The following is a 105111-nucleotide window of genomic DNA, read 5'->3' on the forward strand; positions in this document are numbered from 1 at the left end:
GGAGGGGAAGCTTTGCGGGGGAAGGGCAGGCTGGAGGGCAAGGCTTGCCCCTGGTTGGGGGCAGGGACACTGTGACCTGACCTCTGCCTGAGCCTGAGGTGGGGAGGGGTCACGTGGGTCCTGGGATGCTGTTCAGGAAAGCTCCCAAAGCGGGGCATGGCAAGCGAGATGACAGTCCCGTCATCAAGGGGTTGATGGGGACCAAAGCCCCGTGACAGGGCCAATGCTGGGTGCTTGGGACACTGACCTGGGCTCTCTTTACTGGCCCCCCAACCCCCGCTGAACTCCTCTGATACCTGCGTCTCATTGTTCCTCCTCCTGGGTGTTGGGTCTTACATTTTCCCCTAGACAGCCTGCCCTGTTATCTCCCACACCTTTTGGGGTGCCGGTTCCTCTGATGGGAACTCTGTTCACCCGTCATTCACCCAACTCACTCCTACACATCCTTCAAAGCCCTACTCGGGCATCAGCACTGAAGAACTTCCGACCTTCCTCTGACTTAGGGGCTCCCTCCTCTGCTTCCCCAAAGCCCCTGGGCTCACCTGCCCACACTCGGAGCCCTGTCCTTTGTCACCCTGGTACTTGCACCTGCCACCCAACCCAGGAGCTCCTGGAGGGAGGGACTGCGTCTTGCTAGACTTGGGACCAATTGCGGCATCGCCCCCTTGCTGAGGGCTTGGGCCAATTCCTTAACCTCTCTGGGCCTCAGTGTCCTCTGCTGTAAGATGGGTGTGATAAGGCTACACCTTGCAGGGTTGCTTGAAGATTCAGCAAGATAATGACTGTAAAACATCAGGCCTGGTGTCCTAATTAGCTCCCTTGGTTGGAAGGCAACCCCTGCTAATGATAATGAGGGGACAGAGCCTGTGCTACCCAAAGGAATGAATCACTAATGGTGGAATTTCTGACTGTGGACAGGCTGGTGAGGACACTGGAGAGTATTCTGGGTATTCTGTGCGGCCTTGACCACACTCCCCCACCCCCATTCCAATTCAGGACCTGCTTCCCATGAACTGTCTCTCTTCCCCAGCATCATTCTGAGAGTGAATTTCCCAGGATTCCATTTAATCCAAGCCTAGACCCTGGACCTCCTCCAGATATATCACGAACATTGCAGGAAAGGAAAAGACGTTCCTTAGGCCCGTCTCTTCTTAGGTAAGGCCCTGTCCCAGGAGCATTCTAGGCTGTGCCCTGGGCATGTGGAGTGGAGAGGTCACGACACTGGAAATTCAGATGCCCGCCAGCTCCCTCTTCCTTGAAGCTGTCATGTGCCAGGACGACCCAGCATGGCGGCTGTTTTGCCCCAAGGAGCCAGGGGAGCAGTTGGCAGCGGACTGGCCTGTTTGACATTCCGGGCACTTTGGCAAGTGCTCCTGAGCTGGGCACTGCCGGGGCGCAATGAGGGGTGGGAGCTGATGCGGAGGCTGGAGGTGAAGTGGGTGGGGAGAGGCTCCCATTTCAACAGCACACGTCCATGGCACCCCGTGCTGGCGGCCAGGCCTGCAGTTGACCACCTGCTTAGTTAATCTGTTGGCCATGGTCGGGACAAACCAGAGCAGGCGCGCTTGCTGGTGGAGGCCTGGTCCCCAGCCGGCAGGGTTTCCCTGAAAGGCCCAGAGCAGGACTTGCTCCGGGCTGTCCCTAGGGCCACCAGCCCCTCAGGCCAGGGAGGGATTGAAATCAATATCATAGACCAGAGCTGCCTTTCTGTCTTGATTGGAAATTGAACGTATGCTGGGAACAGGGCTGAGCATCCTCCTTTCCATCAGCCTCGGGCTCAGGCTGGGAAAGAACCCTAGGAAAGCCCTGGCGGGGAGGGGGACAGAGATGGGACTTGCAGGTGGGCCTGGATCTGGAGCTCTGCGGTACCCCGCACAGTGGGGTGACTTAGGAGGTGGCAGTCCTGGGCTTCAGCTTAGCCAGCTCTTTTCCAGACCTGTCTGCCAAAGCCAGAGTGTTCTGAATGTTTTGCTGCAGCTCTGCCTGAGCGCCGGCACTGGGGCCCGGGCCTCCATGGGGAACACGCGGAGGGGCTGCTCAGGCAGCCCACAGACCCACGCTGACTTCAGGCACCACGGGTGCTCAGAGGGGCAGGTGGAGCTCAGAGGCTGGGAGATGGGTCTAGAGACCTGGTCAGAAAGGCACCTGTCAAATTTGCTGCCACGTACTGTGTAACCAGATGCTGAGATGTAGGCTCTGGGAATAGCATCGCGGGGTCTGTGGGGTCTGGAAGGTGCCCGTGGAAACCCCAGCAGCCACTTCCACATGTGCACACCTGCTCAGGTGTACTCACGGGAGGAGCAGGAAGCTGAGGGAGGCGGGGGCTTACCTGCAGGGCGCTCCTCCCGGGGGCCGGTCTCTGTGCCAGTGGCTTTAGAGATGCTCTCTCCACTGACGGACATGCACCCTCACTCCCACCCAGTGAGGCGAGGATTACTGGCTGGTCTTACAAAGCAGGAAACCAAAGCACAGGGAGGTTTGGCGACTTTCCCAAGGGCACCCAGCTTCGAACCGGCAGAGCGAAGCTTTGAAGCCAGGACTCTCTAACCCCCAACCATCACGTCCCTTGAGCAGATCTCCTGCTTCCAAGGAAACCCACTACCCCCAAGTCTTTCCTCCAGGGAGGAAAGCCACGCTCAAAATTTTTAACAATAATTAAAAACAAACCAAAAAAACCCCACACCCTGGCCTGCAGCCAATTTCCATGGTGTAAATACCAACCCCCCTTCCCCCACAATGGCCCGTTTCACCCTACCGGAGTGACGTTCCTGAAGATGCGTACAAGCCAGGCCCAGCACACCACTACCCCCTGCTTCCCGGTGGTGTTCCTCTCGGAGGCTGGCCAGGGATGCAGCTCGGAAGGAACCTGGGGTCAGGCCTGTCACCGAGACACACAGAAGTTTTGTCTCAGGAATCTGGAGCCAGTCCAGCCCTACACTGGCCTGCGTGCAAGGCCCCCGGCCGGTCCTCATTCTCTGTGCCTCAGTTTCCTCATCTGTAAAATGGAGCTTGCGATTGGTGTATGGAACCGCCCTGTCCTGTTAACTGCGGGGCCAAGGCCACGGCTTCGCTGGAAGAAGTCAGAGCAGCTGTTCTCAGCCCTAGGGTTTGGCCAGAAAACCACCCAGGGAGATGCTGAACTGCAGAAAACCACCCAGGGAGATGCTAAACTGCAGACCCCAGATCCCCACCCACTCCCCGGAATGCTGAGCCAGCGGGTCATGGTGGAAGGGCAGTTGGAACTCTGGAGCCTGAACTTCCAGCAAACTCCCGGGTGGTTTGGACACTGGTTCCAGAAGCCCTGCTCTGGAGCTCATCTTCTCTGAGGCCCGGCCCTGCTTGTTAGTGGTGAGGTTCTCCAGGGGACAGAACTCGTGTCCAGGGGCTGGGGACCTAACCAGTGCTCTTGCTTTTCGCTGTCTCTTTTTCATGTGGTTTCACGTTAACCCTCCCAGCAGCCTGCGTTTATACACAAGGCCATGCCTTAAACTGGGCCCTGTCACTGATTTTTCCTAGCTCAGTCCCAAGTCCTGTGTGATTTCCATGGTCTTTACCGTCACTCTGGGAGGTAGGTATGAGCCCATTTCACTGATTTGGAGACTGTGGCTCAGAGAGGTTAAGTAACTTGTGAAGGGAAAGTAGAAATAAAGAATCCCGAATGGACAGAGAAATAAGAGACATCGTCAACAGCAATGCTGTCCGGGATGGTAGCTGTTAAATGCAGGTGGCTCTTTAAGTCAATTAACTACCCGCATCAGAAGTACTCAGTAGCCCCACGGGGCCAGTGGCTGCCTTTCTGGACAGCCTAGCCATAGATCATTTCCATCGTGGCCGAAAGTTCTATTGGATAATGCTGGTAGATCAGTGGTTCTCAAACTGGTCTTGGAACCCCTTTGAACTCTTAAAAACCACTGAGGACACCAAAGAACTTTGGTTTATGGGCTCTATCTATGAACATTCATCATACAGGATGAGAAATTAAACCCGACAGTATTCTAAAATGCCTGTTAATTCATAAACTCATTACACGTTAACATAAGTAACATTTTTCTATTAAAGATAACGGTATTGTTTCCAAACACAAGAAGATTTAGGGGGAAGAGTGGCATCATTTGTGTTTTTGCAAATCTCTTGAACGTCTGGCTTAACGGAGGGCCCCCGAGTCTCCCGTCTGCTTTTGCGTTTGGCTCTGTGGCTTCTGACATCACCCATCCCGTAGCCTCTGGAGAGCTTTGCGTGAAAGCATGGGTGGGAAAGAGGCAAATAATGTCGTAGGATCGTGATGAAAACAGGTTGACTTTGGGAACCCCCTGGAAGGGTCTTGGGGGGCCCGTGGGCCCAGACTAAACGTGGTTAGGAGCCAGGGGTAAGGGCTTCCATGGTGGCGCAGTGGTTGAGAGTCCGCCTGCCGAGGCAGGGGACACGGGTTCGTGCCCCGGTCCGGGAAGATCCCACATGCCGCGGAGCGGCTGGGCCTGTGAGCCATGGCTGCTGAGCCTGCGCGTCCAGAGCCTGTGCTCCGCAACGGGAGAAGCCACGGCAGTGAGAGGCCCGCCTACCGCCAAAAAAAAGAACCAGGGCTGGATCTGGAGTTGTCCCCTTTGCTTTACATCTGGAGACGCTCTGTCAGCGGTCCTTATCGTAGACCAATGCTATCTAATTTTAGCCCATTTTAGCTGAACCTGGAGACGTGGGCAGGACAGAGAGGCAGGAGGGGTGTGAGCAGTGGTCTGGGGTGCCCTCTCGATGTTGAGGGCAGGCCCCGTGGCCGTCGACTGTTGGCAATGCCCAGTGCCCAGCAGAGCGCCCAGCGCTTAGTAGGTGCTCAGACACGTGCTTGGGAGGAACGGGCGACTTTGAGCTTGGTCTGGCTTGGGGCCCACCTCCTCCTCCCTGAGGCTGGGAAGCCTTGGCGAGGGAGCCTCCTGTAGTCTAGGTCACTTTACATCTGGGGCCGGAAGCGGCAAGTTCACTACCAGGGGCCGCGGGGACACTGACCGCCCTGGCCTTTACTCTTGGTGTCTCTGCACGTCGGAAGATACCTCGGAGCACTCCCGGGAGGCTCTCGGGCTCGTTTTTCCAACTCAAGTTTGTAGCGAGCTTTGCCTCTGCCCTGAGTGGGTCTGCAGCCCCCAGGGTGAAGGAAACAGGACCCCGGTGAAACAGACAAGGTCTTCACGTGTCAGGGTGGCCTTGAGGAGGGACCCTGAGACTCATTTGCGGGAGTACATACCCAAGTGACTTGGAAGGGGGTTGTTTCCTTAAAGATGTTTTCATTATAAAAATATATGCTTACTGAACTTCCCTGGTGGTGCAGTGGTTAAGAATCCGCCTGCCAGTGCAGGGGACACAGGTTTGAGCCCTGGTCCGGGAAGATCCCACATGCCGTGGAGCAGCTAAGCCCATGCGCCACAACTACTGAGCCTGCACTCTAGAGCCCGTGAACCACAACTACTGAGCCCACGCACCACAACTACTGAAGCCCATGCACCTAGAGCCCATGCTCCGCAACAAAGAGAAGCCACTGAAATGAGAAGCCTGCGTGCTGCGATGGAGTAGCCCCTGCTCGCCGCGATGGAGTAGCCCCTGCTTGCCGCAACTAGAGAAAGCCCGCACGCAGCAACAAAGACCCAACGCGGCCAAAAATAAATACATTTAAAATAAAGTATCAATAAAAGCTTTGGAAAAAATATACACTTACTATAAAAATTTCAGAAAACGCTAGACAGGTAGAAAATAGTTGACAGTGTCTGCCTCAGGTAACCAACCACTCACCTTTTTCTTTCTGTTCTCTCCACTCAATGTGTACTTTTAAACTTCGGTGTTTTCTTCTCTTGCTATAGACACCTTTACACCCTACCTTTTTTCTTAACTTTCTGAGTATTTTTTCTTATTATTTCAAGCCCTTTATAAACATTATTTTAAAAGTCTACATTGAGTGGGTGTACCACAATTTCTTTTCTTTTTTTTTTTTTTTTGCGGTACGCGGGCCTCTCACCGTTGTGGCCTCTCCCGTTGTGGAGCACAGGCTCCGGACGCGCAGGCTCAGCGGCCATGGCTCATGGGCCCAGCCGCTCGCAGCGTGTGGGATCCTCCCGGACGGGGGCACGAACCTGTGTCCCCTGCATCGGCAGGCGGACTCTCAACCACTGCGCCACCAGGGAAGCCCACCACAATTTCTCTAATCGTGCTTTTAATTCAGGTGATAAACATAGCTCTGTGATGAGGATCTTTCGACATAAAGTTTTCCCTCATATTGAGCGTGTTTTCTTTAGGCCACACGAAGACGATAGGTGAAATTTGTTTCCTGCTCTCGGGCTGCCCAGTCCTGGCCGCCACCTTCCTGCTGTCATTGGGCTGATGATTTCCTACAATTGGCCACTGTCCCTGTCCCCGAGGGAGTCTGGGCATCCAGTAACCTCCTGCCTGGGTGCCGCCAGAGAGCTGGATTATCTGGGAGGTTAGGAAAAGTCAACCCTGGCGTAAGGTGTGAGCTGTGGAGGAGGGAGGGGCGTGTGTCTGTCCTGCAGGTGGTCTGGTTGGTGGCACAGGAGGGAGATGCGTGCGGGTTGTGGAGGGGGTGCTGCAGACGCCACCCTGTTTGACACTGTCAACCGCCGGTGGGAGGTGAGAAGTCACAGAGGGCACCGGTGTGCTTTACATGCGTGTGGCGCCCTGGAGACCGAATGCTAGGTATTCAGGAACTTGGAAAGTCCTTAAACCGTGGCTCGTGTGAGACTGGTCAGGGTGGGAATATTTACACCGTGGAAATCGGCAAAGGCTGCACCCCAGAGCTTAACGTTTTTGGAAGCTGGTTTACCAGTGAGCTGCAGCCTTCACCCTATGGACACTTTTCTGTGTTCCGTCCCCTCTTCATAATTAACGGGTCAGATACACACAATCACAAACGTGCTCATTCTCATCCGTGTTCTCATATATTTCTCCCTGCAAAACCTGGCAAGATGAAATTACTGTTTGCAGATTACACGGGGAGACTGAGACTGCTCAGAGAGGCTAAGTGATTTGCCCAGGGTGGTCCAGCGGGGCAGGGCCTGGGATCCAGGTCGTGGTCCTTGGGTGTTGCATCTTCCTCCTCCCATGGTGCTGGGCTGTCTTGCTCCCGAGGGCTGAGCTCTGGGGCAGCAGGTGAAGGCATCTTCTTAATGTCCTTCTGGGGCCTCGTTGCCACCAGGTTTCAAGAGGAATCTGCCTACTTCTGTGCAGGTGTAGGTCCTGCTGCTTGTTAAGGCCTTTCTTGAGGGGGGAACAGGAGCTCTGATTGTCTTACCTACTGACTTTTATACACCTATCGTGTCTACAGTGTTGAGATGGGCATTTGTGGCATGACTTTTAAAAACTGTCCTGCTGGTATTGGACCCTTTCTGTGGTTGTGAGATTTTGCCATTTTTGTATTAACAAGATATTTGATAAACATTTGTATTAAGAAGAATAACCCTGCTGGTGAATGTGATTGTCTCCAGTGGAGTAGAAAGAACTTAAATAAATAAAAATTCAAGATGCCTCATGCTTGCCCAGTTGTCTTCTTAAAAATAACATGGGTCGAATCTTTTTATAAAAGCAGCCACTGTTCGTTGTAGAAAACTTGGAATATTTAGAAAAGTATAAAGTAAAAACCCTGTATTAGCTGTCTATTGCTGTCTAATAAATTATCCTAAAATACGGTCTTAAAACAACAAATAATCATCAATGCCTCTCATGGCTTCTGTCAGTCAGGAATTCAGAATCTGGGCTTGAGCTGGAGAGGAGACTCCTCCGAAGGTGTATCCGCTCACATGGTGGTTGATGCTGGGAGCCAACTATAGCCCTCACTGGGGAGCTTGGCCAAACACCCTGCTTTAAAACGTAGATTTTATTGTTATTCAGGTATAGTGAGGCCAAAAGATCAGGAGATGGCTGCCACTGAAAAGACAGTTTGTTACTCACAGATTCCCAAGAGAAGGGGGCCTGTGATACCAGGCAGGGCCACACAGGGAAGCAGCAGGGTGGGTCAGGAGGCAGAGGGAGCGGGGGGGATGTGGGCCAGAGCCTTTATTGTGGTTTTCCTGGGAAGCAATGGGAGAGGCAGTATAAGCAGTCTTGGTATTGGCTAGTTTGAATCATTTCAGTGGGCTCTGGGGCGTAGGCGCTGTCCCTATTCATGTGGTAATTTTACTGGGGTAACGAGGACTGGGAATACTAGCCTAGAGTATAAAAGTCCAATAGAGAAGGTGGGGAGGTGTGGTCTCCAGGTGGGTTGATTTGCATATGCAAGGTGTGCTCACAGGTGAACTGTTTACTAGCTCTAGGGATGGTTTACTATCTCCACTCTGCAAGGGGCAGTCTCCCCATGGTCCCAAAGGCCCCATATGTCAAAACATCGGAAGAAAAGACATACTTAATACACACCCACAAGCGTCTTCCTCACGTGGCCTGGGCTTCCTTACAACATTGTGGCTGGGTCCCGAGAACGAGGCAGGCAGGAGACATAATGTCTTTTATGACCTAGCTTTGGAAGTTTGCATCGTCCATGCTGCCATGTTCTGTTGTTGGACCCAGCCAAAAAGATCCTGCCAAGACCGAGGGGAGGGAAGGCAGACCTCCTGCCCACACCTGGTTCAGGAGGGTCCTGAGTAAGAAGACTGTGTGGGATGGGGTAGGTACTGCTGTGGGTGTGTTGACGTGGCTATCTTTGGAAATTGCAATCTGCCACAAGCTCCGTGGCCCAGAAGTAATCACTGTGAAAACTCCCTACTCTCCTGCTTGCCCACGTTTTTGAATGTGCTATATTACAAGGGAGGAATAATCTGTTGGTAATGAAACTTTGTGATCTTGGACAAGTCCCTTAGCCTCTCCTGGCTTCTGTTCCACATCAGTGCAGACGGTGGATTACATCAGGGGCGCTCACACATTTCTTTCCTTGGGTACTAGAAAAATATGTCCAGCTGGACCAAGCTCTTTCGTCCCCAATTTGAAAAATGGCCACGTGTTCTCAAGTCTCAGTTAAAAATAGAAGTTAATATGTAGTATTTTCTCCATCTTAATTATTTTTTGCAAACATACATCATAAGCCAAATGGTACCTTCTAAAAAAATGCTTCCAGGTAACATATCAAGTAAACAATAAAAAAATTAATTTTCATGGAAATGTCAGACCCAACCAAGGGTCTGACACTTGGTTCTTCCACAGTATGTTTTCTTGAGGCCATATTTGCCCATATTTGTGAGTTTGTGTTTATCACATGGTCATGTTTTTGGCTAATGAAATTAATCCTGATACCTACATGGCTTGAAATATAACTTTTCAACATACTCCCAGTCCCAAGAGCACTAGAAACTAGAACTGAAAAGTTTCCTAATCACTGGGGTAGATGATTTCTTAAATCCCACCCAGCCTAAAATTTTTAACAGTTAATTAAACGTGATTCAAAGTTCTTTACAACAGACCTGGCATTAAAAGGTAAAGTAACTTGGGCTTCCCTGGTGGCGCAGTGGTTGAGAGTCCGCCTGCCGAGGCAGCGGACACGGGTTCGTGCCCCGGTCCGGGAGGATCCCACGTGCCGCGGAGCGGCTGGGCCCGTGAGCCCTGGCTGCTGAGCCTGCGCGTCCGGAACCTGTGTTCTGCAACGGGAGAGGCCGCAACAGTGAGGGGCCCGCGTATCGCAAAAAAAAAAAAAAAAAAAGGTAAAGTAACTTGACATCGTGATCTATTTTAATGGGGTGGTCCTGGCACCCTATATATTACTCTGTAGCTCTGGCACCCCCTACTGAGCTAGGCTGGGACCCTCTGCTGAAGGGCTGGCACCTGGACAAGGGTCTCCTCAAGCAACAGAATACAAAGAAACTAAAAGGGACTAAAAATAACTGCAGGCATGCGCAAACGGGGCAAATTAGGAACAATGAGATACAAAAAGGCCACAAACCAACTGCCACTTCTGAGCCGCCTGGAGCAAAAGCAGGGCATGTTCCCTGCACCACCAAGGGGGTGGGCAGCCCACCTAAGCCGCCCCTTGCCCCTCCCCCAACCGTTACTTGCTTTCACTCCCTTGTGCGGCAGCCTGGCCTGAACTCCTCGTCTGGCCTCTTGTCAATTTCTGTTGCTTCAAGAGCCCAAGGACCCGGGTGGGTAACGATACAACTCTGAAGTCCTGGCGTCCCACACGTTACCAGTGCCGGGAGGTACTCACTGTCAACTGGAAGTTGTTCAGCAGAGGATGTGGGACGAAAAATAACACTTGCAGAGCTTTTGCCAGATGAGCCTACGGGGAATGACCAGGCCCGAAGCACTGGCATTCTGGGTAGTGGTGCCGACATCACTGAGCATGAAACCTGAGCGTTAAACCACTTGTTTCCAGCCCCTTCTAGGGATGCGGATGTAACAGTCTCTGAAAGAAAGGCTGGGATCTAACGTCCTCCCTGTGCCTGCTGCCTCCTTCCCTTCCTCTCTCCTGGCCTCCGAGAGCCCAGTCTCTCCGCCCCGGGACCGGCCATCCCGTGGGAACCTGCCCTTTGACCTTAACCAGATGCTTTTCCTTTGGGCTCATTTGGTTTTTTCCTAGATTGAGTCCCAGGACTCTGCCGCCCTCTGGTGGCCACAGAGGGCAGCTCAACACTCCATTTTTGTCCCATGGATTTCCAAAGATATTTAACCTCACAGTTCAAAAACTTGTTTTGCTCACATGCCAGTGGGGCAGGTGCAGGAATACGAAGATGAATAAAATTCAGTACTTGCCCTTGAGAAGCTTCCAGTTGAGGGAGGGAGTGAGAGGTTGAGATAGGTGGAAATCTATTCATTCCTTTGTTTATTCTTATAACAAATATTTATGGAGCCCCTATTTGGTGCCAAGCGTAGCAGTAGAGAGATGAGGCGCCTGCCTTTACAGAACTGAAATCCTAGTGTGTGTTAAATACACACAAAAATCACACACAAATATCACACACAAAAATAGTGATAAAGGCCTGTGAATTAAACGAGACAGGTTATGAGACAGAGAATGACCACAGGGGTGGCCACCATGAGAATGGTCAGGAGATGATAGTGGAGATGGGTTTTAATGAGAGGAAAATGGCACCACGCCAACACAACGGGACAAGCATTTGGGGAAGAGGACACAGCAGGGGAAAGGTTTCAGAGGAGGGAACGAGCTTAATGTGTGCGAAAACAGAAGTTCGTCGTGCTGGGGCTCCGTGGTGGAGGGAGAGAGCAGGTGGAGTGGTCCGCAGGGGCCAGCTGGAGGAAGGGTAGCGATTAGAGGACTCCAGGCCAAGCAGGAACAACATCTGATTTGCATTTAAGGAACATGGTTTGATAAAGTTGGACTTGGTTAATAAAAAGGTAAAAAATAAAAGTCTGTGGGAGCACAGAGGAGGGGCATGTAGCCAAGTCTGGGGGTCAGGGAGGCCTTTCTGGATAAGGGATGTTCGTTTGTCTATCGCTGCATAACAAATTGCCCCAAAACTTAGTGGTGCAAATCAGTAATAAACATTTATCATCTCACGTAGTTTCTGACGGTTGGGAATGTGGAAGCAGCTTTGCTGGGTGGTCCTGGATGCAGTCAGGATGTTGGTCAGGGTTGCAGCCCTCTGAAGGTTTTGCTGGGGCTGGGGGACCTGCATCCAGGATGGCTCACGCCGACGGCAAGTTGGTGATATCTGTTTGCGGGAGGCGTTGGTTTTCTCACCATGTGGACTTCTCTAGGGCTGCTTGAGTGTCCTCCCAGCATGGCGGCTAGCTCCCTCCAGAGGGGATGGTCCAAGAAGGGCAGAAGCCAAGTCTTTTTTAAAAAATTAATTATTTTTTATTTTTGGCTGCAGTAGGTCTTCGTTGCTGCGCGCGGGCTTTCTCTAGTCACAGCGAGCGGGGGCTACTCTTTGTTGCGGTGCGCAGGCTTCTCATTGCGGTGGCTTCTCTTGTTGCGGAGCATGGGCTCTAGGTGCACGGGCTTCAGTAGTTTTGGCACGCGGGCTCAGTAGTTGTGGCTCGTGGGCTCTAGAGCGCAGGCTCAGTAGTTGTGGTGCACAGGCTTAGTGGCTCCAGGGCATGTGGGATCTTCCCGGACCACGCCTCGAACCCGTGTCCCCTGCCTTGGCAGGCGGATTCTTAACCATTGCACCATGAGGGAAGCCCAGCCAGGTCTTTTATAATGACACTGTCATTTTGGCAACGTCTTACTGTTTACACAGGTTAGCCCTGTTCAACCTGGGAGGGGACTACACCCAGGTGTGAAAACTAGAGGGTGTGAATCACTGTGGGCCACTTTGGAGGGGAGCAACTACATAAGCAACACCTAATCTGAGTCTTAAAGGATGAGTAGAAATTAGCCAGGTGATGAAGATTGGCGTTAGGGGCTGAATTGTGTTTCCTTAAAATCCGTACATTGAAACTCTAACCCCCAGCACCTCCGAATGTGACTGTATTTGGAGATGGGGCCTTCAAAGAAGTGATTAAGTTAAAATGAGGTCATTAGGGTGGGCCCTAATCCAGTCTGACTGGTGTCCTTATAAGAGGAGATTAGGACACAGACACACACATAGGAAAGGCTGTGTGAGGACGCAGGGAGAAGCTGACCGTCTACAAGCCAAGGAGAGAGGCCTCAGAAGAAATCAACCCTGCCGGCATCTTGATCTCGGACTTCTAGCCTCCAGAACCGTGAGAAAATAAATTTCCACCGTTTAAGCCCCCAGTCTGTGCTATTTTGTTATGGCAGCCTTGGAAAAGGCAGAGGGGGTGGCCTGAGCAAAGATAGAGATGTGTGAAACGGCGTAGTAATAGCAAATAGTTGACATCATTAGATCCTGAAGAGCAGGGGCCCGTGAATTTTTCTGTAAAGGGCCAGATACTAAATATTTTAGGCTTTGGGGGCTGTAAAGTCTCTGTTGCATGAAAGCAGTTTTAGACAATACACAAAGGGGTGTGGCTGTGTTCCAATAAAACTTTATTTACAAAAACAGCAGCTCAGATTTGGCCCACAGGTGGGAGTTTGCCAACCCCTGCTGAAGAGGGTTGCTGGGAGGGGTGGGCTTTGCGACAGGATCATGGTGAGGAATGCCTTAGGAGGAAAACACAGGTTTAAACCCAGGCTCTCCTTCCAGCTCTGATATTTGCCTCTTTGGGTTCAGAGTGGGGTAGGTTGTACATGTTTATGGGGAGTCCTGAAAGGTTTTTTTTTTTTTTCGGTACGCGGGGCTCTCACTGTTGTGGCCTCTCCCGCTGCGGAGCACAGGCTCCGGACGCACAGGCTCAGCGGCCATGGCTCACGGGCCCAGCCGCTCCGCGGCATGTGGGATCTTCCCGGACCGGGGCACGAACCCGTGTCCCCTGCCTCGGCAGGCGGACTCTCAACCACTGTGCCACCAGGGAAGCCCTGAAAGGATGTTTTTTAATCACACAGTCCAAGGCTCAATTCTTGGCTTTACCTCTAGCTGTTTGACCTCTCTGGGTGTAACAACGTCTGCCTCACAAGAGTTGATGGGAGCTTTAGATGAGATGACCAACGTGAAGCCCCTGGCATAGAGTCTGGCATACAGTAGGCGGTCAGTAAATGTCTGTTCCCTCCTCCCCACTTTCCCCTTCGCAAATTTGGGGTCATTACCATATAACTTTATACCCCAACCACTGTCAACAAAAAGATTTACTCTCAGGGTCAGAATTCAAGAATTCATCTTTTTATCCGAGGCCACGTGAATCCCCCAGGTCTAGACCATGAGCAGACAAAGGGAGCTGTCTGTGAGAAGCCTTTCTCCAAGGCGAAACCCCAGCCCGACGACCGGTGCCAAAGTGAGCTCTAAGGACACGAACTTCTTTTAAAACAAGTTACCCGAGGAGGGCCGTTGGGCCAGAGCCCCGGAGCTGACCTGGCCCCGTTTTGCATCGTTTTAAGCAGAAGAGTGCCATGATCTGATTTGTCATTTAAGACTCTGGCTGCTGGGTGGGGGACAGATTGTAAGGGAGATGGAGCCTGCCACCCTTGTCCTCTTTCTGTGTTTTGGATGTTCATATATGTCACAGCTCTGTACCGCCCCCTTCTCATCAGCGCTCGCTCGCCTTAACCTGCTTCCTCTTTTCCTTGGCCTTGTCCGCCTAGGGACTAGAAGGTGGGGACAAAACAATTTGCCAGTCCCCGCCCCCAGCCTGAGGCTGGCACGTGGCCCCGGAGCTTAGCACTGGCCCCGCCCCTGCATAGGCCCCGCCCCTTGAGCTGAAGCTTAGGGGGTGCGCCGCACAGCCCCGCCTCTCCGCAGCCAACCCCGCCCTTCCCTGCCTTCAAGGCCACGCTCACACCCATTAATTGGTCTGCTGGTGGTGCAGGCGCTCAGCCCTACCCCTCATCAGCTCCGCCCCCTCTAGGCCCCGCCCCTCCCAAGCCTTGTGTACGACCGTTGGGTGGCCGCAGGAGGAGCCAGGGCCCAGCCCTTTTCGTATCGCCCCAACCATCCCCGGAGGCTCCGCCCCCTCGAGGTCTCATCCTAGTCCATTGGGCCTGTAGCTAGTCCCTCGGAGGCCCCGCCCCTCCCCAAGGCCCCGCTCCATTTATTGGGTGGCCGCAGCAGGAGCCCGAGCGCTCCTCTTCCAGCCGCCGGCTCCGCCCAGCACGAGGCACCGCCCACATAGGTCCCGCCCCCCCGAGGGCCCGCCTGGTCTGTTGGGCTGCCGGCAGGAGGCGCCGCGCCATGCGCGGGTCCGGAGCAAGGGCTCCAGCTGACGGCGGGTGTGGGAGCCGCGCGGGAACGCGGCGGCGGCGGCGGCGGCGGGCTGTGTTGGAGGTGAGTGCGGGGTGCGAGAGGAGCGGAGGCGGGGGTCGCTCCGTGGCGTACGGGGCTCCGGGGCGCAGAGGCTGGCCGGGCGGGGAGGCCGCGGGCGCGCGCTGGGGCAGCTGGGCCCGCACGGGGCATTTCTCCGGCCACCCAGGCTCCGCTTGTCCGGTTGCCATGGAAACAGGCGGCTCTCCTGGTGGGGGGGACCCGGGCGCGGCCTCGGGGGGCGGGTCCCACAGGCTGGCTACATGGGCGAGGGCGGCCCAGCCTGCGGGTTCCAGGGGGTCAGCTGCGGCCAGCCCCCCTGCAACCCCTGGAGCCTGGCACCTCAACGGCGGGGTCCCCCGGGCCTCAGTCTCTCTGGCCCCCTTGGAGAGAGGTCTGCAGGTGGGCACAAGGCGCCGGCGTCTGTACCTTCCCTCCAGGGTTGGGGGGACATCCCCCGGCCCACAGCCTGCCCCGGTTTTCCTGTTCACACAGCAGCGCGTTCCCCACTCGTGTGCCAGCTGAAAGCATTGTCTCCCAGCTATTTCTGTACCACTTCCAGCCGCTCGACAAGTAGTGCATCTAAGGAAACATGCAGAGCTGGGGCTCCTGGGGAACCCTTCAGAAGAAACTGGATTGTTTCCCATTAGGGAGCCAGTCGCTGGGGCTGGGGAGGGGCTGCAGACCCAGACACTCGGGCTCCCAGCACCTGGTCAAGTGTTTGATTAATCTGAATTGCTGAAAAGAATTTTGAGTCCCCGCCCACCAGTGATTACAGGTGTCTCTGGTTAGTTACAGGTGTCTCCCGTTAGCACAGGCCACCTCTCCTTCATTCCAGAGAGGAGCCAGCCATTAATCCCGCTGGCAGAAAAATTCCGCCCCCTCTCAAGGGGCTAGCATGTCAGATTTAAATCTGGTTAAATTATTTTTGTATTTAAAAGCGTTACTCTGACTTGTCAAGATAGGATTTATGGCCGGTGGGGATAAGGCAGAGCCTGAGAAGCTACCCTCTTCCCTTCCTGCCCTGGTGGAAATTCTAATGGATCCCACATTGCAGTGTTGGAATGGCCGTGTCCCTCCACCCATTTGGTCAGCCCCACAGTGACCTCACTCGCTGCTGTGACATGGGCTTGTTTTCATCAGAAATCGGACTCTTCCTTGAGAACAAGAGAAAAACATTCTCCAGGAGAAGCAACAGCAAGCGACCTACAGCCTTGGGCCCCTGTTTCTCCGAGTATTTGTGTGAAAGAGGAGAGAACTGAGCAGAAAAGGAAAAGGCAGGTCATGCTTCCGAAAAAACAGATCTGGTGACCCCGGGTGTGCTCGGCTCTGTAGGAAACTCCTGCACTCCTCTTGCCCTTTGCACAAACGCATCTGGCCCATTTTGACGGAGAGGCCGTGCTCTGCGTTTTGTGGTTGTGGAGGAAGGGCACACATGAGCAATGGCCACACTCTGTGGTTCCTCTCTGAAGATGGCCACAGAGGGAGTGACCGTGAGGAGAAGAGAGCCTCCTGATAAAACGGATCGAGTAGATCAGGGTCTGCGTTTACTGGGACTTCTTTGGGCTTATGAAGCAGTTACTGGAAGGGAGAGAGTCACCGTCTGTCCTACATTTTCTACCCCATTTTCGTGATGCTAACTTTGCCCTAGAAAAGGAGGGAGTGGGCTCTCTTCCAAGGCCCTGGGAGGGGACCTAGCAGCTGCGTATTTGTAATTTTCTATTTCTTTCTTAATTAAAGCAGAATTGTATAAGCTTCAGACCTTACAGAGCCTGTAAGGTTCACCCCTGGGTACAAAACAGCATTTTACTTCTCCGTTGTATCTGAGGGCCTTTTGAATCCCCGTGTTTACTTTGTGACTTTTCTGGGAGTTGGGCTTCTGCTGAGACCTGGTTTTCTACTGTTTCCGCCGTTTTCCACATTGTATTTAAATTTACCCTCGGCATTACCTCCAAAGGCAGAGGTTTCCCAGCCAGACGCTGCCTGGTGGCAGGGGCTGCCCTGGGGGCCCCTGGGGGTTTGGGTCGGGACCAGCGGGGCCGTGCCTGACGTGAGCCAGGTGTCTGTGGAGGGGTCAGGTCCGCTGAGAACGTGTGGTGGCCAGAGGCACGTGCTGGGAATTTCTGAGGCGGGTTGTGTGACGTTCAGAAGGCGCCGTGGTTTGAAGCCGCTGATGTGATGTGCGAACCAAAGCCGTGTGCCTGTCACATGAGGGCTACTGGAAACGCTTCTGTTGTAAGTTTGGCCGGGGCCTTGGATGGGGCCGAGGGGGGAGCCGCAACTTGCTCTGGGCTCCGCAGCGGCTGACAGGGAGGCGTGGGCACTTTCCTCGGGGGAGGGGAAGCAGCCTCTGGCTAGATACTGCTTCGTAGCTCTACTCCCCAGCCCGGAGGCCCTCGTGTGCTCCTCTGCTTGGGACACTTGGCTGTTCTCAGCAGGCTCAGGCTTCGGAAGGCTGGTCCGCAGTAAAAGGCTCTGCGTGGTAAACGGTGAGAAGCACGCTGTTGGCACAGGAGGAGTGCCGCCCCCCACCCCACCATGGGGCAGACCTTCGTGTTCGGAACCCAGTCTTTGGTGCGTGAAGTCGTCAGAGCATCTTGAAGGGTGCAGGGTTCGCCGAGGATGTCAGGTGGCTGGTTCTAGAGGAACTGAAGGGCGGGTCTGCTGCTCAGCCTTTGTTCACGACAGCCCTGGTGGGAGTGATGACGTCGCAGATGTGACCGAGGCCCAGGGGCCAGCCGGGAAGAGCCCAGTTCAGTGTCAGCGTCGAGGCTGGGCCACTTGCCCTGTTGGGCCCCTCGGGGTCGGGTCGCTCCTTTTCTTTGGGGGGCTCCCTAGGCATTTTTCCCGCCCTGGGCAGTCCCCTCCCCTTCCCGAAAGCCTCTCCCAACGCCTGTGACCACGAGTGAGTCAGAGCTGAAAAGAGGACTGTAGTGGAGTTCAGTGCTGACATTCATCCACGGCAGGTGCCCAGAGCTGCTCTCACCAGGTCCTGGGCCACTGTTTCCAGAGCCTTCTAGAAAATGGCCCTTTCTTCTTCGGTCTGTCTGCCTGGAAGTGGGGCACAGAGTCAGGAGATGGGCGGTGTTCAGCCTCCACCAACTCGTTGTGAAGCAGGACATCTTCCTTGGACTCTGCCCGCCTGCTCCCCCGGAGCTTTGGGTGTGTGTGGGGGTCTGACGAACTCTCTGTCTGGAACCCTACGCCTTTGGGGCATTAAGCACACGAGAGTCATGACTTTATGACGCACCTTGTTGCCCCAGAGCTGTTTTCTCATTTACCCGGCAAGACTGCCTCTCCGGCCTGGCCAGTGCCCGAAAGCCAGGCTGGACGCCGTGGGTGGACACACGCATTCCAGCCGTGCCTCCACTGCTTCTGGAAGGGCCCTTTTGTGTGCATTGTGGTCATGTGTCCGTTCTAGTGCCGCCGTCCCAGGGAAGTGGCTCCTCAGAGCCAGGACCAGTCATCCGGGAGCAGCATCCTGGGGGCGTGTTTTGAATGCCCGGTCGCTTACTGCCCTGCTCGTGTGGCTGCCACCTGGCCTGATTGCCTAGTTCCACTGCTGTTTGTGATGAATTTTCGGTAGCATAGGCTGTGGTGCGGGGGAGGTGGAGTTTAGGAAGACACGGCCTTGTGCGCTCAGAGTTGTTTATGACTTTGGGTGCGATGGGATAGATGGGGGCTGACTCAGATGAGGCCGGGCAACCCCGCCGGGACTCCACCCTGCGAGCACCACCCAGCCCCACCCTGGCCGGCCCTGTTTCTTGGTAGCTTGCTGTGCGGAGCGCGTGGTGCCCAGGCTTCTCGTGTCTTGGCTTTGGGTGACCTCACCGTGCTTCCCAGTAATGGCTTGCCTTGAAGGGCATTTCAGCCCCTTCCAACCTGCTTTGTCCCCTGCGGTCCCGCCGGCTTCGTCTGTATCCTCACTGTTGGACCCGGCCGAGGTGCCATGTCCGCGGCTTCTGCTGGGGCGCCGGGCCCTAGATGGCCGGTCCAGTCTGTTGATGTTCCCCCAAGCCTCGTGGGCTCCTGTCGCTCTGCTGGTTGATGGTAACCTGCCTTTCATTTTCTCCCAGGACGCGGCCTTTTCCCTGCCGTTGGCCAGAGCCCTCAGTGCTCGTCCGTGAAGACGGGCCCACCATGTTCTATGGGACCCACTTCATCATGTCCCCACCTGCCAAGAGCAAGCTGAAGCGGCAGGGCCAGCTGCTGTCCAGCGTGCTGTCCCGGACGCTGAGCTACAAGTACCGTGACCTGGACACCACCTGCTCCAGCCTGGGCAGCAGCGACGACCCGGCCGAGCTCTCCACCCAGCTCTCGGCCCCTGGGGTCCTGAAGGTGTTCGGGGACAGCGTGTGCACGGGCACCCACTACAAGAGCGTCCTGGCCACCGGCACGTCCAGCGCCCGGGAGCTGGTGAGGGAGGCCCTGGAGCGCTACGCCCTGAGCCCCGAGCGTGCCGGCCAGTACGTGCTGTGCGACGTGGTGGGCCAGGCCGGCGACTCCGGGCGGCAGTGGCAGGCCGAGGGCTTCCGGGTGTTCGGCGACAACGAGAAGCCCCTCCTGATCCAGGAGTTATGGAAACCCCGAGAAGGCTTGTCCCGGAGGTTTGAGCTGAGAAAGAGGTCGGAGATGGAGGAGCTGGCAGCCAGGGACGTGGACACCGTGACGGCAGGTGAGGAGGGGCGCGAGGAGGCGCGGGGCGGCCGCCGCTCCGGGAAGCACCGGGCAGGCGTGTTGTTGAGGAGGCCCGTGGGCCTCTGCCGCGGTGGCGCTCAGGACGGACTCTTCTCCCTGCTCTGCGGGGCTGTCTGCAGGGCGCCTGCTGGTGGTCATTCCGCGCTCCTCACGCGTCTTGCAGTGCCGTGGGGCGATTTCTGCTTTCGGTTGACGATGGCCGTCCAGGGCTCTGGCACGCGTGTCATTGGCCGCAGAGAGGACCTTGTCCCGCGCAGGCGGCACACGCGGTTCAGAAAGCCCCTCAGTGCCCGAGGCGCCGGGGCAGTCTCAGGGGCAAGCGCACGCGAAGGCGGTGGAGGAAGCGGGTCTCCGGAGGTGCGGTGCGTTGGGGGGCGCGCCGGGGCAGTGGAGGTCGTGCTGGGAGCAGCACTGAGTCCCTGCCCGGGGCCGGGGCGCTCCAGGCCCTGCGGGACGCTGCTCTGCTCACTCGGCGGAAAGAAGCTCATTGTCTTAATAGGGAAGCGCCATAAAACATGGGTGTTTTTCAGACGCCCACAGACTCTTCAGCGCATCTCAGGTCACGTTTGGCTTTGGTGGCTTCACACGAGCAAGTGCACTGGTCTTACGTGTGGCTCAGAGCAGAGGGCGTTCAGTGGCCTCAGGAGACTCGTCACTCGGTTTCGTGGTGCTGCGGGGTCGAGGGGCTTGAGCTCTGACGTTTTGTGTGTGTCCCCAGGTGTCGCGAATGCTCATGTTCTCCGGTTCTCCTCTGGCGCGAAACCCACCTTGTGCCTTTAGGGTGTGAAGACGAGGGTGTGGCAGGCCTGACGGGGCCACTGCTTGGTGGTGGGCTCTCGGCGGCCCTTCTGGCCCCAGTCTCGTGATCTGGAGGATCCAGTGACCCGCGGGCCGGTGCAGTGGTGTGTGCAGAGCTCTCTGCTCGGCCGTGCGTCCTGACCGCCTCCTGCACGCGGTTTTCCTGTGCGCTCACAGGCAGGGGTGGACCAAGGGCGGATTTGGGGTCCCTCTGATGGGGGAGTGGAGTGTTTTATCACCAACGTTGTGCAGAGTTGCAGGCATGGGGGATAAGGAAAAACTGACCAATGAGTAGCTGATGTTAGTGGGTTGTTTTTTGTTTGGGTTTTTTTTTAACTATTTGAAAAAAATTAACCTTATCGAAGATAGTTGATTTACAATGTTGTGTTATTGTTTTTAACTCTCCTTGGACGAGCGCCTGAATGCCCCGCCCACAGGCCCGGGGTGGCAGGGGTTTGGATTTCGTCCTGACGCCGCCTTGCTGTTCTCCAGAGGCCTGGTCCCTTCCCCTCCGCACTCTCGGAGGCCTGTGAGGGGCTGCGTCACGTGGGTGGAGAGGGCGGGTGTTCAGCTCATGGTCGCTGTCCTGCCCAGTCTTTTCTCTGCTGAATGGAGAGCAGAGAGCACGTGGCCGGGCCAGCCCTGCCTGTCCTGCGGGTCGCTGTGCCTCGGTCCCGGGTGGGCCCTGGAAGGCCTGCTCTGTGTCACGTGGGTGATCGCTCTGGCCGGGGGGTGGGGGGAGCAGGGTGACCACGAGGCTAGACGCTATCTGCGGGGAGCAGGGCTTTGTTCTCCTGTTCACAGACCCCTTTTAGACCTGTTCCTTTTACGTTCGTCCAGGCAGGAGAAGGCCCACGACATATTCAACTTGGTGGTGGCTTTGCAAAACCTTTCAGAGAAAGAGTCTATTGAAGCGGGCGGGTCTCACTGACACACTTCTCTGGGCTGGAAGTGGGTTGTGTTACCTGCCTGGGGCAGGCTTCCCGGGCCCCAGGGAGTTGGCCTTCCTGGCCGGCCTCTGACTTGGGTGTGGCCTGGGTGCTCTGTGCCTCCTGGCCGTGCTGTCCCCTTCGCCAGCTACCGAGACGCAGAGCCGGCACTGGGGACCCTGCAGCCGGGCCCGCCCCCTCCAGCCCTGCTCCACAGGTTGCTGGCGGAGCATCACCAGAGCCCGGGACCTTTGCATTAGGGTCTGTCTGAGGATCCTGATGATACAAGGATGCACACGCATGCTCTCCCACTCACGCACGTGAACACACACTCACGCTCTGCATTGTTCCCCTGTGTAAAGAATCCGATGCGGCCCCTCCCGATCTGCAGATGCCCCTCACCTCCCAGCGCACCCCCAAGGTCCCAGACTCCCTGCCTCCTCATGCCGGTGGGAACCAGAGAGACTTGAAGGAGGAGTGAAGGGTGTTGGTGTCGGGTGGGTGCCAGCTGCCTTACATTGATGATGAGAAGGAATCTCCAGCCCCTCTGGCCGCTTCCCCCCCCCCCCCCGCGGCTCCCGCCCACGTTCCTGACACCTGTGGTCTTGTCTCCAGGGAAGGGGGCCCCCTACCTCCTGGGCGGCCTGCCTGCGATGAGCCCCAGGTGCTGCTGGCGCCCCGAGCGGCCTGAGCGTCGCTGTGAGGTGGCATCGGCTGCGGTGAGCTCGGCGGTGTCCACGGGGTGGGGGCTTTACTGTTGAGGAAGATGGGGACCCAGCGTGGAGCAGGCTCCAGGCACCCTGATTCCCTTCTTCCTTCCCCGAGAACGGGTGACGTTGTCCCCGTTCCCCTGGCAAAGTGTGCAAAAGGAAGGGACCGCCTGTGCGGGCACGCGTGCGTGTGCGTGCACGTGAACGAATGCCGGCCGCCCCAGGCTTCAGGTTACTGAACGGTCACAGTGATCTTCATCGTTCCCGGATCGTTCCCACGGCAGAAGACCCACCCCGTGTCGGTGAGCTGGGGCTCGCTGATTTCACGTTAAAAGCCCACTGCGAGCGTCCGCTAGGCCCTCGGGGCTGGGAGCCCACCGCAGGCGCCCTTGGGTGAACTGGGATAGGCCCCAGCAGGGCAGGTGGCAGAAGCGGCTGTACCAGGCACTTCCCGATGGCACTGAAGGAAGAATCCACCCGGTTCCCCTGGACCGTTTGGACCGTGGTTTTGCGCCCGTGGTAATGCGCTCAGGCACTTTCGGCGTTTGTTTTCCATAAATATCGCCTTTCCCAGCTGCCAGCTTCTCCGTGGTCTCCAGAGGATCAGAATATCCTGAGTGAGCCCCGGGCCGGCGGCGGGCGGGGGCGGGGCTGCGGAGCCCGCCAGCGTGTTCCCAGAGGGCTGGCTTGTGGGGCCCGTGCCCCGCAGGGCGGGCTCTGGTGCCCGAGATAAAGACAGTAATCACTTCTCCCTCTGGGAGGGAGGGCGGGCCATGTGGTTTTTGTCAGCGGCTGGGGAAGGGCGAGAGGGCCGGGTTTATTTGTGTTCCCAGGATGGACAGAGCTTGTAAGCTGGATTCTCAGCCTCAGTCCCGTCACACTTTGGGCCAGCAGTTCCTCGCTGTAGGGGACCGCCCTGTGCCTTGCAGGACATTAGCCGCGTCCCAGGCCTGGCCGCCTCTGGGCCTTGCTGAGTGTCCTGGGGGCAAGCTCGCCCTCAGCTGGGAACCACTGATTTGGACCCGGTGGCCTGGACCCTTTGGAGGAACTCAGTCTGTTGGCCACGCCCTGCGCCTCCCATAGGGGCCGGTGGCCTTGTGCCCCAGGACCTGGACCGTCAGCCCAGGCTGGCTGTCATGGGGGCGCCGTCTGAGGGACTTGGGTGCCTTGAGGAGGGGAAGTGCGAGCTTCTTTCTGTGCCAGTGGACGCCTTCCTGGGTGGCCTACCCCGGCCCGCAGAGGCTGACGATGCTGGAAGGCAGGGCCTCCTTGGCTCTCGGTGCCCTCTTCCGAGGAGACAAGGCTAGAGGGTTTCTAAAAGCCACCGAGGCTTGAGGTTCTCTCTGCAGGGACATCTCTGCATCAGCACTGGGCTCGTCACAAATTGCCCTTCAATGTCTGTGTGGTCTGGCATACAGTAGGTGCTCATTAAACACCTGTTTAAGGGTGGATGCAAATTAGAAGAGCAAGCTCCTCTGTGAGTCTCGGCTTCCGGGTGCGCCAAGACTCCAGGGTTGGAACTGGTTTTCTTTGCGGGGGGGGGGGGGGGTTGGGGGTGGGGTGGGGGGAGGGCAGGTGGGAGTGGCGTGCAGACGGCATGGCTGCCCACTACTGCAGGTGGGGGCTTGAGTGAGGAGTGCGCTGCTCTGGCGCCGACAGTGTGACCTGCCAGCCTCCCTTCTCTTCCAAGGCCGGCTGGAGTGGTGGCAGGCGTGTCGTCTGAGTGCCTGACTTTGGGTGTGTTTGCCGTCATCCACAGACGGGCAGATGGGCCTGAGCCCCGACTAAACGGGGATGTTCAGGCGCCTCACGAAGCCTCTGCTGTCTCCATCTGCTGGTTGTGCGCCGCGGATTCTGTCCCCTTGAGTCCCCCGACCTCTCTGTGCTGTTTTCTTTGGATGTTTTTCTCCTCCCGCCTCGAATCTGATTTTTAATAACACTTATCTCACGATGAACAAGGCGGCCTGGATTCTCTTCTCCTTTTATTGAAGAGCAGCTGCCTGTTGAGTGAGGCTTCCTCTGGGCATATTCTCAGCGATGCAGTCATTGAGGGAAATGTTTATTTTATGTAGTTTGGGGGAAACAAAACAATGCCCAACTTTTTCCATCAGTCTAAAACTAGAAAACTATTTGCACTTAAAAGACATCTTTGAGGACTTTCAATTTAAAGAGAACATAAAGTTGAATGGTTAGCTGCTAATAGCCAGTTTCATAAAAAAAAAAATTCATAGTTTTCAGTTTCATGTAGAAGCGCGGCGTCGGAAGGAGGCCTAGCAGCCCTGCTCTCCCGAGCCTGGTGTTGCCCACCTGGGGCCTGGCTGGCAGCACCCCATCCTCCCTCGGGAGACTTCTGGCCAAGGAACCTCCAGAGGCTCAGTGCTAAACACGGGGAGATCAGAACTGGCGTAAAATGTTTGAAAGACACAAAACATAGTAGGAATTGGCCAAAGTATGGCCAGGGTGGACACTGCAGGGAAGGAAAAGTCAGGTTGGATCCTTATTCCAAATGCATTGAAAACCTGCAAGTCAGAGGTGAAGTTACAGCCAGAAGAAGGATTTCATAAATAAGGCTTCAGAGATGCAAAACACAGGGGAAAGGTAGATGCATTTGACTGTATCAAAGTTGACGCTTTGTTTTTAACTAAGAACATTCTACAGCTAAGGTTTAGCTCTACCCACGGTGCTGCATGTGAATCCAGCTCCTTGCTTTTTCTGGAGACGTAGTTTCCCGTCACTTGCGTATATCCCATGATCCATTCTCCTAATCATGGGCTCTCAGGTTGCATCCAGCTCCGTCGTACTACAGACAATGGCATGATGACCCTCTCGAGGGCCTGTGCAGAGTTCTCTGGGGGGGTCATCTCCAGGGAATGGAGTTTCTGGATTATAGATACGTCTGTTTCATTTCTTAGTAAGCACTGCGGGACGGCAGCTTCTCCAGAAAGGCTGCCACGACACTGGCGTGCTTTCTTGTGTGGCCCTTCCACATCCTTAAGCATTGGGTATGAGCCCCCAACCCTCGAAAATCTCCCCTGAGAATATGTTAAAATCAAAAGGAGCTGCAGGAGAGTGAGGTGCTGGAGTCACGCAGCCGGAGAAACTCCCTGCAGCCGACGGACGCGAGCAGCGTGAACCGAGTCGTGAAGTGATTTCCCCAGAGTCACGGTGTGTGGCTTTGAAACTGTCCCTCTGCCTAAACTAAAACTCAAGAGATGGGTCTTTTGGGTATTGATTAGCCAGTGATTTGAAGGTGAAAGAATTTTCTTCGTTGTGCTTATTCATTTATTTATTTGTCAGCAGACATTTGTTGAGTGCTGCTATGGTAGGTACTTGACCAGGTACTGATCACGTATATAGCAAATAAAGACAAAGAAACAAGCACTCGAAAAACGGAGACTTACAAATTGTGATATGTTCTATGAAAGAAAAGTACAGGTGCTAATTTAGCAGGGAGGTTAGGGAAATTCTCTGTGAGGAGATGAAATTTAAGCCAATCTCAAAGTTGACAGAACTAAGCAGGTGAAGAGCGGTAGACAGTAAGTGGTGCAGGAAGAGCTTTCTGGGCAGAGGGAACAGCATTGTGCAAAGACCCAGAGATGAGAGAGAATGAAATAAATGCAAGGCACCGGAAGACAATGTGGCTGGAGGGTGGGGGAGATTGTGGGAGGTGAAGCTGGAGAGACGGTCGGGGGTTGTTAGGTATTTTGGGCTTTAGACTAATAAGAGGCCACTGAAGGGGTTAAAAGACCACTGTGGCTACTGGGTAAAAAGTACTTTGAAAAGTCAGTAATAGATGAATTTATTGTAGGAGTCTAGGTGAAAATTGATGGTAGCTTGGACGAGTTATGGGGAAGCAGGTAGAGAGAAGTTGATGAATCCCAAACGTATTCTGGAGGTAGAATCATCGATATTTGTAAATGAACTAGATGTTGAAGATGAGAAAGAGTGGGGGGTGTGTCCAGAATGACTCCCAGGTTTCTGACATGAGCAGTTGTGTAGATGGAGACGCCATTTACCAAAGTGGTGACCACCGAGAGAGAAAGAAGTTATGGAGGGAAGAGTAAGAGTTCTCTTTAGACTGTTGAGTTTGAGACATCCAAACGGAGGTGGCACGTGGGATGTCAGATGATATGGATCTGGAGCTCGGAAGAGTAAACTTACATTAAGCTGTTAATAGGTGATATTTAAGCTGTGAAAACTGATAGATGACCCGGTAGTAAATGTATATACAATGAGAAGAGTTGAGGGCTTAATATGGAAACTGGAAGAACTCCAACTGTAGAGGCAAAGTAATGGAGGAACAAATGAGACCAAGGGGAGGCCAGAGATGTACAAGACAACAAAAGAGTGTGGTGCCGTGGAGGCCAACGTGAGGCTACTGTAGGTCAAAAAGGTGCAGATCATTGGATTGAGCAACATGGAGGTCACCAAATACCTTACTGATAGCTGTGCTGCTGGAATGTTAAGCATGCAAAACTATGTTGAAATAGGTTGAGAAATTGGTACTGGCAATATGTGGGATTAATTATTCTAGAAGATCTTTCTATATAAAGTACCTGGAAGTGCTGGCTGAACTATAACAATTCTCCTTTTAGATGCACAGCTGAATATCCCCCCAAAGTAAAGTAATCTCTAAGGGTGAAAAAACAAAACAGAACAAAATGAGGACCTTGAAACGTTAGAATCTTAGCTGATTATGAAGCTACCATTGCCCCACAGGCTCTTGCCAGTCTTTATAACCAAGAAATTTAAGTTTAATAGCTGTCTAAGAAAGAGACACAGAGCCTTGGGACCTCAGGAAGTAGAAAGTTGGGACTGAGACCCTCACATATATTGGGAAACTGTAAAGGGTGACACACTGAATGAAAAGACAGAATAGGAAGAATCTGCTACCTGGTGAAAGGAGATGACAGAGAGTTATTATCTCTCTTGACCTGGGCTCTGGGTGGGAAAAACTACTCATTCCTAGAATTGGAAATCACCTCTCCTCTCAGGTGTCTGGGGTTCAAAATTGCACTACTTAAGTGATCTGGATAATCACTGGATAAGAAATTAAATTACTGTGTACGTAATTTGATAGTGTACAAGGACATCGGACAGAAACAAAGTAAATCCTCTCTGGAAGGACATCTACACAGGCATCCCAAGCCTGGCCAGAGACGAGCTAACAGTCCAAAATGACGAGACACTTGAAGTGATGCTTCCTGAAAAGAGTCAGTAGAAAACAAACTGTAGAATCAGGTTCTCAAGAACTTAGGAATTGGAACCATTAGATATAAAAGATTGAGTAAGTATTTTTAAAATGTTTAATGAAATAAAAGGTAGAAAGAAAACAGGAAAGAACAGAATGTCATCCCAAAAGGCAAGGAAGATTTGGAAAAGAACAAGATAATGCTTTTAGTAATAAAAATGCAAGTTTGTAAATGGTTACTTCAGCGATGGCTTAAACAGCAGACTAACTATAACTGAAGAGAATTAGAGGACGAGGTAGACCTGGCATCACGCAGACAGAAACGTGGGTTGAGAGACACGGGGAACGGGATGAGAAGGTCTGTCACATGTCCACGTGAAGAGGATCAAGAGAATGGGGTGAGGACATACTCCACGGACATACCTGAGAGTCATCCGGGAGCATGGGATGAAAAGCAGCAGTCTTCCGATTCAGGAATCACAGTGCTTCCTCTGTAAGATAAACGAAAAGTTTACCCCTTGCTGCCTAGTGGTGATACTGCAGGACACTTCAGAGATTTTTACAGTCGCCGAGAAGAAAAGACAGGCGAGCAGCAGGCTCCCCACCCGGAACCGCAGAAACCAGAGGTCAGCCGATGGGGCCTTCAAAGCTGGAGAGAACAGGACTGAGAACCCAGAGTTGCGGTCCTGGCTGCCCCACCACCCAGGCGCCGGGCCACGGAGGATGCCACGGAGCTGCTTCCCACCAACGGACCCTGCCATAGAGGGATTCCAAAGGATGGGCCAGAGGGCAAAGGCCACCTGAAGATGCCACTGGAGAGGAAGGAGACCCGGGGTGTAGAGAATGGCGAGCAAGGAGTTGGACGGTAGGTCTGGGCAAACGTCTAAAACAGCTATAACAGGGCCGAACCCCGGGGCGCAGCCGTGCCGGCCCCCACCGGCCAGAAGCCGCGCCGGAGACCTGGAAACTACAGCCCCCGTGAGGCTCTGCGCGCGCGCATGCGCCGTGGCACGCGTGGCGCGCGTGGTGCGCGCTGTGCGTGGCGCGCGGCGTGGCGTGCGTGGGCGTTCTAGAACGCAGCAGATAGGGCCTCGGCGCCATGTTGGGGCCGAGGGGACGGCGGAGAGGCGCTTGAAGCGGCGGGAGCGGAGCGGGAGCGGGTCGGACCTGGGCTGGTAGGAGCCCCGCCCCTCCCGCCTCAGCGGATCATGACTCGGGCGGCCGCGGAGGTCGCGGTGGCGGGGGACGCGGCGTGGCGGGGCCAGCGCTAGAGATGATGCCGTTTCCGGTGACCACCCCGGGATCACAACAGACCCCGCCGCCGCCCAAGCACTATGGCGTCTCCTCCCCCATCAGTTTAGCACCCCCCAGGGAGACTGACTGCATACTTACCCAGAAATTAATTGAAACCCTGAAGCCCTTTGGGGTTTTTGAAGAGGAAGAGGAACTACAGCGCAGGATTTTAATTTTGGAGAAATTAAATAACCTGGTAAAGGAATGGATACGAGAAATCAGTGAAAGCAAGAGTCTTCCACAAGCTGTATTAGAAAACGTTGGAGGGAAAATCTTTACATTCGGTTCTTATAGATTAGGGGTGCATACGAAAGGTGCCGATATCGACGCGTTGTGCGTGGCACCAAGACATGTTGATCGAAGCGACTTTTTCACCTCCTTCTATGGTAAATTGAAACTACACGAAGAAGTAAAGGATTTAAGGGCTGTTGAAGAGGCATTTGTACCAGTTATCAAACTGTGTTTTGATGGGATAGAGATTGATATTTTGTTCGCAAGATTAGCACTGCAGACTATTCCGGAAGATTTGGACCTAAGAGATGACAGTCTGCTTAAAAACTTAGATATTAGGTGCATAAGAAGTCTTAATGGTTGCCGGGTAACTGATGAGATTTTACATCTGGTACCAAACATTGACAACTTCAGATTAACTCTGAGAGCCATCAAGTTGTGGGCCAAATGCCACAATATCTATTCCAATATATTAGGTTTCCTAGGAGGTGTTTCCTGGGCGATGCTAGTAGCAAGAACTTGCCAGCTTTATCCAAATGCGATAGCATCAACTCTTGTACGTAAATTTTTCTTGGTGTTTTCTGAATGGGAATGGCCAAATCCAGTGCTACTGAAAGAGCCTGAAGAACGGAATCTTAATTTGCCTGTCTGGGACCCAAGAGTAAATCCCAGCGATAGGTACCATCTCATGCCTATAATTACACCAGCATACCCACAGCAGAACTCCACGTACAACGTGTCTGTTTCAACAAGGATGGTCATGATTGAGGAGTTTAAGCAAGGGCTTGCTATTACACATGAGATTTTGCTGAGTAAGGCAGAGTGGTCCAAACTTTTTGAAGCTCCCAGCTTCTTTCAAAAGTACAAGCATTATATTGTACTTCTAGCAAGTGCGCCAACAGAAAAACAACATCTAGAATGGGTGGGCTTGGTGGAATCAAAAATCCGAATCCTGGTTGGAAGCTTGGAGAAGAATGAATTTATTACACTGGCACATGTGAATCCTCAGTCGTTTCCAGCACCCAAGGAAAATCCTGACAGGGAAGAATTTCGTACAATGTGGGTGATTGGGTTAGTGTTAAAAAAGCCAGAAAACTCTGACATTCTCAGTATTGATCTCACCTATGATATCCAGTCTTTCACAGATACAGTTTATAGGCAAGCGATAAATAGTAAGATGTTTGAGATGGATATGAAAATTGCTGCAATGCATTTGAGAAGAAAGGAACTTCATCAACTACTACCTGGTCACGTGCTTCAGAAAAAGAAAACACACTCGATGGAAGGTGTCAGATGGACAGCTTTGGATGACGGCAGCCTCGACTTGTCTGTAGACAGTGAAGACAGCACGTCTGTGTCTTCACTTCCTGGCTCTATGAAGACTGGCCCAGTGACTGGCAGCGCTCAGGGCAGAAGCATTCCTGCCCCGGCTGTGATGGCAGCATCTGTGACCAGCGTACAGGTTCCTGAAGTTTCCTTACAACAAGCAAATCCCAGCGACAGCCCGGGGGGCGCGTCCAGCGGAAGCGTCCCTCAGACTGCCCCACAACCAACTATTTCTCCACCGCCGAAGCCCATGGTCACCAGAGTTGTTTCCTCAACACCTCTGGTCAACCATCCACCCAGGCCTTCAGGGAGCACAGCAGCAAACATAGCTAACCCTATCATAGGAGTCTAGAGGACATTGTCACGTCACAAAGAAGAAAGGACCAAGGAAACCAAAACAGAAGAGGAACGGTCTCATAAAGAAACAGGTGCGACTCAATTGGAAACTATTCAGACAGCAGCTTCTCTGTTGGCCTCATGGGGAACATCCAGTGCAGACCTTCTCAGTATCCCTGCTCTCCCTGCAAATCTTATTCCTATTATCAAGAATTCAGTAAAACAGATTGAACTAAGAAGAACGATCTCAAGGGTCTGTAAGCAGCGTCTGCCAACTCAGCCTGCTGTCTTCAAATGCTAAAGGAGGACGAAGGGCACCAAACTAGACATGGTTCAGAATAGCTTTGTTAGGCTTATTTGATGACTTCCTTTATTGGGCTTATCTTAATCAGAAGTCCAGGTTAGTATGTGAAGCCAGAAGTACTGTTAATTAACGTGTCAGATTATTTATGTGTCAGCCACAGTTAAACACTAACTATTTCGAAGGACTCCTGCCCTTGAAGAGGAAAAAGAGAGAAAAAAACCCTCCAGCTATGTTTGTACCCATGACTGACATTGGGACTGGATTGATGTTGGATGCATTGTTGGGGAAAGTTTGCAGTACAAACTAGTATCAGAATTCCATGCTGGTGATGCACTTTATATTTTTATTAGACAGTAGAACAAATTTTAGATTTTTCAGCTTGATGAATTTCAGATTTTTCCTGAATGATGTTCTTCATTATTAATCTTCAGATTGGTTCCCATTGTGCAGTGGTGTACTGTACTTCAGAAAAAGCATAAAGTACATCTAGCTCTGTCCCTGTGAGAGCTGTAACCCTTTAAAATGAAATGTCAACTCTTAGGGTATATATTTGGCATTGAAACAGTAATTAGTAAGTGTTTGGTTTTGATGGGACGGGATCAAGAAATGATTGGTTTTATCTGAAGAACTGTTTCAGAGTGCATACAGTCAGCCGCCAAACAGCAGATACTGTCCTGAGCTAACAGAGCTCCATATTCTCTTGTCCTTAATCATTTGCCCTAAAAGAAAAAGAGCTTTTTGTGTCCCCTGCCCCCACCGCCTTCTCTTTGCTTGTGTGCACAAGGTATGCTTGTATATCGTTTCACAGAAAACTCAGTATGCTAGTATTTTCTTAACCATGATGTGAAACCAACAGTCCTGTGGCCACATGGCTAATATTTTAGTAAAGCTTTACTGAAAGTAATTCCCGTGAAGCATGTTATCCATCTTGGATGGTCATTTGGTCTCCACATAAGAGAAGATTTGTATACTCCACAGAATCCCTGCTTATAGTAAAGTTAATTTCTAATTTAAACGTGTAAGCAAAAAAGCATTTTCTCCAGAATTTTAAACCAATTTTTATTTGTAAATGACTTCCTAAAATTCATCAGTAAAACTTACATGTAGAAACATCAGAAATTTCTAGCAAGCACTTGACATCTAGTCAGCTTTCTACTCTTTTGTTTTATCCTGCAAAAGATTTGAAATAATAACCTTTCTTTAAAAAAAACAAAAAAGACAGCTCATAATTAGCAGCAGAACATTCATGTTTCTCAACAGTTGTAGGTGAATGAAAACAGTCTTTCTTAATCTGGACACAGCAAACCTAACAGGTTTTCCAAATAGCCTGATGCTGATTCTTCCTATCCCCCAACAGTGTTCCTTTCTACCACGTGTGCGTTTTTCATGTTAAACTGCAGCTTCTTAAACCCTTTCCCTATCCTTTTAAATAATTTCCCCCAAAGTTGGAATATAGTCATTTCTGTTGTGGGCTGTGCAGTAATTGAGACTTTCTGTTCACCATGACTTTCTGACGCCTAATACACAGTGTTCCCACTACCTGTGCAGTCCCCTTCCACCACAATAAAATCAGGTGAAGTGTGTACAGTACCTGTGTATTTTGAATAGCTATTGTGTCCTTGAAATTGCCACGCACAGATTTAGTCTTGTCATTTTGTTCACACATTGGCGAAAAATTAGTTTATTAAATGTTTCGTGTAACTGTACTTGTTTTACCGAGCTGGAAAGTTGGAGCTTTTTAATTCTAGTTTTCGTTACCTGAATATCAGACTATTTTTTTCATATGGTGTGCATCGTATCTCATGACTGGAGTTTGCTTTGTTTTATAGTATCTGTACTCCTTGTATTTTTCAAGCACTATTTTGAAAACAGATGATGTATTTCTCCATTAAAAAACACAATAAAAGTAAGCAAGAGAGAAGCGAGCAGAGGGGTTTAAATCTGATGATAACAGTTCAGATGTTCATACTGTTGTTCTGGTGGGTAAAGTCACCAATGAACGTTTCGACTTACTTGAAGTCTAGAATTCATGTTATAATAGGGAAAAAACATGAAAAGGTTAAAACTTCATATCACTAGTGGTACAAAAAAAATGGAGTTAAAAAATCTTAATCCAAAAGAAGGCAGGAAAGAGGTGGGGGGGGGGAGGTGGGAAGCATAGAGAAAATGGTGTAGAAAGAAAATACAATCTAAGGTGGTGGAAATGAAACGAAATATATCTGTCACTATATACATAATAAATGGACTAAGCTTCCTGAGTAAAATTTGGAGATTGTCAAGAGTCCATGGAAAAACTAAGCCCAGCTGTATGCTCTTTATTTATGAGAGACACACCCAAAACGTAAGACATAAAGAATGGAAAAAAGGCCAATGGAAAGCTGTTACAGTAACAATGTTATCCAAACATTTCAAAGCAGAAATAATTACTAGGGACAAAAGGGACCACTGAATTAATGAGAGAAGAAATAGTGCAGCAGGAAAGGGGACCAATTTAATTTTTTTTGCACCTAGTAAAATAACCTCAACATAAAGCAAAGATTAACGGAAATTGCCAAAAGCGTCACTGTCACAGAAGATTTTAAATGACTCTTTTCATTAATTGATACTAAGCAGACGACAAGTAGAAGGGAAACAGTTTTGAACACAACAACAGTGCTTGGCAGACTTTTCCTGTAAAGGGCCAGATAGGAAATATTTTCAGCTTTGTGAGGCTATACAAACTCTGCCTTTGTAGAGTGAAAGCAGCCCTGGACAATATGTGAACAGATGGCCAGGGCTGGATTTGTCACCCATTCCCCCCCGGCTGGCGTTTGTCGTCCCTGATCTATTGGGCATTTGTTATAGAAACTTCCACTCAACAATTAGAAAATGCATGTTATTCTCAAGCACTTGGACATGTAAAAAAAAAAAAAAAATAACCTCATGCTAGATCCAGAAAGTAAGACTCAACATAGCTCAAGTTATCTGATTCATAGAACGTGTTCTCTTACTGCAGAACAGTAAGTTAGGAACCATGACAAACAGCATAGAGAAGAATTTCCTAAAGAAGACACAAGAAAGCTCACACCGTGAAGAGACTGATGAACAGAATCTCTTAATCGTATTGAGTAATGAACAGTGAAAATTGAAAAACAGTCTGTAAGCAGGGAGATTTCATAATACGTAAAACAAATGATTACTAGCCAGGCTATATTAAGGATGAAGAAAAAAGTCTATTTGAAAAGATGAAACAACCCAATAAACTGGCAAAAGACATGCGTAGGTATTTCACAGAAGAGGAACTAAGAATGGACAATAAACATGGAAAGGTGCTCGATCTTGTTAGTGAGGAAAATAGGATTTAAGACCACAGAGCTATTTTTCTTTTACAAAAATGAAGCCTAACAATATTCAGGTTTGGCGAGGAGGCGGGGGGAGTACACGCTGTCTGGTCCCTTCAGGAGAAGGTGGCTGTTGTCTAGCGTGGCCGACGTGCCCACACCCTGTGCTCCATTCCTTCTGCCCTGGGGGCTCCACTCCCACACTGTGGGGCACTGGTGGGTTTAACCTCACCAGTCTCTTTATCCCTTGAGGTGGCCAGAGTTTGTGGGCCACCGCTGCAGCCGTGTCCAGAACCCTACACACCCTCTAGTTTACCTCCAGCGTGCCATGGGGATGTCATCGTTTCCCTCACATGCCATGGTATCAGAAAAGTCAGGAAGCACTTTCCTAGAAAGACCGTCCCACGGGTCACCGGGAGACGAGTAGGGGAGTGTTTGCGGCAGCATTCTGTAATAGCCTGAAGCTCGAAATGACCCACATACCTCTGAACGGGGAGTGGAGAGAGTGTATTCATGCAGAAGACAGCGTAAAGCTGTGAGATTAGATGGACCAAAGCTTCATGCATCGGGGTAGGTGTGTCTCATAGTGTTGAGGGGAGAGAGACAGTCACAGAAAAATACACAGTGTGGCACAATCTACACAAGGTTTACAGAAAAGCAAAATAGGGCAGTATAATTTAGGGTGACAAAAAAGTGAGGTATAACTATAAAGGAAAAACGAGGGAATGTGAAATAAAATTCAGAATAGCAAGGGCGAGAGGTGGGGAGAAGCAGGGGAGGTGCAGCTGCAAGAAAGCAGACTGGAAATGTTCTACTTTTTGCAGGTTGGGTGGTGGAGGAAATGGTGTTCATTTTATTATTAGTCTCAGTTGTAAATGCTTTCGTGTGTGTGTGTGTGTGTGTGTGAGAAGTATTTTGTAATCAAGAAACCAACATCAAAGTGATATCTTAAAGACCTTTTTATGGGTTAGGAATTGCATTTGGCCAGATAACAACTACTGAACTCCATACAGGGTGCTTTTCTCTCACATTACAGAGGGAGTAAATTCAGGGCTGATGGGGGAGCTTTCCTGGTCCCCAGGGACCCAGGCTTCTGCACTTTCAGCCCCACCATTGTAGTCCATGCCTTCCATCCTCAAGGTCACCTCAAGGTGCAGGATGGTGGCGGGACCACTGCTATCATAGCCATCATATCTTCATTTAAGGCAGGAAGAAAGAAGGAAGGGGGCAAGGCCAAAGGTGTCCCTGCAGACTGCGTCCTCCTCCTATAGAGCTTTCCTGGAAGTCCCTAGAAGATGACATTCCCTCGTCTTTCACTGACTGGAACTTAGTCACAAGGCCCTGCCTACCTGTGAGGGAGACCGGAAGTTGTAGTTTGTATCAGCTGGTTACACGACCACCGTTCCCCACCATTATGCGATGGGAGAAGGAGAGGATGGGTGTTGGAAGGCAGTGGTAGAGCGAATTACACAGAACTCATACGTTTGCACATTCAAATACTCCCCAATAAGTCAGGATCAAAAAAGACACTTTAATGTGAATTAGAACTGAACAGTAATGAAAATGCAACTTGTGGGATGCAGCCAATGTGGTATTTAGAAGGGGAGGGTTATGGCTTTAAATGCTTACCCTAGAAAAGAGTAAAGGCTGGCAGTTGATGAGCTGTGTGCCTACAGAACTCGGTTAGAAAGGATATACATTCAGTGAGAGAAGAAAGGAAATGATACAGAGCAGAAAATAAAGACAAAATAAACGTGCAGTGCAGAGGATCAACAAAGTGAAGAGTAGGTTCTTTGAAAAGACTAATAAAATAGTCAAAACCGGGAAGATTGTCGAGGAAAACTAAAGATGGTACACAAGCGATCTTAGGAATTTAAAAGGGGATATAGCTACAAATACGGTAGGTTTTTTTTTTTTTTTCATTTTCATTTAAAGGATCTTATAGATAGCTTTATGGCAGTAAATTTGAAAACTTAGACGAAATGGACAATCTCGTAGAAAAAGGTAACCTACCCAGACTCACTGAAGGACAGAAAACCTGAATGGACTTATAACCTTGAAAGAAATGGCATGAGTAGTTTGAAAATGTCCCCACCAAAACCAAAGTAAATTCACAAAAACATAAAACCTAGAAGGTTGTACAGGCCAATTCTTACTGATATTCAGTGACAAGATTATTCCAATATTTTACATCAGACTATTCCAGAAAACGGAAAAAGAAGAAACATTTTTTATAACAAATCTCACCTTCACATAAACCAGAGAAAGGAAACATGATAAAGAAAAGTTATGAGCCAAATTCACTTATGAATATTGATTTTGAAAACTAAAACCAAACCAGAAATGTATATGAAAACCGTCATGACCAAGTTTGATGAATCTCTGGAATGCCGAGATGATGTAACATGTGAGATGTCGGCTGGCACGTTAATGCTGGTTGTTGGCAGGAGGCCTCAGCTCTCCATAGGGCTGACTGAGTGTCCTCACAGCATGGCGGCCGACTTAACCCCAGCACGTGATCTGAGAGAGCCAGGCACAAGCCGCAGTGTCTTACATGACCTGACCATGGAAGTCACACTGCCACTTCCGCCATGTCTTTGTGATTAAACGGGCCCTATTCACGGTGGCACGAGACTACAAAAGGGCTCGAAAAGCAGGAGGTCACTAGGGGCCGTCTTGGAGACTGACTTGCTCATTGACCAACAGGAAAAATGGGTCCATTTTAATATATTGCAATGGAATACCATACAGCACTGAAAACAAATGAGCTGGAGGTACACATAGCAAGTGGGTGTGTTCATATTGTATGATACCATTTCATCAGTTTTTTAAAAAATGGCAAATTAAATATATTTTTCAGAGATATTTACTATGTATGTATATAATATCTTGGCCATACTTAATACATGGAAAAAAAATAAATCTGCACATGGGAGTTATGACCCCAAATCGGCGTAGCTGTTATTTCTGGGTGGGAGAGAGAAGGCTCAGCCGTATCTAGGATGCGCTTCCTTTCTTCAGGCTGCAGCGGGTGCATTATTTTGTTCTTCATACCCTTCTGGGTGCCTGAAATGTTTCCTGCTTATACAGAAGGGTGAACAGGAGAAAAGAGAGGAAGCCTGTGTGTAGACAACTTTCCCACAAAGTTTGGCTGACAAGGCAGAATTCAGTTCTTTGGGGCTGTGGGACCGGAATCTCCGTGTTTTGTTTCCTTTCTTTTTCTTGCGAGCTGTGGACCAGAGCCCACTCTCAGCTCCTTTTCCTGTAGCCCCGCCCATCGGAGCAGGGGGAGCCCCTTGTTCAGACCCTTTTCTTCTGTGACCAGCTGGAGAACACTCTCTGCTTTGAAGTCACTCACATGATCAGGTTGGGCCCACTGGGTACTCTCTGTATCTTAAGATCAGCTGCTCAGTTACCTTAATTATACCGGCAGAATCTCTCTTGCCCATGTACTTAATCATGGGAGTAACCGTAGGGGCCGAGATCATGGGGTCACCTTAGAATTCTGCTCCCACCGTGACCTTCCATAGCTTTTCTGTGCTCAGATGCTCCTGTACAGATCTGTGTAAACACGTACACATGCAAACTTTTAGTCAGTTTTTCTTAAATTATTTTTTTTTAATTTCATTTTATCTTTGGCTGTGTTGGGTCTTCGTTGCTGCGCGCGGGCTTTCTCTAGTTGCGGTGAGCGGGGGCTACTCTTTGTTGTGGTGTACGTGCTTCTCATTGCGGTGGCTTCTCTTGCTGTGGAACTCGGGCTCTAGGCGCGGGGGCTTCAGTAGTTGTGGTGTATGGGCTCAGTAGTTGCAGTGGGGAGGCTCTAGAGCGCAGGCTCAGTAGTTGTGGCCCACGGGCTTAGTTGCCTCGTGACATGTGGGATCTTCCCGGACCAGGGATCGAACCCGCGTCCCCTGCATCGGCAGGCGGATTCTTAACCACAGCGTGACCAGGGAAGTCCCAGTTATTATCATTTTAAAGTGGGATCACATACTTAGTTTTCTGTATCTTTTCTTAACAAACTCCTTTTGAAAATCTCCGCACGTCATCTGTTATCATTCTGATTCATTCATTCTAGGGCTTATGGAATATTCCATGGTGTGGTCAGAGCACTGTGTATATTTGGGGGTCATTAAGAACAATTTTGCAATACATATTCCTGTATATACCGTATTTCACCACATAAAAGATGTTATTGATTGTAAGACCACCATACCTACTTACCACTAACATGAAAAATCGTACAAGTTAAACGAGGACACAATGTCTTACTATTATTGCTTGGGGTTCCTAGTTTTGTACTTACCTAAAGAGCTCTAATAAACCTGAAGATTTATTTAAACACGGACTTTAATCTGTAGTGTTCTGTGCACACGCACACACAAGAAGATAAATAGGAGTGAAATAAATTCAAAGTCTTCTCTTCGGCTCGAGCTGTCACTGTGCACATTCCCACACGGTGCCCTTCTTTGCGCCCTCAAGAATATTGCTGATGCCGCATTTCTGGAAAGTGCTCCACTGTTATCCCTGGGATTTTCTCTCAAGCTGTTGCCCCAAATTCTGCAAGTTTGCACATGACAACCAGAGCTCATTCATTCTTCAAATGGCCCTTAAATGGCTGAAATATTGAAGAATCTCGCCCCCCAGGAACAATAGCCAAGTTCTCACATGACAGCTGCTGCCTGGGACACTCCACAAGAACGCAGGATGCGTTCAGAGATGTTAAAATGTGCAAAAAAGTGTGTCTAGGAGTCGATGAAATACATACCGTAAGCGCGTGCATTCATTCATTCATTCGTTTAGGAGGTTGAAAAGTATGTACGCTTAAAAACTTACTTTCACCAGTTATATATACGTGCACAGTTACAAGCGATACTTTCTCATTGCTGATTAGAAATAACAAAACAAAGAAAAAATGCTGACGCAGCAGGTCCCTGTACTAGCCTTCCCTCTTCCCGATTTGCCCTGCCCAGAGGGAGCCAGTTTCAGTTGTGAACTGTTCCTTATTTGGCATTTGATTCCACAGCTTAAAGTAACACATTTATCCCACTACTGCTTGGTTTTTACATTTTGAGCCTGATCTAGTGACTCCTTCCATGAAGATGAGAATTCAGCTCTGTTCACCATCCCTCTTTGAAAACATCAGCTTCCCTCGCCCTGTCCTCTCAGGACAGTTGTAAATTTGTTTAGATTAGTAATCAGTGTTTACATTTTTAGGACCAGAGACAGCTTTTTACAGCTGAGGCCTGGTGTACACAAAGATTACCTTTCCTTCTAGTCCAGCTTCCAGTCTCTTTGGAATTAATTATTGGTATTATTTGCCCTTTTTCTTGGTACTTTTCACGAATTCAGCATTCCTCCATCCTCTGCCAGTATCTCTTTTCAAGATGCTCAGGTGTGTGGCTGGTTTTATCCAGTTTGGGCACCTTCCGCCTGCTCAGGTCAGGCTGGTTGCTCTCGAGCCCGCTCTCAGCCGTCCTCACCCTGGTGTCTCTGCAGAGGAGACCCCCGTCTCTGCTCCCTTTCCCCTGGTTCTCGCTTTACACCTGGTTTACGTGGACCAGCTCCTCCCGTGGCCTCCTGGGAAAGTGTCCATGAGAGGTGAAGTTGCTTGAAAAACCTTTGCTCCACCTTAATGCTGGATTAATAGCTTAGCTGGGCATAGAGCTTTAGATGAAAATACTTTTCTCTCCTAGAATTTTGGAGGCCTCAGTCCATTCCTTTCAGCTCCCAGTGCCTCCAGGAGAGGCTGGGGCGTGTTGGGACTCTCACTCCTTTGGACTTAATCTCTCTCTCCTCCCTCTGGAGACGCGGGTAATTTCTTCACGCTGCCTCATTCTGCAGACTTTCAGTGTGTGTTCGGTTGTGTTCGGGGTGTGTTTGCACCCTTTCTGCTAGACTTTTGTTTTTTTATGTAAAAAGTGATGGTTGTGTCTGTTACCGTATTTGTTTATAACGACCATATTCTCTTAACTTATTAAGGTTATTAAAATTTGCTGTTTGCGTATTTTGACCCCTTATGCGTTTTTAAATTTTTGGCCGTGTTCGGTCTTTGTTGCAGTGCGCGGGGCTTCTCATTGCGGTTTGGCTTCTCGTTGCGGAGCGTGGGCTCTAGGCATGCAGGCTTCAGTAGTTGTGGCATGCGGGCTCAGTAGTTGTGGCGCGCGGGCTTAGTTGCTCCGCGGCATGTGGGATCTTCCTGGACCAGGGCTCGAACCTATGTCTCCTGCATTGGCAGGCGGATTCTTAACCACTGTGCCACCAGGGAAGTCCCCCCTTATGCGTTTTTAACCTCTACTGTGTGTCAGACTTTTAAGCTAAAAACACATGTTCTTCAGTTCTGAAAAATCACATCCCTCCTTGGATCGTTCCTTCTGGTTCGTCTGTTATCCAGGTTCTGCGTCTTCTGGACTGACGTGTTTTCCGGGTCTTTTCTCTCCTAGTTTCTCTTGTCTTCTTGCCCAATTTTCAAAGCGGTTTCCATGGCTGTCTCTTCCAGCCTGCACGAGTGTAGGGATTTTGCTGCAGGGCAGTGGGGCGTCGGGCATCCTCGGGATGCAGCCTCCTGGGCAGGGAGGCTCCTCACTCTGGGCGAGAGACAGGGGGTGCTGACCTTCACGACAAAGCTGGTCCTCCAGGTGGACCCGGGAAGGGGCGTCGGCGGCCCCTCCCGTGTGGGTCTGTGAGCAGGGGCGCCGGGTGGGCTGGTGTCGCTCGGTTTACCAGGATCCTCTCCCAGGGAGGGCTCGAGGCTTCTCTGGGGAGTCACACAGGGCCTTTGGTTTCAGCTAAAGAAAGTTCCTGCTTCTGCCACACTGCTCTCTCGTTGGCATGGTTCTGGAAGGCTCTGTTTCCATCTGTGACTGGCTAACAAATGGTCTGAGCGTTTGATCTCCTCAGTTACCCATTATCTTAATTAGCTTATTAGTTCCTTCTAGAGACGGCTGCTCTTCCCTGATTAGGGCCCTAATTGGCAGGAGAAGGTCCAAGTTTTACCACGGAAATAATGCTCCTCGGTACTTGAAAATGTGACTTCCCCCCACTTAAGAAAATAAGACATATTCATTATTGAAAATTTGGAAAATAAGGGTAAGTATTAGGTAGAGAGTAAAAATCACGTGTAAAGTCACCGCCTAGAGAGAATTGCTTTCAACATTTCGGTGCCTTTCATTCTTTTCTTACTGTTGCATTACTTTTCTTACATAATTTAAATCAACCTATGTACATAGTTATATATATATATATATATATATATATTTTTTTTTTTTTTTTTTTTTTTTTTTTTTTTTGGGGGGTACGTGGGCCTCTCACCGCTGTGGCCTCTCCCGTTGCGGAGCACAGGCTCCGGACGCGCAGGCTCAGCGGCCATGGCTCACGGGCCCAGCCGCTCCGCGGCACGTGGGATCCTCCCGGACCGGGGCACGAACCCGCGTCCCCTGCATCGGCAGGTGGACTCTCAACCACTGTGCCACCAGAGAAGCCCCCCGCTGGCTGTTTTTAAATTGGGGTGGCCCAATGCCAGTTCACATTCCCATGGGCAGTTTCTGAGTGTGCCGTCTCTCCTTATCCTCGCGATCGTGTGATTCCATCACCAAAGAATCTTTGCTGATTTGAAGGGAGAGTGTACCTCATTATTTAGCTTGCGTTTCCTTTAGTATTTGTGAGGTGGAGCAGATTTTGGAATGTTCACGAACATCTGTTTGTCATCTGTACCTGCTTCTTATTGCTTTCCTAATCTTTATTTTGAAATACTTCAGGCACACAAGAAATAGATACAGTGTAGTGTAATGAACTGTTTGCACACCCATGACCCAGCTTAAGAAATAAGATGTCACGGGTGGAGTACGGAGGGTGCGGAGGGGACGCGGTCCCCTTGGAGGTGTTCGTGGCTCTCTTCCAGGCCCGTGGAGAGGAGGCTTGGGAAGCCTAGGACATCTGCATTTTGCCCGGGACTTGAACCCCTGGGCCACTGGCGGGAAGGCGGACGTCGGGCAGCTCCGTGGGTGGCGGACAAGGATTTGTGCTGGGGGGACAGGGCCGGGTGGAAATGGAGCTGCAGAGCTGGCAGCGGGCAGCGGCCACTCGGGGCGCCTCCTCCCGGCAGCATCCAACTTTCGGAGCGGCTGGTGTAGGCAGTGTCCTTATCGCTGGTTGGAACTCAGGGGCCACAACAGCCTGTGGCCACTTCCAGGCGGCAGAGCCCTCGGCGGGATGGGCAGGGGGCTCCGGTCCCCACCCGGCGTGTCCTCAGGGCGCCCTCCCCCTGGACAGGTGTGGCGGCGGGTCGTGAGGCTGTGGACGGGTATGTAACTGTAGAAGGGACCGTGTGCAGGAAAGGGCAGAAGACCCGCCTGCTTGGGTCGGTAGGTCATTACCAAGCAAGCCGCCACCAGAGCCTCGCTGTCCCCGCGGGGTCACCCTGAGCTCCACCCTCTCCCTCCCCCTCCCCCTCGGAAGGAACCACCATCCTGACTTCGTAATGACTGTTTTCTCAGTTTCCTTTTAGTGTTATCACCTGTGCATTTTTGCCTACGAGCGTTTCCCTTTGCCTGTTTTGAGTTATGCGGGTGGATTTACGTCTCCTTCCTGTCGTGCTTGTGGGGCTCCCGCCCGTGCTGCTTGGAGCCGTGTCCTGCCACGTGGGTGCAGTGATGCTGAGCAGCTCTGCAAATGGGTCTGGGAATCGTGCAGCTCAGAGCGTCCTGGTCCCTAAGCGTACAAGTCCCTCGGGGGTGCACACCTGGTAGGGATATTGCTGGACACTGAGTGTGCATATTTCTACTTCACCTGATGGGGTCAAAGAGTTTCCTAGTTTACCATTCCACTGGAAGTGTCAAGTGCCTGGTCTGCTCTGTTGCATTTTCTATTGTTTGGTCTTTTTCTTAATGATTTGTGGGCATTCTTTATTCTAGATTCTAGTCTTTTTTTAAAATATATTTTTAAAAATATTTATTTATTTATTTAGGCTGTGCCGGTCTTAGTTGCGGCATTCGGGCTTCTTAGTCGTGGCATTCGGACTTCTTAGTTGCGGCATGCAAACTCTTAGTTGCGGCACGCATGCAGGATCTTGTTCCCCTACCAGGGATCGAACCTGGGCCCCTTGCATTGGGAGCGAGGAGTCTTACCCACTGGACCACCAGGGAAGTCCCTAGATTCTAGTCTTTTATCAGTAATACGTGTTGTAATGATAATGATTTCCTCCCAGTCTGTGAGTTGATTTTCTAAACTCTACTTATCGTGTCTTTTGATGAATAAAATTGTTCGTATAGTTGACGTTGTTGATTCTCTTCTTTATGGTCAATGCTTTTGATTCTGTTTTGGTTTTGTCTCGTATAAGAGATCCGTCCCTGCCTCTGAGGTTGTAGAGATAGTCCCTGCGTTCTCTTATGAAAGCTTGATAGTTTTGCCTTTCACATTAGGGTCTTTAAAGCCTGACTTTTTTTTTTTTTTTGCGGTACACGGGCCTCTCACTGCTGTGGCCTCTCCCATTGCGGAGCACAGGCTCCGGACGCGCAGGCTCAGCGGCCATGGCTCACGGGCCCAGCCGCTCCGCGGCACGTGGGATCCTCCCGGACTGGGGCACGAACCCGCGTCCCCTGCATCGGCAGGTGGACTCCCAACCACTGCGCCACCAGGGAAGCCCTAAAGCCTGACTTTTAAAATGGAAATAAAATTCACATAAAATTAACAATTTTAAAGTGTATAATCCAGTAGCATTTAGTACCTGGCCATGTCATGTTGGTCTTTTATTGTATCAATACAGTATAGTACAGTGATTGACTGTTGTATGTGAGATCACTCTTGCATTCCTGGGATAAATCCCACTTGAACATGGTTTGCTACTATCTTGGAGACTTTTTCATTTCTCTACATACGGGATATTGGTCAGTAGTTTTCTTGTGATGTCTCTCTTCTTTCTTTTATTGGACTTCATGAGACTGCCAATTGGTTTCTTCAGTCAATTCTGAAAAATGCTCATGTATTTTCTTTTCAGATATTGCCTTTGCCCTCTTTCCTCCCAGAGCCGTCTTTTTTTTTTTTTTTTTTTTCCTGGCCGTGCTGCATGGCTTGTGGGATCTTAAGTCCCCAACCAGGGCTTGAACCCGGGCCCTCAGCAGTAAAAGCCCTGAGTCCTGACCACTGGCCTGCCAGGGAGTCCCCCCAGAGCTGTCTTTCAACGTGTGTGAGGCCTCTTGCTCTCTCTTCCCTGTCTCCTAATGTCTTTCGTGTCTCCTTTGTTCTTCCATTTTTGGTCACTTTATACCACATCCTAGACATTTTAGACTTGCCTTGTAGTTCACTGATTCTCTTTTCCGTTGTGTCTGATATGCTGCATACTTTCTGTTACTGTATTGTTTCGTTTCTAGAAGTTCTAATTGGTTATTTTTCAAAGCTGATGTTATTGTTTATGATTTCCTGTTCTCTACACATATTTCAAGGCATGTTTTATCTCTTTAAACAGTGTAAGCATGATCTTATAATTTGTGTATGGTAATCTTAACATCTGATGTCCTCTTCTTTAAAAGGAAAATTTTCATTGAAAAATAGCGTACAGACAGAAGCGTGCCCACATTGTGAGGGTACAGCTCAACGAGTTTTCAGAAGATGAGTGCACCTGTGTGGCAAGAACTAGAACATTATCAGGACACCTGCAGCCTCCCTCACACCCCCTTCTGGTCCTTGGCCATTGAGCCAACCTCTCTGACTTCTAAAACCATAGTTCAGTTTTGGCTCTAAGTAAATTTCCTATAAATGGAATCGTATTATGGGTACCTTTTTGTGTCTGGCTTTCTGTTTTTTGTTTTTTTTGGGCTTATTCTTGCTTTTAGAAGAGTCCATGCATTACTATTGCTGTGCAGGATTCCATTATGTGAATGGGCCACAGTTGATCTGGTCATCCTGTTGTTGGTAGACACGTGGTGTTTCCAGTTTGGGCCCATTAGGAGTGATGCCACCGTGGACGTGTTCCTGTGCACGTCCTGTGGCCCCACGTGTGTTCCTATCGTGTGTACACTGAGGAGTGGACTTGATGGTTCAGTGGTAGGAGACACCAGCGCACGGTGCTTTCCAGGCTGCTCGTGCCAGTTGACACCCCCCTCCCCCAGCAGTGTGCAAGGGCTCTAACCGTCCCACTTCCTCTCTCACACTTGGCCTGTCCGTCTTTTTCACTTAAGCGTCCTTGACTTCTGTCAGTGGTGCTTTGTAGTTTTCAGTGACACGGTCTTGCACATCTTTTGGAAGATTTATTCCTTAGTTTCATGTTTCTTGACATTATTATAAATGGTATCTTTCTTTTTAAACATACCCTTTTCTCTTTGTTTCTAGTATTTTAAAATAGTATTGAATTTGCATACTCACCATATCTAGTTCCCTTGCTAAACTCATTTGTTAATTCTAATAATTTGTCCGTAGATTCTTTTGCATTTTCTGTATACACAATCACATCGTCTTGAAAATCATCATAAATTTCTTTCTTTCTTTTCAATCCTACCTTTCCATTCGTTTTTCTTACCTTATCGTACTGGCTGGGACCTCCAGGACCTCCAGTACGCTGTTGACCAGAAGTGGTCAGCAGGCATCCGTGTTGTGTCCCTAACTGGGGAGGGCGGGTACGATATACACTTTTTTTAGAATTTTATTTGCCGATGGTAGGATCGATCCTAAAAAGCTGGGTAACATATTCCCGTGTCACTGCAGTCCCTTTGAAGGGTTTATTGTGAGAATGCAATGGAATTGAATGCAAAACACTCAGAATAAAGCTGGCCATGTAGCAGATAGATGCTGCGTCCCCAAATGGTCCTTAGGTAGTTTGTCGTCGTCGTTGTACATTTCAAATACAAAAAACCTCAAATTAACGTCAAGGATTGCTTGATTAACTTAGGGCTGCGTTCTGCATCTTTTGCTAACCCAGAAAAGCGCATTCTAGTTTAAAAGGGCTTGTTTAAGGCAGGTCTGACCTCTGAGTTTTGCAGCGGCTACTGCAGAGTTTGTGTCAGCAGCGCCTCTCCCGCTGTTATTAGGGATCACTGAAATAGTCTCAACTCCCCCAATTTCGGCAAAATTCCCGAATGCAGGAACATTTGCCTCATCCGTCCCCGACGAAAACCACATCCCTGAGTTCTCCTGCAGCCCTGGTAGTGGCTGTGAGCAACAGGGACTTCTCTGAGTTGGAGACGCTGTTTCAAACCCTCCGATCCTGGGAGAGAAGAGCAAACAGGGCCCGGGGGTAAAACCGACAGCTTGAATTTATTGTCCTGAACTTACTGACGTTCAGGAAGAGAGCTGTGTTGTTCTTTCCAGTGCTGTGCTGGAGCCCATGACGGGAGCTCTGATGACAGCTGCCAGCTGCTTTCAGAATTAATGTCCAACCGCGCCCCCCCCCCCCCCGCCCCGGTATCCAGGGTCCTTTCCTCTCTCCCCGCAGAGGGGGTGCCGGCACCGACACGTAAAACACCGTGTGGCCTGGGGTGTCATCCCTCCACCTCTCCCCCCCTGCCCGACGGCTGCCTGGCCCAGGAGCGTCTGATGGAGGGGATGAGGGACCGCAGATCCCTGCCCTGCAGAGTCAGCCACTCGCAGCCTTGATTCCGGTGGCGGCAGCTGGAGCAGCTGCCGGGAGAGGGAAGCTCCGAGCTCCTTTCTTTAACCGCGTCTGTTGTGCAGGCCGCCACCGTCGTCTGTGTCACGGTTACACCTCCTGCAGGTTAGGGCCCCTTCCCCAGTTCCCGTGGGAGAGACGCACAGTCCAGGAGCGGGCAGGATCGGCCCTGAACATCCAAGTCAGGGCCTGTGGCCTAACTGTGAGCCTGTTCAGGGGCAGCAAGGGTTGTTTCAGAGTCTCTCCTGGCTGTGTTATCCGCCTAAGACGTGGGAAGGTGGTCATTGTGCTTCTGGGTCTGGGGCCCAGTGTTGGGCGGTAAGGTGGTCCCATGTGTGTCCTGGGTGCGGGGGACACAGAGGCCTCTCCAGGTTCTGGTTACCCAGACCCCTCCTTTTATTCCTCTGCTGGGTGTGTTTCTGCCTGTTCACCAGGGAACAGATACAGGCCCAGCTCTGAGATGTGGCGGGTTCAGGCCCAGACCACTGCAGTGAAGGCGGCACGTCGGTAAGGAGAGTCACAGGAACTTTTTGGCTTCCCAGTGCCTAGAAAAGTGATGTTTACGCTCTCCTGAGGTCTGTTAAGGGTGCGATAGCATTACGTCTAGAAAAACAACGTACAAACCTTAATTTTAAAATACTTTGTTACCGTGCTCACTTCAGCAGCACATATACTAGAATTGGAACGATGCAGAGAAGATTAGCGTGGCCCCTGCGCAAGGATGACTCGCAAATTCGTAAGCGTTCCATATTTTTCCAATAAAGGCGTTTAAAAAATAAGTAAAAAAATAAAATACTTTATTACTAAAAAAATGTCAAAACAATTACAAGAGTAACATCAAAGATCATTGATCACAGATCACCATAACAAATATAAGAATAACGACAAGGTCTGAAATATTGCGAGAATTACCACAGTGTGGCGCAGAGACACAAAGTGAGCAAACGCTGTTGGAAGAAATGTGCCAATAGACTTGCTCAGCCGGGGTTGCCGCAGACCCTCAGTTTGTAGCCCACCGTGTCCGTGAAGCGCGGTAAGACGAGGTGTGCCTTATATGAGAGGGAAGAGCAGAGCCTCGTATCTGCCACCTTCCTGGGAACTGACAAACGTTTTAATCTAGAGAAAAGAGTTAGAAATCCAAAACGCAAATAAAAGCGGTAGGTGCTCGAGTATGTCTTCCGAGCGCCCCATGGGTTTCCCTTTCTCCCCCGTGGGCTTTCTGTGTACAGGGCACTGGGGGGGGGGGAGTGCCCTGGCAACGGTTCCTATCCTAGCTGAGTTCCAGAACCTTCTGGGGAGCTTTTACAAGAATGCAGATTCCCGGGTGTCCCTCAGACCTGCAGGACCAGATAAACCTCTGACCTCGCTAACTCGGTCACCCCTAGCGTAGCGAGAAATGTCCAGGGCTGGGCCGTCCAGCCCAGCTCACGGGGAGGCGTGATCCAGAAATGGAGCGCGTCTTCTTCACCCAGTGGCAAGGTTGGGCGTTTTCCTCTAAGATGAGTGACTTGGCACGTGAGATCACCGCCGTACAAGGCCTGGCCGCTCTCGTCACGTTATCCTGCCGGCGCCGCTCCCCTGTGGGCCAGGGCTTCTCCGTGGTGTGTCTGTTACCGAATCCCCATCATGGTGGCGGTGGAGGGGCCATGGGGACGACCTTGCTCGGGACGCGGGCTCCACCGTGACGCCCCAGATCCAGTGTGCAGAGCCTGGACCACGAGGCTGCGGGTCTGCCTGGACCAGGCTGAGAACCCCAGGCCGCGCCCCGCAGGCCGCTGGCTTGTGGGTGACGCTGCCCACACGTCCCTCCTGTCGCCGCCCAGCCTCCATCCCAGGCTTAGGGAGGAGGTTGTGCTCAGAGCCGGGCAGACACGCCCTGGGTTTGCGCGTCGTTGGGATGCGTGGATTGTGGTGGTGAAGCTGAAGTGGGATCAGACGCGGCGCGGCACCCTCATCGGCACCCGAAGCCACGACCCTCCTCAGGACGCCTGGCCGAACGACCGGTCTCCAGCGGCCTCATCAGGCGCCCCCGCCGCCAGGCCCCCAGCCCACCTCGGGGCAGCCGCAGAGTCCTACACACGTGCGAGGACCTCAGAGTGTTTATGATTTTTACTTTACACCTGAGTACTTGCCTTCCAGAGTTGACATAAACATTTTTAATCACATTTATTTAGAGTTTTAAAAAATAAAACGAGTAAAACATCACAGAGTTATCCGTAAAGCATGTCCTACACGTGCAGTATGTGATGTCACGCGTGTTCTAGCAGCTCCCATACGGCATGTAACGTGCCTCCCCGGGCCCAGACCCCCACCTGTCAGGCGGCCGTTTCTTGAACTTGCTCTGTGCCTTTTCTGTCCGTTTTTGAAAACAGCTTTACGTGCACGTGTACGCACACCGTGAGCAGCATGCCGCGGGGTTTTGTGTGCTCTTTTCAGCATGTAAACAGAGGTCCCACACCCTACCCATTGCTCCCCATCTGCCTTTCCACCCGCCACTGGGTACAGGCTGGGCCCAGCTTTCCCTGCAGCATCTCTGCCCTGTGCGAGGATAGTCCCCGTGGAGGGTTGCGTGGGGTTCCGGGGCCTTCCTCGCTCAGGTGTCCACACGTGTGAGGGTCCTCGTGGCTGTGCTGCCCGCAGGGTGTGCACGGATCTGTCGGCTGGACCTTGTGGGTTGCTCTGCACGTTGGCCGTGCTGGCGTTGGCGGCCCAGCGGCCCCGGCCTTGAGCTGCCGCTACCTTCCTCCCGACAGCCCTGGCCCTTCAACCCTGAGGGCCTGTGGATGAGCCCTGGACGCTGTTCCAAACTCCCCAGGCGGCCCTGAGCGCGGGCGGGGTGAGAGCCCCTGCTTTAGCCTGGGAGGGGGTCAGCTGCGAGGGGACGTGGGACCCTAGCTGGAGGAGTGGTGTCCAGTCGGCCGAGAGTGTGCGCCCACGCCCATCTGCTGCAGTCCCAGGGACGCTGGCCCTGGTCGCTCGGGCCTCGTCCAGGGCCTCTGCGGGCCCCCAGGAATCGAAGAGGAAAGGGTGACCTTATGGGCTCTGCTGCTGCCCGGGAGCCCCAGCACTTGTGCAAGGTGGTTCTGAGGTGCATCCTCTCCTGCAGCCCCGTCCTAGGAGGAGGAAAAGCCTGGGCTAGAGCGTCGTTTTGGACTGGTTTTTAAATGTCTTCTTCCAGGCAGGGCCCCCGCTTGTGCCGTGATGCCCCAGCCGTGAGAGCGGGGGGTGGGACTGGTGAGGCTGGGGTCTGCCTCCCCGCCTGCCCCCACCTCTGTTCCTCCATCCCTGCCTCCTGCCCTCGGCCTCCTCCTTCCCCTGACCCGCCCCTCTTCCCCCACCCCTCCCCCCGCCCGCTGCCCTGCCTGACGGTCGCTGGCCCGGCTCTGCAGCAGGCGGGGAGCAGCGGGCGCCCGGCAAACGGCTCGCACTGCGGCTGAGCAGCCTCCCTCCTGCAGCCCCGGCTCCCTGTGGGCTGCCGGGGACCGGGCTCCCTTCTCCTTCTGGAAGGCAGGTCGGTGTTCCCGGGCGCCCTCGGCCCCCGCTTGCCCACCTCACTTGCCCTGGGTTTGTCTGGTTTTGTTTGGAACGGTTACAGGAAGGGATGCTGCAGACAGAGGCTGTGTGGAGGGCCCTCGGCAGGGGGCTCAGAGAGGAAGGCCTGGGTCAGCCGGGGAAGGCGACGGTGACAGGAGACTGGCCCTCGAGTTCCGTGTGGCTTCTCAGCTTTCACGCGGCATTAGTTTAAAAGAGCGCTTCCTACGTGTAGAAGGGTAAGGCTTTTGTGGGGTGTGCACGGGTGTGCGCGTGTGCATGCGTGTGCCTGGCCGTGTTGGAGGTGCCCCGGGACGGAGCAGCCGTGTTCTGGATGGAGACCAGCCGGCCCTGTGGGCTGGAGTGACGTGGCGAGTTGACTGCTTCCTCCTTGTAAATGGGGGGGGATGATGAACAGTCGTCACCTAATCAGCTCACGCACGCACACACGGGCTGCCAGGACGGGACAGGGGATGGGCAGGTTTTGGGGTCGGCGTGGTACCCACGAAGCCCCCAGCACGCTGACTCTGCGGGGGTCGAGGCTGTGGTGGGCTTGGCATCCCGCGGGGAGGCCGTGGTGCTGGCTGGTCTCGGGGCTGGGATGCGCCACGGGCTCCTGTGGGGCGTCTGGGGCCTCGGACGGCCGGGCTGCCTGGCTCTCGGGGCGAGCCCCGGAGGAGCCACGGCCTTCCGAGGATGCGGTCTGTGGGCAGAGTCCCGCGGCCGCCTGCAGGCCTGCTTGACGGAGCCGCGACCCGTGTTAGGAGCGGCCTCGAGCCATCTGTTCACCCCGCGCTGCTTCTGCCGCAGGGATAAACGCCCAGGCCCGGAGACTGCAGCGGAGCCGCGCCAAGGGAACCACAGCCCCGGCCGCGGGGGGCACCTGGAGCCCCCCTCCACCCCGCCTGCGCCGCACGGTCAGCGAGACCAGCCTGGGCTCGGCCATTGCCCCGCCGTCCACTGCCCGGGGCCCCGAGGAGCCCGGCCAGGACGCCATGCGCTGCTCCCTCTACGAGTCGCCCCACCTGCTGCTCCTGCAGGGCTACAGCCAGCAGCACGTGAGCGCCCCTCTCCTGGGCCCGAGGCGGTGGGAGGGGCGGCGGCGAGCAGGGCGTGGGAGGCTCTCGGCTTGGCGCCCCCGCCCCTCTGCTCCTTACTGACCACGTCAGCGGGGGACTCGGGGGCCGGAGAAATGGGCTGCGGGGGAGCACCCCATTGGGTCCGCCCTAGACGCTGGAGGAGGGTGGCGGCTTCCCCGTCCTCTGCTTCCAGAACATTCTTTCGTCCAGGCTGCAGTGGGCGGCAGCAGGGCCTTGGGAGGGGGTCCCCCCAGCTCCTCACTCACTGATCCCAGTGTGGGTCTTACCTGGTACTGGGCCCCCTTCCTGCCCGGCCTGGCGGGCCCCTGGGGAATGGCCCCCGTGGGCTGGGCCGCAGGCCTCCCGCGGCCTCGAGCGTGTGCGGGGCGGCTTCCTCTGAGGAGTCCCGCAGGCCCCCGCCCCGCGCCCGCATTTCATACCACTTTTGTCGGAGGCCTCTTGGCCTGAAGGGGCTCGCCCTTGGCGACCCCGCCGACCCTGCCCGTGCTGCCGCCCCGGGGAGGTCTGCTGTTCCTCCCGGCCTCTCGCTCACCCGCGTGTCCCCCGCTCCCTTTCCTGCTCCACCTTCCCCGCACGCTGTGTGACCTTGTCAGGGCTCTGCAGCTCAGGTCCTGGGAGGCATCTTCCTTCCCGGAGCCGGCGCAAAAAGGGGGGGCGCCTCCCCAGCTTGTCGCCGTCACCTGGCGGAGCGGGCGGGCCTGGCGTGTCTGTAGACCAGTGTCCACGTTCAGGTCTGCCCTTGGCTGGCCTCTCATGTCTCGAAGCTGGGGCCTCCCCCCCACCGCACCCCGGGCGTCTGGTGTACCACCGAGGCTGCTCTGGGAGATGGGGTGGGCGCCCAGTGTGGGCAGGCAGCGGGGCAGGAAGGGCTCCGGGGGGCGGGGGGGGGGTGCTGCCCAGGGCGGCTTAGGTACCAGGGGTGGAACTGCCCGAGTGGCGTCCTGCCCCTGAGGTCTGGTGTCTGCGTTTCAGGACAGCCTGGTCTACGTGCTCAACCGGGAGCGGCACACGGTGGGCCAGAGGACCCCCTCCAGCAAGCCCAGCATCAGCCTTTCGGCCCCCGACATCCTGCCCCTGCACTGCACCATCCGCAGGCGCCGGCCGTTGGGCCGAGCTCAGGCGGGGGCACAGCTGGTCCTGGAGCCCATCCCCGGGGCGTCCGTCTCGGTCAACTTCTCGGAGGTGGGGGGCCGCGCCGTGGCGCTGCGCCACGGGGACCTGCTCTCCCTGGGCCTGTACTACCTGCTGCTGCTGAAGGACCCAGCGCAGGCCCAGCCCCTGCCCGCCCAGGCCCTGGCCCGCCTCCGGGCCGTGCCGGAGAGCTGTAGGATGTGCGGCGCCCCGCTCCGGGCCCGGGGCGCCTCGGTCTCCGCGAGGCCCGGACCCCCCCGGGCGCGGCCGCTGCACCTGGAGTTCGAGCCCGACATGGAGGACGCGCTGCTGCAGCGGATCATGACGCTGGTCGAGCCGGGCGGCGACGACCACAAGCTGACCCCCGCCTTCCTCCTCTGCCTCTGCATTCAGCACTCGGCCACCCGCCTCGAGCCGGGCTCCTTCGGGCAGCTCCTGCTCAAGATGGCCAAGATGATCCGAGAGACGGTCTGGGTCAGTGGCGGGGCGGGGGGCGGTTCGCTGCCGGCGGCCTCGGCCGGGAGAGGAGCGGGTGGGAGCCGCGGCCGCCTGGGTGGAGGGCGCGAGCTCCCCCTTGACCGAGACCAGCCCTCGTCGCTGTCGGGCGAGCAGGATAGGCAGGGCCGCCGGGGGGGCTGGGGTAGCCGCCGAGGGTTCGGCTTCGTGAGCTCCGGTCCTGTGTCCCTCCTCACGGCCCAGCCCTGCCGGCGCCCAGGCGGCCTGGGAGCCCCGCGCTTTCTGCCGGGAGCAGGTCGAGACCCTGCCGACACCCCACTGCAGAGCCCTTGTCGGGTAGGGGGGAGGGGGGCACAGGACCGGTCGATGCTGTCCATTGAAACTTCAGCCAGGATGGTCTCTGGACCGCGGCACCACGCACGTGCAGGTAGAATTCCTTGCTGGGGGGCTGACCCCTGCACCGCAGGCCTCCCCCCTCCCCCCCGCGGCTGGCAGCACGCCTCCCCTCCCCCCTCACGGAAGCGGCTTCAGGCACTGCCAGACGTCCCCTGGGACCAGAGCACCCGGCGGGCATCTCCTGCCCCTCCAGGGGCTGGACTCCCTGGGGAGCCGAAGGCTGGCTGGTAGTTACACGCAGTCCTTCAGAGAGACCCCCTTAGTCTCAGCTGTGCTCACCCTGAGGCAGACGTGGGAAAAGGAAACCAGTTGGCCGTGTAGACACTGGATAGATTCCTCAGATTAAAATCTGCATTTAAAACGTTTGAAACTTTTTAAAAGCAAAAGCCATGCTGGCCTGCCACATCCAAAGGTTTGTGCAAGCGATCTGTGCCTCGTGCGTATCTGAGCCGCGTCCCCCAGAGTCCCGAGTGGCATTTGGGGTGTGTGGTCGCTTCCCCTCTGTGCATCTGAAGTCCGTGCAGAGTGTGGACCGAGGGGCCTGACGCTTAGAAGCTCTGAATTTCACACGAATCACCGTCCTTTTCCGAGTCTGCTCTGTGCCAGACACTTACTAGTAATCAGATGCTGTTGGACTTAATTCCCACAACCACCCTGACGGCGTAGGTGCTGTGTCCCACGTCACAGCTGAGAACGCCGGGGCAAAGGAGGGTGCTGGTGACTCCGGGCAGAGAACTGGATGCCCCCGAGCCCGAGCGTCGTCCCTGGCTCCCCCGCCATGCACGTGGGATCAGCCCTGCGAACCCCCTCCCCTGCCCCCGTGCAGGCTTGGAAACGGGCTCGTGGAGGTGGGACCCCCCACCCCAGGTCCCGGGCCCGGGTGTCCCCCGTACGGCTTCCCCTCTGGGGTGTGAGAAGTCTGTCTAGAGCCTTGAGTTTCATTTGTGTGTCTGTTTCTTGGGCATCGGCAGCTCCTCTGCGTCCCCCAGTGCTCACGTGTCTCGTCAACTCAGGCCGATGTGAGCCTCTGAGAGAACGTGTGAGGGAGGCGCGGTTAGGACCACGCTAAGCCGGATAACGGCACTAAAGCAGGAATGAGTCCTTGATTAAAGGGGACAGAAAATGTTGGCTAGACCTGAGTCCCTGTGGGGACGTTTAAACATACTTGTGTGTACTCAGGCGCACGTGCATCTGCTCCGCGTGACTGGGGCTGACTTTTAAAAGTGCATCTGTGAAGCTTGACCGTAAGAGTGTTGCTAGAACGTTCGTTCTGACATTTGTCGTACGTTTGACCCATCTTTACTGCTCCCTAAGTGGCCGGCTGTTACGTAAGAGAGATGGCTGTGAAACGGTGCCCTTGTAGGAAACGCGTGGTTCGTACGCAGTAACGGAATGCCAGGAGGTCAGATCAAATGGAAAACAGTCTTCCCAGTGTAGCTTGGAGCGATGCCCGGAGCAGTGATGCCGTGTTTCATGTAGATGGGAGGCTGTGTCAGTGGTGTCCTGCTTGTCTCATCTTTGCTTTTTTTCCCTTTATAATTGTAGGAGAAAACCAAAGAACTCGCCGAGAAGCAGGCGCACCTGTAAGTACGGCCCCGTCTTCGTACCCGCCCAGCAGGCCACTGGTTCCCCAGGAGCCAAGTCCCAGCAGCCCTCACCCTGCAACCTCTGGGGTCAGCTCTGTGTCTTTCTGTCTCAGGGTGGCTGTTTCCATGTCTGTAGTCACCACCCTGGGCAGCTCTGTGTCGGGGAGGTCTCTCCAGAGCATCTGTGAGACGAGTGGGCACGACCCTCCGGGAAGCCTTCTCCTCGCCCTCCCGTAGTTGCTGTGTTAATGCGAACCTGCTGCTTTGGGGAAGTGGACGCCTCCCGGTGTAGAGGTGGGGCAGGGGGTCTCCGCTGTTCAACGTCGGTTTTCATAGAAAGTACGGGTTCTACTTTTACGCGCCGCTGGGGGGACTTGAGGAAACCATTTGGCATTAACGGTAAAGACGTGCGTATCCTGGGACACCCCCCGCCTGCCCTTGAGCGGACACCACTGAGAACCGCCTTTGCAGAAGGTGGCGGCGGCACCTGTGTTTGTGCTGTGGACCCCTAGCCACGGTGAAGGCTTGAAGGCCACAGCTGTCCGTCCCCTTGAAGGAACACGCACATGTGGTGACAGCCCGAGCAGAGGTTGCCTGTGGTCACTGCCCGTCGTGGACGAAGGACTCGCGGGGCCTTAAGTCATGCTGCGGTCCACGGGGTTTGCCTCATTTCTGTTTATGTGAGGATGACATGTGAAGAAGATACTCCGTTTATAAAGCACATGGTTGCTGTCCGTGCTTGTGGGGTACCGTCCGCCCGTGGTCCTGTAAGCCAGCGGTCCCCAATCTTTTTGGCACCAGGGACTGGTTTCGTGGCAGACAGTTTCTCCACGGACGGGGCGGGGAGTGGGAGATGGTTCAGGTGGTGATGAGAGCGACGGGGAGCGGCAGATGAAGCTTCGCTCACTTGCCCGCCGCTCACCTCCTGCTGTGCTGCCTGGGGCTGCGGGGGGCGGGGGGGGGGAACCTCTGCTGCAAGGGAGTCGGGAGGAAGCATCATTATCCCCTCCTTCCGAAGCCGGGAACTAGAGGCTCAGAGACGGGAAGCCGGGGTCTGAGCAGCGAAGCTCCCGCCGGGCTGAGTGGAGCAGAATCCCTGTCGCTCACGAATGTGCTCTGTTGGCTGCCGCCCTGCTCGAGGGTAGTGGGTAGCGGGTAGCGGGGTGCTGTTACAGGCCAGGCCCCGGGCGGGGGGCCCCACGGAAGATAGCCTACAGCTGGCCCGGCATGGAGGGACCAGCTGAGGCCCAGGCAGCTCGGAGAAGCCCTGCATCCTTCAGGTTCCGAACGGGAGGGGAAGTCTGCGAGGGAGCTAGCCTCACCTGCGGCTCTGTCCTGTCCCCAGGGTGAGGCGGGCCTGGAGGGAGGAGTCCTCAGGAGAACCCTGCCCTCGCCCTCCAGCGCATCCTCCCACTGGTGCCTGTCCGCTGGGGCCTTGGCCCTTAGACAGGAGGAAACAGCCCCTCCTTCAGCAGCTCCTTGTGTCCTTAGGGCCTAAAAACAGCCCTGGCTCCATCCCAGCGAATGCTTTTTTTTTAAAAAAATTATGAATCACTTTCAAAATACAGGAGAGTACAGAGCGTATCAGTTACCCCTGAACCCACACCTGAATTTCACATGATTCACGTTTTGCCCCATTAGCTTCAGGTCTTTCTTGTGTGCTTCTTTTAAAATTGTAAGTGGCCGTTAGCTCTTCCTGAATGCTTTTTCCGCGTCTGTGATCATCACACATTTTCCCCTTGAATCTGAGTGTGGGTCCTACATCAGGAGGTTTTCTGAACCGTGATTGGATTCCCGGGATCGCACCTCTCATAACTATTGATTTTGTCGTTAGCAAGGCGAGATGCGGTTTGTTGATACTTCAGGATTTTCCCATCTGAATTCATAAGTAGAATCGGCCTGTGAATTCATTTATTGTTTTGTATTGTCCTTGTCTGATTTTAATGGCAAGGTTCTCAGAAATGAATTGGGCAGCCTTCTCTGCTTTCAGTTCTCTGAGTCGATTTGTCGGAGGGTGAGGACTCTGGGCCGCGGACGTTTCCTGGAAGCGGCCCAGAAAAGCGTCTGGGCGGCGCCTGTGTTTGCTGATTCCATTTCTTTAATGTTTATGGTTTGTTTAGTTTTCTGTTTCTTCTTGTGTTGATTTTGGTAAGTTTTGCTTTCCTAGGAAATTATCTATTGCCTGTGTTTTCAAAGTTATTGGAATAAAATTGTTCATTATATTCTTGTAGGACTTCTTTCATCTCTAACATGTTTGTAGTGACATCGCCTTATTTAATTCCGGTTGTGTTCCTATTTTTTCTCTCCCCACCCCCTTTGATTTCTCTTCCCAGGCATTTGTCTGTTATCATCTGTTTAAAAGGACCAATTTTGTTGTTTCTGTTTACCTTTTCTTTGATTTCTATTCCATTTACCTCTTTATTATTTCCTTATCCTTGCATAATTTCTGTTTTAATTTCTTCTTTGACTCATGAATTGTTTAGAAAGTTTTTTGAAATTTTTTCATTTTTTTATTTACTAACAAAAATGTTTGAAATTTTATTTTCAGTAATCAATAATATATTATTAATAGTAATTAATATAGAAGAGCAATAATTTCTCTCGTCCAGGGGTCCCAGATGATCTTTATTTTTATCTTAAAAAATGTTATGGCCGCATCATGCGTCATGAGGGATCAGTTCCCCGACCAGGGATCGAATCCGCGCCCCCTGCCGTGGAAGCGCAGTCTTAACCGCTGGACCACCAGGGAAGTCCCCCAGATGATTTCTTTTTAAATTTATATCAGAACGTCATTGATTTGATTTGGTTTATTTTTATTTGTTTTACTGTGGTGAGAACATTTAACATGAAAGCTATGCTCTTAAACTTCTAAGCGTGCAGTACCGTATCGCTAACTGTAGGCGCACTGTCGTACAGCAGGTCTCTAGAACTCGCTCATCCTGCGTAATTGAGACTTTATGCTCATTGACGAGCAGTTTCTCTGGTCTGCCCTCCTGCCCCCACCCCTGGTAACCGCCCCTCTGCTCGCTGATTCTGTGAGTTTGACTGTTTTGGGTCCCTCATGTAAGTGGAGTCACACAGTACGTGTCCTTCTGTGATTGGCTTATTTCACTGAGCATCATGTCTTCAGGGTTCATCCGTGTTGTTGCATATTTCCTTCATTTTTTATTTTGTTTTGCGGTACGTGGGCCTCTCACTGTTGTGGCCTCTCCCGTTGCGGAGCACAGGCTCCGGACACGCAGGCTGAGCGGCCATGGCTCACGGGCCCAGCCGCTCCGCGGCATGTGGGATCCTCCTGGACCGGGGCACAAACCCGTGTGCCCTGCATTGGCAGGTGGACTGTCAACCACTGCGCCACCAGGGAAGCCCTCCTTCTTTATTTAATGGATAATGTTCCATTGTGTTATAAACCAGATTTTCTTTATTCATTCATTCGTCAGTAGACCTTGCGTTTGATTCCACGTCTCGGGTATTATGAGTTCACCCTGCAGTGAACACCAGGGTGCTAATATTTCTTGGAGATCCTGATTTCAATTCTTTTGGATAAACACCAAGAAGTGGAATTGCTGGATCATAAGGTAGTTCTACTTATAGTTTTTTGAGGAACCTCCGTACTGTTTTACACAGTGGCTGCACCAGTTTGCATTCCTGCCAGCAGTGCACAAGGGTTCTGATTTTCCCACATCGTCACCAATACTTGTTGACTCTGGTCTTTTTCATGAAACCATGACAGGCGTGGGGTGGCAGCTGCTTGAGTTTTGACTTGCATTTCCCTGATGATTATGTATGTTGAGAACCTTTTCATGCTCCTCTGGCTGGCTGTCTACTTTGGAGACATATCTATTCAAGTCTTCAGCGCATTTTTAGTAGGGTTATTAGTGGTTTGTTTTGTTTTGTTTGCTTTTGAGTTGTAGGAATTCCTTATGTGTATTGGGAAATTCACCCCTTATCTGATATGTGGTTTGCAAATGTTTTCTCCCATTCCGTGGGTTGCCTTCTTATTCTGTTAATGGTTTCCTTTGCTGCACAGAAGCCTTTTCGTTTGACGTAACGCCGCTTGTCTATTTGTGTTTTTATTGCCTGCGCCTTTGGTGTCATGTCCCTGAAATCGTCCTGCCTACTCGGTGCTTGCCCGGACGGGTGGGCCAGGCCGCTGTGCCTTGTTTGTGCCCCACGGTACGGCAGGGCTGGCCGGTGGCGCGTCCTCAGCGCTGACCTCGCTGGGACCCGACACCAAAGCTCCGCTTGGCAGTAGCTGGTGGACTGTTTTTCCGTGCAGGCCTGCCTGTCTGTCCCGTTGAGTTCTGGGCGGAATGGAGAAGGGCAATAAATGTTGAAAACAAAATGGAGCTAGGCTCTGACGAGCAGATTCATCCTTTTTTGACGACATAAAGCTCTTCGTGCATGCACGTGTGTGTGTAATTCAACCAGCGAGGAGAACGGACGAGAGAAGCAAGATAAGCACTGGAAACAAGGAGACGCGTCTGAAGCCTGTCCCTCCCCAGGAGCAGGACAGAGGGGGGTCATGCTGTCTGTGGACAAAAGTGAAGTTACGTCAGAGAGAGCAGCAAAGTGCAGGCACAAGGAGAACGTGGGGAAGGGAGCCCGAGGCCCGTGGGGTTGCGGAGGAGGCCGAGGCTGCAGCCCGCCCGACACTTCCGCACCAACCCTGCCGCTGATATGGCCCGTCGGCTTTTCCCGTGGGCCTGATCGCCAGGACCCCCGGCACGACGGTCACTGCAACAGCCAGAGTCCCTGAGCTGCTCCGGGCGCCGGCAAGCCCTCCAGGCAGGATGAAGAGCCTAGGGACAGCGCCGTCCTCGCGCGATGCCCGCAGACGCCCGCCTTGCCCCCCGGAATCCGCCAGTAAGAGGCACAGCCCAGCGTCACCCCCAGACAGACCCAGTTACCTCTGAGTGGTTTGATTTGCTTGTCAATGGATCTCTGCTCACCTGTCAGAGCACCTGGCAGGTGTGGTCAGGGACCCTCCGGTGTGAGGATGCTCTGAGAATGCACGGCCCACCGACGGGCTTGCTGTCGGGATGAGGAACCGTGCGGGCGAGACACCGACTGGCATTTAGAGGGAGGAATCGCCCGGAGCTCTGCTCGCCGCACCCGCCCCTCGGCCTCCCCAGGAGGCTGGTGAGGACAGCGCGGTGCTTCTGTCACATTGCAGGCGACTCGGACACCAGGTCCTGCATGCTGGTGGCTGGGGCCCGGGAGACGCGGGAGGAGGGGCTTGAGATGGGCGGAGCTGACCTTGCAGGCTCCCATCGAGGGAGGCAGGCGGCCCCCCACGTGCCCAGTGTCCCCTGGAAAGGGAGTGCCACGGGCCCTCTACCCCAGGCGGCCGTCCCCCAGGGTGGGATGGGGTTGGAGGGCCGGGAAGGGCCTAGCTCCGTGCCGCCGCCTGGGAGCCCCTCCTGCCCCTCTCCTCTGCCCGCCGCCCGGCCCCAGACACGGCCAGGCAGCCCCCGTGAGTGGGGTCGTTTGTGGGTTTCCTAATGGTATCTCAGAATCTTCCAGTTAGCGCCCGCGATCCCTGCCTCCTGACACTGCCTTAGCCGTCGTCTTCCTGCCGGGATGCGGTAGCACTTAGCTGCGCTCTTCCGCCTCCTGCCGGGACGCGGCGGCACTTAGCTGCCCTCTTCCGCCTCCTGCCGGGACGCGGCGGCACTTAGCTGCGCTCTTCCGCCTCCTGCCGGGACGCGGCGGCACTTAGCTGCGCTCTTCCGCCTCCTGCCGGGACGCGGCGGCACTTAGCTGCGCTCTTCCGCCTCCTGCCGGGACGCGGCGGCACTTAGCTGCGCTCTTCCGCCTCCTGCCGGGACGCGGCGGCACTTAGCTGCGCTCTTCCGCCTCCTGCCGGGACGCGGCGGCACTTAGCTGCCCTCTTCCGTCTCCTGCCGGTTCGCGGCGGCACTTAGCTGCCCTCTTCCGCCTCCTGCCGGAATGCGGCAGCACTTAGCGGCGCTTGTCCGATCACCGCCCCAAGCAGATGCGTCTCTGCTTGCTTCCTGTGTTAGTTATGCTCCTCACTTAAGACGCCCGCCCTCGTCTCTCTTGCTCTCGAGTACGAGGGGCAATTCCTGTTGCTCGTCCGAACGGTCACAGCCGCTTTGTTCTCTGATTCTCAAAGAGAAGATGTGAAAAGAAGCCGTTTACCAGAGTCCTTTTCCAGCGTGGCCTCGGGCGGTCCTTCCTGTGAGGGTTTGTAGGCGATGTGCCTCTCACAGGTTATGGATCTGAATCCAGTTCCCGGCCTGACGCTGGCAGGCTGACAGATCGCGGTGGGCGTTTTGAGCGTCCGCTGTTCTCACGCACAGAGAGCGGCGGGTTCGGCGTGACTCTTGGTCTCTGTCTTGGCAGCCAGGAGCCCCTCTCCACGGCCAGCTTCACCATGGCGGGCCTGGTTCCGGACCTGCAGCACATCCTCTTCTGGATGTCCAACTCGGTTGAGCTTCTGTACTTTATCCAGCAGAAGTGCCCACTCTACATGCAGAGCCTGGAGGAGGACCTGGATGTCACAGGTATGGCCGTGCTGCTGCTCCCAGGTGGTGAGCAGGGGAGAGGTGGCCCCCAGAGCAGAGACGGGTGTGTGTCGGGGGCGTCCCCAAAGAGGGAGGTGACCTGCCGGTCGGGCTATAACCCGGTGCCTCTCGTCTGTGACGCGTCGGCGTTCTCTGTCCCCGTCATTTCACGCAGCCCCATTGGGGGAGGCCCGGGAGACACAGGTCACTCACTGCATTCTGTCAGCCCTTGGTCACCAGCTCCTCCAGAACGCACCGCAGTCTCAGAAAGGAGGCGCGTTGCTCGTGAGAGTTACGAGACTGTGCGACCCGTGTTGACTTCAGAGACTAAAACGTAGGAAAACGTGCCTCCTAGAGCTGATGCAACGCAGCGTAAAGCGGTGAAAACGCTCAGTGAGAGAGTGACTCTGACTGGGGCGGTCTAGGAGGGCTTCGTGGAGAAGGTGGCGTTCGGCCAGGCCCTGAGGGGGTGTGAGATGTCAGCTGGCGTGTGTCTGATGGGGCCGCAGCGCGTCCTGGCACTGAGCCGGGACGGAGCAGCGGGGCTGCATGCAGCAGGACCGGGTGTGGCAGCCGGGGACCAGGGGCTCGGTTTCGTCCCGTGCGGCCTCGCTCTGCCCTGCGAGGACAGAGCCGGGGGCCTGCCTGCCTCGGGGAGCGGTGGGGAGGCCACTCGGCAGGACGGGCGCGGCCGTGTCTCCCGGGACACAGGCTCACAGTCGGCCTGAGGCCCTGGGCCCTGCTGGTTCCCCTGATGCCGACCGGCTAGGTTCCTAGGGGAGGGGCTCGTGGCGGCCTCCGGCGAGGGGGCTGGTCTGCCCAGGGGCGGGCTGTCCCACTCTGCGCTCAGTTGGCCACCGGCTTCGGAGACGGGGTGGCGGGGCCGAGGCCCTGGGGCGTCCCGGCCAGGCCCGGGGAGATGGGGTCCGCCTACCTTCCTCTCGTCAGTTGTGGTTTCTGAGTCTTTTCTGCCCCCGACTTCGCAGGGAAGGGGCAGTGGGGACTGTCTTGGGCTCCCAGGGCCTCCGTGGATATGTGGCAGAAGCAGTGTTTCCTCCGTGCCCCAGTGGTCGGTCATTCGTTGCTGGCCCGCTGGCCTGTCGCTCCCTCCCTTGGGCGGACATTGTGAACACCGTCCAGTAGACCCCCAGGATGGGGCAGCTGCTGTCTGTCCACCGGGCCTGGGTTGGACACAGACTGTCACCCACCTTTGCCCCGAACGTGACGCGAGGACCACACCTCCCGAGTCTCCGTCGCCAGCGCGCCTCGCTCTGCGCAGCAGCCCGGGCCCACCCCGGGCCTGGTGCTGCTGGAATCCAGCGTCTGCAGAGGCTTCCTGTCACCTCTCTCCCCAGACCCTGCTGAGCTCTTTTGGGGGGGTGGCCTCCAGCCCCCCAGGACTGAGGCCGCAGCTCTCAGCGGGCTCTGAGTGCAGGGGACTCTTGTGCACGTGGCGTCGGCCGGCGAGCACCCGGCCTCTGGCTGGTCCTTCCGTGTGGAAGCCAGGAGGCCAGGTCGGGAGACGGCACCCCGTCACCCCGACTTCGGGCACAGTGCTCACAGGCGAGTCCCGCCGGTGCCCCTCCTTGTCTGGACATATTTCAGACGCTGTGTTGAGAGGCTGCAGGCCTGGGGTTAGCGTATCCTTCACAGGGACCCTGAGTCAGGCTGATTTTCATGAAAAAAGCTGCTGGGGGCTCTGTTCTTAGGAAGATATTCTTGGTCCAAGGCCCAGATGTCGTGTAGGCCAGTCGACGTTGGGAGAGTGAGCACGTGGACGGCTGGGGTCCCACCTCTGCCCGCCCCGGGGACCACAAGGGCTGGGGAAACCACAGCAGGACCTGAGCGTCCCGGAAACAACGTCCGGGGCAGTGCAGGCTCCGGAGAGCTCAGAGGAAAAAACGATCAACCAGGGGGCGAAGGGAAGGTCAGAGTTGGCGTGTTTGGCCTCCTGACCTTTAGCAGGAAATATCTGTGGGAAGAATTCTAAAAACAGAGATGTGTCATGTCCTGAAAACTGGAAAAAGAGCTTTTTCTTCCCCAAACAACCTTTTCTGTCTGAAGCTCTTATCCAGGAAGCCCGTTCACAGGGGAAGATAAAAGATTAGCCCATCGGGGGGACGTTTATTTAATTCATTTAAAGTTCTCCTGTAAGGCTTTGAGGCTCTGCCTCAGCGCCTGTGGACTGTGGGGTCCCAGGGGGCGGTCCTCAGCCCCGGGGCCTCGGGAGGGAGGGGGGACGAGGCCCGGGTCCTCTGACAGGCGCGTGCGGGCGTCAGCTGAGTCGGAAACCCCAGCAGAGCCCGCGCCGCGGCTAGGAGGGTTTCAGGGTGTTTCTGCGGCGTCTGCTGGGAGCCGCCTGGGGTTGTGCTCTGTGGACCCCAGCCTCCTCCCTCTGTCCGTCCCCTCCTCCCTCTCTCCAGAGCCCCCGGGCCCACATGAGGGGCGTAGGTCTCCTTCTCAGACAAGCTGGCGCCGTCAGAGCCTGCGGCCCCTACAGTCACCCGATTGGCTTCTCCCCCAAAGCCCAGGGGGGCTGCAGGGAGCAGCCAGACCCTGCCGGGCTCCGGGAAGGGCCCTGGGGAGGCCCCGCAGGCCTCCGGCTTCCTGGTCGGGAGGGTTCTGGGGTGTGAGCCCTGGGGGGGTCAGGGAGCCCCGAGCCCTCGATGGGCCATGCTGGCGTCTGCAGGGCGGGTCTCTGACGGACGCGCACACCGTTTCCGTTGGCCCAGTAGCCAGGCGGCCCTGTCCCTGTGCTCCTGGGAGGCCCAGCTTAGCGCTCAGGGCTATTCCCGGCCTCCCTCCCTCCCTGAAAGGAGGTTCCCAGACGTGGGGCCCACTCTGTGCATTAAGCAAGAGGCCGCACGGGACGGGCAGTGCAGGAAAGCCTTGCTGCCGGCCTTCCGTCCTCGTCAGGAGAAGCGAGGGGCTGAGCGAGCGGAGGATGGAGGCGGGCGTCCCGTCCGGTCCCTCCCCAAGTGCCACTGGGGCCGCTGGCACCAGGCACCTCATGCCTCCCGACTTCGGGAAGGCCCCTCGGGACGGCCCCTCCCTGTTGGGCCCCTGGTCTTGGGGACCCCGTGGCCAGCCTGGCCTCTTGGCCGTACAGGAGCCCCAACCAGGGGAGGGAGTCAGCTGGCGTGGCTCACACCCCCCAGTCCCAGCCGCAGCTGCAGCCCCCCGGCCGCTGCCCAGCCTGGGAGGCCCGTCCCCCGAGGTGCTGAGCGCCCAGGGTCTCCGCTCTGTGCCTGCGACACGGCAGTGTCTTCCCTGGGGGGCGCTAGTGGGGGGGGAACGGGGCACGAGGGCCATCTGGGCTTCTCGGGAAAGTGTCGTGACGGCCTCCTTAGGACCTCTGGCCAGGTGTCCTTTGACCTGTATCCCTAGTGAGAAGTGACCTGCGGGCCAGGATCTGCCAGCGCTGGGCACTTGGTCCCGACCCGTATCTGGAAGCTGCTAGCGCGCGAGCGTCCGCTGCGCTTGGTATCGAGTTGGTGCCCGTGGGCTTGGAAGCTCGGGGCCTGGGGTCCCGGGGGCCCCGTGGCTTTGGTTTGTCACGTTTTCCCAACCCAAGAGGAGGGTGCTGGGCGGAGCCCTCAGGAGGCGTCGGGTGGGGGTTTGAACTCGCGGCAGTTCCAGAAGGTTCCTGCCCGAGTCCCCCCTCCCCTGGCCCTGCAGTGACGGCGCCACATTCCCCCGCAGGCTCGAAGGAGTCCCTGTTCTCCTGCACGCTCACGGCCAGTGAGGAGGCCATGGCCGTGCTGGAGGAGGTCATCTTGTACGCCTTCCAGCAGTGCGTGTACTACGTCTCCAAGGTACGGCCTCTGCGTGCGCGTTCTCCCGGGGGACCTGCATGCCGGCCCGGCTGCCTCTGCCCGCCCGGACCCCGGCCTCGGGCCCCGGCCCCCTCACCTGCTGTTGCTCTCGTCGAGCGAGTCCTCTGCCCCAGGCGGGGCCAGCGAGCGAGAGAGACGGGGCCGGCTGCTCTGGGGAGGCGTCTCGGACGGCGGGCCAGCTGTGCGGTGGTTCCGGCTGCCGTGGCCCCGGCTCCCCTGCCCGCGCCGTCCCTAACGCTGGTGGGGGCAGCCGTGCGGCCATGTCTCGGGACTCAGAGCCGAGCGGGGGACCCCGGGGCTCTGCCGTGTCCTTGGGTCAGTGGGGCTCACTCGCCCCCACTCCGTCCAGTAAAACCCTTCTGATAAAATAAGAAGAGGGCGAAGCCCCCTGCCCTCAGGGTCCTCTGGGTGCCGTCCGGCCCCTTTGCCGGAGCCCCTGCAGCCCGTGTCATCTGCGCCTTCGCTGGGAGCTTTACCGACCCCCCTCCCCGCCGCGGCTCCCACTGGCTGAGCCCGGCGCTCACACGTGGGTCGCTGACACACGTGGTCTGGCCGAGGCGTGAGCGGGATGGGTCGGGCCCGGGGCCCCCGCCCACAGCAGCCGGTGTTTTCCTCTCGCCCCCAGTCCCTGTACGTGTGCCTCCCGGCCCTGCTGGAGTGCCCCCCCTTCCAGCTGGAGTGCCGCGAGAGCTGGTGCTCGGCCCCTCAGCTGCCCGAGGAGCTGCACCGCGTCGTGTCCATCTACCAGGCCACCCTGGACCTCCTGCGGCCGCTGCAGGTGCACCCCGAGATCGCCGCCCAGGTGCTGGCCTACCTCTTCTTCTTCTCCGGCACGCTGCTCTTCAACCAGCTCCTGGACAAGGGTGAGGGTCCGGGGCGGACAGCCCGCAGGGCCACTGAGCGTGTCCTTCCGGAGACCAGCGGGCTGAGCTGTCCCGCTCCATGGGGTCTGGGCGGGTGCCGCGGGGGGAGGACGTGCTGCAGAGCCTGTCCCTGTGGGAGCGGGAGCCGCCCATCTGTGTCTGCACAGGGCCCTGCCGGCCTTTCCTGGTTTATTTTATCCCCGCGTGGCCTGGGGCCCCTGTGAGCAAGGAGGCAGCAGGCTCAGGGAAGTGACGTGGCCTTTGACCCTGCCTCACTGCCACCCAGATCTCCTCCATCGCCCTGCCCAGCGCTCAGGGCCGAGGCAGTGCTGGGGTGCGGGGCAGGGAGAGCGGGGCCAGCCCACAGCACGTGCGAAGCCTGGACCACGGCCCTCTGCACTTGGGGTCGCGTGGCTGTCACCGCCCCTCCCTGCCCTGCCACCTTCGCCTCCCACCTCCATACCCACCCACCCATGCCCAGAGAGGGGTCTGGAAGCAGGTAGTTGTCTTAGAAACTGACGTAAGGTCTTCCGTCTGTCCAGAGGCCTGGTGGGGGGGGCGCGGGAGGAGGACAGGGCTAGGGCCCAGCCGGGCCTGGCTCCCTCGGGGTGGGGGGTGGCGGGCAGCATGCCTGCCCTGCGGGGGCTGCCCAGCATCACCCTCGTTCCCTCCCTCCATTCCCAGGGCCCTCTCTGAGTTGCTTCCACTGGCCCAGAGGCGTCCAGGCCTGTGCCCGCCTGCAGCAGCTCCTGGAGTGGACACGGAATGCCGGCTTTGGCGAGGCTGGAGAGCGCTTCTTCCAGAAGCTTTCCTGCACACTCAGCCTGCTGGCCACGCCCAGTGCCCAGCTCGTGCAGGTGGGAGGGGTACGGAGGGTGGGGGGCAGCGGGCGCAGCGAGGATGGGGCGGCACGCTGCACGGTCGCCCTGGGGTCAGCAGCTTGCAGACCAGGAGGGGCTCAGTGGGCTTGCAGTGGCTTAGCCCACAGCTGTTCCCACCTGCAGGCGGGATAACGGCCCCAGGATGTCTGTGTCTAGTCTCTGACCTGCAGCTGTGGCCACAGGGGGCCCTGCTGATGTGGGGAGGTCACCCCGGGGCACCTGGTGGCCCCGTCTAAGCACACGAGTCCTTAAAACTGGGAAAATATTTGCAAACGATGAGACCAACAAGGGCTTAATTTCCAAAATCTACAAACAACTCATACAGCTCGATATCAAAAAACAACACAATAAAAAAATGGGCAAAAGACCTAAACAGACATTTCTCCAAAGAAGATATACAGATGACCAAAAGGCACATGAAAAGACGCTCAGCATTGCTGGTTATCAGAGAAATGCAAGTTGAAACTACAGTGAGCTATCACCCCACAGCGGTTGGAATGGCCATCATTCAAAAGCCTACAAATAACAAATGCTGGAGAGGGCGTGGACAGAAGGGAGCCTCTTGCCCTGTTGGTGGGGATGTAAACTGTGCAGCCACTATGGAGAACGGTATGGAGGTTCCTCAGAAAACTAAAGATAGAGCTACCATATGACCCAGCAGTCCCACTCCTGGGCACATATCCAGAGAAAACTCTAATTTGAAAAGACATATGCGCCACAGTGTTCATAGCAGCACTATTTTCAATAGCCAAGACACGGAAGCCACCTAAATGTCCATCAACAGACAACTGGCTTAAGGAGATGCGGTACACGTATGGATGGAGTACTACTCAGACATAAAAAAGAATGAAATAATGCCATTTGCAGCAACACGGATGGACCTAGAGATTGTCATACTAAGCGAAGTAAGTCAGACAGAGAAGGAGAAAGACAAATACCATATGATTATGACTTCTGTGTGGAATCTAAAAATATGATACAAATGAATTTATTTACAAAACAGAAACAGACTCACAGGCATAGAAAACAAACTTATGGTTACCAGAGGGGAAAGCGGGCGGGGGGAGAGATAAATTAGGAATTTGGGATTAACAGATACAAACTACTACACATAAAACAGGTGAACAGCAAGGTCCTACTGTACAGCACAGGGAACTATATTCAATATCCCGTGATAAACCATAATGGAAAGGAATCCGAAGCAGGATCGTATATATATATAATCACTTTGCCGTAGACCAGTAACTAACAGAACGCTGCAAGTCAACTATACTTGAACAAAAGAAGAAAGAGGGAAGCAGAAGAGTGGGTCAGAGAGACAGGAAAGGGCTGGCTCTGAAGGTGGAGGACGGGGCCACGGGGCAAGGGGTACAGCAGCCTCCAGGAGCTGGGAATGGCCCTCGGCTGGAGGCCAGCACAGGAACGGGACCTCAGTCCTACAACCACAGGCAAACGGATCCTGCCCTGGGGCCGCCAGAAGGAGCACAGCCCTGCAACTCTGGATTCTAGCCTGTGCGACCTGTGCTGGACGTCCGACCCCCAGAACTGTAAGACTGCGCTCACGGTGATCTCACTGCCACCTTCGTGGTCGTTTGTTAGAATAGCAGCAGGAAACAGACACCAGCTCACCTGCCTCCCTCACCTGCTGTGCGACATGGTCGTCACAGGTAATCAGCGAGACCAAGCTACCCAGGCCCTTTCCTGCCGGGCAGCGACATGGAACCCACCCAGGGGATGGCCAGCGTGTTTGCAGGGCGGCCCCATGGACTCCGCTTCCCACGCCCTGGGGAGCTGCTCCGTGTTTGAACCGCGTAGGGGACCGGCTGCCCCGTCCGCCCCCGTGAAGTCCCAGCCGACGTGAGCGCAGCCAGGAAGCCCCACATGGCAGTGACGGCGTCCACAGCCACGGCCACCACGGGCAGCCGCGAGCCACTGTGTGGAGCTCAGACTTGGGCAGCGCATCCGCCTGCAGAGGGGAAGACGAGATGGGGTCCCCCCGGGGCGCTGCTGTGCACACTGCTCTTGCCCTGGCCTGGCACACAGGCGTGTGCCCTGGCGAAGTTACCACAGGGGTCCCCAACCCCCAGGCCACGGACCAGTACCAGTCCGTGGCCTGATAGGAACCGGGCCGCGCGGCAGGAGGTGAGCGGCGGGCGAGCGGGTGAAGCTCCAGGTGTATGTACGGCCGCTCCCCATGGCTCGCGTCACCGCCTGAGCTCCGCCTCCTGTCGGACCAGCGGCGGCGTCAGATTCTCACAGGAGCGCAAACCCCGCTGTGAACCGCGTGTGCGAGGGATCTAGGTGGCACGCTCCTTACGAGAATCTAATGCCTGGTGATCCCAGGTGGGGGCGCTGGCGCTGGGGCGGGGCCGCAAATGCAGATCCTTAGCACAGAGGTTTGACTGTCCGGAGACCGTAATAAGTCAGTTACTTGCAGACTCATATCAAAACCCGATCCCTGAGCGGCAAGTGACAATTAGCTCAGGGCTCCCACTGAGTCTGCATTGTGGTGAGTTGTATAATTATTTCATTACACGTTACAGTGTAATGATAATAGAAATAAAGTGCACAATAGATGTAATGCGCTTGAATCATCCCCACACCATCCCCCACTGGCGCCCAGTCCGTGGAAAAATTGTCTTCCACGAAACCGGTCCCTGGTGCCAAACGCATTGGGGACCGCTGAGTTACCAAGCTGGGTGCTTCAGGTTTGCGTGGTTTTCTGTGGTTTCTGTGGTGTTTGTACTTCAGTACAAAATGCACGGCAAGGAAGGAGCAGCGGTGCACTAGCTGCTCAGCTGCGCCTCTCCCTGCACAGCTGGGAGCTGCCCGCTCCGTCCTCTGGCAGAAGACTGGGGTCTATTTCTAGAGCATTTAAGACCGAGGGTCTCCAGGTTGGGACACAGGATCTCACCCTGAAGGAGGGAGCACCCCGGTGGCAGAGCCCCCATTGCTGGAGCCCCGCACTCTCGCCCACCAGGCCCGGGCCTGCGCCCTCCAAGCAGGGGGCGGCCAACTTGGCAGGGCTGGCGGTCAGCGACAGCCCAGGGCAGGACGGAGGATGCTGACACTGGGCCTCCACAGCCAACCAGCCAGGAGAGGGAGAGAGAGGCAGGGAGTGAGGCAAAGAGGCCTCAGGCCGTAGTTTGCCACCCTCAAAACGGACTGTTCAGGGAGGAGAAACTTACTTGAAAAACCATTTGTAGGGCTTCCCTGGTGGCGCAGCGGTTGAGAGTCCGCCTGCCGATGCAGGGGACGCGGGTTCGTGCCCCGGTCCGGGAAGATCCCACATGCCGCGGAGCAGCTGGGCCCGTGAGCCATGGCCGCTGAGCCTGCGCGTCCGGAGCCTGTGAGGAGAGGCCCGCGTACAGAGGAAAAAAAAAAACAAAAACACATTTGTATCGTCTTAAAGATAAGGGAAGATACAGTAACCATTACATAACAGGATGCTATAAATAAGAGAACAAAAAGAATTCTTGGAAGTTACAACTACGACAGCAGAGATGCAGAGTTCAGTAGCAGAGCTGGAAGATAAAGTCCGGGAGATCGCCCGGAAGCAGAGCCAGCAAGGTGGAAGAGGCGCTCGCTCCTGCTGGGGGACGGCTCAGCGCCGTCGGGGCGCCCGCCGACGCCAGCCTCGGAGAAGCACAGGCGTGGCGAAGCGTGGCTTCTAGGACGAAAGTCAAAACCACCTCCGGGCAGACGAGGCCGTCCTGTGCTGTCATGTGTTTGGGGTGGAGGTGTCAGGAAGAGGCCGCTCTCCCCGCTTCCCCACGTAGCTTAGGATGTTGTCTGTCCCTTCAGTGTCGATACTCGACAACCACCGCCCAGGCCTCTTGATGTGGGCAGTAAAATCAAACGTGGGCGAAACAGAGAAGAAGGAAGAAAGAAGGAAACTAAGGGACCGGTCAAGTGAGGCCCCGCATCCAAGCAGCGTGAGGCCAGAGACGGCAGGGCCGACAGGGAGTGAAGACAAACCGACAGTTGCCCAGCCCGCTCGACCCGAGTGTCCGGACTGCAGGTGCAGCCGGTGGGTGAAAAGCACAGTGGCTGAAACAGACCTGCACCAAGACGCGCTCACAGGCTTGCAGAGACGCCACTGAGCTTCCAGAGAAGAAGGAGAGCAGCTCGGGTCTGGAGGTCAGCGGTCAGGATGGTTTCCGACTTCTCAGGAGCGAATGCAGGAGCTGCCTCCCATATTCCCTCCGAGGCCAGCTCGAGCCTGGAGTCCTGATGCCTGATGGCGGGGACAGTGGCCTGAGGACGCTCTCCCACGCCAGGCCCCCAGCGTCCCCCTAGCACAGGCCTCCCTGGGAAGCTCCTCGAGAGCAGAAGGACGGGGTTCCAGGAAGCAAGACGGACGGAGACGGTAACTCAGCGACCTGCCGTTTGTCTTCTGCCAGGGCGCCTTCCCTGCCCCCGGCTGCCCCCGCAGTCTCGTGCGGCACCTAATGCTACCGTCGTGCCTTCGTGCAGGTCTCTGACCTGCTTGACTCCCTTCACACGGTACGAGGCGGGGGTCCTATTTCACGGCCCCCTAACCTCCCAGTGGTCTCGCCCCATTTCTCAGCCCCCCGAGGTGGTGTGACAGGGCTTGTTCGGTGGGCAGGGCACTCGGCGCGGTGCCTGCTGGCCTCTCCGGGGAACGCCCCCCCCCCCCCCCACCCGCCACCTGACCCGGCTCTCGCCCTGGACGCCCACAGGCATGGGGTGAGCTGCCCTCTGCACCGGCCTTGACCTCGGCCTCGCTGACCTCGCTGTCCCGCACGGACGCCCCAGGGCGGAGCGGGTGCTGGCGCAGGGAGCCCTGGGCCCTGCCGCCGGAGCTCCCAGAAGGCAGGCCCTCCCTGGGGGGCGGGCTGGGTCCCCGGCCGTTGACCAGGAGCTCCTTCTCGTCAGCAGATGAGCTGGGCCAACCTGCGGGCCGCGTTCCCTGCCCTGAGCCCCGCGCAGCTGCACCGCCTGCTGACCCAGTACCAGCTGGCCTCGGCCATGGGCCCCATGAGCGCCTGGGAGCCGGGTGCCCAGGACAGCCCCGCAGCCTTCAAGTCAGGTGAGGCCTCTCCTCCGGCTGGAGCTCAGAACTCGGGTGTGGCCCGGGGGCTCCTTGACCCCCAGGTCCCTGGGTCCCCAGGTGGGGGGACAGGGCAGGACACCCGAGGAGGAAGACGGCCCAGGGCGGAGGCTCGCCTTTGCCCCCAGGCTCTCGGCTCAGATCAGAGGTCCCCGCTGCCCCTCATGGGGCCTCGCTGGGTGCACGGCCACCAGGAGGAGAGCAGGGTCTCCACACCGGCTGCCACGGCACAACCTGTCGGGAAACGGTGCTGAGCCGTCTTGCCCTGGGTGTATTACGTGTGGAGACAGACGTACATACGTGTGTGTATATTTTTATGAGTTTTGTACCTCCTCATTAGCAGTATGTACACTATAACACAAGCAAAAACGGAAAGTAAAGGACGGGGGAAGATCCAGATAGAAGTAGGGCTTCCGACACCTGGTCACCTGGGGCTTGGGCCCTGGGCGCCGTCCCCCGCCCCGTTTACTGGTTCACGTCCAAGGCCTTCCGCGGAGGGAGGGAGGGGGCTCTGTGCTGGGCACCGGGAGCAAGGCAGGGGCTGCCGTCTTCCCTCCGTCTGGAAGGCGCGTGTGTCCTCGTGCGGAGGCCAGCACTTAGGCAGGCTGTGCTCAGCCCCGTGACACGTGCGCGGTGCAGGCGGCGTGGCCGCGGGGGCCCGGCAGGAGCAGGTGGCGGCCTGGGGTGCTGGTGTCTGGGCCGGGTGAGCTGGGCTCCAGGCTGGGGTGTGCGGTGGGCCCGGGGGAGCCAGGGGCCGCAGGCAGGGGTCGTGGCGTGGGGCCCAAGTGCCGAATGGTGGCGCCGGGGCTTCATCCTGGGTGCTCGCTGGGACTCAGGAGGCGTGAGAGCGCCGTATGGGCTTGTGCGGCCCCTCCCGTGTCCCCGGGGTCCCATGGCGTCAGGCGGGGGTGGCCGGGCAGCTGCCTCCTGGCCGGGGGGTCACGCCGCCCTCGCCCCTGCAGAGGACGTCCTGGAGTCCTATGAAAACCCCCCACCCATCGTTTTGCCGAGCGAGGGCTTCCAGGTGGATCTGGAGGCCGACTGCCTGGACGACAGCCTCCACCAGCACCTCCTCTACATCCGCCAGTTCCTGTGGAACCTGCGGAGCAAGCCCAGGCCCGCGCGGCCAGAGTGTCTCCAGGTACCGGGGTGGACGCAGGAGCGGGGGGCTCCCGAGGCCGCGGAGGCTTGGGGGGCCCCTCTGTCCTCCCAGCACATCGGGCTTCCTGGTGCTGAGTTCTTTCCCCCTCCCCCAGGGCCCGCAACACACCAGCGCCGAGGGCCACCCTGAGGACCAGAGCCGCCCCCTGGCTTCCAGGGACCCTGGCAGGGGAGCCCGTGAGGCCGGCTTGGAGCGCACGCCTCCTTCCGCGGGGGACCCCCAGGCACAGGGCCCTCTGGGAAGGCCGCCAGGCCGCGTGAGCCGTGGGGGGGCCCAGGCCGGGGACCCACACGGGGACCCCTCGTGCCTGCTCACGCCTCCCGGCACCCCACTCAGCCTGGAACCCGCTGTCCCCGACTGGCCAGAAGCCAGCAGTGCCTGTGGGGAAGTGCTTCTGGAAGGGAGGAGGAACGGGCCGAGCGGCCCGGGGTGCGCAGCCCCACAAGGTGAGCCCCGAGCCAGGCCCGCACCCCAGTCCTGGCCCTGCTGGCTCCTGGGCAACTGCCTTGGGGTCCTTCCCCTGCGGGGCCCTGGTGTCGCGTCTGGCCCGGGCTGTCAGAGTTGCCCACGAACGCCTGTTGCCCTGGACACAGGACAGGCTCCTGGGGCAGCTGGGGAGGGCACCGCGTGGCTCAGGCCCGGGCAGCTGGGGACTCGGGGAGTCACTCTGCCCGGGGGGGAGGAAGGATGGCCCCATGACGTGTGTTGAGCCCCAGAGCCGATGCGAGGCCAGCGGGATCGGTGGGGGGGCGGTGCGGGGGAGCTGGAGCCCTGGGCGTGTGGACACTGGGCTGGCCGGGCTGGAGGGCAACGAAGGGCAAGCATCCCCCAGCCCCGCCCGGCCCGTGGTGAGTCCTCAGTGCTGGCGCCAAGCTTAGAGGGTGCCCTGAGGGCAGGGGTCACTGGAACCGAGCTGGGCCTGAGGCAGGACACCTCTCAGCGACCTGGGCGGTGCCCCGGCAGGGCTCCACAACTGACCTCGTGGGGAGAGAGAGGGCGCAGGACCCTCAGCGTGGGGAGCAGCAAGGCCCAGCTGAAAAGAGCCCCAGCTCCGGAGGGACAGACGTGGGGTCACCACTGAGAAGTGCGGTGGGGGAGGGCAGGGGAGGGAAAGCAGAGCCCCCTTCTCAACCTTCCGGAAGCACCCGGCCTCTGAGAGGGGCCGGTGTCCCGGGGCAGCACAGGGTGGCCTGACCCCCGTCACCCTGATGGTGGTCCAGGTCTGGCTTTTCCCTTCTGGCCAGACGGGCATCTTTCTGGACCTCTGTGAGCACGTGTCTCTTTGGAGTAGCTAAGCCAGGATGTCCCTGGGTCCAGACTCCTGGGCAGGCGCAGGCCCCCGGGGCAGAGTCTGGACGGAGGACTGAGCCGCCGGCCACTGACCTTACCTAACCTCGCTGCATTTTTCTCGCCCGCCCAGGAGACTGTGCGGCCCCGGCGGCCGAGCCCCCTCCAGCCCCCTCCAGCCACAGCTCCAGCACGGACGACTTCTGCTACATGTTCGTGGTGGAGCTAGAGCGAGGCCCCTCCGGGCTGGGTATGGGCCTGGTCGACGGGATGGTGAGTGAGCTGCCCCGCCACTTCCTGCAGGCCCCCAGGCTCCTCTTCTTTCCCAGAGACAGGCCCACAGCTGGGGTGGTCACAGGCAGGCGGTGGGCAGAGGCCCATGGCCCTGGGGACCAGGGGCTGGTGGGGGCGTCTCAGCAGCTGCTTCCGCCGCCTGCACCCTCAGGCCTCATGGCGTCTGTCCTGGGCCTGCGGGAACTCTGATGGTGTCCAGCGCTGTCCTTGAAGACACACTGATGACCATACAGGGAGCCCCACCGGGGGAGGGGCGGAGGTGGCCCTGCCTGGAGACCCCTGTGTGCGAGGGGCCCACGGAGCTCTGAGGCTTCCGCTTCTCCCCCAGCACACACCCCTGGGCGCCCCAGGGCTCTACATCCAGACCCTGCTCCCGGGCAGCCCCGCAGCGTCCGACGGGCGGCTGTCGCTGGGAGACCGCATCCTGGAGGTGAACGGCAGCAGCCTGGTGGGCGTCAGCTACCTGAGGTACCGCGCCTCGCCCCGCCCCCCGCCTGTGGGAGGCCACGCCCACCCTTGGGACGTCGGAGCTGAGTAAATGGAGGCACAGCCGTCGGGCCCGGCTCCCAAGGGCCACCCCCCGCCCTTCCCCCGCACTGGCCCTCCGATGACACACCGGTCCCCGCAGGGGCTCAGGCACCTTGGGGTGGGGCGGGCTCCGTGATCCCGAAGCTCTGTCACAGCACGGGGGGCTCAGGGTTGCTGACTGTAACTGTCCACTTGGGGTGACAGCTGGGGGGTGGGGGGTTGGGTCGCCCCCCAGCGCCTCCAGGAGGCTCTGCCCGCCGGACCGGCACTGAGTCCTCACCCGGAGGGCTCTTCTACACCGTCCCCACCCCTTCTCTGCTTTCAGAGCCGTGGATCTGATCCGACACGGGGGAAAGAAGGTGCGGTTTCTGGTTGCCAAGTCAGACGTGGAAACGGCCAAGAAGATCCGCTTCCGCACGCCCCTTCCCTAGGCACCGTGCAGGGGCGGCCCGAGCACCTACGCCTGCGGCTCCCAGGTTACGGCCCCTTCTGCCAGGCTGTTCGGTGTGGCTGCGTCACCCACAGGACGCTAGCCGCAGTCCCTAGTGTACATTTTGTTTTATTGGTATGACACATAACACTAAGTTGTGATGCTTGTCACAGAGCCTTCGTGTTTGAAGATTTGAGTGTTAAAGTATAGATTCAATAAACTATCTTTCGTATTGTAGAGGGTGGCGGGGCGTGGAGTCTGGGTGGGCACCGTGCTGGCCCCCTAGAAGGGTTGCTGGAGGTGGGGCGGTGCCCTCCGAGGAACTGCTCCCTCCCTGCCAGCGCGGGAGAGACCCCGGGGGGACACGGGGCTTGCTGGGGTGCCGGGATGGCTCTAACTCGCTCCTCGCCTGCCCTCCACCCTGCCCGCAAACAAGGAGCAGCGGGGGAGGTGCAGACAGCCCCCGGCCGCCAAGGGAAAGGGCCAGAGCCACCCCCATCAGAGGGGGCTGCACCCTCGGTGATGCCACACTCAGCACGGTCCCAAAGAAGGGGTCTGGACCCCCCAGAAGGTTACAAAGTGAGAGTCTTGATCCACTGTGGGTATCCAGGCTTCCTCCCTCAGACTCACACCCCTCCTGATGTCCTCTCTGGTCGCTAAAGCCATGGCTGGGCCCTAATACCAGGCTGGCCGGTGCCAGGCTCTCAGTCTGCGGCCCGGCTGGTGTCCACCTGGTGGCCGTTGCTTCACCCTGGTGGAGGGGCCCGCCTCCTGCACCGGCCGCTGACCACGTGCAGGGCCGTGTTGGTGTCACAGTGGCAGCGGGCGCGGGCACCTCCCGGCTGGGTGTCTTCGGCAGGTTCGGCAGCGTGCCCCTCCCTGGGCTCTGGGCTGGGGTCCTCCTCTTCGACAGGAACAGAGACTCTGGGGACGAGAGGGTCCCGGCCAGGCAGCTGCAGACACACCCCTTACGTGGAAAGGGGTCTCGTGGAGGGACCAGCGGCCGGAAGGTGTGTCCCAGGCACTGGGCCTCGGGCAGCTGTGGGCGCAGAAGAGAGTGCAGGTGGGGGCCCGGGCCTGCGGGTGCTCAGTACCAGGTGTCCGGATTCCACCTGACCTGAAGCAGTTCCCAAAACGCTGCATGAAATGTACTTTAAAAAGTCAGTTAAAATGGGCAATTGAACCCCCCAAAATTCTGAAAGCCCTAAACGGAAACAAGGGCACAAGTTCAGGGAGGCTGGCGGCTGACCCAAGGCCTGCCGAGCACCACCCCACCCCGCCCCCCGTGGAGCTGCATGGGGTAGGGGGGGAACCCCTTGCATACTGCAGAGTTCGGGCAGGGAAGGGCTGGGGCCCCTGGGAGGGCTGGGGCCCCAGGGAAGGGGGAAGACCTCCGAGCTGCGCTTCTCGCTGGCAGGGAGCGGGTGCTGAGAGCCCTCGGATCCCTCTGCAGGGAAGGACACACTTCATTCCCGGGATGTTCTTTGAGGTCAGCACTGTGATTATCCCCATTTGCAGACGAGGAAAGTGGAGCACGATGGGACTGTCATTTTCTACATCAGTGGGCCAGAGCTGTAAGTGCTGTGAGGACAACCCGACAGAACCCGACCTCTGGAAGCAGCCACCCTGGTCCGCCCTCGGCGCGGCTGCAGTGGGCGCCCGGCCCAGGTGAGTGCGCCCTGCTCGCGCGCCATCCTCCGGGCCGCAGCCCAGCCCGTGTCCTCACGGCCTCCGAGGCCCCCGGCGGCTCTGCCGCTGCGGCTGACACGCCTGGGACAGCCCAGCCCCGCCGGATTTGTACTCGCGTCGTTGGACTGGACTCCCAGCCACCACAGAAGTCTACCCTGCAAAGACAATGGTAAGGGAACGTTTCTAGAGCGGCCTTGGCTCCGTGTGAAGCAGGGAAAAAAGTCCCCTCAAAATCCGTATTCTGAAACTGGTTCGTAGGCACGTTTGAGACCCAAACTTGCAACATCTGAACGAACGACGTGAAAAAACTGAAAGCCGAGCATTAATTGGCATCTTGGCAAATTGAAAAAAAGCATTTTCTCTAGGTGTCACATCCTCAACCCTGGCCTCCCTGGACCCAAGTCCGGAGGGCCAGGCAGGGCCGGGTGGGCCGGGCCGGGCAGCCCGGGCGGGCAAAGGGTGTCGCCGGGGCTCGCAGGTCTGGGTTGGTCCCATCCTGGGAGGGTCAGGTGTCCTTTGGCACGCCCCGCACCAGTGCCCCACGGCTCTGCTCCGCGCACCACCTGTTGCTTCTCGGAAAGCATCCTGGGGCCGGGACGCCAGCCAGAGGCGTCCGCCCCTGCGGCACCCGCCCGGCCCCCATCAGCTTCCTTGGCGGCGGATGTTTCTTAGGGAGTCTGGGGGGGCAAAACCGGCCGGGGGCGGAGGCAGGAGCTGGCCGGAGCCTGGGGGCGTGGCCAGGAGCGTGGCCGGAGTTGGGGCGTGGCGGAGCCCGCGAGGGGCAGGGCGGGAGCCTGGGGGCGTGGCCAGGAGTAGGCCTGGATGTTGGGCGCGGTGGAGCGGGTGGGCTGGGACTTTCGAAGCAGCAGCACCACCTGGTGGCCGAGCCCCGCCAGGCGCCCGGGGAGCTGGGGCGCAGCCTTGGGGTTTGGTTTACAAGCGGGCCGGGGCCTGACTTGAACGGAACAGTGGTAGAAAGCGCTTGAGAGGAGGGGGTGTCTCCCCCACTTGGTGTAAGAGCAAAGCGCACCCGGACTTGCTCCCAGTAAGGCTTCTGGCGGCAGGTATGGTGGTCACTGGGAACACTTTGCTGGGTGCCCTGCCCTTCCCCCTGCTCGTAGGAGGCTGCAGGTCTGCAAAGGTGACAGCACCTCCAGCCCACCCAGCAGGAGCCCCAGAGCCCCAGCCTTACCGTCTTCAACTTAGGAGCAGGAGAAGGTCTAAAAAAATGTCACTGACCAAACCCATTTCCCCAGTGGCAGCTGCCACCTCGGGGAGGTCGACACTGCTTCCTTTGTGACTGACCGCATGTGTGTGTTTGTTAGTGATCTGTGGTTTCTGTACCATGTGGGACATGGGCTGAATGGGGCTCGGCCCTGACACATGGGGATTAGGTGAGAAGGCAGAGCACCAGGTGAAGGCCCCTCCCAGCCCCACGGCCAGCTCTCCCCGCCCAGCAGCACTGCGTCCCCTGGACTCTGCAGCAGCTACGTGGCTGCCCGTGGGGCTCCCTGCTTCCTGGGTGGAGGAAAAAAGGACAGACCCCGTCTTGTTCACGCAGCCATTTTTGTAAAGATTTATTTTCGCCGTATCTCTTCTTGCCCCCAAACAAACAAGGACCGGCAGGACGCAGACCAGGCAGCTTCCACCCAGCCCCAAGAGGAGCTAAAGCCGAGAATCAGTGCTGTGTCACTACACAGCTCAGTGTGGCCACGGGAGAAGGGGGTTAAGAGAAAAGACAGACACACAGAGGCCAAAGGCTGAGACTGTGACAGCCTCCCTGACCGCTGAAGCCATGGCCGGTAATACCAGGCTCTCAGCCTGCAGCCCTGCCTGGCATCCACCTGGTCCCTTCACCCCGGCAGGAGGCCTGCCTCCCTCTCCACCAGCCGGCTGACCGTACGTAGGACCAGGGGCAGGGCCGTGTTGGTGTCACGGTGATAGCGGGGCTCAGACACCTCCACACTGGGTGTGAACACAAACTGGGCCACGCTGGGCATCTTCAGCAGGTTCAGCAGCTCGGTGGCCCGCGTGTGGATGGCTCCCACGCCCTCCTCACCGGGCGTGGAGCCCGTGGCTGCGCTCTGGGCCAAGGTCCTCATCTTTGACAGGAGCAGGGAGACCCTGGGGACGAGGGAGTCCCAGCCCATCAGCTGCAGGTGCACCCCTCACGCGGGCAGGGGTGTCGTGGAGGGACCAGCTGCCAGGAGCACCCAGCTAGCGTGGTCTTGGCTGGGAGAGATGAGGCGGCAGTGCTGACACAGCCCACGCCACCTGCGTCCAACCAGAAGGGCTTTGGGGGACAGGACAACCTCCAACGCCGTTCCCTTTCCCAACGGGAAGCCTGTAGCTTTCCCTCCGCCCACCGGGAACTGGTACCTGGGAATCAGGTCTTGGCTCCGAGAGGCCAGCTTGGTCAGTGTGGTCATGAGCACAGTGATGACCTGCGGAGGACACTTGGGGAGGGTGGTGGAGGGCCGCGACTGGGTGACCTCAAAGAGCAGGGCCTCCAGGGCTTCGAAGAAGTTGTTGATCTGCTCCACGGTGCAGCGCCGGTCCCAGGACACCGACAGGTACTCACCGATGGCCCACACCTGGGTGGGGGACAGCACTTCAGCCCTGTGACAGGCCCGCACGTCAGGTGCAGGCTGGGGCGGGGCAGCGGCTGCCTCACCACGGATGTGAGCACGTGCCCGCCGCTGCGGGGGCCGCCCACGAACTCCAGCAGCTCCTTCGCCTGCTCGACCACCAGTGGAGGATGCAGCTTGCACAGGGCCGGGAACTGGGAGCTCAGCACCCTGCGCGAGAGGACCCGTGGGCTGTGCTTGCCCCACACAGACCCCAGCCCCGCGGCCCGTCCCGAGGAGAGCTGGGCGGTGGCGGGAAGCCCCCGAGCACCAGGTGGAGGTAAAGGTAGTCCCGGCCCCGCCAGGAACCTCTTGCCCCACCAGGGAAGAGGCTGGGCTGGAGCGGGGATGAGCCGGCATAAACTGGGCCTTCAGCAAGGGGGACACACGTTCTGGAAGGCTCCGTGGAAGAGGGGCTTGGGTGGGCAGGGAAGGGTGCGTACAGTGGCCGAGAAAGTGCCGAGGCTGGGCTGGGGTCGGTGGCAGCTGGGGAACCGCTGCCGTGAGGGGCAGAGAGCGCGGGGTCAGTGAACCCGTCCAGGGCTGGGCCATGGAGCCGCAGGAGGGGCGAAGCCCGCCAGGAGGGACCCACCTGTGCACACCGGCTTCGTACCCTGGGACCTGGTAAAGCGAGTCGCTTCGTTCCAGGAGCAGCAGTGCCAGCTGGCTGGCCAGGGCCCCGTCAGCAAACTGGGGGAGAGAGAGAGAGAGAGACTGCGCCCCACCCCCGGGAACACCTCTGCTCCGGACCTGGCTGGCTGCTGCCCTGGGGGCTTCTCTCGGCCCCAGTTCTGGGAGGGACAGGAGCCAGGCTGGGGCTGGTGTGAGCTGCCCTGTCTGCTGTGATGGACTGGCCCCTCGGCCACTGAGGAAGCTGGGGCCCTGTGGGTCCTAGCTCCAGCAGGCCCTCTGCTGCAGGGACAGAGGCCCCAGGAAGCGGGCTCACCTGTGTCACCGCCGAGAAGAACGCCCGGAGCAGGGTGGGCACGGCCTCAGCGCACTGGACCACCCGGGCGCAGCCGGCCAGGGGCTGCAGCAGCCGGTAGAGCGGCGTCAACCTGGGGACACATGGCCCAGCCCTGAGCACACGCCTGTTCCCTGTCCGCCTGGGGACCCGGCTCTGGGAGCGCCTGCTCTGCCCTCATCAGAGGCCACCCTGCGCATCTCCTAATGCACGGCCTGCTCCCTCTGTGGCCGCCCTGCTCCCGTGGCACACGGGAGGGCTGGAATGCGGCTGGGGGCAGGAGGCCGTGGTCCAGTCCTGGCCCGCCACCCCTAGGCTGTGCTAAGCCTCCCTTTCCCCACCTGTGGCAAGGAGTGAGCACAGTGCCTACCCCACAGGGCGACAAGGACGGGATCAGGAAACTGAACGAGCAGACCACAAGCCAGGTGCCCAGGAAGCGCTTGGCCACGTGGCCGGCGCCTGTTGCGTGGGGGGTCACCAGAGCTGTCTCTCCAGGTCAGAAGGCACCAGGGAGCTCTCGTGTCCCACGTGGGGCCTGGGACGCCCGGCAGCGAGCCCTACCTCTCCACGGTCCCGCTGGCGTGGGCACGCAGCAGGTGCTGGAAAAGACCCTGCACCTGCGAGTCCCGGAGGGCCTCCAGGCAGCCGGGGGCCCTGATGGAGACGTCCCAGGGAGGCCTCTCAGATGCAGCCTGCAGCGACCTGCAAGCAGAGAGACTCCTGAGGCCGGGCTCGCATGTGGGCTCTGGCCCAGGCCAGAAGAAGCTGGACTCGGCCCCTGCCCTCGTGGTACCCACTGGCCAGGGAGAGACTAGAGTGGACGCCACCGTAACATCACTGTGCCCTGACCCAGCCAGGAGCTGCAGGATGACCCAAAAAGGCCTGGGGGCCGGGCCCCTGGGAGGCTGCGTGGCTGAGTGAAAGACAGGCTGGGCTCCGGGGCTGCCGTCAGGGCGGCGAAGAGGTGCAGAGACACTCTGCGTGGGAGACAGCAGGAGCGGCCGGGGGCAAGGAGGGACAGGGACAGGGCAGACACGGTCAGAACAGTGAGCAGCGGGGCCGGGCAGGGGCTCACCTGAGCTGCAGGTCCAAGGCTGCAGTCAGACAGGGCAGGTCCAGCAGCAGGTGGAGCATCTCCACGGCCGTCCCTGCGTCAACCAGCGATGGGAGCAGCGCCACGAAGTCAGAGGTGAGGGACGGGCTGTTCCAGGCCAGGAACTGTGGGGACAAGCAGCGCAGCTCTAGTGGGAGCCCGGAGGGCATGGCCAGCCCTGCCACCTCCTGTTTCACTGTGATCCAGGAGTTGGAAAATATGCCCTTCAACTTTCTTCCCCCTCATTCTTTTTGCTTCTGCACTCACTTTTGTACCAACCATCTAAATCACTTTCCATTTATCATCGTTTATTTTCCTGATTAAAGAACTCAGTCTCTGATTTTGGAAAGGCCACGCAGTGACACGCCAATCACAAAAGACACATCAGGAGTTCCCTGGTGGCACAGTGGTTGAGAATCCACCTGCCAGTGCAGGGGACACGGGTTCAAGCCCTGGTCTGGGAAGATGCCACATGCCGCAGAGGACCTAAGCCCGTGTGCCACAACTACTGAGCCTACACGCCACAACTACTGAGCCTACACGCCTAGAGCTGTGCTCCACAATGAGAAGCCACCACAATGAGAAGCTCGTGCACCGCAACAAAGAATAGCCCCTGCTCGCCACAACCAGAGAAAGCCTGCGCGCAGCAACGAAGACCCAATGCAGCCAAATACAGAAAAAAAAAAAACCAAAAAAACCCATCGAAGACAAAGGTGCCAAACAGCTGAACACACCCGGCAACGCTCCCCAGTGAAGAGATGCTAACCTGCACCAACTCTGCGAGCCCAGCCACCAAGCCAGGCCCGACCTCGCCTTCCTGAGGGCACGGGCGCCCCCAGCCCATGCCAGGACACTGCCCCAGGGGCCCTGCACACCCCAGGCCCCCAAGCCCCTGCTCTGGTTCATGGATGACCAAGCATGCCTTGAAGAGGTTGGGGAAGCTTGTCCTGAGAATGCCAAGGCTTCTGCCGAACAGAGGCAGGCTGTCCCTGCAGAACTGGACGAACTCGAAGGCCAGCATCGGACTGTGGAAGTGTTCAGCGGGGATCCTGGTGAAGAGGTGCTGGTAGACGGCTTCCGCATCCACTGCGGCGGCCTCCCCTGAAAGGCAGTGGGCTCCGTCAGGGCAGAAGGCCTTGGGTGCTGCCGGGGGCCCCCCGAACCTCGGGCCAAGCCTCCAGGGCCACACGTGTCTGCGGGACACCAAAGGCAGACACGTCCGCCCTTCGCAAGCACGGGAAGAGCCAGCTGAGCCGGATCCGGGTCTTCCCAGGTGTCTCTGGCCAGAGACCCACCCTCTGGTTACGCTACGGGGATCGTTCCTTGGAAGGGGCTGGTTTCACGGCACCTTCCAGGAAACTCTCGTGGCAAAGAGAGTTCAAGATCAACACAGACTTGGTAACGTTTTAACTTGCTACTTAAATCCATCTAAAAGTTCCCACCGTCAAAGTGCTAAGGGCTCATCAGATCAGTGCTGCTCTACAGGCGAAGGAAGGGGGCAGCGTGCAGGGGAAAGCCGCCCTCCCCGCGAGCGGGTCTGCTCCCACGGGAGGGCGGAGGCTCACCGTGGTGCAGGAAGAACTGGGCGACGGGCAGCAGCGCCCGCACCCAGGCTGGGTCCCCGCGCAGGCGCGTGTGCAGGGGCTTCAGGCAGGAGAGGGTGCGGTACAGGAAGGAGGGGTCCTGCTGGCAGAGCACGTCCAGCACCAGCACAGCCTCCACCAGACACTGCGGGGACCCGAGGAGGCCGCTCAGACAGAGCTGGGAGGGAGCGCCCGCCCGCCCGCCCGCCCGCCGGGCACTCACTGCTTTCTGCAGGTCTGAGTCTGCCTTCTTCAGGGCTCCTGGGGGAGGGAAGAAAGCCACCTGGTCTCTGTGTCCCCATCAGAACAGCCGAACAAGAAGGTGCCCCGTGTTCTGGAAGCTGGAGGAGAGGCCGGGGAGCCCACAGCTGGGAGCGACCGCAGCACAGACACGAGGTGGGGACCGAGCGCCACGGGCCGCGGACAGGAAGGGTGGCCCTGGGACTCACGCCGGTTACTCTGCTCCAGCAGGCGCTGGCAGTACTCGAAGGCCTTCTCCCGCAGCCATTGCTGGGGCGGCAGCAGGTGTCCGGCGGTGGAGGCGGCCGAGAGCACGGACAGGGTGGAGCCTTCCAGCTCCGACTTGTCGTCTGGGAGAGAGAACGAGGGCTCAGGACAGAGAAGGACTCCGCAGGGTGCGAGGAGGGCTGCCGTCGCCGCCTGCCAAGGCCTGCGCCCTGTCCCGCCTGCTGCCACCCCAACGGGACGCGGTGGTGTAGATGAGCCCAGACCGTCTATAACTGCTAGTGGGCTCGCAGAGGAGGAAGAGTTTGGAGAAGCTGTTGCAACAGTCCTGTCGACATCTGGCTTCTCAGCACGTCTGGGAAAGGCCTGCTGGAGACCACAGGGCTCAGCCAACGTCGCCCAGGGGCCCAGCACGTCCTGCCTGCGTCCTACCTGCGTCCGGGGCGCTGGAGCCCCCAGGGCCGCTGTCCAGCAGCCAGGCCCGCAGCATGGAGAAGGCCTGCACGTTCAGCCACTGGTCCTCCGTGAAGCGCTGGCCCGTGGACAGCACCGTGAAGAAGTCCGTGGCCACTGCCCCGTCCACCTCGGTGACAGGGCCCAGCTGCAGGAGGCAAGGAAGGTCAGCCGGCGCTGCAGGGCCCAGGAAGGGCCAAGAACAGGCGGCATGGGGCGCGAGCCACCGCCCTGGCCGTCCACGCTCCTCCGGGACCACGGGCACCCCGCCCCCACCCAGGGTGCGTGAGCGAAGGCACTTGAGCTGAAAACGCAGCCCTCGGTCAAATACGGTCCCTGCCCGCGTGTTCCGGGCCTCAACCCACAGAGCACGCCACAGGCTCGGGGGCTGTGACCCAAGGCACCCCCGCATGCCCGAGTGGAGCGAGGAGAGCGCGCTCGTTCTGGAACCAGGAAGGAGGAGCGGGTGGCGGCCTGCAGGCCAGGCCGGCTGAGGCAGCCTGGGGACACGGAGCTCCGAGTGCCCCAGCCTCACCTGCCGGGCTCTAGGCGTGGAGAAGAAGCCCCCGGAGGAGTGGGCGACCGCCTGCTGGACGCTGGCGTAGCGGAGCCAGTCCCCCAGCCGCTTGCTGAGCGCCCTGGTCTGCTCTGTGCAGGGCGGGGGTGACACCGCAGGAACCAAGTTAAGTCCCGCAGGCTCGCGCTGCCTGGGCTGCCGCAGGTCTTCCTAGGAACCAGCAGCAGCCCTGGCGGCCCCTCGCCCCCAGTGGCGGGATGTGTGCAGACCTTCACGGAGGGCGTCCGGGGCCAGGCTGGTGACCTTGGACACGATAGGGAGGAGGTGCCTCAGGCTGGGCCCCTCGGGCTGCCGGCTCTCCAGGACCTTGAGGACGCGCTGGGCCAAGCTCCTGACCTGCTGTTGGTCACCCTGCAAACCCCACAGCAGAACGTGTTCCTGCGCGTCACGAATGCCACCTGGTTCGGGCGTCCGGAACGTCACGAGGGCAGCCCCGGCCCTGCAGCCTGAATCAGCCTCACAGCCCTGGCTCATCCCCCCACCCGGAATGGGGGCGGAGCGGGGAGGGCTGCTGGGTGACAAGGGCCCAGCCGAGCCTGCCCGCCCCACGGGGAGCACGCGGCCTGCCGGTTCATCGAGGCCCCAGGGCCACCAAGGGCAGGGTGGCGGCAGTCACGTTACCTGGGCCAAGAGCACAGAGGCCACGAGGCCCAGCTGCCGCGTGTTCTGGATGTGGTCGCAGGAGAGGCTCAGGCTGTCGCAGGGCGACATCTCTCTCAGGACAGCGGCGCAGAGCAGCTGGAGCTGCTCGGGGCAGGTAGGCGAGCAGAGGGTGGTCTGCAGCAGTGCCAGGCACGGCCTCTCCAGCCTGGGGGGAGGGGGCGTGTCACCCCCCCGGGGCCGGGCCAGGCAGCGCCCCCCACCCCGCGATGCCCCAGGGACGCGTGCGCTCACCTCCTGTTGTATTTCGTGGCCGAGACGATGAGGAAGAGCCTCCGCAGGGCGTCCGGGGCGTCGGGACCCCAGTCCTCCTCTCGCAGTAGCGCACAGACCCGGGCACAGAGCCTCCCCAGCTCCTCGTCCCGGAGCTCCCTAAACAAAGACGACGGCGTCGGCAACCCGGCGACGAGGGACCCGGAAACGCCGCCCTGAGCTGTGACAGGACGGCTCTCGGGCTGGGGACCGGCCCTGCTGAGCAGAGAACAAGCCAGGTGTCGCGGAGGAAGGTGGTTCCAGCACCACCGGGCCTCTTGTGACGAACCCGCTGACTGGGTACCCGGCCTGGGTCCTTGCTCCCCCCACCAGGCGGGGGACCCTCGCTCCAGCAGTTACTACGGCAAACCACGCGTTCGGGTTGTTATTCCAGGACCAGAAGCACAAACCGATTGGTTTACGAGTCAAAAGTAAGGGGGGTTTAGTCTGAAACCAGTTGCTTTTCAAAAGATTCCTTCAGTGAGCCTTTAACTTCTGGGAACAAGAATTAAATGAAAGGTCAAATGTTATGACACATTACTCTAATACTTAATTGAAAAATCTATCTATTGAGCACTTGTAACAGGTAAGATGCTGAAGCAAGCCTCAAAACAAAGCCTGGTTCTAGGCTTACTCCAGCCCCAGAGGCAAGAAAAAGCAACGTGGCCCCAAGCCACCGCGCTGGGAGCTGCTGGGGGGCTCTTGGCAGGGCCCTTACACAGCTGGGCCCCCGCCGCGGGTCCCCGAAGACCACCAAGTCCACTCTGCTCGAGCTCGGGGTCTGCGATTCTGACCTGAGAGAGACGGCGCATCCCCAGGCTGTGGGGCTGAGGAGAATGTCCGAGCACCCCGTGGGCTGGGGGTCCCGGGCGGCGGCTTGGGTTTCCCGTTCTCACCTGAAGGCTGGCAGACAAATCCCAATGGCTTCCCCACCACGCCTCGCCTCCCACCCCCGTTTCCATTTTTTCACTTAATCTGGCCAGAGTGGGATTCAGCCACCTACAAACACAAGCAAAGGCGCGTGTGGACGAGGAGGGAGGAGACTGAGTTGAGAGGCCGGGTCCAGGTCTGCTGCTCGCCGCGGCGACGGCCGAGGGAGAAGCTGCCACGCGTCCCGCAGTCAGTCATAACTGAGGCTCCTTCCCAGAACGGTGGTGCCCCTCGCCCGTACCCCAGATTAGTCCCTTCCAATGTATTCTCCAAGTCACCGGATTCTTTCTAAAAGGCAGTCTGCCTACACCGGTCAGTAGCTCTCCACTGCTTTCAGACCCAACCCCCAGGTGCGAGCGCAGCTCACAAGGCCGGCTCCTCCCGTTTCTCCTGCTTCCGCCCCTGGCACGGACCCTCTGCCTGAAACGCTCCCGACTGCTTCCCTCGCTGGCTGACGCACTCTGAGCTTCTGTTTAGTTGTCTTGTCCTTCAGGAAACCTCCCCTGGCCTTGCTGCTCCCCCCGACCCCAACCCAAGTCCCACTCTCTTCACTTGTTCTGCAGTTCACAAGTCATGCTTCTGATAACTTTCCCCAGCCTTGCTTTCCATCTCTGAAAAATACAGAGAGAAACTAAAATTTACTCCGAATCCTAACTCCCAAACTTTAGTAATCTGTTTTAAAGTCCCACCAAGAATCACCGGCTTAATTAAAGAAAAATAGTGAAAACTAGTAAGACTCAACTGATAGTTATTAACTTTCCTCAAATCCCAACAGAGAGGAATTCCCACCCACCCAAGACAGAAAGACAGAGAAATAGGAATTAAATAGTGAGGGCTGTTCCTTCTGCCTTTCAGTCTATACATTTCTGACCTTGAACAGAAGATGAGCTGGATGTTCTGAGTGGGTCTCAGTTCTCACGCGTCCCCTGGCAAGACCTCTAGGCTAGTAAGCATGTCGCATGCTGAGTGAGATGCCAGCGCTTGAAGATAATCTGTTTTCAGGGAGAGGAGAGCAAGGTGGCAGAGTAGGACACAGAGCTCACGGCCCACCACGAACACATGAAAAATACTGGAGACTGGCAAACTGGAGACTGGCAGAGACTCCTGTGCAACCAAGGCTGTGAGAAAGATGCGAACGGACTCGGGAAGGAAGGGAAGAAAAGCGATCACATCGGGGCTCGTGCCCCTGGGAGGGGACACAGAGGAGGAGGGGGACGGCATGGGCTTGGAGCTCCTCCTTGGGGAGTGAGTGGTTCAGACCACATATTGGGGCACCCCAGCCTTGAGGATCCACACCGAGAGAATGAGTCACCATGGCTGGCTTGAAAACCAGTGGGACTAACGGCAGGTCTGTAAGAAGCCTAGACTCCACTCGTGAGGCGTGGGCGCCGGCTTGCTTACTCCTGGAATAAGGCGGAGGAAGCAGATGAAGGCTGCCCGGGGCTCTGGGGGTTTGCCCGGGATCGCCCCAGCCCCGCCCCAGCACCCGCCCCCGCCCTAGCACACGGCCCCGCCCCCGCCCCCCGCCCGAGCTGAGCACCTGCTCCGGCCCCTCTTGCTCCAGCACTGCTTCCCCTTTGGGGGCAAAGATGCCGCTGCTGGGAGCAGGGAGAGCGCACACTTGGAACAGAACCAGCTTGGACCCGACCCTCAGGACAGCTGCTCCAGCAAACTGGGACCCGCCCTGACAGGGCAGTCACGGCCACTGAACAGACAAGAAGCTCCAGCTCACACCTGGCTCTGGCTCCAGCCCCTTTACATCTCCAGCCACACCCCCTACCAAGGCGACAGCTGCCAGCACAGCCCGGGGGAAGACATGACTCTTGCCCACTTCAGCTCCAGCTCTCCCAGCAAAGTCAACGGGCACATGCAGACCGTACAGGGACGCTCCCACACGGGGACATGCCTTAAAGACTGGGATAGGTAGCTGCTTCACCTAATTTCACAGAGACAGAAAAAGCCAAGCAAAATGAGAAGACAGGGGAATTTGTTTCAAATGAAAGAACAAGAAAAAAAAAATGAAAAAAAAAAACAACCAATGGAACAGAGGTAAATAATTTACCAGATAAAGAGTTGAAAGCATTAGTAATAAGAACGCTACTTGAACTAGGAAAAAGAACAGATAAACATGGGACATTCCTGGTGGCCCAGTGGTTAAGAATCCGCCTGCCAGTGCAGGGGACACAGGTTCGAGCCCTGGTCCAAAACAGAGCAACTAAGCCCGTTCACCACAACTACTAAGCCTGCACTCTAGAGCCTGCGTGCCACAACTACTTAAGCCCACGCGCCTGGAGCCCATGCTGCACAACAAGAGAAGCCGCCGCAAAGAGAAGCCTGTGCACTGCAACGAAGAGTAGCTCCCCTCGCTGCAACTAGAATGCCTGCGCACAGCAACGAAGACCCAATGCAGCCAAAAATAAAGAACTAAATAAAAGGATCCACCTGCCAATGCAGGGGACACGGGTTCGAGCCCTGATCCAGGAATATTCCACATGCCACAGAGCAACTAAGCCCATGCGCCACAACTACTGAGCCTGCGTTCTAGAGCCCGAGCCACAACTACTGAGCCCACGTGCCACAACTACTGAGCCCGCATGCCACAACCACTGAAGCCCGCATGCCTAGAGCCGGTGCTCCGCAACAAGAGAAGCCACCGCAATGAGAAGCCCGCGCACCACAATGAACAGTAGACCCCGCTCGCCGCAACTAGAGAAAGCCCGCGTGCAGCAACAAAGACCCAACACAGTCAAAAATAAATAAATAAAAAATTAATAAATTAAAAAAAAAAGAAAAACACATTAAAAAAAATGAGGACAGTTTAAGACATCTCTGGAACATTGTTAAGTGTACTAACATTCACATATAAGGGTCCCAGCAGGAGAAGAAGAGAGTCAAAAATGTATTTGATGAAATTATGACTGAAAACTTCCTGTGTCTAAAGAAGGAAACAGATATCCAGGTACAGGAAGCAAAGAGAGCCCCAAACAAGATGAACCCAAAGAGACCCACACCAAGACATACCATAATTAAAAGATGGCAAAAGTTAAAAAGAGAATTCTAAAGGCAGCAAGAGAAAAACAATCACATACAAGGGAACCCCCATAAGGCTATCCGTGGATTTTTCTGCAAAAACTTTTCAGACGAGAAACAAGTGTCATAAGATATATTTAAAGTGCTGAAAGGAAAAACCTACAATCTAGGATACTCTACCCAGCAATGTTATCATTCAGAATTAAAGGAGAGATAAAGAATTTTTCAGATAAGCAAAAACTAAAAGAGTTCATCAATACTACACTGACCCTAAGAGTTAAAGGATCTCCTCTATGTGGAAAAGGCTAGAACAAGAATTTACAGAAAAGGAAAAAGTCCCACCAGTAAAAGCAAATATATAGTAAAGGCTGTGGGTCAACTAATTAAATAAGCTAGTACAAAGTTCACCATATATGAACCCCATGGTAACCACAAATCAAAATCGATATCATGAAAATGACTATACTACCCAAAGCAATCTACAGGTTCAACGCAATCCCTATCAAGTCACCAATGGGATTTTTCACAGAACTAGAACAAGAAATTTTACAATTTGTATGGAAACACAAAAGACCCCAAATAGCCAAAGCAATCTTAAGAAAAGTAGAGCTGGAGGAATCAGACTCGCTGACTTCAGACTATACTACAAAGCTACAGTAATCAAGACAGTATGGTACTGGCACAAAAACAAAAATACAGATCAGTGGAACAGGATAGAAAGCCCAGAGATAAACCCACGCACATATGGTCACCTTATCTTTGACAAGGGAGGCAAGAATATACAATGGAGAAAAGACAGCCTCTTCAATACGTGGTGCTGGGAAAACTGGACAGCTATATGTAAAAGAATGAAATTAGAACACTCCCTAACACCATACACAAAAATAAACTCAAAATGGATTAAAGACCTAAATGTAAGGCCAGACACTATAAAACTCTCAGAGGAAAACATAGGCAGAACACCCTATGACATAAATCACAGCAAGATCCTTTTGACCCATCTCCTAGAGAAATGGAAATAAAAACAAAAATAAACAAATGGGACCTAATGAAACTTAAAAGCTTTTGCACAGCAAAGGCAACCATAAACAAAACAAAAAGACAACCCTCAGAATGGGAGAAAATATTTGCAAATGAAGGACAAAGGATTAATCTCCAAAATATACAAGCAGCTCATGCAGCTCAATATAAAAAAAACAAACAACCCAATCCAAAAATGGGCAGAAGACCTAAATAGACATTTTTCCAAAGAAGACATACAGATGGCCAACAAAGACATAAAAGGATGCTCAACATCACTAATCATTAGAGAAATGCAAATCAAAACCACAATGAGGTATCGCCTCACACTGGTCAGAATGGCCATGATCAAAAATCTAGAAACAACAAATGCTGGAGAGGGTGTGGAGAAAAGGGAACCCTCCTGCATTGTTGGTGGGAATGTAAATTGATACAGACACTATGGAGAACAGTATGGAGATTCCTTAAATAAACTAAATCAGGGCTTCCCTGGTGGCGCAGTGGTTGAGAGTCCGCCTGCTGATGCAGGGGACATGGGTTCGTGCCCCGGTCCGGGAAGATCCCACATGCCGCAGAGCAGCTAGGCCCATGAGCCATGGCCACTGAGTCTGTGCGTCTGGAGCCTGTGATCTGCAACGGGAGAGGCCACAACAGTGAGAGGCCAGTGTATTGCAAAAAAAAACAACAACAAAAAAAACCCAAAACTAAATCAGAACTACCATATGACCCAGCAATCCCACTACTGGGCATATGCCCTGAGAAAACCATAATTCAAAAGGAGTCATGTACCACAATGTTCACTGCAGCACTATTTACAATAGCCAGGACATGGAAGCAACCTAGGTGTCCATCGACAGATGAGTGGATAAAGAAGATGTGGCACATATATACAATGGAATATTACTCAGCCACAAAAAGAAATGAAATTGAGTTATTTGTAGTGAGGTGGATGGATCTAGAGTCTGTCATACACAGAGAAGTCAGTCAGAAAGAGAAAAACAAATACTGTATGCTAACGCATATATATGGAAACTAAAAAACCAGTACTGATGAACCTAGTGGCAGGGCGGGAATAAAAACACAGATGTAGGGAATGGACTTGATGACATGGTGGGGAAAGGGAAGCTGGGATGAAGTGAGTAACACTGACATATATACACAACCAAATGTAAAATGAATGGCTAGTGGGAAGCTGCTGAATAGAACAGGGAGATCAACTCGATGCTTTGTGACCACCTAGAGGGGTAGGACAGGGAGGGTGGGAGGGAGGCTCAAGAGGGAAGGGATATGGGGATACATGTATACACATGGCTGATTCACTTTGTGGTACACAGACACAACACTGAAGCAATTATACTCCAATAAACGTGAAAAAACAAAACAAAAAACACACTCTCAAGGTAAGAAAGACAAAGAAGAACGGAGAAGAACTATAAAAAACGACTAGAAAACAAGCAACAACATGGCAATAAGTACATACCCATCAATAGTAACCTTAAATATCAATGGACTAAACACTCCAATCAAAAGACATAAGGTGACTGACTGGATAATGAAACAAGACCTATCTATATGCTGCTTGCAAGAGACTCACTTCAGAACTAAAGACACACACAGACTGAAAGCAAGGGGATGGAAAAAGACATTTCATGTAAATAGAAACAACAAAGCTGGGGCAGCAGTACTCATATTAGACAAAGTAGACTTTAAAACAAAGTCTGTAACAAAACCCAAAGAAGGGCATTATGTAATGATAAAGATAGTAGGGGACTTTAACACCCCACTTACATCAATGGACAGATCACCCAGACATAAAGTCAGTAAGGAAACAGTAGTCTTAAATGACACATTAGACCAGTTGGACTTAATTCAACTGGGCATCAATATCTACAGGACATTTCATCCAAAAACAGCAGAATACACATTCTTTTTAAGTGCACATGGAATGTTCTCCAGGATAGATTACATGCTAGACCACAAAACAAGTCTCAACAAATTTAAGAGGATAGAAATTATATCCAGCATTTTTTCTGACCACAACCGTATAAAACGAGAAGTCAATTACAGGAAGAAAAATGGGGTAAACACTAACATGTAGACACTCAACAACATGGTACTAAAAAACCAATGGGTACATAAAAGAAATCAAAAAGGAAATAAAAAATACCTCAAGACAAATGAAAATAAAAACACATTCCCAAATCTATGGGATGCAGCAAAAGAAATTCTAAGAGGGAAGTTTATAGCAATACAGGCGTACCTCAAGAAACAAGAAAAATCTCAAACATCCTAACTACCTACCATCTAAAGGAATTAGAAAAAGAAGAAACAAAGCCCGAAGTCAGCAGAAGGAAGGAAATAATAAAGATCAGAGAAGAAACAAAATACAGATCAAAAAAAAAACAAAACAAAAAACCCAATAAAAAAGACCAATAAAACCAAGAGCTGTTTTTTTTGTTTTTTTTTTTTGGCAGTATGCGGGCCTCTCACTGTTGTGGCCTCTCCCGTTGCGGAGCACAGGCTCTGGACGCGCAGGCTCAGCGGCCATGGCTCACAGGTCCAGCCACTCCGCGGCATGTGGGATCTTCCCGGACCGGGGCACGAACCCGTGTCCCCTGCATCGGCAAGCAGACTCTCAACCACTGCGCCATCAGGGAAGCCCTAAGAGCTGTTTTTTAAAAATATAAAATTGGTAAGCCTTTAGTCAGGCTGATCAATTAAAAAAAAAAAAGAGGATCCAAATAAAATAAGAAAGAGGAGAAATGAAAAATGATATCGCAGAGATACAAACAACCATAAGAAAATACTACGAACAGTTATATGCCAACGAATTTGACAATCCAGAAGAAACTGCTACATTTCTAGAAACATACAAGTCCAAGACTGAATCAAGAAGAAATAGACAATCTGAACAGACCTATCACTAGTAGTGAAATTGAATTAGTAATTTAAAAAACTCCCTGGGCTTCCCTGGTGGCGCAGTGGTTAAGAATCCGCCTGCCAATGCAGGGGACATGGGTTCAAGCCCTGGTCCAGGAAGATACCACATGCCGCAGAGCAACTAAGCCTGTGTGCCACAACTGCTGAGCCTGCACTCTGGAGCCTGAGAGCCACAACTACTGAAGCCCGCGTGCCTAGAGCCTGTGCTCTGCAGCAAGAGAAGCCACCACAATGAGAAGCCCACACACCACAACGGAGAGTAGCCCCTGCTCACCGCAGCTAGAAAGAGCCCGTGCACAGCAATGAAGACCCAACTCAACTACAAATAAAGAGAATAAATAAATTTATTAAAAAAAACCCCAAAAAACAAAACTCCCAGTGAACAAAAGTCCAGGACCGGACAGCTTCAAGAGGGAATTCTGCCAGACATATAGAGAAGAGATAATACCCATCCTTCTCAAACTGTTCCAAATAACTGAAGGGGATGGAACACTCCCAAATTCACTCTATGAGGCCACAATTACCTTGATACCAAAACAAGACAAAGACACTACAAAAAAAGAAAATTACAGGCCAATATATTTGATGAATATAGACGCAAAAATTCTCAACAGAACATTAGCAAACCAAATTCAACAATAAAAAAAGATCCTAGGGAATTCCCTGGATGTCCAGTGGTTAGCATTCTGCACTTTCACTGCTGAGGGCGAAGGCTCAATCCCTGGTCAGGGAACTAAGATCCTGCAAGCTGTTCAGCACAGCCACAACAACAAAAAAATCATACACCACGATCAAGTGGGATTTATTCCAGGGTCACAAGCATGGTTCAATTTCTGCGAATCAATCAGTGTAATACACCACACTAACAAAAGAAAGGATAAAATTCACATGATCATCTCAATATATGCAGAAAAAGCATTTGACAAAGTTCAACACCCATTCATGATAAAAACTCTCATCAAACATCTCTCAGAGGGAACATCTCTCAGAGGGACCATCTCTCAACATAATAAAGGCCATTTATGACAAACCCACAGCTAACATCATATTCAACAGTGAAAAGCTAAAAGCTTTTCCTCTAATATCAGGAACAAGACAAGGATGCTCACTCTCATCACGTCTATTTAACACACTATTGGAAGTCCTAGCCACAGCAATCAGACTAGAAAAATAAATAAAAGGCATAAAACTTGGAAGGGAAGTAAAATTGTCACTATTTGCAGATGACATAATACCATATATAGAAAAGCCTAAATTTTCCACCAGAAAACTATTAGAATAAATAAATTCAGTAAAGTTGCAGGATACAAGATTAATATTCAGGGCTTCCCTGGTGGCACAGTGGTTGAGAGTCTGCCTGCCAATGCAGGGGATACAGGTTCGAGCCCTGGTCTGGGAAGATCCCACGTGCCACGGAGCAACTGGGCCCGTGAGCCACAAATACTGAGCTCTGTGCGTCTGGAGCCTGTGCTCCGCAGCAAGAGAGGCCGCGACAGTGAGAGGCCCGCGCACCGCGATGAAGAGTGGCCCCCGCTTGCCACAACTAGAGAAAGCCCTCGCACAGAAACGAAGACCCAACACAGCCAAAAATAAATAAATGAATAAATAAATTAAAAAAAAAGATTAATATTCAGAAACCTGTTGTTTTTCTATACGTTAGTAAAGAACTATTAGAAAGGAAAAGCAAGAAAACAATCCTGTTAAAATCATGTGAAAAAGAATAAAATACCTAGGAATAAACTTAACGAAAGAGGTGAAAGACCTATACTCTGAAAGCTGTAAAACACTGACAGAGGAAACTGAAGATACTACAAAGAAATGGAAAGATATCCTATGTCCATGAATTGGAAGAATTAATATTGTTAAAATCTCCATACTACCCAAAGCAACCTACAGATTTAATGCAACCCCTATCAAAACACCCACGACATTTTTCACAGAACTAGAACAAATAATCCTAAAATTTATATGGAACTACAAAAGACCATGAATAGCCAAAGCAATCTTGAGAAAAAAGGACAAAGCTGGAGAGAGGTATCATGCTCCCTGATTTCAGACTATACTCTACTACAAAACTACAGTAATCAAAACAGTATGGTACTGGCACAAAAACACACACATAGATCAATGGGACAGAAAAAAGAGGGCCCAGAAATAAACCCACACACTTACAGTCAATTAATCTACGACAAAGGAGGCAAGAATATACACACACACACACAAACAATGAGGAAAAGACAGTGTCTTCAATGAGTGGTGCTGGTAAAACTGGACAGCTACATGTAAAAGAAAGAAATTGGAACATACTCTAACATCATATACAAAAGTAAACTCAAAATGGATTAAAGACCTAGATGTAAGATCGGAAACCATAAAACTCCTAGAAGAAAACACAGGCAGAACACTCTTTGACATAAATCATGGCAATATTTTTTTTGGATCTATCTCCTAAGGCAAAGGAAGCAAAAGCAAATATAAACAAATAGGACCTAATTAAACTTAAAAGCTTTTGCACAGCAAAGGAACCCTACCGAATGGGAGAAAATTTTTTCAAGTGATATGACTGATAAGGGATTAATATCCAAAATATATAAACAGCTCATACAACTCAATACAGATAAAAACTCAATTAAAAAATGGGCATAAGACGTGAATAGACATTTTTCCAGAGAAGACACACAGATGGCCAATAGGCACATTAAGAGATGCTCAACACAGCTAACTGTCAGAGAAATACAAATCAAAACCACAATGAGATAACACCTCACACCTGTCAGAATGGCCATCATCAAAAAGACCACAATAACAAATGTTGGTGAGAATGTGGAGAAAAGACAACCCTAGTTCACTGTTGGTGTGAATGTAAATTGGTGCAGTTGCTATGGAAAACTGTGGAAGTTCCTCAAAAAACTAAAAACTGAACTACCTACCATCCAGCAACTCCATTCCTGGGTATATATCCTAAGAAAACAAAAACACTAATTTGAAAAGGTACATACACCCCAATGTTCACAGCATTATTTACAACAGCCAAGATATGGAAGCAACCTAAGTGTCCATCAACAGATGAATGGATAAAGAAGATGTGATTATATATAGATATATATACACAATGAAATATTACTCAGCCATAAAAAAGTGAAATTCTACCATTTGCAACAGCATGGATGAACCTGGATGATATTATGCATAGTGAGATGAGTCAGACAGTGAAAGACAAATACTGTATGTTATCATTTACAATGCAAAATCTAAAAAATGCAACTAATGAATACAACGAAACAGACTTATAGATATAGAGCACATACTAGTGGTTATCGGTGGAGAGTGGGAATTGGGGAGGGGCAAGATAGGTGTAGAGGGTTAAAAGGTACAAACTATGTATTAAACAAGCTATAGATATATTGTATAGCACAGGAAATATAGCCAATATTTTAGAATAATTTTAAATAGAGTATAATCTATAAAAATATTGAATCACTATGTTGTACACCTGAAACTAATATTGTAAATCAACTATACTTCAATTTTTGAAAAAAGATATCTATTTTTCTTTAATACAGCTCTCCTAAATTCAAGTGAACTTGAATTGGAATACTGGAACTTGAATATTGGAATATCTGTCCAGGATTGAAAGAAATACAGACTTTTTTGGACTTGGTGGGGAGATGGTGCTACAAATCCTCAAAACACTTGCTTAACACACTTTTAGGGGTTATTCTGACCATATCAAACGTCTACCCTGTTTACAGCCTTTTGAAACTAATATGCATTCAAGATCTTGCTTCCCTAAGATCAGAGGCGCCTCAACCAGCCTAATCCTTCCCAGCAACTGGTCCAGCTCCGAATCCAGTTTTTTTTTTTTTTTTTTTAAACCATGGTTCTGGCCGCATTTTCTTCTCTTAAAGTAGCAACAAGTCATGGGGTTTTAGTCCGAGCTTACATCTGCTTTCTCCCATGAGTGGCTAGTTGGTGAGGAAGGGGCTACCGACTTAGTGAGAGTCCAGAGCCAGCTCGGGGTCCTAAGACGCTGGGTAATTTCTCAATACATTCAATGCATCCACAAGAGAGCGGATCTTTCTATATAGCAAAATCCTCCATGGCTCCCCAAAGCCCTCTCAAGGTACCGAACTCATGGGCTTTGCACAGGGCTCGCCATGACTCAATCCAGCAGGCTCTCCAGCGTCTTGACCCTGAAGCTTTCTTGACCCTGAAGCAACTGACAGCTCTGGACCCCACTTCCTGCCAGACGTGGGGGTCCGCAGTCGACAAGCCTTTGGCCAATCCATCAGCGGGGGCCCACCCCACTTCATTTCCACTCATCCTTCAGAGCGCTCTCAGGAGCCACCTCCTCCGGGGACCAGCTCGACCCTCCCCGGACCTCCTCACGCCGTGCCTGGCCCGCGTGGCCTCCCCGACCTGAGTCTCTAAAGTGGGTTCAAAGGGGGCTCTTTCGAGTCGCCGCGCGCAGGCCCGGCTCTGAGACCCACCACCAAGTGCCCGAAGGGAAAAGGTCGGACGCACCTGGCCTGGCGGAGCAGACTCTCCGCCCCCGTCGTGAACATCCTCCTCCTCCTGCTGCTGCTGCTGCTGCTGGCTGCCGCTGCCGCTGCCGCCGCCGCCGCCGCCGCCCGGAGAGGAGCCCTGGCGCTCCGCACGCTGGCGACTCTGGGAGAAAAGCCCGCAGCAACGCCGGCTTCCGGGTCGCGTCCCGTGCAGCGTCCCGTGGTGCATCACGTGAGCAGCGGCGCACAGGCCGTCGACCAATGGGCTTTGACGGAGCGTCTCAGCCGGGGGCGGGGCCGTCAGCGCGAGGGCTGCCGGTCGGGGCTGGGTTTGGGTCGCGTTCCGGCACTTTGGACCGCGGGATTCCGGGACCTCGAGACCCCGGAACCTCCGCACCCCAGAACCATGGCACCCGGCACCCCGGTGCAGCTCCGGGCGCTGGGTGCCCGGGAGCTGTTAGGAGCGGCCTGTCACCGCTGGGCCTCAGCTCATCGCCCCAGTTCTAGGTTCTGTTCCACGAACACAGTCCGCTCCGCCGCCTGCAGGTCCCGTGTTCAGTGCGGCCTGAATATACTACACAGACTGCGGTCGTGGGCTGGGTCCGTGTCCTGCAGTTTGCAAGGAACAGCTGCAGCTGTCAGAAGTTCTTTTTTAAAGCTCTCATTTCATTTTGCACCCAACGTAGGCAGTACCTGCTGCTTTAAAAAATCTTATTCAATCCCCACCATAATCACAGACTATCAGTATCTCGTTTTACAGATAAGGCAACATGCTCAGAGAGGGAAGGTCAATTTCTAGTAATTCTGAGAGGTGTGTTGGCCACAGTGTTTCCACCCTGCAGACTGCGCGGGGACACAGGGCGGTCCTCTGGGCAGTGCTGTTACAGCCTAAAACAGGAGGAATACTTCGGGAAGGACAGGTGCCTCAGATGAGCCCAGAGGGTGTCAGACCAAGGGGTGGGAGGGGATGGCCTAGGCGGAGCTCCTGAAGGGAGCACGAAGGCCTGCTTCCTGTGGTTTACATGCAGCTCAGGGGAAACCTGCTGCTGGGCAGCAGAGTAGAGAATGGACTGGGGGGCCGTGGGGTGGGTGGGTGGAGAGAAGGGGCTGGTCCCGGAGAGGGAGGGAGGCTCCCTGAGCTAGGTAAGGGCCACGTGAATGGAGTCGTAGGCTGATTCAGTAACCGTTCAGGGGGAATTTGTAGCACCTGGTAACATGGACTTGGGTGAGAGGAAGAACGGAAAAAACAAGGGCAATAGCAGGTTTCTGCTTATGGGGTGGCGCCATTCACTCGACCTCGGGGCAGGAGGATGAGGTTTGTGGAGTCATTCATTCAAGGAACACGCAACGACTGAGTCCCTGTGCTGTGCTCGTAGTGTTTTAGGTTCTGGGGAATGGGGACCGCGAGAGGCCAAGTCCCTGCCCTCATGGAATTTACAGCCAACAAAAACGACCATTATCAAATATACAATTACTCACGTGAGCCTAGTGGTGAAATGCTCTGAAGGGGCCATAAAGCCGAGTAAGAGAAGAGGGTTGAGGGAAAGTTGGATGTTCTCGGGATAGGGAGGGTCAGGGAGGCCTTGGAGGGGTGAGCAGTGGGGAAGACCCAGAATGGAGGGGAGGGGCGGGGGCGGGGTGGTGAGATGCTCTTACAGCGCCCAAGTGGAGATGTTGCGGGTGACTGGAGCTGAGGGTGAAGAGCCGGGAGCCAGTGGCGGCGGGTGAGGCGGTGAGAACGCATCCGCCCCGAGAGCGCATGGAGCGAGGCGGGCGCCCCCCACCCCGAGAGCCCCGAAGAGCCCCAGGGTGAAGAGGAAGGGAACTGGCGAAGGAAGCCTGGTTACAGGCCGTCTTTTTGGGAAGCCTGCTGAGCACCGCACCTTGGCCGTCTCACCTAACATGGCCGTCTCGCCCTGAGGACAGCGTAATTGTTATCATTTTGAAGGATGAGCTGGCTGAAGCTAAAAGACTGGCTAAGGGCCCTCATACGTGTAGGCGGAGGAGGGACCGGAACCAGCACCCGGACTCCAGGTCAACGCCTGTAGCCGCTCTGCCCGCTGCCTGCTGAGCAGTGGCCAGCGAAGCGGGAGTCCCAGGTGCTGCAGGGAGGCCTGAGCGAGGTCAGCACGGACTCCGTGCACCTGGCGTCTGTCGGAGGCCCGTCTGGGGATGCAAAGCAGGTATTTCATTAGAAGATTCAATATAAATAATTGCATGGGCTTCCCTGGTGGCGCAGTGGTTGAGAGTCCGCCTGCCGATGCAGGGGACACGGGTTCGTGCCCCGGTCCGGGAAGATCCCACATGCCGCGGAGCGGCTGGGCCCGTGAGCCATGGCCGCTGGGCCTGCGCGTCCGGAGCCTGTGCTCCACAACGGGAGAGGCCACACCAGTGAGAGGCCCGCGTACCGCAAAAAAGAAAAAAAAATTGCAACCAGGTGTGGAAGAACAGAAGGGGCACAGGGAGCACCAGCTGCTCCTAATGCCGGGGGAACAAGGGGGGAGCGGGTGGGATGGTGAGAGACTAGGGCTGGCCCGAGGGGCCCGCAGAGCTGAAACTGACCTGGGAGGAGGCCCCCATGGGCTGGGACAGCCCACTGCTGTCAGCTGCTGTTGCCTGGACGTTTCCTGGAGATGAAGAAAGCCGCGGAGAACAGGAAGCAGCCTCCGGCCTTCCAGGCCCCGCCAACGCCCCGCGTCAGGCCGCCCGCCAGGGAAGAGCCGGCACAGCAGAGGCGGGCCTGCAGAGGCCCCGCCCTGGAATCGTGGAACAGCACAGAAAGCTGGCTCTGAAGCTACCAGACGGTCGCTTCGTGACGACACGTGGTTTTGGTGGGAATTTGCTGGTTTACTTGAGCCGCGGCCTACAAATCAAAGCAAACGTAACTGCCTTTGGACCTACCAAGTGGGAGACCTGGAAAGGAGCCCGAATGCCGCTCCACAGCCACACACACACACACACACACACACGCGCGCGCACACACACACACGCACACACACGCACACACAGTTTATTAAAGTAAAACATCTATAAGGCACACACATCTGAAATGAGCTCAGTGATGTCTCACTTCTGTGACTCCGTGGCCTGCTGGTAAACCGCCAACTGGCTCTGCGGTGGGTGTGGGGAGGCCCATCTGCAGCGTTCGATAATTTCCGTGGTGTGAACACTCCCACAGTGGCGGATTTCAAGCTGCCGGCGTGCTGTCGCTTGACAGCTGGGAGCAGATACACAGTATGCAGCACCCCATTGGACAGTCTGTCCACCCCGCGGGCCCAATCCACACGAACAACCTCGAGAGCAGCAGTAATAGTAAAATAATAGGGAGCTGTGAATTGAGTATTTATCATCTTGGGTCTTAACGTAATTTTTTTACATTATTAAGTTTATGTAAAATTTTAATAATGGCTTTGGTGAACAGTTAGCTCTCAGAATTCCTGAAAACCGAACACGCAGCTCTCGCAAGCTGGCACCAGCACTCGCTGCTGTGAACCTGAGTGGCCACGGCCAGGACTCAGGATTCGGGACGCCTCCCCCTCCCCGCTGGCTCCCCTCCCCAGAGGCAGCCGCTAGCCTCGCTCTCATCACCAGAGATCAGGTTTGCCTCTTTTTACACTTCATACAAATGGAACCCACAGTACTGCATTTTGCCTTCACGGTGACGCCGTGAGGCTCATCTGTTGTAGGATGACAGCAGCTCTTACTGCCGAGTACTTATCAGTGTGTGACTGTATGAGTTTACCACAACTTCTCCATTCTACTCTTGACGAATATTTGGTTTGTTTCCAAATTTCGGCAATAATGATTACAGCTGCGATGCACAGCCTGGCTTTGGGTGGGGATACGCACTCACTTGTCTTTGGTACTCACCCAGGTTCATAGGGTAGCTTAACTTTTATTGAGAACTATGTGCTCTCACACACTCACACACACACCCCAAGTCATATTACCAAGGGTAATATTTGACTATTTCTTACAAAATGTACATTTGTGTAAAAATGCTATTTTAAGGTCTTACTAGTGAGAAATGATTGTCTTAATCAAAAACAAAACTTAAAAAACTTAAACAGTTTTAAAAATGCGAATTAAGGACTTCCCTGGTGGTGGAGTGGTTAAGAATCCGCCTGCCAATGCAGGGGACACGGGTTTGAGCCCTGGTCCGGGAAGATCCCACGTACCACGGAGCAACTCAGCCCGCGAGCCACAACTACTGAGCCTGTGCTCTAGAGCCCACGAACCACAACTACTGAGCCCACGAGCCACAACTACTGAAGCCCAGGCGCCTAGAGCCCGAGCTCCACAAGAGAAGCCGCCGCAGTGAGAAGCCCGCACACCGCAATGACAAGTAGCCCCCACTCACCGCAACTAGAGAAAGCCCGCGCGCAGCAACGAAGACCCAACGCAGCCATAAATAAATAAATAAATGAGGAAATTGTTACAAAAGATGCTAATTAGCCAATATAACTCCTAAAATTCATTATTCTCACTCTTGCTTGCTCTCTAGCTAAAATCCTAACCTGTGATTAATCTGACACTGTTGTACGAAGGCTTCAGCTGGAGCGGTGATGGAGCACAAGAGGGAGGAAGAGAAGTGCTCAAACCTTAGTCAACACCGTGGACCACTGTGAAATCTGAGAAAGGCACGTTATCAGCTGAACGAGGGGATGAGTCCCACGCACAAACATGAGGGAACCTTGAGGATCATGGATTTGTGACAAACCCCATCGGAGCCAGACTGCGGCACCAACGCCCAAGCGCCCCTTCCGGTGACTTGTCAATCCAGCAGCACCCCGAAGAGAGCAGGCGGCGATTTCCCCGCAGCTGAGGGGGCGGAGCTGCCGCTCCCAAGACCACACAGAGCCCGGTGTCGTTTCTTTAATATATAATTTTATTTCTGGTTATAGAAACAAATGCTAAGAGGAGAAACAAAACTTCCCCATCCACATACAACGATTTAATAGATAAAAGAACAGTTAAAATAAATGAGAAACAAAAAGTAGAAATTTTAAACTTTGTTATAGCTTTAAAACATTAACGTCTGGTACAATTAGAAATCACATTCAGATCTCAAACTTTAAAAAAAAAAATACTGTATCCCATTTGAAATGAAAACGCAGGCCGGCCCAGCTGCGGTGGGCCCCACCCCGTCCGCTCGTCCCCGTGCCGGGGTTTGTGCCGACCCTCCTGGGTGTCCCACAGGCCCGATCACACTCTACCATCCAACGCTCTGGGACCTAATTCACTGTACAGGATACCACCACTTTTTAAAGCACTGATGATTAAACATATCATGAAAAACACTCTAGACAGACACCATTAAAAAAAAAAAAACAACCACTCGCACAGACACGCCCCTAACAACACCCGCCCCCCCCAAATGATCTTTACAGGAGAACTCTCAGTCAGAGAAGAAGGAACAATCCGTGCTGGGTTTAACCCTCCCCCACGTGCACCAAGCTGCCCAAGGTCAGGGCCCGAGTGTAAGCCACGAGCAGGGACACGCTTTCTTCTTTCCTCCCGGATCCCCGTCCTGAGCTAGAAATCGAGCCAGTTCTGGGCTACTAGGTATTCAGAAAGCCCTTCCTGAAAGGAAGCTGGGAAGGGAGGCGGTAAGGGCCAAACTTAAAGTGTTGGGAGTTTTAAACCCTATTTTTACTTATTAAAAACTTTTTTTGGCCCAGTTAACCCAGAAATTCAGAGGCGAAGCTCTGAAGAGGCCACAGGCGTAGCTCGATCGCCTTCAGGCCAGTTCACTTCATGCACAAAAATTCCATTTCAGAGGCACAGGCCTCATCCCAGCTCAGCCAGTACGTTCAGAACTTGGGGACAGGTCACAGCACTCCTCGTGGCTCTGGGCAACAGCTCAGAGGAGCAAGTCCTATTACTGCAGGTAAGAAAACCTTTACACAGGAAGCACAGAATCTTTTTAAAGTGTCAGGCCACTGGAACGTTAACCGCGGGGGCGGGGTCGCAGGTCTAAATGGCCCTGTCCCTCTAGGGTCTGGCCTCCCCTGCACTTTTTACTGTTTCTGACACAGAGTAAACCACCAGGTCCTGAGGCTCCCTCGCTCGAGGAGGTCTTCATTCCAGCCCCGCGTGAGAACGCAGCACCCGCGCCCTGCTCCTGGCCAGCGGCCAGTCCGCAGGAGGCCTCCCGTCAGCAGGCGGCAGGGGCACCGTGCTGCTCGGGGCAGGAACAGGGACAGTTTTCCTGACAGATCGGACCTCCCACATCGGCTGCTCAGACATCCACTCGGATGTGCTGGGGACACAGGGGTCTCGTCACACCCAGAGGCACGAATCCTTCCAACCTCTCTCTTCTGCTGAGTCGCCCTGTGCCCCCGGGGCAGGCGCGGGGTGGGGGCGGCGGGGGATGGTGGTGGCGCATCAGGACGCAGTTGGATGGCAGGAGGGGACCGTCCCTGCGGAGGCAGGGCTGAGCTGCGGCCTGAGCCTGGCTGGGAGGCCTTCCGCAGAGACGCCCCCGCCAGCCCGGCAGTGCTGGGGGCGCGACAACTCAGCAAGTGACCGTCCTTTCTTTGCAGCATACGAGCAAAAACTACCTTCCCTAAACACACTCGGCAGACGGCCCGTTTTCTATTCCCGTTCGGAGGAAATGCTGGTGGTGTGTCACACACCCCGCGCTGCAGAGCGGCTGTGACTCCGGGGCTGGACGGAGCGGGCGGCCGCTCTCCGCAGAGACCCTCACAGTCGGACAAGGTCACCCGAGGGGCCGCGCAGTTACCGATGGCCGAGGACACCTGCAGGCGTC

General features: G+C 55.0%; 3 protein-coding genes and 1 non-coding gene across 4 annotated transcripts; 3 read left to right on the top strand and 1 right to left on the bottom strand.

The window, feature by feature from the left end:
- The first annotated feature begins 14530 nt into the window (after positions 1 to 14530).
- On the top strand, positions 14531 to 75788 carry RADIL (Rap associating with DIL domain). Its single transcript, XM_060033211.1, has 15 exons — positions 14531 to 14759; positions 18812 to 19410; positions 50808 to 51055; positions 52070 to 52702; positions 54626 to 54663; positions 61036 to 61196; positions 64899 to 65011; positions 65658 to 65895; positions 66580 to 66752; positions 71679 to 71829; positions 72813 to 72991; positions 73107 to 73458; positions 74433 to 74572; positions 74922 to 75061; positions 75447 to 75788. Exons 2-15 carry the CDS (start codon positions 18876 to 18878, stop codon positions 75550 to 75552), a joined length of 3207 nt encoding a protein of 1068 aa, XP_059889194.1. The 5' UTR covers positions 14531 to 14759; positions 18812 to 18875; the 3' UTR covers positions 75553 to 75788.
- PAPOLB (poly(A) polymerase beta) lies at positions 28185 to 32487 on the top strand. The gene is given in 2 exon segments (XM_060033210.1): positions 28185 to 30200; positions 30202 to 32487. Coding segments are annotated over 2 exon segments (1905 nt in total). The 5' UTR covers positions 28185 to 28334; the 3' UTR covers positions 30241 to 32487.
- On the top strand, positions 47116 to 47221 carry LOC132439071 (U6 spliceosomal RNA). Its single transcript, XR_009522301.1, has one exon. It is a non-coding gene; the product is annotated as a U6 spliceosomal RNA (small nuclear RNA).
- A 3014-nt stretch (positions 75789 to 78802) lies between the features above and the next one.
- AP5Z1 (adaptor related protein complex 5 subunit zeta 1) lies at positions 78803 to 98450 on the bottom strand. The gene is made up of 17 exons (XM_060032513.1): positions 98359 to 98450; positions 85897 to 86034; positions 85624 to 85810; positions 85212 to 85353; positions 84961 to 85073; positions 84405 to 84573; positions 83957 to 84097; positions 83731 to 83768; positions 83490 to 83652; positions 82847 to 83025; positions 81907 to 82049; positions 81393 to 81533; positions 80814 to 80925; positions 80460 to 80557; positions 79915 to 80038; positions 79620 to 79834; positions 78803 to 79364 (listed from the first exon to the last, which is right to left on the bottom strand). Exons 1-17 carry the CDS (start codon positions 98397 to 98399, stop codon positions 79094 to 79096), a joined length of 2415 nt encoding a protein of 804 aa, XP_059888496.1. The 5' UTR covers positions 98400 to 98450; the 3' UTR covers positions 78803 to 79093.
- Positions 98451 to 105111: the final 6661 nt, after the last annotated feature.

Source organism: Delphinus delphis, chromosome 15 (assembly GCF_949987515.2).
Source record: "Delphinus delphis chromosome 15, mDelDel1.2, whole genome shotgun sequence".
NCBI classification, from domain to species: domain Eukaryota; kingdom Metazoa; phylum Chordata; class Mammalia; order Artiodactyla; family Delphinidae; genus Delphinus; species Delphinus delphis.

Bases quoted from the DNA above. Each gene is read 5' to 3' on its own strand.
- RADIL (XM_060033211.1), top strand. From the start codon at position 18,876: ATGTTCTATGGGACCCACTTCATCATGTCCCCACCTGCCAAGAGCAAG. The intron at 52,703-54,625 runs GTCAGTGGCGGG...TTATAATTGTAG, and splicing joins TGATCCGAGAGACGGTCTGG to GAGAAAACCAAAGAACTCGC. The intron at 66,753-71,678 runs GTGGGAGGGGTA...TCTCGTCAGCAG, and splicing joins CCAGTGCCCAGCTCGTGCAG to ATGAGCTGGGCCAACCTGCG.
- AP5Z1 (XM_060032513.1), bottom strand. From the start codon at position 98,399: ATGTTCACGACGGGGGCGGAGAGTCTGCTCCGCCAGGCCAG. The intron at 83,026-83,489 runs GTGAGCCTCCGC...ACTGCCTTTCAG, and splicing joins CCAGTTCTTCCTGCACCACG to GGGAGGCCGCCGCAGTGGAT. The intron at 80,558-80,813 runs GTGAGCCCGCTT...TCTCTCCCCCAG, and splicing joins TCTTCTCGGCGGTGACACAG to TTTGCTGACGGGGCCCTGGC.